General features: G+C 44.6%; 1 protein-coding gene across 3 annotated transcripts; it reads right to left on the minus strand.

The window, feature by feature from the left end:
- Positions 1-7,758: 7,758 nt before the first annotated feature.
- On the minus strand, positions 7,759-74,730 carry WASF2 (WASP family member 2). Of its 3 annotated transcripts, XM_054571817.1 has the most exons (11): positions 74,560-74,730; positions 57,531-57,651; positions 30,925-31,101; positions 27,827-28,002; positions 21,758-21,892; positions 21,087-21,240; positions 18,858-18,975; positions 17,706-17,836; positions 15,066-15,218; positions 12,621-13,138; positions 7,759-11,654 (listed from the first exon to the last, which is right to left on the minus strand). In XM_054571817.1, the coding sequence occupies exons 4-11, from the start codon at positions 27,957-27,959 to the stop codon at positions 11,497-11,499; spliced, it is 1,500 nt and encodes a 499-aa protein (XP_054427792.1). In that variant the 5' UTR covers positions 27,960-28,002; positions 30,925-31,101; positions 57,531-57,651; positions 74,560-74,730; the 3' UTR covers positions 7,759-11,496. The 3 variants fall into 3 exon arrangements, with proteins under 3 accessions (XP_054427792.1, XP_054427790.1, XP_054427791.1); XM_054571815.1 differs by lacking the exon at positions 30,925-31,101; XM_054571816.1 differs by lacking the exons at positions 30,925-31,101; positions 57,531-57,651.
- Positions 74,731-106,404: the final 31,674 nt, after the last annotated feature.

The following is a 106,404-nucleotide window of genomic DNA, read 5'->3' on the forward strand; positions in this document are numbered from 1 at the left end:
GCTTCTTCCTCCCTTGACCTTGACCATGTCACTTTACTTTTTAGTTTCTGAGCTAGGGTCAGAGATGTTAGCCACTCAGTTGCCTAGATAGGAGAAAAAGATTTATCTATATATATGTGCACATACAGAGAAAGTTTCTATTATTTATGTATTTATTTATGAATTTATTTATGGGTATACGGGGAAAAAAGAGACCAACACCTTGAAATCCAGGCCATACCAGGGTACCCCCACTTCCCACACCCCCATTTCTGACCTCAGTTCCTAGAGGGGGGAAAGGGAGAAAGAGAAACCACGTATTTTGTTATTATTTTTGCTTATTTTTTATTGAGAGATCATAGAAACCAGAGCCTTTTCCCCAGGCCCGCCCCTCTGGGGTTTGTGAGGGGAACACACCAGCCTCTGGTTTTTTATTTTTTTAAGAAGCCATCTCACCTGAGCAACCGAGAATTCCTCTGCGCTAGGGGCTTGCTGCCCTCTGGTGGAGGTTTGGGGGAAACCAACCTGGCCAAGCAGCCGGGGCCCAACGTGGCAACCCCAACTCCTCTCTAGCCTGGCATCCAGTGCCAGAGCCATTGCCCTGGAGCCAGGCCTCACCCTGAGGTGCCCTAGAGGAGGCAGGATGTGAACCAACACCTGACCCCTCTGCCAATCTGGGTATAGCCCCCAGTGCACTCCCTATTCCTGTCCCTGATCCAAACCTAAATAAAAAATGATTTTGTAATAAATGTTCCTTTCCGCGCGCGCGCGCGCGCGCGCGTGTGTGTGTGTGTGTGTGTGTGTGTAGGTTGTGGAGTGGGGCCTGGCATGGGAAAGCATGGAATGGGAGGACTAACCCACACTAGGTGCCTGTCGGGGGACATGGGAAGCTGGAGATCCAGAGTGGAGTGTGGCTGGCAGTGACACAGGTGACACTCCCATCCCAGGATGCCAACCTGATGGGTCCCTCTGCTCAGACTCCAGCACTGCCAGATAAGGACCCCAGCTGCCCTGGGGGGACAGGAACCACGATGCTCGGCCCTTCTTGGGTTGAAGATGCCCACACTCTGCCCACATTAGCTTTAGTTTGGGGCTTTGGCATGAAGTATACACTCAGAGCATGTCAATTTACTTAAAAACAGCCCCTTCTAATCATGGGTGTGTACAGTGTGCTAGGCACTGTGCTAAGTGCACTACATGCATTGCCTCATTTATTCCTAATAAGATCCCAGGACACAGGTTATATCTTCTCCATTTTACAGAAAAGAAAACTGAGGCTGAGGGATTATTGGTGACTTGCCCAAGGGAACATGTCTCCAGAACCTGAGCTCCGTCCACTGGCCCAATGGCCTCTCATCTCCTTTCCTCCCAAGCCTTGGGTCTAAGACATTCTGGACCCTTCTTTCTGTTGGGGTTCTTTCTCAGAGCCAGCAGTCACATTTGGGAGGTGGTTGGACGGGTTCTGGTCATTCTGAAGCTGAAATAGCTTATTTTTCATGCAAAGGTGAGTGTTGATAAGTATGTACATTTGAAGACATAAGTGTGCAGGACCCTGAGTTAGGGATTTTGGAATCAGAAACACTGTGTTCACCGGGCAAGGACCAGAGCAGCTTTGGGGTGTGGCTGAAGAGGAAGCTCTGATTAGCCACACCTCCCAGCCTCCCAGGCCGAAGCTTGGAGGAGGGGCCTCAGCATTCTGGCCCACCTCTACACCATACATCTGGGAAGACCGAGGCCCGAAGAGGAACAGCCATTCCCTCAAACTTACACAGCTGTGCCAGCCTTGGGCTCAGGTCTTTCTCTATTTCCCGATGTAGAGCCCTTTTGCCTGGTGTTCAAGATTCCTCCCCATTAGCAGCTGTAGGAATCCAGGGGTGTAAACATGCCAGCCAGCAGGGGCTGGATCAGAGCCGGTGGAGAGCAGGCCTGGCTAAGCTACACGTGGCTCCAGTCCAGGCACAAAGTGGGGAGGCCCCACCAGGGCAGATTGAGCCTTATCTTCTCTCCCCACCTTCCCGGAAGGTCTCTAGGAAAAGACCCCTACACAGCAGGCTTTGTGCCAAACATTTCACACAATATCACAGGACCCATTGGCTGGTACTATTGCTCTCCCCATTTTACAGAATAGTGAGTTGAGGCTCCAAGAGTAATAGGTATTCATTCATATACTTCTGTCCTTGTGGACAGCTTAAATTCTAGCCAGGGGAGAGAGTAATAAAGAGCTAAATTTAAAAATATGGTTCTGTCAGAGAGTGACAAGTCCTCTGAGAAAAATAAAGTAGGGCTGGGACACAGGGAGCATGCTTAATCTTTAAATGAGGGTGCCCAAGAAAGACCTTACTGAAGCTGACGTTTGATTTGCATGAAGTTACAGTTCATAAGAAGTTGAGCTGGGATTTGAACCCAGGTCCATTTGACTCCAAATCTGATCCTTTCCTGGGTGAGGGAGTGGGTCTCAGGAGCAGCTCAGAAACAGCACATAAGAAAACCAGAGCAGGGAGCTCTGTCTCCAGGCTGGGGAAGAGTTGGGGGGTCTCCAGGATACCCCTAGGCCTTTTAGAAGAGTAGTGGAGGGAAGGACCTCCTTACTGCCTCCCCATGCTCCCCAGAAACCCCCACCAAGACCCAGAAGGAGAGGGACCAGTGCTCAACCTACCCTTGATGGGCTCTGCCCTTGGCTTCCTCATTCCAGCTTCCCTGGCTCCAGCGCTCAGCAGGGCTTACGGCTGGCCCGCCTCCTATCTTGGGGTGCGGGCTGTGGTGGGGCCCAAACTGTGAATCTCCCACTGTCTGTCTGGGTGCAGTTGTGTAGATATTAAGTATTTCTGGGGGCTTGCATCTGGAGTCTCTGCCTTGGATCCTGGGCCCACCCTGAGGGGTATCTGAATCTACCTCCGGGTTGAAGCTTATGTGTGTACGTGATGGCTTCTCCCTCCTCCCAGGTTCTTCAGATACATCTCAGGACCTCACTGCATACCACCACGAAGCCCCCTTGGCTAAGCCCTTGTATAGCTGTGAATATATGGTTTATACAACACACCTGGCTACACTTCCCTTGAGTAAAACTTGCAGAGAAGTCTTGCCTTCTTTGTGAGAATGGGGGCCCCTGAAGGCAAGGCTGCAAATCCTCCCTCCAACTGAGGGTCCCTGAGAGAAGGGACATGTCTGGCCCCTTAAACTGAAGCCTTCTATGTTTCTTTCAGCCTTAGACGCATCTGGGCCCAGCCTGCGGCTGCTCAGGACAACATGGCAGGGGTGGGCGTGTGTGTGTATTTGGGGGGTGAGTAGCCAAGGCCTCCAGCCTCTGCTTCTGCCAGTTTTCCAACTCCATATGCAAGCCCCACCCAGCTACAGAGGGCTGGGAGGACTGGGAGGATGAGCTGGGCTCCCTGGACAGGGGGCAGGGCAGGGAGGGGGAGCATGGGCTGGGGCCCAGAGCCCTGTCTTCCTGATGGAGTAGGCCCTGGGGTGGAGGTGGGGACCGTATCTCCTCCCCTTCTTCCCAGGTACCGAGCGGGGAAGGGGGGCAGCCCCAAGTGCCGCACTCCTGCTGGGGCCATGGCCGCCTCCCCTGCATTAAGTGTGGAGACAGCAGCTATTAATATAAGATGAGTTCACGGGCTCACAGCTTCCACAGCCTGGAGAACAAGCTCCCAGGGCCGGGGGCTGCGGCAAATCTCGTCTGTCAGATTCTCTCCTGGAGCCCGGAGCCCTCCAGCCCCGCATCCCTCAGCTCCCTACATGCTGAGACCTGTGCGTACACAGGCACATGCACACTAGCACGTGCACACTGGCAAATACACAAAGACACACAGAGAAATACATGTGGGGGTCTAGGCCCCTGGCCGCTCAGAGAACACGCACAAGCATACTCACCCAAACATGCATGTATAACCATATGCATCTGCACACTGGGACATTTGTACACACAGATATATCATTGCATACATTTATACAGACCATGCCAACCTCATGTGCACATGGTAACATGCAGAAACACACACCCTTGCACACATGTACATACACAGACCTAGCCTTGTATACATGTGTGCATGAGTTCAGACATGCTTGTATACCCACAGCCATTTGCACACCATTGCACATTCACATATATGAGACATGAAACTACACGTGGATACAGATAGTATCCATAGTCATGTACACACATTTGCATACAGGACCACAGTTAACGACTTGAGGGCCTGTACATGCCCTTTAGCACACAGTGTACAGTCACATAGGCTCCCCACTGCTGTTAATGTTCAGCAATCATGAATTCACAGGCAGACCCCCTTGGTTTCTAGCACCACCAAGCTGGTTCAGCCTCCCCTCCCTGCCTCTCCCCTCCCCCAGCCTCATGACAGGCGGCTCCAGCTCCTGCCAACCCCAGTGCCTGCCTTCTGGCTTGTCGTCCCCCGGGGGTCCCCAGATCCCTGATTAACCCCTTCGCTAATTGGCCACCAGCCCCTTGACTTTGCTGCAGGCCTTCTCAGGAGCTGGGAGCGAGAGGCTGCAAATTGGCCAAGCAGGATGGGATCTGGGGAATAGAGTGCAGGGGCTGGGTGGGGGTGCTGTAAGCCGAGTGCTGGCTGTAGCCAGGCAGGGCACCCCCTATCCACGGCTGGGGGAAACTGACATATTTTCTTGGGAGGTCACGTGTATACAGTCCCAAGAAGCCATCCCTTCATGCACATCTACACACACACACAGACATGCCCAACCCACTTCTTCACACAAATGAGTGTGAACATTTGCACGCACCCAAGTACACTCATGAGCAAACCTAGTAGGCATGCAAGCAAAACCTTACATGTACATAAATGCACCTGCCAGATATGCTGAGACCATTCATATATGTACATCTACACTTCACCTAAATGCACAAATGCAGTCATGTATGTATACAGGCTTGTAAGCACACTTACATGTTACACATGCCTATGAATGTACTAAGTATACTTGCAGGCATGCACGACCATACACATGTGTGAGTGCACATAGTGGGGTCTAGGCATGCATGTACACCCCATTCACATGTGTGTAAATACTTGGATGAACAAGCTACCAGGTGACCGCAGCATAGGGGGAAACCCCTGTAGTCTGCCTCTGGCTTTGCAGAGGAAAAGAAAGCTTAAGTTTGGTGCAGGCTACTCACCGGCATGGGGAGTGGTGGAACCCACCCAGATTCCAAGTTGCCTTTCCTACCTACCTCCATGTTAATGCCTAAGCCTGGGACTTCTTCTGAGCTCCCCTCAGCCTTCATGACTCCCAGACAGACAGGGCAGAGCTTCTAGCTCTAGCCTCTATAGTTCCTATCTCCTTGGCACTGGGCTCAAGCCCATAGGGGGCCCTACTCTCATGTAGGCAGCCTGTGCATTGTTAAGTTTTCTATTGCCATGCCTGATGCCAACGTGCTGTGTGACTTTGGGCAAGTTATTGTGCCTCTCTGTGTCTCATTTCCTCAACTGTAAAATAGGAATAAAAAGCATTGTGTTGGTAATCCTCCAAGGGACTGGTCTGAGGAGTCTGTGGGTCGGGTTCATGTTTATGGATGCTTTGCTCAGGCACATGCATCTGGGGGAGGCGTTAGTTCCCAAGGCAGTGAGATGCCAGAGTGGATGGGCCCGCCTGCATCACCGTGTGCAACTCCTCACTGAATAGGTGAGGAAGCTGAGACCTACAGAGGGGGCAGCAAGGTGGGAGCTTAAAGGCCTGACCTTTGACCTCAGCCAGGTGGTCTGCTCCTCTTTACTAACACAGCGTGTGCACAGTGGCCAAGGTAAGGGAGGAGGTACGGTACTGACAGTCCTATCAGGAGATTTCTTTGGGTGTGAAAGTTGTGTTGTTTTTTTTGTCCTCCAGCTTCAGAACCCCCTGTAGATACCCTCATCCCCTGGGACTGAGGGCCGGCCCATGGTGAGCACCTGAAAATGCTCTCAGCCTTGTGATCTACCGGGGAACTAGCTGACAACCACCCCCAGAACTTAAGAGCCAGATTGCCCTGGCCACTGGGCGGCCAGGAGGGGGCAGTGAGGAACTGGCAGTGCGAAGGGCGGGGTGGCTCTTGAGAACTTTGCCTGCAATTCTGTGTATTCCTGTAACTGTGCACGGATCCGTGTCCTTGTTGGCACAAGAGCAGGGCTCTGTGTGCAGTGTGCAAGTGTTCCTGGGCCTGGGTTCTCAAGTGTGCCTACTGACGTGCGTATTTGTGTATGTGTGCATGAATGCATGCATCTGAACAGGTGTGTGCACATGTACTAAGCTGGGTGTGTCTGTGGGAAGCCCCAGACAGTAACCTAGGGAAAGATCAGGGTACTTTCAACTCTGAAAGTCTACAATAGCTAGGCCTTCACTCCAGACTGCTTGATTTTAAAGCAAAATAAACTGCTACTTGTAAAATTGGGCACCGGGAAGTGAGCAGACAGGAAGGGAAAACCTTTAATATGCTCCTTACAACTAAAGACCATGATTCTGGACGGAGAGGCTCAGAAGGCTGTTTAAACTGCACGGTGAACTGAGTACCAGCTCTGGCTGGACACTCACGTTTGTGACTCTGCTCCTGGCCAGTTACGTGATCTTAGGAGGCAAATTCACTTTACCTCTTTGAACCTGTTTTTTCAAGTGTTAAATGGGGGACCCTTGCCTCATAAAGCTGAAATAAAGTGTATGCAGTTTGGGACAGGTAGTGGTACTCAGTAAACGCTCATTCTTCTCAGGATTAGCCCAAGGGGTGAAGTGACCTGCATAAGGTCATAGTTTCAAGCAGAGAAGCCAGAATTCAAGTTCAGGCTTCCCGCTTCCCAGAATCACATTCCTTCCCTCCAGTTCCCCAGCAAGGGCGGCTCCAGACACCACCATTTTGTCTTCTCCCAGGGCGGGTGTCTGGCTGCCTGTCAGTCACCGGCCTTGGGAAGCCAAGTGCTGACTAAACACAGGCCTGAGCAGGCGGGTGGAGCGAGGGGCTCCACAGGGGCGAGCCGGCTCCCGCGCCCCCTCCCCTGCACCCCCACCTCCAGCAATGAGCTCAGAGTGGCTGGCGCAGCAGTTGCTGACAATTCAAAACTTCTGCTCCCTCTCCTGGGACGCCAGTGGGTGACTCGCTGAAGAGGAGAGACGTGACCAGCAGAGTCACCAACCCTACTCCCGCCCCTCTCCCAGGCCACCTCACTGCTTCTGCTGGCCCTGGAACTGGGTGTCTGTTCATAAGTTACCCCCAGGGACAGTTACCCACAGCAGCTGTGCTCGGAACAACCACAACCGTTGCTTCCTGGGTAGGTCATTTTTGGGGGTCAGAATATAAACCCAGTCCCGTTGCCTGGGAGAGGGGCTTACAGCAGCCTAAACCTTTTATTGGATTTCATTGTAAATCGTTCTATTTAAGGTAAGTTGCTTGGATCTGAGGCAGACAAGATGCCGGCCAGATGTTGGGAGGCAGCATCAGCATTCAGCCTGCACGCCTCTTCTGCCTGACCCAAGAAGTTACCAGCAGCTCATCGCCCCTGGTCCCAACAGGCTCCACTCAGCTGTGGGGGCCTGGGGATCTACGCCTCTAGGTCCCTCAATTTGGGCTTCCTCCTAAATCAAACTGGTTTCCAGCCTTCATTCCCACCTTCAGAACAGGACGCACCATCCACACCCGAGGCCTCCCGCCTTCCAAGGCCTCCCGCCTTCCGAGCCCACCCACACCGGACCTCCTTCCAGAGCTCTGGCCACCACCTGTGACTCTCCATGTTGCTGTTTCTAACCACTTCTCCCATTAAAACACACACACATACACACGCACCCCAGAGGTGGCTGAGTGGCTACAAAGGTTTTATCAAATTATTTAAAATATTGGCTTGTATACAGTTACATGACATCTTTCAGGTCACTGGGGAGCTAATGTGGTACACACAAGCCTGGCAGGGAAGCAAGACCAGGCTGGGAGCCACAGGGCTTTAAAAAACTGGACATCCTTCTGAAGACCTGAGTAGTACGGCAAAGGGAAAGGGGTCACTTTGGGATTTGACCTAAGCCCACTGCTCAGATCTCTAATTGAAGCTCCTTTCCCAACCCTGGGGGAAAGGGACACATTTTCAGACTGTATCCCCACTACGTATGTGCTATGCTCACTCTCTAAAATCTTGATGTGGTGAACACACCTAAGAATCCACTGGAATAGGTCCTTATAAATATGTTTATATCAGAGAAAAGGCACTTTGGGAGCATTATGGCTCACTCTCCTACACGTACATCATTCTAGACAGTAAGTAAAAATTGGTTAGTTTCTCAAGTGAGTTAACTGAGTAAAGTTAATATACATTGTTCCCTAGCACTCACTGAGGCACAGAACAAGGCGTGTCTCTGAGCAACACCTGGTCCCCAGGTCCGCTGGACCCCAGCGGAGCTCAAAGCCTGATGTCCCAAGGAAGGCTGACATGTCTCCTGAGCAAGAGCCCCTGGCCTTGGGCCACTGCCCCATCCCCAGGCCCTCCAGTCAGGTGAGGGGCTGCAGTGGGAGGCACTCTGAGAGCAGAGGGACACGATGGGAATGCTTAAGCAGGGTCACCAAAGCCACAGAGACCTGAATCTGTCCAAGCTGGCACTGCCGAGCCGGAGGATTGGCGCCACGGGAAGAGATTTCACATTAGCCCTGACAACACTGCCTCAGCTCTGCGGCGACATTGGCCAGGGTCGTTTCTGAGGGCACTTGAGCTTCCAAAGGCAAGCGGGAGCTTGGGTTGGCTGCTGAGCTTCCAAGGGATGAAGAGCCTGCCCCCTCCCGGAGGCTGCTCCTTTGGAATGTACTCATCTCATAACCTGGGCAAAGCCCCCAGTCACTTCTGACACTGCCTGTTGGCTGGAAGCTGGGCCCTTGGGCCACAGAAATGGGGGCAGGTCCCCTGGGCTGAGCAAACCAGGAAAGGAGGTGGCTCATTGGCTTCAGTACTTGAGTCCTTACGGGCCCAGTATAAATAATCACTAAACTTTGTATTCTACAAATACAGGATTCCAAAGACACATGATTACCTGCATAGGTCCTTTATCATCTTACAGGGCTCTGGGTTTAAAGAAGCATGGGGGGCGGGGTGCACACATGCATAAGTAGAGCCCAGAGGGCCTCCCAGCTGACTGGGCCCCAGCCCACCCCCCAGCTGAGGAGGCTTCCCAAGGCCGGCTGCTACAAAGCTCCGAGCTTGGCTGCATAGATTTTAATGAGAGCGTCAGGCAGAGCTGTGCTGTTGCTCTCCGGGACTTGCAGATCATTACCAAACCAGCTGTAGGATGAGAACACAGCACATCGAAACCCTAGGAGGTCACTGAGCTAATGATCTAATCCTACCTTCCGCAAGCAGTGCCCCTCCCCACCTCCTCCTGCCCCCAGACCTTTCCATCCTGGACTGTCCATTCCAGAAGCCAGGCCAACACCGCCCCCTTCAAGGTCAGAGTGGCACTGGCTCCCCCCTTTTCCGGAAAAGAGGGGGATGGGGGTAATTCGGTCAAAGCCATTAGGCCCAAACCCTGGCCTGGCCAGGCCCCAGGACTCCTATTTGGGGAACCACTGCCCTCTGCCTGTCTCTCCAGCCACTCCTGGGCTGCAGCCAGGGGCACCTTCCACGGCCATTTTAGGGTTCTGAAAAATGTACCTTCAGCTTCCGAAGTGCAAGGTGGGAAGCAAGGGAGGGGCACACACAGCCTGGTGTGCTCAGCACCAGAGCCAGGTGCTGGCCCTGTGCCAGAGACACCTGACCTGGGGAGAGGGAGGAGGGCACACTCCGGAGCAGTCCCAACAGGAGGGCGTGCTGGCCCTACAAGCTCAGTCTCGGCCCTAGTTCAAGGAAAAAAAGGCAGAGGGGGAGCATTCAGCCAGGGCACAGCGGCAGTACCCATGATTACACACTCTCCTCAAGCCGGAGGGGTTTATGAAGGCTTTGGCAATTACTATAACCATTTGCTGTGCTGGGTAGAGACAGATCCTGTTTCTCTTTGTTTCAGGGCTCTGAAAGCAGGAGAAGCCAGGAGAAGCCGGTTTCTGCATAAGAGGCTGCACAATAGTTAGGGCAGAAGAGAAGAAGCCTCACTGCCGGCCAAAGCTGACCAGTTTTTTTTCTGAATAATAGCACCTGTGTATTAGCTCTGGGAAAAAGGGGGAGGGAGGGAGGGAGGGAACATCACTGTGTGTAGTGAGGAGGGGAGCTGGAAACAAGACCCAGAGTCCCTCTGCTTTTCAGTCCTCCTCACGGCTGCCAGGCCCCCCAGGCAGCTACCTGCAGTGGCTGCCAGCTTGAGGGACTGAAGTTTCTACAGTTGGCAGAACCTATGCTTAAATTGGGGAAATAAAAGGGGGAGGAGTTGCAGAGGAATTGAAAACAGCACCTGTCAAAGCTGCCCACCCCCTCCCTTCTCTCACTACCTCTAGTCCCCCAGAAGGGCAGCTCCCAACGCCATGTGGTTGGCTGGTGATAGCAAAGGGGAAGCACAGAATTACAAGAGGCTACATACAAGGGTCTGAGCAGCACCGACAGGCCTGGCACAGGCCCTGAGTTCTCCCGCTGGGACCTCACCAAGGTGAGGTCTGGGGCAGCAGAGTCAAGGCTGCTCTGCCCAGGCTCCAGTAGGTGCCCACTATTTGGTCCCAGAAAGCACAGGTGACTTGGAATCAGAAACCCGGGGCTCTAGCCTTGTCACGATCCAACTGCGTGACCTTGAGCAAGTCAGTTCCCATCCCTAGACTTCAGCATCATTAAAAAGGTGGGACCCAACTGGCCCACTGTTCTTCCAGTCCTGCAGTTCCAGGTCTAGTTTGGTCATGGGTATTAGAGGTCATAACTGGGCTATGGTGCCCAGAGGCACCTGAGGGAGAGGAAGGGGCATTTAAAGGACACTCAACCCCCACCCTCAGGCAGCCTGGGAGGGAGGCGGCCACCTCAGTCTTCCGAAAGGCATCATTTCTAGGCAGAAAGGTTGAGACTTTTTTTAGGGGCATGATGGCTCCTGGAATAAAGGGATGCAAATACAGAAACAGCCTAGCAAAAGGCAGCCTCACTCTGCTGACCAGGGCCGAAGGGTGTGGCAACCTGGCTGCTGGGGCATGTGGCCTGCTCAGTGCATGGGAAAGGGGCCAGCTGTGTCCATGCAGGCTTTAGGACCAGAGGGGGCTGGCATTATTCAAAGTAGCTGAGGGCAAGGATTTTGAGCGAAGACCACAGTTGAAAATGGCTTTTAGGGAAAGGCACCAACTCCAATTTAAGCCCACTCAAAAGGATCAGCTTTGGGGTTTTCCCTTCTCTTCAATATGCAACAGTCACTTGAAGGGAAGAGGGAATATCTCAGGGGCCCCGTGGGGCCTGACTATGGGAGGTGGAAAATACATGCTGATTTGGAGGGAGCACTTTGATATATCTTTGGTAGCTTCAGGGAAGGCTTTGGCCCCTTGGAATTCTTTTTTTCTCCTCCCTTTCCCCCCCATGGGACTGTTGGGGCAGGCGTCAAAGAAGGCAGGTAGAAAGAAAAGAGGTGGGCAGAAGGCAGAAAGAGTTAATCCGACCAGTCGTCCTCATCAAACTCAGAGGAGTCATCTTCTGAGTCACTGTACTCAACAGCAATGCGACGTGACAAGATGGTGGCCACGTCGTTGCCCACAACATCCCTCTTCTCTTGTTCCTGCTGTTCTTCAACCTTGCGCAGCTGAAAGCCTGGTGGAAGAGAGGGAAGGGTCATTAAGAAGGTGAGTCAATCTCAGACTCTCTCCAGGACTGAGGGAGGGGGAAATGGCCACTGGCCGGTAGCATACAGGAAAGGACAGCAAAAAAGAACCCTCAGAAAAGGAAGTAGCAGGAAAAAATAAAAACCAAGGTTTATGAAATGGTAGCACTGGTGCAACAGGTGAGTCTGAAAGAAAGCCTGCCATCCTTCCCTGTTTCAAACTCTCAGGCTGGTAAGGACGGAACCTCTCATGAGGCTCCAAGTGGGAACAGGCCATCAGAGCCCCCCGAGCGGGCACACGGTTGGCCTGACTCTTCGACTGCCACTGAGCTCAGCTGCCCTAGGTAGTCTCCTCTAGACAACGCTTCTGTTCCTTGAGGATCACAGACAGAGGAAACCACTCTAGCCCCTGAGCACCAGACCTGGCCTCTGACAGAAAGACAGTAAATGCTCCATGAGGGTGAGATAATGATGAGGGAAAGGAGGAAGGAGGGGAGAAAAGGAGACAAAAGAGGGACAGCGACCGGGGACAAAAAGGGGAGAAGGGGAAGGGTGAGAAAGAGGGAAAGAGGGTAAAAAGGAAGGATGTGAAAGGCAAAAAAGTGAAGGACAAGGAGTGACTGAGTTCAGCTGAAGAAGTACCTTTCAGGGCAGTGATTCTTGTTTTTCTCTGGGGCACGAAAAGGATGCAAAGAGACACAAAGCAAAAGTTTTCGAGTTCAAAGATCCCAGGTCACGAATTCTTTACTTAAACCAGGGTGGAAAGAAATCTAAATGCCTGTATTTTTAGGGTAAAGTCTTTCTTCAGGCTGATCTGAGGCCTGAAGTCCCAGTCTCTCTCCATCCAATGAAAGCTATTCCCTGGGAAGGGCACAGGCCCCTCACCCACCCTCCAATCAGCCATCCAGCCGCAGAAAGACAATGCTTCATGGTCCCGGACCACCACTGGGCTTTACCTTGACGGATGGCTGAAAGCAGGTCGCTGCGGGCATCGCTCACAGGAGGCAAGGAGGACTTGGACTTGGGTGTATCAGAGAGCGGCGGCGGCGGTGCAGCAGGCTGCCCGTCTGCACCAGTGTAAATGAGAGGAGGCGGCCCGGGAGGAGGGGGAGGAGGGGGAGGAGGGGGCGCTCCTCCTGTTGGTTGGGATAAGGGAAGTGGTGGCAGAGTTGGGTAGTCAGCTGCCGGCGGTGGGGGAGGAGGTGGAGGGGCAGCAAAATCAGGGTGAGGTGGGAAAGAGGGTGGTGAAGGTGGCGGTGGGGTCACTGGGGATCCAAATCCTCCAGGTGGTGGTGGAGGTGGGACATTTATCATTGGAGGTGGAGGCGGAGGGGCGGAGGGTGGAGCAAAGCCGGGTTTGGGGCCCGGGGGAGTGCCCAGAGGAGGAGCTGGTGGGGGATGGCTTGGGCTGACCAAACTGGATCTTTTGGGTCCAGCCAAGGCAGACCCCCTTTGGTTGTTGTCCGCTGGGTAGCTAAAAGGACAAAGAAAAAAGACCCACCGTTACTTTCAGGATGCAAATATCCACCTATAGGTAAGCCAGTCTATAAGCCTAGATTCATTTTGGTTGGCTGTATCATTTCATTTGGGCTCACATGGAAAGGAAAACCTGGAAATGGTCAGAACAGACCAACAATGAAATGCGCAGCCTTGTAAGGTAATGAGCTTCCCATCAGCAGAGGAGTCTAAACAGAAATTGGGAAAAACTACCTGAAGAAGTAGAAAAGGGCTGGCCAAGATCATCTCCTAGGTACCTCTCAAACCTTTCCCCTCTCCAAGAAAAGGTACTCTCCTGAACCCTCCCTCTAAAAGGAACAGTTAGGTTTTTAAATTTAAAAAAAAATATTTATTTATTTTTAGAGAGAGGGAAAGGGAAGGAAAAAAACATCAATGTGTGAGAGACACATCAATTGGCTGCCTCCTGCAAGCCCCCAACTGGGGACCTGGCCTGCAACCCAGGCATGTGCCCTGACCAGGAATCGAACCAGTGACCTTCTCGTCTGCAGGACAACGCCCAAACCACTGGACCACTCCAGCCAGGGCAGGAACAGTCAGTTTAATCCAGGAGCCAGGAGTAGGAAGGCCTGCAAGAAAGAACTACCACCCACCCACCCTCTGTTCCTCAGGCTACTGACATTCACAAGATCTTATGAGGGCAGGTAACCCAAGCCAAGGTGACCAAACCTGAATGAGATACAGATTTAGGCAAAGGTATTTTCAGTGTTCATGTGTAAAAACTTGAGAAAGAATGGAGGGTCTGAGGGTCAGCAGAGACAGGAAATGAATGTGCCACCAGACTTGAGCTGGGCTGAGAGAGTAAGGTGCACCTCTCCTGGGTCAGGTATGGTCAGCTGCAAGGTCTCAGGCCCTGTGTGAGGCTGAGAGCTTTTTTCTCCACCTTTGTATCTGCCCCACACTAACAGCTACTCCTTAGGAAAGCATCCATCTTAGAATTTTCCACAGACCTTCAAGCCTTAGCTGCAACTGACACGACAACCGGCAGGAAGCGATTTGAGAGGCAGAAGATTTGGGATTAGTGGTTTCAAGAGCCAAGAAAAATGGGTCTGGGGGTAGGAGGGATGCTTAGAGTATTGCTTTAGGTTTCCATCTGAGGGACCCTCAACATATCCAATCTCTGATAGAACAGTGTCCAAGGAGAACGGTGTACCTGGCACCAGAAATTTAAAAGTAACTGTGAGGAAACTGAAATTCGAACACTCCTAACGGCCCTTGTCAGCCATTACTTGCTAACTCTGTCCCTGTATACTTCTGCCAGGGACACTGACAAATATCAAAATAAACAGATTCTAAGTTTCATCTCTCTTTTCCCTTTGTTTCTTTCTTTCTGGAGAGTCTATCCAACAGTGAAATGAACCAGAAGCAACAGGAGAAAAAGGTGACTGTCTGCTAGGTTCCTAGATAATTGGACAAGGTGTCATAAATATTTCATGGATAGTAAATTATACCACTTCAATTCATGCTGAGTTAAAGCTAAGTAAAATACAAGAGATAAGTTTGGTGACGTCTGTTTTTTCAGGTATAGATAGTAGTAAAGAACACAGGCTCTGTAGTCACTGAGCTGCTTTCCAATCAGTTGGACTCTGCCTCTTACAGGCCCTGTGACCTTACGTAAGTTCATTGACCTCTCTGAGTCTTGCCATTTACTCCTCTGTAAAATGGGTACCTATCTCAAGAGGGCTCTTGTGGGAATTTAATACCATATATACTGTTTGGTATAATGCCTGGCACCTTACAAACACTTGATAAATATTAATTACTTCTATCATCTAGAGAGATTTGCCTGAAGTCATTTCAGCGGTCCTGGCCTGGATTTGGAATGCTGGTTTTGTTCTTCAGTTTTTTAACCACCCAGAGTAGATGGAAAAGGTATCGCCATTTACCTGAATTCTGCTGGCGGTGGAGGCAAGCTGTCCTCAGAGAAGGAAGAAGGCGGAGAAGCGGAGTCTGACTGTGGTGGTGGTGGGTAGTTGCTTGCATCCATATTTTCAACAGAGCCGATGCTGCCGTTCTGGTACACCAAGGTGGGCGGATACCTGACAACGAACCCAATGCGAAAACTGTCATTTAAAATGTCAGAGTGATGCTCTTCTTAAAAGACCCCTCAAAAATGTATATGACACAAAAACTATTAGAGAGAAATAAAGTAAGTATATTCCCCATATAGTTTTTGTTATACTAAAATTTTATTCTCGGACTAATATTCCATTGTTACCATCTCCCAGGTATTTCTGCTGGACTGTTTGTAGGAATAGGATTTAACCTAGATTATCAAAACTATGCTGTTCTTTTCTCAATGTTGGCTTTGTCAAAAACCCAGCAGTTCTGCCATGGCCAGTGTGGCTCAGAGGTAGGAATACCATCCTGTATGCCAAAAGGTCACAGGTTCAATCCCGGATAAGGCACATACTTAACCTAGGGTGCAGGTTTGGTCTCCAGTTGGGGCGTGTATCGGAGGCAACTGATCTATGTTTCTTTCTCACATTGATATTTCTCTCTCTCCCCCTCTTCATCTCTCTCTAAAATCAATGAATATACCCTCAGGTGAGGATTAAAAACAAAAACAAACAAAAAACCCCCAGCAGTTCTTTTCAATTCTCTCCCAAATGTTAGGAGCAGCCTATACCCAAATCCCAACGTCTGTCTTGTGGCAAAGGGCAAAGCCAAGCCCCAAGGCTAGTGAGCTATAAACGTGACTGGCACACAGCTTGATTTGGAGGTCGGCAAGCCTCTGGAAAGCTCAAAGGCCAAGGCGGCATTTGACTGCAAAACCAAACCAAACTGAGGACAAATGCAAGGTGCTGCGTGGTAGTTATACATGGTCTCTTTGTCAGGACTCCTACCTATAACAAAACGAGCTGCCAATTAAAGTAGGGTGCTAAGGTGTGGTGCTAGGGTTTGCCTCATGAAAACCTGCTCCTCAGAGCACTGGGCCTTGGGTGAATTTGCTCTGGGTGAACAACAACAAACCTCTAAACAAGCAAAAAAAAAAAAAAAAAAAAAAAAAAAAGCAAAAATCAATCAATCAATCAATCAATCAATCAATCAAAAAAACCCCTCACCAAGCAGCAGCTCCAAAATGTGGCCTGTCCTGCCCCCACCCCCTTCTTTCCACTGTTGGGTTCTGAGGAACACATTTGAAAAAGACCCCAGAGAGAAGAGAGCTGGAGGGAACTAACTGAATCAAATGATGCTCTGATGTGGAAAATCCCTGAGGCCTGGAGCCCTATAGGCCTGGCACATCTCTTTACGGGTCTGCCAACAAGCATGTCCAGGTAGAGAGCCATGCAGCCCAATTCCACATCTCTCTGACAACAGGGAAATGGGAGGCAAAGCCCTTATTTTCACTATTCCCAATCTACAAAAAAATTTTAAAGATTAAAAATAATTTAAAAAAAACAACCCCACAAAATAGTTGGCATATACTAAATATGCAAGCTTCTGGCCTTAGAGTCACTGAACCTATGACAAGGACCTGTCTGAACAGGATGGGACACCACAGAATAAAACGGCCCTTTTACTGGGAGGTGAAGGTAACGGAGGTACCCTCAGGGCTGACTTTCCCATAGAGAGAAAGGTTCGTTTTTCCTTTCACCATCTTCATAACTCTCTAAAACAAATCTCTTAATCCAGGAAGAACGAGTGTCAGAAGTGTCAAGATTTTTAAAAGTCAAGATTTTCATGGTAGAGTTATTTCTAAAAGCAAGAACAACTCAACTCTTTCCTTTTATCATTCCTAGACACCCGGCATCGGCTGGCATGGTTCTCTGACAGCCAGGATGCAATGTATTTAGGGGAAAAACCAGGGCGACATTCACACCAAGCAGTCGTGGTGACTTGACTTTGAATGTCACACAGGTTGGACACTAGGATGAGCATCAAACCGAGCTTTAAACCATTCCCCGCCCCCTGCCTTTAGACCTCTAGTGTGATCTGGAATTGGGAAACGGGGTCAGACTGACGTCTACTATTTCTCTATGGAGATATATAGCCTCAATACCGGCTGAGCGACCTTTCCCACACTGCCTCCGAGGTCTGCTTTCAGTCCCTTGGCCAGCCTCTCTCTGGAGACTGACAAAGGCCGACTGAAAAGTTGCTTTGGTGATGCACACAAATTCTCTGCCTGGCCCTCCCCGCTCTTGTGAAAGACCCAGCTCTTTGGCGCTACCTTCAAATCAATGCTCTGGTGGTGAAGGGCTCCCAAGACCACTTTTCTTTCCTTTCCAGTCTTTCCTTTGAGGCCCTTAGACAACCAGTGTCTGGCAGAGTCCAGGCACTAGAGGCCATGGACTTTCTTTTCCAGACCACTTTGGTCACCTCATTTAAACTGCTGAATCTTGACTTATTTAGCAAATTTTAATCACCAGATGGATGCACTTTAAAGTAGCTGATTAACAATGGTATTGATCTAAGCCATAGAGCCAGACTTCAGGGGTTGTGAAAGGTGTTAATACCAAAGCTGTCAGAGTGACGTTTCCAGCCCCTTCAAAGGATGCTACCAACAGTACAAAAGCATCACCTACCCAGAAGGCCCCAGCTTTTCTTTGGATTCCACAAATTCTTGTCCCATCTTCATTTTCTCCCACTCTTCTTTACGTGTCTTGATTTTACGTGGGTTTACGTTCCCTCTATTTGGATTATCTTTCTTTTCTTTCTATAATGAAAAGAAAGAGATGATCCGTTGTAAAACATTTTCCAAAGTTCTCTACTGTTCCATCCACCTTCATGGACGCACCCCCAAGAAATGATTTGCATATAGAAATGAGAGAATTTATAGAATTACTGGGTTTCAAGTGACATAGAAGTCACCTAATCCAAACCACCTTCTGGGCTTAAACACATTCACTCAATTCCATCCTCAAACACCTCTAGTGATGGGAAACCTACTACCTTTCTGAGTAATTCATTCATGTTTTTGAGCAGCTCTAATTGTTAGGAAGTTAGTAAAGAGCTCCTTGTTTCTGGCTCTGCCACAAAGGTTAGTCAAGAGAAATGAAAAGTAATGACAGCTGTAGATATCTGAGGCAGATATAAGGAAATAGTTAAAACAAAACAAAACAACCAATGAGGGATTCTTCAGTCTGTGTAGCTGCACTGGCCCCTGGCACTCTCTTGGGCCTCCTGTCAGCCATGCTAATGGTATTGTGAGGTTGCAACTGGTAGGTCACATATGCTTATACACATCACTGGGATTCTAAGGTGAGAGGAGCATCCCCTGAAACTAGGCCTATGTCCCTCCCCCGCCCCGCCCACCAGTAGTGAAGGTGTTAAAGTGCTCCTGTTGCAAATCAAACACTGTAGGGCCTTGGGCTGATCTCTGAGAAATGAGCTGCAAAACTGGCAGGGAAGGGACTAGCCTAGCTTGAATGTCCAGCAGAGTCAGGTGCAAATTGCAAGAGAAATAAATGGTGAATAGAAAAGTCAATTTCTAAAACTCAGCCTGAATATACTCAATTGTTAATAGCGCTGGGGGGAACCAATGCATTTTTGGTGTGATTTATACTTTCATCTTGGTTGTGCTTGGAGTGGACACTTTTTTTTTTTAAAGAGTTTCACCTGGCATCTAAGCAAGCAGCTACTTGCAATGATTACTTCACATGAGGCTGGCTTCCTTTTTATCCCCCCTCCACAATCGTGCCTACTGATGTGTAGAACAGAGGCCCCTTTCCCCTCACCCTATGCTTCCTCTTCTCTTTCATGATATCCTTGGTGTCCTGCAGCATCTTCTCCTTCCAAAGATCAAAGAAGTACGAAGGGTCTGTGTAGAATTTGAGTGCCTCTTTCCCATCGTCCCTGGGATAGAAATGAAGATAAGTAGCTGTCAGTAGACAGATGAGCTCCTAACCAAATCCAATATTCCAAATACCTACCAGTTAGCAGTTTTTACACTAAGGAATCAAGAAGTCATTCAAATTGATTGCATACTTCCTCTCCCGTACCAGCATTCCGATGCCCCTTGAATGCCACCCCTTTATTTATCTGGCTTTTAAAGAACCTCAGCCTTACTTTCAATTCCTGGTAGAGGAATTTGCATGGTCAGGACAAAGAATGGGCTACAGCAGCAGGGATCCTGATTATTTCTAATGATCTGCATGGCCACAGCCATCTCTGAGAATATCCAGATAGCCTGGCACATCAGAGGGGGTTTCTGCCACTGGTTCTGTGTCTCCGCACCAATTCCCCTGGCCCCTTTATACATCATGTGCGGCTTCCCACCCACCTGAAACGTGTGCACACATGTGTAGATTCACATGTGTACATATGTATATAGACACACATCAATGTGTACATGTGGGCAGCTATTATTCTTCTGTGAAAAGAGATAACCATAGCACTCCACCTTCTTGCTCTCTTCTAGCATAGCTCAGCCTCTGCCCCCAGCCCCCCAACCACCAGAGGACCCCATTGAGAAAATGGCCAGATGTTTTATGACAAACCGCAAGATTTAATTGCCATTTCTTAGTGGCTGTGACAGAATAGAATGAGTGTTAAGTTAAGGTAGCAGTTATCTGCTAGACTCAATGATAATGGTCAGAATCCTGCACTTTGGCACAAGTCTCTCTCACTTTCCAGAAAGCATGTGCTTAGGGGTGGACATTTATTTAACGCTAGTCTGAACTAAAAAGAATTGGAAAGGCAATTCTATGCCCTGGCTTCCAATCCTATCACAACATACAGAAAGCATTTCTAAATCAAACACTCATGATTTTTATATGAAATCTTGTTGATTTAGCCACACCTCTGCTCATTTCTGTTGGGCCAAATTCAGATAATTGAAAGGAGAAGTTTAAAAAGGAAAATACCATTACCTAAAAAATAAACTTGTTTTATATGTTATCCTATCCTACAACACCCTACCATACTCCCTTCGATATTAATCAATGTCTACTCCCTTCTGCCCCACAAGTCCTCTACCCAAATCCAACTAAATGATAGAGGCTGCAGAGTCAAATCTCTGTCCCACTATGCCAGCTGGCCCCTTTGAAAGCCAAGAGACATAATTTCACACAATAATAATATAGAATAGATGCTATATACTTTCCTGGTATCTGTGTGAGAAGCTACCATGCTCCCATTCCCTGGATCGGGGAGGTGTCCTTGAATCCTGCCCTCCCACCCCGCCACGCTCTACTTTGCTGTATACCCATGTATCACAGAACATATCTGCCTCCAGCTATATGTAATTACTTTTTACCTGTTCCAAAGATATTTATGGATGCAAGTAAGATAAATATTCGCTTTCTGCCCCCCACTCAGTGGTTATCTGCAGGACGATAACACTACCAGACCATTAGAGGGGAAGGGCTTAAAGGTGTCTACATGCCTTTTTTAAATCCAGACAGCAGTGTAGGTCCTTTCAGAGGAGAATGCTGAAAGGATGTTCAAAAAGTGAACAATACTCATTTGGAAGAATGCCAGTCACTCCTCAAGACTTGGAAGGACCCTCAGGGCCCTAAGCAGCCAGTCCACAAGGCTGGCCCCACTAACACGCCCAAACATCTGGTAACCCAGTGGTTTCTGGGTAAGTGGGAGCCTTGCTAGAATGTTGCCCCTGGGATGCATGCTATAGGACTGTCTTATAACAAAGTCCTTTTGGTTCTATAGTAACTAAATTCCTTGGAAGGAATCCAAGATGGACCTGGCTACACCAAATTAAACTCTGCAGCATGCAGTACTATAGCAAACTTTCAATATATATTACGTTTACCAGGAATTTCAGAAACCCGACAATTATAAGTGACAATGTTTATGTGGTAAATGTTAGCTTCTGCTGCCACAAGCAACTCTGGGGTAGGTAGTAAGCTTTTTTATACAATTCTCTGATGTAAACAATATCTTTAAATAAAAAGACAATCTAATATTGTTAACCACAGGCCAAAGAAAGGAGAAGCTGGCCAGATTACCTGTAAGGGGTAAGATTGTTGAGAGGCGGAGGAGCATCACAGGTGTTATACGTTTCCAAGACAGGTACTGGGAGAGAGTTTCTGTCAAAAAGCTTCTGGTCTTGAATGGTAGAGCTTCGGAAGGCCTTTCGGGTGTTGATTCCTTGTAGGGACACTGAGAGGAGATGGGAGGCATTAGAAAATGGACGACAGGCTGTTTGAGCAAACACTGAGTCACACCAGTCGGAGAGGCCTCAGCTGCTACATTTCTTGGCTGCGGCTGTCTGCAGCCAGGTTTTTTTCTCTGCCTCTGGGGAAGCCCCACAAGGCTGTCAGCAGCCCAGCCATTTCACGACTGAACAAAATGAGGCAACACAAAGGTTTACTATGTGGCTAGATCTAGCAGGCCTCTCCTGAGGAGAAATGAATCTTCCAAGTACTTTTATGGTAGCAAAGTAAGACTGGGGGAGGGGGAACTTGAGAAGAGGGAATTGGGGGAATGGGAGAGAGGGAGTGTGGGGGAGTGTGGTTGAGCTAGAAAGGTTTCTCTATACCACCCAGACTTGTGTCATTTCAAAGCAGAACTCCATAGGTCTCTGTGATTTCTCCCTTCACTTTTCTTTATAAATCAGGAAAAAAATTCTAAGCAACTGCTCGACAGAGCCTGCAAATGCTGAGCTCAGCTTCCTTACCTTCTTCTTCCTTGGGATCCAGCTGAGTGACTTTAACTTGTAGGCGGTCAACCCTCTCAGCAAGGGAGCTTACCCGAGAGGCAAAGGTGTTTGCCTGAGTAAAGAGCTCTCCAAAAATGTCCTCTGCATATTTACCTGAAAGAACAGAGAAACCAAGGCATCAGTGGGTAAAAGTGACATAAATGGTCAGAAAAACTGGCTATTAAAGATCGCATTCTTCACCTCCCCATCCTCCACCTCAGGATGGTTTGGGTTATATGCAGGTGCTTGCTCTTGGAGATGGAGACAGATCCTCCATAGCTTGGACACTCTGTTTATGTTCTATAACTAAGGGTCTTGTTGGAAAACTCTGAACAGTCACAAACCTCAAAGCAGGCTGAACAGAACGGTGTAATACAAAAACTGAATCCTAGAAGGGTAGACAATATGTCTACATATTTGTCTATAGCCCTAAGCCCCTTGCTACTTTGTAAAATGGTTCTGGAAAACAGATTGGTAGTTAGAAGGACCTTCTAGGTGTCTACAATTAACATGGAAAATAAGAAATTACACCCTCAGTGGAGCCTAAAAAGTACACTGAACAACCATGACAAGTAATGGTATCTTCGAGGAGCCTTGACCTAACTTATCAGCAACTCACAGCAGAGACATACAACCTCTAAGGGATGAAAAGCTTATTTTATGTTTAATAATCTACAACTCTGAAACTCTTGCTCTAGGTTACAGCCCTTCAAATCTACATCTCAGGGAAAAAGTGAGAAGCCGAACCTCCCTGAAAAACAACATACCAGTGGTCTCTTTCCACAATGTCCTGTTTTTTTGTGTGCTTTTTTTTGTTTTTAGAAAAAGAAGAGTTCCGTAGATTTCTGTATTTTCAACCCTGGAATGCAGGGAGAATTTGCAGCCAAAGAAACATAAGAGCAATTTGATGCTACCTTCACATTGTCATTCCAAGCCACAAAGCACATTCTTGCTAGGAATGAAAAGTGGTTCATACAAACAAATATACCATCTGAGTTTTTTACTTGCACGGTGAAGGCAGGCTTAAGTGATTGTGCTCAACCGAAAGATAATTTCTTTGAGAACTATTTAAAGTGGGCTCTGATTTTTAGCTTCCAAACTTCATTTATGCTTAGTCCACACTTGAAAGGAAAAAAATTAGTCCAAAAGGCCAAAACTGCACCTTCAGGGTGAACTGCAGCTCACCTTCCCAGTGTAACCTGGAGAATGAGGATAAGACCAATCAACTGCGTATTTTGAATCGGTGGTAAATTTAGTCAATAAGGAGTTCCTAATCAGGGAAAGAAGTAAGCCTTTGCATACTGAATGGTTTTGTCATCGAAAGAGCCATCGGAAGCTCCTGGGCTCAAAGGACTCAAATTGGCTAATGAGCTGCATTTCTACTCTGCAGGCTGAGGATCCTATCTGATCCCTGTCTGTAATATGGAGACATTCCTGTAAAAACCGCACTGTATCGTGCTCATCTGGGTAATGGGAAACTATCAGTGTAAAGTTAAAGCAGAGAAACACACGACACTATGTGGGGAAAAGAAACCAAACTCAAAAATATCTGTTGCCCATCCAGCTATTCTGGAGGAAAAGAAAAACCCAAATTAACTTACTTTTAGGACACCAAGAGAGTGCCCAGGACTTCCTGCTCCCTCAGTGAAGGGAGCAGTGATAGTGGGCGTAGAGGCTTACTGTGGCACAGTGGTTTTCAAGATAAAAATCTTACAAAGAAACCCAACATACAAAAACGGTAACACTGAGAGTACTATTTGAAGAGAAAGTGAGGTGGTGTGAAGGTTTCTCCACTGTTACATCACATCAGGCCCTAGGCATACTTAGAACTACATGATGATATATGGAAGAAGAAGTGGATTTCAAACCATAAAATATGGATTTAAGTCTCAGTTCTTTCTATTTACACCTGTGTGCTCTTCAGCGAATCACAACCTCTCAGCTTCAGTTTCCTCATCTGTAAAACAAGGATGACTGTATCTACCTCACCAAGTTGTCACAGGATTAAATGAGCTAAAAATATAAGCTGTTACAATGAGATTCTTCCTTATATTGCTCAACCATATCGAATGACTTTTAAGAGTGGGAATAACTAAATATCCCAAGTTGTATGCTTAGAGAAAATTTTAAATGTAATTCTAGTCAGTAATTTGATAGTCCCTATTCTTCAAGTACTAAAAATTACTCAGACCTTAGGAGAACACCAGAGTGCCTTGTTTAGAGTTAAATTTCACTCATTCAGATTACCAAGGTAAATCCACTATCACAATGGGACATTCATAACAGATATCACATTTTGCAAAATATTTTGGACGCAATAATCAATTTTTTCCCTTTGCAGTAGAACTCTTCAAACAAAATCTTATGTTGAACTAGAAAAGGTAAAACTGATTTTAAAAAATGTGAAGCTACTCTTTCTGAAGTCTGAGTGGGAGCCTTGGAGCTCCCCCGCAATGGCATGGCCCCACTACACTTGGTTAGAAAACCCAATATCATAGCATGATTTCTTAATGAGCCAAGTGGGGGTTCTAGTCTCCTAGGTGGTCAAAAGTGCTGGCTGGCTGGCTGTGCCTTTATTTCCTAAGATATGGCAACCTGATATGTGAAATACCAATCTTACTGCACTAAGAGAAAATAAGAATTCTGGATATGCTATCACAAAGCCACCCGCAGCTGTGGAATTTTTAGTTTTGTGCTTTATCCATCCCATAATCACACCTTCCCTACTAGACTGAGCACTTCTGGTTACAGTACGATGCGCTGAGGCCAAGATCATGAGCTTGAAGCATGTGTGAGCCCATAAGCCTATTCCTGTGTCCCTCTCTGCTAGATGAAACCATAGCATCTTTCAAAACCTGGTTCAAATGTACCCTTTTCTATGCAGCCTTCCATGACCCTCTCTATTCCCACCTGGGCTCCCACTCCCTAGAGACAGCCTTCATTCCTTCCTTTTCTATATTCACTGTGTACCAACAGCATGAAATGGTAAAGAAAATACAGGCATGAATCATTCAACAAACATTTACTGAACTTCAAGAATACATGATTTCTGCCTTCCAAGAACTTTTAATTTAAGAGATATAGATAATTTTCATTAGAACATGGTAGGCAATAATATATGCATGTATATTATTGCATGTAAGTGCTCAGAGGAGCGCTTAGTCCAATTTGGAGGAGGAAATCCCTAAGCTGGGCCTTAATGCTCAGCTACAAGGATGGCAAGGGCTCTCCAGGCAGGGGACCAGCAGAGGCACGGCATGGAGGTGTGAGAGTATGCTCTGAGAGGAGCCATAAGTAGTTGATAATTCATTGTTTCTTCTTCCCTTTTTCCCCCTCTCTCTTTTTTCCTTTTAAAGGAATCTTTTTAAAAGACTATAAAATGGGAGCAGATGGATTGCAGAAAATGAGGCTGGAAAGGAAGGCAGGTCTTGAAGGGTCTTGAATGCCAGGCCAAGGAACTTAGATAATTCCACAGTGAGGAACATGGGAGATGGCTAACATCTGTACTCTTAGTTTAAAAACACTCTGAATTACAAAAGTCAGCATAGCCTTAACTTGTAAACATTCAAATAACTCAGAATTATAAAAATAAAAAGTGAGATTTGCATTGTGGGCAGACCACTGTGACAGGGGTATAGGTTCAAGATTTATAAGATATTTAAGTTTCTAGATTTAAGGGGGTTGATCAGGAAAAGCAAGGCCAGAGGGAGGCTAGGGTAATAGTTTAGGAGAGAGTCAACAAAGGCCTGAACCAGGGCCTGAATGACAGAGACAGAGAGTAGGGGACTGAGAAATCCTTAGGAAGTCTGACTCGTCTCTCACTGGCTATTGTCTCTTCAGGCCAGTTACTTATTTTTCTGAGCTTTCATTTCTTCATCTGAAAAATGGGAATACCACCACCTACCCTAACAGAATTACTGAGAGGATTAAATGAGATAATCTATGCCAAGGTCCTATGTAAACCTGGCATGAAGTAGGAAATCAACAAACGTGAGGCTCCCTTCTCATCCTCTCCCCATTCTCCCCTGAAAAATTATTTATTTCTGTTTCCTCTGGTGGATTATAAGATGCTGGAAAACACAGACCATTTCTTGCTTTCTTTTTCTTTTTTTTTAATTTCTTGATTATAGAGCAAGAGGAAGAGAGAGGGAGGGAGGGAAGGAGGGGGAGAGGGGAAAAGAGAGGGGAGAGGGAGAAAAACATCAATTTGTTGTTCCACTTATTTATGCACTCATTGGTTGATTCTTGTATGTGCCCTGACTGGGGATCGAACCCACAACCTTGATATATCTGGATGATGCTTTAACCAACTAATCAACTGAGCTACCTGGCCAGGGGCAGAAACCATTTCCTATTACCACTGTATCCCCCCCCAGCATCTGGCACATAAAATATGTTCAATCCATGTTTATAGGATGAATAAAGGGTCAGTTAGCTCCATGATGTGAGGAAATCTTGTTTCTGTAGGCACAAGCTGACCCTGCCCTCAGACCAGCTTCCTTAAGATAGAAGTGGTCTGATCACAAGTGGAAGAGTGAGCAATGGCATCCATCACCACTACCCGGAAAAAACACCTGAGAGAGAGCATAACTCCTGCTGAGTGAGAATAAGAAGCATCATTAGCTAGATGTCCTTTGTCTTATGGAGAAGGAACCAGCGTGTGATTGACTTCCACCCATTTGGCCTTCTCAGGGTGACAGAGGCAGAAATGATGCTTTTAAGAAGCAGCGAGGCTCTCTGCGGCCTTCATGTGCTTCCTTGTCAGCCGCGCTGCTGCTGCACCACTGCCAATGTCCCTGTGTGCGCGACAGCCATGCACAGGGCTTCACTTTTTCGTGACGCCCATCCAGGTTTCCTTAAGCCCTGGAGCAACCAACATGGTCTCTGAGCTAGGTGAAGGCTTAGGAATCTTGGACCCCATACATCATCTGGTCACTGAGTTCTGTCTCCTCGGGCCCCTATTTTAAAGGCAGGGTCTATTACCATCTGGGGGGATGCAGGCTTCCTTGATATTCCATTGCCTTCACTAAGGGCAGTGATGCGATAGCAGAGGTGAATGTCTGAAATAATTCACACCAAGACGCCTTTGCTAAGGAAGATCACTAAAACGGCATTTTGACAGAAGTTCTTATGGGGAGCTGGAGTGGCACCAGACAAATGCACAGCCTATCCAAGCATCTGCCCTTCCCATATCTCAACTTCAAGCAAACAAAGTCAGCTTGATTCAGAATGAAATCCAAACCACATGCATGTACCCCACCGAAGGCAGTCTCATTCATTCTTGCCAATTAAAAAAAAAATTACAGTTAAGCTGGCTTTCCCTCAGCTCCAAAACAGACTGGGCTACTCCCCCATCTTCCTCCTAAAGAAGAATGGCTACAGCTACAATTTGTGTCACTGTGTGCTCACGCAGCTTGCAAAACTCCCAATACCTCAGAGACTGCAGAAGTAATTTGTACCCTGAACTTGGACCTGGGGGCTTGCAGCACAATTAAATGTGTACCAGGGTAGACAAGTCAGCCCGAATCTGAGTGCATGTTTGCTTTACTCCTCTTTGGGAGGAAAGGTTGTGGGGGGGGGGGGCGGTGTGTGCAGCAGAACGTCGGGTAGATAAAGACCTACTGGCACATTTGAGGCCTCAACAAAAGTCAGGCTACATCGAACAGCTCGTGTAATTACAGACACATTCCCTACCCCAAGATACTGTTCTGTGAACCTCCCACTTTACACACGGAGAATTCTGCTCTGTCATTCCATCTGCAGTTTCTGCTGCAGCCCTTCCTGCCACCCTTCCCACAGATTTCTTCTGAAGCAGGTGGAGAGGGAGGTGGAGGGAGCCTAGAGGGTGGTGGCAGATGAAGAAAGGGTTGAGGGGAAGAATCTGTACCAAAAAGGAGCCTCTCTTTGGGGAAAGGGGGGTGGGATGCATTTTTGCATTACCTAGGGAAGGCAGATGGGGGAGAAATAGGAACACGGGAGGAGAGGGAAACTAAATAAAGAGCACCAACGACCCCTGAGGGCAAAGCACAGGCTCTCTGCGGCACTCACTCAGGCTGCCCAGCTGTCGGATGACATTTGCCAGGCTGATGTTGGTCACGCATTCCAGCTCCTCGCTTCTAACGCTAGGCAACGTCTGACGGCACAGGTGCCTTGGCTCGATGTTCCTCGTTACTAACGGCATGGTGGACCTGCTTCAGGCAATGTTCTAAATGATGAAAAACAACCTAAAAAAGAAATAACAGGAAAGTATTACTCAACCACAAATTCCAGGCACATAGGGCTGTGTGAGTCTTTTTCTCTTTTGTCTTGCTCTGATCTAAAACAGCTTTAAAAAACCTTCTCTTTCTCTCTTTTTTAAGACCTACCCTCTATTCCTCTGCTCCCCTCCCCCCTTAAAGAAGGCATGCTAGACAAGTTTAGAAATTCTGAACTGGTGACTGCTGGCTGAGGTACCACAGGCAGCATAAAAACCCTAAAAACCTTAAAATAACAACTATGCTCCAACCAACAAGAATCTACAGAGGCAAGGAGGCCTGTTCAGAGAACTTCCCATTCAGCAGATTCTAGATGGTACAGATCCTGTCCTTGGGGTGTCCATATAAGCGGGACAGAGCAGATTCCAGATGATCAACTATAAGGATCAAAAAAGAGCTTCTGTCATCTGATAATTTCCACAATGAAATTAAGTTGCTAATAGTGATTCTATTGATCTACATCAGGACATAACTGCTCCAGTTCTTCCCTAATGGATGACTGTTAATGTACAACTAAATACTAGCTTCCGGCATCTATTAACACTACTAAAGTTTAGTCTGTAAATTGACAGAAAGAGTATCAAGGAAAATTTTACATGTTCAATGTCAGACATGATGCTGAGCAAACTGTGCTTTAAGATTCCTTAGTCCTTTCTCTTCCACCAACAACTCCCTCTCTCTCTCCCATCTGGTCTAACACACCTGGGCCAAAAGGCTCTTGAGACAGCAGGAAGTGTCTGGAGCAGATCCGGAAACCTTCTAGTTACTGTTTCTTCTCCTGTCAGCTGAACCCCTTCCCCTAGGAAATCCCCCAGCACTTCAGGTTCATGCTGAGCTATTGTTTTAGAGTTAATTATCAAATTCCTAGCTTTACAAGGATAGGAGTGGGTTTTAGTCTCAACAAAATGGATATGACTACAGCCAAGGCACACTGGGCTATGGGCCTGTTTCCCTCTCTTGTGAAACTAAAGATATCCAAAACATCTAGTGATTTCCGTCTTAGGGAAAATGGCAGACTCACTTCAAATAAAAAAAAGACGAAACATTAAGGTAACACACCCAAATCCCCAATATTCCAAACTCTTCTTAAGCAACAACAACAACAAAAAAGCAAAACAGAGGTTTACTTACATCAAATCTTATAACACCAGTTCATCACCAAAAGTTGACTATGAATACAAAATGCTTAAACCAAGCTAAATATCAGAGATCTTAAAAGTGAACCAATATAGTATCAGACCAAAAGTTTTTTTAAAAACCCTTCAGCCTCCAAGAAGGAGTAGAACCCTTTTGAACAGACTGCTCCTTGTTATGGACATTCTGATCTGCTAAGAATAAAAATAAAACAGGAAGCCAGCAGCTTGGGGAACAAGATTTCCTGTCACCAAGAGCAACAGCCCAAGAACCAAGAGAATCAGCTGTCTGCTCATAACTTTGAACCTCCCTTTAATAGGCACTGTGTGGCAGCTGTGCCTATCTTTGGGGTGCAGAGGTGTTTCCTGAATATTTGTCTACTGTCTAAGGAAATAATTTTCATTCCGTTCCTCTGCTAAGTTCCCCTTTGACTCAACAGGTTTTCTAACCCAAACTCTGGACTTTCCCTTCCAGTCTAACTCTTCTCCTCTTTTACTTAATGTAAAGGGTATAAGGTACTAAGATGCAATCTTTAGTTACTAATGGTGAAGAGAGAGTTTAGAACAGCAAAGAAGAAAGGAGGTTACAAATAAAAGAAGCTCACAGGGCTCTCTATACACCATCCTGGGGATGCCCTGAGACTCCCATTATTTCAAGCTTTATGAAAGAACCAGACATTCAAAGGTGCAGCCAGAGATGACTGAAAGCAGCCACTGTGGCTCCCCCCATTAGAAATAATTTCAGTCTTGTTCCAGCTTCTCAGAGGAGCTAAAGGGGCCAGATCTCCTTGAAATTCTGTGTTGAATGTGACCACTGACAGGGCATTCCAGAAGTTCTCTCTGAACACCTAATAGAAACTGGATTCCAGATGGCTAGGTAAATGCCAGATTAGGGCGGCAGGGGTGGGGAGCAACTTCTAAGGCCTTGTTACTTTATCATTGCTGCTTTCCCAAATGATGTGGATAAGCAGACACAAATGAAGTCAACTCTATGTCATCTGGGTGGGGTTCAATTTTCAATAGCAAGATGGCTTCCTCTTGCCAAAAAAGCCAGTTCCTATAACCAGCTAAAGAGTATTCAAGAAATGACAGTATGTCAAGGCCCTGGCCTGGTAGCTCAGATGGTCAGAGCATTGTCCCAACATGCCAGGGTTGCAGGTTTGATCTCTAGTCAAGGCACATAAAAGAATCAGCCTGTGGATGCATAAATAAGTGAAAGAACAAATTGATGTTTCTCTCTGTCCTTTCCTTTCTCTCTCTAAAATAAAAAAATTAAAATATGACAATATGCCAATAACCATTAAGATAAACAATTAGAAAAGTGTATCTGCTATTAAAATCTCACTTAATGTTTCAGAGCCACCAAAGAGAGAGAAAAGATTCCCTGCTATGTGGGATTTGCCTGCATCACTGCTCATCTTTGTTTTGGATAATCAAGGTTAGTTACATTTTGCATAGGAAGTATGGAATCAGGCCCTGACCTCCATGGCTCAGTGCTTTGGGTGTATTCCTGCAAAGCAAAGGGTCACCAATTTCAATTCCTGGCTGGGGCACATTCCTGGGTTGCAGGCCTGGTCACTGGTTGGGGCACATGCAAGAGGCAACCAACCAATTGATGTTCCTCTTGCACATCGATGGTTTTCTCTCTTTAAAAATAAATAAATAAAATCTTTAAAAAAAAAAAAAAGAAAGAAAATGAAGTATGGAGTTACCAAAGATCTTAACTACAATAGTATTTGACCAAGAAAAAAAATGTTACCTTCTGGTGAAGATAAACTTAGAAATGAGCAAAGCTTCTAGGCTCTTGACTCTCTCAGCTTCAAGTTGTAGAGCTGAGATATAGTGGGTTAGTACACTAACACCTGAAGCTGTGTGATCTTGGGCAATTTTCCTCGATACTAAATAGTATAATATATATAAAATGTCCATTACAGAGCTAAAGAGAAAAAAGAAAAGAAAAGGTAGTTATTTGTAGTTCATGAACCCTGGGCAAATCTTCATGGAAAACCAATTTTATTCCCTGATAAATATTTTAAAACACTTTTAACCCTGGATTTATTATGTTGTAGAATGCAATAGTCACATACATTTAAAGATGAAATCCCAGACTTCAATGAAATTTGGTGGGTTTTTTCCTGGAGGTTGCTCCAAGTCACGCTTCTGGACATACTAAAGAACATATATTCCTTCTCTCTTCCACCCTTTCCTACTGGGTTCCTCATCTGACCCACAGAACAACAACAACAAAAAAAACACACACACAAACTATTAGAGTGACTATTTTCTCAATTCTCCTCAAGATTGTTCATAACTACCACCATTCTAGACGTAGTGGCAAAAAGTTAATACATTTACATACAATGGATGCCTAATGGCATCAGGGTTTAATTCTCTCATGGAAATCCAGTTGAGCAATGCTCCTCTATCACCAGTAGTCATTTACTGAAAAATTTGTGGAGCACTGGGTGTTGAGGAACCACTGAATTAAGGAAGTTAACATGGTCAAATTTGCATTTTAGGCAAATCATTCTAACAGAAGCAAAGAATTTCTCCTTCGGCAGGAGAATGCTGGAGGTAGGAAGACCAGCTGGGAAACTCACACAGCCTAAGAAGGAGACAATAGAAATGGAGAGACCCACCATAGCTTGCAAATATGAACTGAGAAACCGAAGACAGGTTACAGGGGTGAGTCCTGCTATCAAAACTCCTGATAGTTTTGTACAATTATACTCAAGAAGTGATAAAATGTAGGTTTATTTATTAAAAGTTTCATGGAAAAAGCTAAATGCTAGTGTCAGTTACAGAAATGAAGAGAAAGTGAAGAAAACCAAGAAAGGAGTGATTCTTAACTGATAAAAGTTTTGAATACATAGAATATAGAATTCCCTGTCTTAATAGAATCAATAAAGTTCTTTTTCAGTTATATTTTAACTTTGTTAAGGAAAGTATATGATATAGTGATATTTGCTAATTTGGAGATTTGAGAAGGTCTTGCCTTGGGGGATGTTACACAGGAAAGGAATTAAATTAGAACTACTGAGAAGGTAAGTTATAGGGAAACAGATTTCAATGCAGTTAGTTTCTTTTAGTTGGAGCTGTTCTCTCTTTACAAATTATGATTTCCCCTGTATCATCCTCTGGGTGACCAGTTATCAGGCATGTTGAAGGAGACATTCCTAGACTGTAAGAAGATGCTGATGTTGACAGGTCAGACTGGATGGCTTCTACAGTGCCTTCTAAATCAAAGATGAAACAGTTCTCACTCTGGGCTAGTTTTCTCATCTGCAAAATAAAGGGACTAAACTAGATAATCTTTAAGAAGCCCTAAAATTCCTGGATTTGCTTCTACCTAAGCTGCCATAACCTCCTCACTTGGCCAACATCCACTTGCATTCTGAACACAAAGCCAGAAGCAGGTCTTCTCCAGGTCTAGATTTATCTAGTTACCAGGACTGCAGGGTCCAGAATGGTCCAAAGGATGGTCCAAAGGGTGTCCACACAGAGCCCTAAAGTTATTTATACCCTGAAAGGCTCCCTGACTGATCTGGAAGTTGGCTACCCAAAGAAATTAAAAACAACAACAACAAAAAACTTTGAATCAGTTCCTGACATCCAGACAGACTCAGCAGCAACTCCCATCTTTAGCCCTCGCTATTTTCAGCCTAAGGGACTTGGGATGAGTGAGAACAAATAAAAGACTTTAAGAATCCCTTCCTGGCCATTGCCTGGCAGTCTAGACCAGTGATTTTCAACCTTTTTCATCTTGTAGCACACATAAACTAATTACTAAAATTCTGCGGTTCACCAAAAAATTTATTTTTTTGCTGATCTAACCCCCTCCAAAAAAAACTAGGTCTAACTTTGATTCATTCACACTGCACGGCTATTGTTGTGTTGGTTGGTGTTATTTTTTTTTAATTTGATAATCTAAGGAAAAAGAGATCAGTGCCCCTGACTAAATAGTCAGGTATTGTATGTTTTAAAAATTCTCACGGCACACCAGTTGCAAATCATCAGTGGTCTAGACTATTAGTATCACAATGGGATTCATGCTTTGAATTGGAAACGGGATGCGGTGTTCTTTCAGATCCCTTCAAACACTTAAAATCTAAAAGCCTGTACATTTGAAGTTATATGGAATATTTATATAGCACATTTGGTCAGTGTAAAGTCAAAAGAAGACTTTGACATCCACCTTACACTCCAAACTCTCATAATTCTGATTCCAACAGCCTGGGGCAGGAGTGGGATGAGGTGAGAAGTAGGGGTTGGGAGAATAGAGAAGGCAATAAGGGAAGGCGGAATGTGAGAGGGAGGATGCATTTGTATCCCTTACTCTGAATTCCTGTTATTAACAGGCCAGAATACAGGCTGACTGCTTATTCTGGCAATGATGTTTATTACTAGCTGTTTATTATAAATAAATGAACAACACTTCATTTAGAGTCAAGGTCACTGATAACATCCGCAGATTTCTACAGTCACATCTAAAAGCAAGTCTATCTGAGCTACAGCAATAACCGTAACAACAGAAATACTTCTCAAGGCAGTTCCTCTTTGAAAGCATACCCTCAAAAAGCTGGTCAGCAGTAGCAGGGGATGGCAAACAACACGAGGGGATGTTGTATGTGAGGCAATTAGGACTTCTGCTTTCACTTCAGCATTTCCCACTGTTTGATAGTTAACGGCACTTTGGATGGGGGCGCATAAGAACAGGTTTACTTTGTAGACCAGTTTTTCTCTTTTAAGAGATAAATTTCTTCATGTTACAGAATATGCATTCCACTCTTGTCAGGTGGCTCAGTTCATTAGAGCATCGCCCCATGCACCAAAAAAGTTATGGGTTTAATTCCCAGTCAGGGCACATACCTACGTTATGGGTTCCATCCCTGGTGGGGGTGTGTATGGGAGGCAACCAACGGATGCTTCTCTACCATCAGTCTCTCTCTCTCTCTCTCTCTCTCTCTCTCTCTCTCTCTCTCTCCAAAATCGAAAAACATATACTCAGGTGAGGATTAAAAAAAAAGACTATGCATTCCAAGGGGGTTCAAGAATTTCAACTGAAAAATCAAATAATGATTTAATTTCAAAATGAGAACCCACACACAGGCTTACTGTAATCTAAGTTTGTCTACTACAATGTTTAAAGAACTATGAATTTACTGTTGCATATAGCCATCTTCACTACGATGCAACAACCACAAGGAGGAATGTCTCATTATAGACTTAAGCACCCACACACTTCCTGTTGAAATACAGGGTGGAGCTGAACATACAAATATAACCAGACTATAACCAAACACAAGGTGTTACTGACAAATTAGTTTAGGTCACTAAAGTAATGTCCAAAAGAGCCAGTAAAACAGAAATGGAACTCCTAGGATGGGCAGAAAAAGTATTTGATTTGGAGAACCAAGAAAAAGAGCTTTCAACTTTTGATGTAAAACCAAGAAATTTCTAATTTCATGAAGAAATAATACCAGCTATGTGGATCTACATTCAATAAATGCAAGGCTCCTTCTTGTCCTGATTTGGTTTTGGGAAAGTAGTCCAGGAAACAAGACTTCTAACTCCAATATCTTACTTCTTGAGCACACTGTATATCTACCAAAGACCATTTACACCTAGTAATTCTGTAACTTTCTATTATCTTCTGGGGGCAGTAACACCTTTTGTTCTTACCTTTATTACTCTTCAGGCTCTAATCACAGCTTTGCTCTTAAAACTAAAATTGGGGGATCATCTTTTCCTTCAAAATTGGTTTCTTTTAGTATCAACTATTCCACAGAAAATTGCCTCTTAAACGGCCAATATTAGGCTTTCCTTTCAGTAGGATCCATCTGGTTGTCCAAAAGAAAATACATTTAGATTGTGAGCTGGCAACCTAGGTTCCAGTCCTTAGTCTAATGATGACTGGCGTAGGGGGAAAATTTTCAATTCATCCTCCTAATTCAGCTGTGAGCTGCACTAAAAAAATGCTTGCCCTGATGGGTATGGCTATTCTGTTGGGGCATCATCCCACAAAGTGAAAGGCTGCCAATTTGATCCTGGTCGGGGCACATGCCTGGGCTGTGGGTTTGGTTCCTGGGTGGGGCTCATAAAAGAGGCAACTGATAGATATTTCCCTCCTTTCTCTTTCTCCCTTCCCCGCTCTCTAAAAATAAATAAATAAAATCTTTTTAAAAATGCTTAGGAGATGGTAAACAAACTGAGATTTTGTCTCCAAAGAAAAGATTTATTCACATAAAATATTTCTAGTATCTCTGTCTTGGCCCAAGTTCTCTGTTATGGATCCACTTAAATTACACAGGGTCTACAATGTTATCATTGATGACTTTCAGTCACAGACACAAGGTTCATTTTACTTTCCCAGCTTAATGCCAATTTCTAGCAATACCCAATTCATCAAATTGAAATAGTTTGAAATATTCCAAACCACCCATCTAAATGGACTTACTTTTACTCTGACTAGATAAATATAAATCATGAATGATTTTACTTAGAAATTGAGAAATCTTACTAACATTTGTGGGAACTCAAGTTCCAGATTTCTTTCAGCTATAATCATCAGTTGAGCATTATATTCACACAGGAGTTTAACATGAAAAACAACTATACTGCTCTGAAAAACAAATACCAACACACAAAAGTATCAAACCTCAACAAATCAGTTCAGAAGATTACTAGAAATATGTCAATAACTTGCAACATTGTGATAATAGACCAGAATAAAGTAGTCTTCATTTTTAAGAGATTCCTTTTTTATTTATAGGCAATGACAGTAGAGAGTGATCTCCAGTTGATGGTGCTCAAAAATTTGAGATAAGAGGATACAAAATGCATTCTTCTCCAAGAACCTGGGCTTGAGTACCTGTGAGGAAGCCAAACCTGGGAATGTGCTACCATACAGGAAACACACAGCTGGTTTCTATTGAAGAGTGTCTAATCCCACTTTACTGCATTACTCAGAGATGCAGAGGATGGAGCTAGGCTGTAACCTTTCTTTCCTGCAAGAAGCAGTGAGTACTGCACTAGGTTGCGCTCCCCTATAGACAAGGTACTGGAGCACCCACTGGTGGATTAGATACAGGGGAGGTTTGAAAATGAGGAAGGAAGGAGATAATCAGAGCCGAATCCCACACCAGGCACCAAGTTAAGTCTCATTTCATCCTGCCAGCTGTCCAACCATTCATTTTAAGCTCTATGATGCTTCATTTCATTTCTCAAGCTTCTCTGCAGTAACTGCTCCCTCTCTGGGATGGAAAGGCCAAAAAAGAAACTGACTTTACACAACTAAGAAAGGCCAGGGAAGAAAGGCTGCAGAGCGACAACAAAAAAGGAAATTCAGCAAAATGTTTTGCTGACAGCTCAGGGCAATATACAAACACACCGTGTGGTCATGGAGCCGGCAGAAGCAGCAGTCCTGGATGTGACTGTTAATATACCAACTTAAGTGAGGAGAGAGACCTAGCAATCACAACTACGTCTGAACACTAGGGAGTGAAATTATGAAGCAAAGTGACATGCAATTCCATATCAACTATTCTATTCTGCCAGTTCTAACAAGAATTCATTCTTGAGAAAGTGTCACACACTCATCTGTCACTATCAGCTAAGCCACCAGCTACTAAGAGTCAGCAGCAAAGAGCAGCTGTACTTCTACCTCCCCTCACAAGGTCTATTCACCACTCAGTACATGGGATTTACAAGGAAAAGTCCTTGAGCAAAGGGGAAAGTAAGTATGCGGTCTTTTCTTTCTACACTCCGTTTACTAGGCTATTACTAAAGCCGTCATAATCTAATAAGCTGTAGCATAGAGCAAGAACACCAACATTAATAGACAGAGGTGTCGTTTTTAACCCACCACTACCAAATTCTAGCTTTGGGACCCTGGCAAGCAGTCATATCTTCGTTTCCTAAACTGTTAAATTAGTACAATGATTCCCAGTTTGTAAAATTGTGAAGAAAAACGAAATAATGCATGTATAAAACGCTTCACACTGTATGGCGCAGAGCGGATTCTTGCAGTTGTGGCGGTGATAGTGACGGTGGAAGTACCAGTTCTATACCCATCTAGCATTTAGCTATGGGCCAGGCACTGTTCTAAATGTTTTATCAGTCAATTGATATTTATCAAATAGACACTAGAAGGCATAAAGTAGAACAAAATCCCCCCTTGACTCCAAGAGCTTATAATTGAGGAAACAGATAAAATAAAAGTAACAGTATAGCAAATAAATTGAAATTCAATTACTAACTGAACTGACGTAGTCAACGATGAAAATAAGAAGGATGAAAAGATCACTGTGTACTGAAGGGACTGAAAAGACTTCCTAGAATAAAGATTTGATCTGGGCAGGGTTTGGATTAAAAAAAATTAAGAGGGAAAGGTTTTCCAGGTGAGGTAATATAAGCAGAAGTCTTGAACTCTACCACTAAGAATTTACGGAAAAGTCACAATTCTAATGGGTTTTTACCATATTTCATCAAATCGAAGATGCCACTGATTGTTAAGATGCATCATGAATCAAGAGACATTAAAAAGTAGAGAATAAATACATCTCAGAAGCAATGAAACATATTTCTTTTTCTATAATATTAGAGGGTGGACAAGGTGATCTTTAAAAGTTCTCTCTACCCCTAAACTGCTGATTCTATAACTGACTTACAGTATTCAAATTTTATCTCTCTTGCTCTTCCTCACGGATGCCTGGATGATGATCATGCTGCAGCCGCCTGCATTCCCCAAAGGGCGGTACTTTAAAGAGAAGGAACTCCAAGCGCAGCCTAGGACTGGTCTGGTCTAGCAGAAGGTGGCAGGGTTATTTTTCTTTGAGTGTTCTAGAGGGGACGGGGTCTGGGGCAGAAGGCTGCCATTCTTCCAAAATTGTGTAGCTTTTGTATCTTAGGTTATTTTAGTTTGTAAACTAACCTTATAGAAATAAGATAATTAAAAACTAACGGGGGGAATGATAGGGAACCTCAAGAGTTAAAGATTTCAGCCTTAATTGATAGGCTGGTAAGTGAGTAAAGCATGCAAAAAGCTGTTATTCCAAAATTGTGTAGCTTTTGAATAAAGACTCCTTTCTTTTTTCACCAAACTTCTGCCTCTAGAACTTTACCTAGAGGGTGGCAGGGGGCAACAGGACCTCCCTTGCTGTTTGGTAACATGATTGAGCAGAAGAGTGAGTAGGAAATGTGAGCAATGCCAGCAAGACCAGTGCATTGGTGTGGGGAGATGTAAACATCCAAAGATTTTAGATTTCTCAGTGAAAGGTATGGTTGCAATAAAAGCAAATAAGTAAAAAAAATTAAAAAATTAAAAATTCACATTTTACCAATCAACAACATGGGAAGGACAAAAATAATAGAAATAAGAGAGATGAACCACACTCCAGTACTTACTTGCAAGGCTTAAATATCTACCTCTTAACTAGTATTTTCATGTTTTCCTTTATAGTTATAACAGCTATTTTACTATCCCTGCCTATTTCATCATCTCTGTCATTTCTGAATGTTTCTACTGACTGATTTTTCTCCTAGTTATGGGCTACATTTTCCTGGCAAGTCTACTGGATGTTGCCAATTGTGATTTTACAATGTTAAGTATCTTGCATTGTTGTCTACATTTCAAGAGTGTTAAAGCTTTTGTTCTGGTAGGCAGTTAAGTTACTTTTCATTCAGCTGGGTACCTCTGGGGGCTTCTTTTTAAGCTTTGTTAGGGTAGGTCTTAAAATAGCCTTTACTCTATGACTATAATAACCCCAGTAAAAAGATGCGGCCGTTCTACCACCTCTACTGGACACCCACCGTGAGTGAGCAACATGGGCTCTTCACTCTGGGTGGTAGGAATTTAAGGTCCCTGCTATCGGAATCAGTTAGCTCATAGCTTCCTGGTCATCTTTCCCCAACGTCCTGGAGTTTGATCCGAGGCACATGTGAGGTCAGCAAAGGCTCAAGGGGACCTTGAGGAGAGTCCTAGAGCAATTTTTTCTCTGTATGCCTCCTTCCTTTCCAGAACTCCACCCCGCTGCTTCCAAATGCCTCAGCTTCCCCAGAACTACACAATCTCTGTCTCTTCAGTTCATCAAGACCAGTGTGCTCTGCTTGAGATCCCTTATCCTGTTCTATGGTTAGAACATACATTTATCAGAAAGCCAGGATAATCACTGGGTTCTCTCCTTTATTTTCCTTATACAAGGAATAACAGCTCTATGCTTCCTATTCAAGTTGGGATTGATTTCCACTGTAGTTTTGCAAGGCCTCCAAACATAAGGAGGTACTGTAAAATTCTCAACGTCAGATTAATTTCAAATTATCTTCAATAAGTGTATATCACAAATACTTTTAGAAATAACAGGAAAGAGGAGGTGTCCTGAAGTCAAATAAGAAAGCACAGCAAATAGAAAAGATATCATCACAAGTATATTATATACGTGAATAACATATTTAATTAATCTTTTTAAATGATCACAATTGAGAACAATGAAAGAAAATTTGTCTTTTCTTTTTTAAAGTTAATACTCATATAGGTGCTAAGCACATTTTTTAAAAAACCAATGGTGAACCCAGAAACATGTTCACTCAAAGGAATCAAGGATGCCCTGAGCCACTAGTTAAAAGACTTTAGGCTTAACCTCTCTGAGCCTCATCTGTAAAATGGGAAAAATAAAACCTACCTCACAGGATGGTCCTAAGGATAAAATGAGATAATCCATGAAAGCCTTCTAGAGGGACGTCTAGTACCCAACAGGGACTCAGTAACTGACAGTTCTCATTATTACTAATTCAAAGGAATGCTGAGTTTGTTTGGAGTCATCTCCTTGTGATAATGAAATAATCTAAGGAGAGCAGGTCAAATTAAACAGCATTCAGCATTACACAAAGGGCTCTCCTAATTGGTTCTCTTTTCTTTGGTCTCAGTGGAGACCTAGTGGTAGGTGGGCCTCTTCCCTTTTGAGACAGGCTCTTCAGGGGTGTGGAGACCAATACTGTAAAAGAAATGGATGGTCTCTGCTTACATCATGCCAATTTTAATGATTAAGACAAAGGGTATCAGTCTTACAAATCAGAGTCAAGAGTCAATTCAGTATTTTCACGTTAGGTACTTTGAAAGCAAAATAGTCTCAAAGGGACTATTATCTGAATTGTGGCATTCCTTTTTTTAAAAAATCCTTTCATCTTAAAGGCCCAAGGCAAATATCACCACTTCTAAAAAGCCTTCGTTGACTCTTCTAGTTGGAAGTCAATTCTCCCTCTCCAAAAGTTACAAAGAGGTATGCCAAGCCTTTTTAAAATGACAGTCACTGTATTCTATTTTGTAGCACAGGTTTTTCGAATATACAACTCTGTGAGTACAGGAACTGGAAAACAGTATCTTAAACCTAACAGAAGTAGCGGTCATGACAGCAGCTACTTGGAGCTGAGGGAGAGATTCTTAAAACTTCTTTGTTTCCTGTAGTGTCTACTCAATAAATATTTGTTGAATTCCTAAAATGTGCCAGGTATTTACTCACATTTTCTTGAATCTCTCTAATCCTCAAAACATTTCTTTAAGGTTAAGTTTTAGCATTCTGATGTTACAGATGAGAAAACTAAAACTAAGAGAGGTTCTGTAACCCTATCAAAGTCACAACCAGCTTTCAAACCCAGGTCCATCTGTATCCAAAGTTCATGCTCTTGCCACGATACCACACTGACTTACATAAAACGCCCGAACTAAGAAGTTAGACAAATATGCCCATAGTCCTCATTTTCACATATGGTGCCACCAAACCCCAGGCTGGTTTCTTCGCCCTAGAAAAAAAGACTGCAAGCTAATACAAGAAAGCCTTCCTGACATATTTGTCCTAGAGCTGAAATGGTGTTAATGAGGATAACACACTGCTCTCTCCCTCTCTACACCCAGTCTTAGCCAGCTGCTCAGGGGCTTCGCATCTTTCACTTTGAACAACATAAACACTGGCTCATTTAAAGTGCCAGCCTCAGATAACATGTTCAGATGCTACTGCTTTTCAAACAAATTCCTGTTTTCAAACAGCTAGGCATTTGGGGTTCCGTCAGTTCTGATGGGTTACTTTTATCTACAGGGTCCCTGAGAGTCACTTTAAGTTTTATTCTGAGTACTGTTTGGCTCATCGAATCTTGTCACTGGGGACTGAATTTTTTTTCTCTTTTAAGCAGCTAATCTTCCATCTTCTTTAACAATGAACCAAAATACATTCCTATGGGTAATTCCTAAACTGTATATATATACTTAAAAATAATATTCTTCTGACCATTCTTCTATAAAGCACAGTTGTTTTTCCTTTTTAGCCCAAGTGAAGATGATTATATCAGAAGTGAGTTTCCCCCATCTCTTTCTGCATATGGAGAATAATGAAAATAAAAGTTTTTTAAAATTATTAAATATAAATAGCTCATTAAACATAATCCAATTACTTGGATTGTAAAAAGGAAGTAATTATAATATGTACATGTATTCTTGCCTAGATGTAATATCTTAATCTTTTCAGCATTAGTATTTTAAAATAACCTTTGACATTAGTAAAATGCAAGAAACTGGCATCTCTTTATATATGGGGGGCAGGGAGGGAGTGGGAGTGAGAGAGAGCGAGGGAGCGAGCGCGTACACGCGCTATCCTTTGTGGATCTTTGTTGTAATTTTACCCACAAACAATTTTGGTGGGAAAAGCCCCACTCCCACAGAGAGGGGTAATTAAATACCACCTGCCCTAACTGACTGGAAAACTGGAATTTCTTGTCTGCCATAAATCATGTTAAAGGCTCTGTTTTAAATTCTAATGCCTTTATGAGACAAGAAGCCAGTAGATGAATTCTGTGGTGTTCCAATCATCACAAACACTTTACTTAGAAAATTTCAAGCCAAAATTTGTTAGATGTATATCTTTAGTATAGTAGCCTAAATTTCCCATTACCTACTTTCATTCTGTTACTATCTGTTACATTCTCTTACAATCACGGCTTCCTGAAACCATCCCCAAGCATTCTTCTTGCTCTGTGGTCTTAGCCCCTCAAGTTTGCTGTTACCTTTCTCCCTCAGCAACCATCTGGTTCCTTGGTTTTTACTCTTTCTTGGTGACCAAGGGTAAATAAATGCACAGCTAAGCCTCTACGAACTGTTTGAAAATGGGCTCTGCCATGGTCTGAAAACTGAAGAACTTCTATTCAAATGGCGAGGGAAAGGCCTCGCCTGCTAGCTCAGTTGGTTAGAGCATCATCATCCTGATACACGCCAGGGTTGCAGCGTTGGAGCCCCAGTCACAGCGCATACAAGGCACAACCAATGAATGCATAAATAGGTGGAACAATGGATTCGTGTGTGTGTGTGTGTGTGTGTGTGTGTGTGTCAAAGTCAATAAATTAAAAAAAAGAACCACACACACAACAAGGGCCCTGCCTGGTGTGGCTTAGTTGGTTGGACCGCTGTCCTACAAACCAAAAAGTCACAGGTTTGATTATCCATCAGGGCACATGCAGGAGGCAACGGATCAATGTTGCTCCCTGCCTCTCTCACCTCCTTCCCCTCTTTCTAAAATCAATAAGCATGTCCTCTGGTGAGAATAAAATAATTAATTTTAGAAAGATGTGAAATTTTTAAAAGATATGATTATGTATTTAGAAAAATTAAAATTTGATTTATATTAACAAAACTTTTTTTGAAACTTTAGAAATAGCAAGAACTGTATGAATATATATGTTGTACAGGCAGCAACTGGAGACATGTCTGTACACCACTTTCCCTCCAAAGTAGAAAAGTTCTATTTCAAGTACTAAAAAGCGTCATGTGTCTTCAGCAACTCTCAAGGGTTTCACTGAAATAGATTTTCCTGTTCAGACCCTGTATTAATGAGCTAAAGGTACAGCTCTGCCTCACTGATACCATTTCCCAAAACAAATGAATGAAATGGAGGAAGCCGACTGTGACTAACACCTTTGGTTATTCAGACTGTAGCCATGCTGGAGCAGTTCCTGACTGCATAAGGCTGGCTTCTACTGTCATCCAGGCAAACTATGGGAAGCTATTTATGATCTGAACGGATAGTGACATGGGTGATTGCGGGTTCCCTCATCCCAAACACTGTAATGGTTTCTGAACAGTTACCAAAGGTCAGCAGAAGAAATGGAGCCTAATAGCTGATGATCACAAGACTCCTGAAGGACAGGGCCATTAAAAGACAACAAGAATTTAACAGGTAAAAGGTGCACCAGCAGCTAAAACTAAGCCCTTTCTAAGATTTTAATGAATCAAGTTTCATCTTGATAAACTGGTATTTTTATACAAAATATATCTTACTACGCTAGCCCTAGAAAGTTAAAAAGGTGTCTTTAATGCCTGCTGACCTAAAATTGCCATGCTCCATGCTTTAAAGGGGTTGATTTTTCTGGAGGACAATAAGATGCCAGATTCCGTTCAATGGAGATCAGAATACTATTGGTGAACCTGTTCTGCACCTGCGACAGCAAAAGAAAGACTGGCTCACATACCCAAAAGGGAGGAGAGTATTTATGTGCACTCTCCCTATGACCTCTTTGGCAGGAAATATAAGAAGTCCTTTTTTAAGACGAAGGGGCAGGCCCAGAACTTTCAGCTACCCATTCAAGCAGCGTTACAATTCCCCTCCTCCGTAATTAAGTTTCCTTTCGCACGGGCCATGCATGCCTGAACTGCAGTGACATTGACATGGGGGCCTGACATTAGTCTTTGAAGGCCCTTTAAGTCCTCCTCCTTCTAAGCTGCCTTAACAGCTATGCCCCATCTGCTCCATAGTGCCTGAGTATAGGGTTTGACTAGATGGTACCCAAAGTGGGGTCACTGAGAGAATAAAAAGAGGGCTCCAAATCCAGGTAAGATAAAACTCCAGTTGCTCAAGAGACAACAGTAAGAGAAACACTAAACACCTAAAATTGTATGAATGAAAACACTTCTACCTGAAATCCCTATTATGTAGGAAAGTAGAAAAGGTCTTTCACAATATGGTCCATTTATATGGCTCCAGTCTCATCTCCTAGCACATCTTCATACCTACATACTCTTCCCTGAAGGCCTATAGACCTTCCCATAGCTCCCTATTACATCATGTTCTCTCTTGCCTTCATACTTTTGCTCAAGTCTGACCAGCCACCGCAATGCCCACCAACTTCTAAGGTCTTCCAAGATTGAGCTCAAGTGAAACATCTCCTGACACGCCTTGCAACAAAGGTTGATTCGCCCTCCCCTGCATACTCTTTAAACTTCCACAACATCCTGTGGAATGCCTAGCTTATCACACTGTATTAACATGACATGATTTTCTTACTTGTTCTCCCACTAGACTGTGAATTCTTTAAGGGTGGTCATCAGTCACCTCTAATCCTAGTGCCAACTGCCATGCTAGGTGCAGAGAGAATGCTCAATAAGTATCTACCAAATGAATGAAGCCACAACTAGAAGCTCTTATGTGTTAGCCCTTATGAAGGTGAGGCTGGGGAGGGTAATGTGTACTTCCAGTCTTACAGCACTGCTTCCTGAGAGAACAGAGCACTATCTGAATAGCCCACGTTCAACCTCTGTTTTAGAATTAAAATTCCTAGTAGTTCACCAGATCACAAGACAGGATCTATATATACTTTCCAAGTCCTAGAAAATGATCAGGGGTCTAATCTGAGATTAGAGATGTCAAAAAATTAAAAACCAAGGCTACCCTGACCAACATGAGCTATCTACCACCTCCCTTTTATTCATGCACCTCAAAGCTCTTATTCCCTAATGTAAAGAGCGAAAAATTACATTATCCGCCAAAGGAGATAAATTTTCAAAAAGGCTAAGGAAGGTCAGAATAGGGTAAGTCATCAAAATGAGCATATGTCCAAAGCTTGAAAGAAATCCAGGCTGTCATCAAAACCACCAGGCACTTGGTCTAAAATGATATAAGTCTCTTAACCTTTCCTTTCCCTCCCCAATCTTAGCTTCGGGCTTCCTTTCCCTCAATACTTTCCCCCCATCCACCAGTCTGCCTTTCTCTCTTTCCCTTTCTTTTCTTTCCTTCCTGACTTTATAAACAGGGATAGACATAGTGAGAATCTAGCAAATAACTTCAAACTATATGCGGGATTTTTAAAAAGTGGTATCCAATTATTTGCTCTTTCATTCATTCATTCAATGAACCTTATGTACCTGGCACAACGCCACGCACAAGGGATATAACTTCACAATGCCCCTGCCCACATGTAGCTCAAAAGCTACTGAAGGTGGCAAATAAAGAAAATGGACAATACTACTCTGTGATAAGTGTGACTATAAATATAAATTTAAGGTGTTATAAAAGCATCTAGCTCAGGCTAGGGGGGAAGGGAGTCAGTTAAGAAAGGTATCTGAAAGGACAAAAATGGTTAGTTAAGAGAAGTTTTAGGTGGATGGAGCAGTGTGTGCAGAGGTATTGTTCCAAGAACAGCAGATAGCTTGTTGTGGCTGAAGTGCAGGAAGTCATGAGTGATGAAGTTAATCAGGAAGACAGAAGCCCCTGAATGCCACACTACAGCACTCGGGAGTGTGCTGAAGGCTACTGGGAACTATTTAAGATTGAGGCCAGAGAGTGACATGATGGATTTGCATTTAGAAAGCTCTCTGGCAGCAGTGTGGAGGACATACTACGGGAAGGGGTGAAGGACCGGGGCAGTAATCCAAGTGGAAGCACTTCTAATTGATCAATAGAATCTACATAAAGGGAGAGTTGCAACCTAAGATGATAGAAAGTACTCTACATGAGACTGAGATCAGGTGGTCACTGATAAGCTTTCTCTTGGACAATTAAATTAGTCTCTCTGGGTCTCAGTTTTTACATTCTGAAATATGTGTTTATGTATGAGAGCAGAACTAGGAAGAATAGTAGATCAGGTATTACCAACCTTTTCTTAATATTTTAAAATTTATGGCTATAAAATTTTGTAAAAGTATATGCAAGGTAGAAAAGAATAGTGATACAGTAAATATCTGTGTGCCTACCATCTAGGATAAGAGTATTACTGGCCCTGGCTGGGCAGCTCAGTTGGTTAGAACGTCATCCAGATACACCAGGTTGCAGGTTTGATCCCCCAGTCAGGGTACATACAAGAATCAACCAATGAATGCATAAATAAGTGGAAACACCTTCCTCCCTTCCTCTTTCTCTTTAAAATCAATAATTTTTTAAAAAAATATTTTTAAATATCACAATTCCCCCTTAACAATTGAGGAAACTGAGGCCCAGAAAGGGAGAGTGGCTTGCCCAAGGTTGTGAAGCATGTTATTGGTGGAGCTGGGACTAGAACCCATGATGCCTTCTTGAATCACATGCTTCCTCTGAGTGGAACAAATCAATGTTCTTCTCTCTCCCCCCTTCCCTTCTCTCTCTAAAATCAACAGAAAAAAACAAAAATTAAAAAAAAAGTATTACCATTAGTTTTAAAGTCCCCTGCATGATTCTCCCCCAAACCCATTTCCTTCCCTTTTCACCAAGAGAAAAATATTCTGAAATGTTCACTATTACTTTGTTTTCCTTTACAGTTTTACCACATTTGTCTCTCCAGGCATTACTTTTTTTTGTTTCACATGTTTCTAAACTTTATATGAATCTAGTCATAATGTATATATTCTCCTGCAATTTTTCACTTTATAATGTTGAGATTCATTCATGTTGCTATTAGTTGCAATTCCATCTGTTATATAATATTCTATTGTATGGTCATACCATTATTTACTTATCCAATATAAAGTTGATGGATACTGGGATTTTTCCCAGTTTGTGTTTTTTGTTACCAACAGTGTTGCTAATGGACATTTTTGTATACGGCTCCTAGCATACATGTACAACAGTTCTTTAGGGCAGATACCCAAGAATGGGACTGCTGGTTCATGGGGTATGCCCATCTTCAATTATGAGCTAATCCCAAATTGTTTGGCAAGATGGTTGTACCCATTTACGCTTCTGCTTGCAGAGCTCTGATTGCTTCATGTCCCTGCCAACACTTTCTGTCAAACTTTAATATTTGACAATTTGATGTACATAAAACAGTATATGCTTATAGTTTTAATTTGCATTTCCCTGATTTCTAATGAAGCTGAGCATTCTCAACCCTTTTTGTAGGAAGAAGCTAATTTTTATTTTTTTAAGACACTGAGATCAAGTCCCTTCTCTGAAAGCCTAGAATGGCTAGAGTTCATTCAGAATGCTGCCCCCAATATTATCCGATGAAGACGGGTCCTTTCTAGCACTAAGGTAAAACTGTATGGCGAAATCTCAGGCATATTTACACTCAACAAAGAGGCAAACCTGAAAATTTTCGTGTGAAAATTGAAGGTGAGGGGAATTTTAGAAGGACTGGAATTGAGACAGAAAAATCAGAGCGGGAATGATCAGCGCTAATAATGTGATATTTAAGGCCTTTCACTATCTGACATCAACATAGTTCTCTAACCTCCTTTCTGTCCATACCTTTCCAGTTCTCTACAGCCCCTGTTTACCACAGAGGCCCTCCTGCACTCTTACACTTCTGCGATTTCACTCAAGACATTTTCTGCTTCCTGGAACACCCACCGTTTTTGCTTTTCCCCCACCTGCTTCTTGAAATTTTATTAATCCTTCCCTAACCAGTCCAAATGTAATTGCTTCCACAAAGTCACCCTGACCCTGTCCCCCAGAAAGAATTAATCAAGTTCTCCTCCGCTTCACAAGCACTCTGTTTCCCCCCATTATAACATCATCCCACACCACAGGTGTACTGGGTATAGACTATGAGCTCTTTGAGGGAAGGTATTACCTTTTAAATACTGGGGTGCGAAGCAGCACTTCTGTTGCCTGTCAGCCCTTCATAAAATACTGGTAAGTGGATAGAAAGATGAACAGAGTCTACTGAGGAAAAAAAATGCTCTAAACAATGGGAAGGTCCTTTCTAATTCTTGCTGACTATGAAGAAAAAAAAATCGTAGAAAAATCAAGGAAGGAGAAAGGAAGTGGGAGCTAATGAAGAATAAAATGTGACAATTAGGTACGTCCCCTTAACAGAGCATCATGTCAGGAAGGGCAGGAAGTGAAAATGTAAATTATACTGTCACTTTCTTAATGGGGGACAATAGCATGGAAAAGTGAAATTTATAACTGATTCTAAAATCTTAGGCTGTATCTTGAAATTCATCTGGAAATTATTTGAGCATAGTATTTTCTGTAGGAGAAGTGGCTTAACTACAACTTCAATTTTCTTAGAAGTTAAAGGTTTTCAATTTTTTTCTTGCATCATCTTGTTAAGTCATCTTTTGCTATGAGTTTGTCTATTTTCTCTAAATTTTAAAATAAACTGACATAGTAATTATAGTATTTCTAAAACTGATTAGCAAAAAGTATTGTTATTAAAACAAAATGGCTAGAAGAATGAAATAACAGCAGAGACGAATCCAAGACATAAAGATCTGAGATTCCACAATACTGCAATACTTCGGTGTCTTTGCGTTCTTAGAACATAAGCTTCTTTAGAACAGGGGATCATGCCTAGCACAATCATATAATGTGTTCTCAAAAGTATTTGTTGATTTCCTATATCAAATAAAAAATGCAAAATTGATAAATCAATAGGTATTTAATAGTTGAATTTAACACATGGTTGATCCTGAATGACATCTGCAGTTGTCTTTAAAATAAAGATTTTTTAAAATTAAGTAAATATTAGTTTGAGGCCATTCTCATTCATTAAATTAGATGTAAAGTTTTTTTTTCCCATTTAAATACAGCAATTCACTGAATTTAAAGAAAAAATCAGCAGGTATAAGAAATTCAACAGCTTTGAAATAAAATAAAAATGTAATTATTATTAAGGCGATTGTTCTATAAAAGCATGTTTCACAATTTAAGAAAAAAAAGTCATTTTAATGATTTTTAAAAAACAAGTTATACTAGTCAATTCTTTTATCTACTCCTTCCCCAAAACTTAATACCACAGAAGCTAACTGAAGGAAAACTCTGATTTAAATTCCAGTGACCTTGCCTTGTACCACCCTCTCCTGCCCTGATGGATTATGTACTTGGTTAAATACATTCTGTATGAGGAAGGAGAAGCAAAGAGGTAGTTTGATTTTTAAAAAGCCACAGCAGATTGTACTAGAATAATTTGGAAGTTTTTTTTCTTAGAGATTGACCAAAAAAATAGTGTTCCTCTATCAGTAAAGGTCAACATCTTCAACTGGACGTAGCTCCAGGCATGTTATTACGAATAAGTATAGTTAGAGAAATGGTAATGGACACTGCCTGGGCGCTGGACTAGTACAATCCTTTTTAACAAACAGTAACAGACTCCAGTTACCATACAATAAGGTTTCCCAAAATACCTGTGGAAAGTTGACAACAGTAGTACTTCTCTGCCAATCTAGTAATGTAGATGCATTTTACCAGCTCCTCTCCTTGTGGAAATTACATTAATAAAGGTGTTTGGGGATTTATGGTTTTAAATGCCAATATTTAAAAAAACTAGACAAGTGTTACAGAAATTTCTGTTGGTATTTTTCAAACTTGGAGGAAATGGAATTTAACAAAGAGTATTTCCCAAATGGTCTGGAAAGAAGCAAGAGGATTAATAAAATTGAGAGGAGAAAATAAGAATGCATCAGGTGAAAGTTTGTTGTTGGCAGGAGAAAGAGTGTCAGTATTGTGTAAACAAGAACCCATGGTAAACAAAATTCAATTATAATGAAGCAATTATCATATCTTATCCTACTTGTTAAAACTGGACTCTACCAAGAAGTATCCTTTTAGGATGTCCATTCGTCTTGGTTTACGTCAATTGTCCCAACAGAATTATTAACTGCATTCCCTCTTACTCTTAAAAGTGAACTAGCTTACAAAATAAATTATATGAACACTCTATCCTTGAAGAACCAGGAAGCAGAAATGCTGAAACAGCTCAATGTTCAGAATCCAATCGTAGTCCCAACTATTTAACATTCAGTATAGGTTCACCTCATTTATCTAGCACCATGAATAGAAGAGCAGAACAGCACTAAGATTAAGAACATGGCTTCTAGGCCCTGGCCAGATGGCTCAGTTGGTAGACCATCCTCCCAATATGCCAAGCTTGTGGGTTCAATCTCTGGTCAGGGCACATACAAGAATCAACCAGCCTTGGTGTGGCTCAGTGGATTGAGTGCTGGCCTGTAAATTAAAAAGGTCACTAGTTTGATTCCATCAGAGCACATGCCTGGGTTGCAGGCCAGGCCCCCAGTTGGGAGCATGTGAGAGGCAACCAATTGATGTTTCTCTCACGCATTGATGTTTCTCTCCGTCTTTCTCCCTCCCTTCTTTTCTCTCTAAAAATAAAAATCTTTTTTAAAAAAAGAGAATCAACCAATGAATGCATAAATAAGTGGAACAACAAATTGATGTTTCTCTCTCTCCCTCTTTCTTTTCCTTTCTAAAAATCAACAAATAAAAACATAAAAAAAACCACCTCAAAACCAAAAAACATGGCTTCTGGAACCAAATGGCCTGAGTTCAAACCTCAACCTGCTATGTGAATGATGCTGTAACCAACTGAGCTACCTGGCCAGGGCATATAAACTCTTTAGCGGTGTTACCTCAGGAAATTTTTTGTTTTACTTTTTATTTTGAAATAATTCTAAACTTAGAGAAAAATTGCAAGAATAGTACAAAGAACTCCCCTATGGTCTTCACCTAAGTTTACCAATTAACATTTTGCTGCATTTACTTTCTTACTTTCTTTACACACACACACATTTAATTTTCTTACTAACTTTTTAACCATTTGATAAGAAGTTGCAGACATGGAACTCCTATCTCTAAGTATTTCAGGGAGTCAAAGTCAACTCTTAAGAACAAACTATAGTACAATTATCACATTAGGAAATTTAACAATGATACGGTATTATCATCTAACATAAAGTCCATATATAAATTCTACCAGCGTCCCTATAACACTTTCTAGGATTTCCCCCGCTCAATCCAGGATCCCAATCCAGAACCATGGGCAGGTTTCTCAATCTCTTTGTATTATCAGTTTCCCCATCTGCAAAATGGAGATTAATGACAGTACCTACCTCAGGGGATATTGGGAGAAACAGAGGAGTAAATTTACATTAAAAACTTAGAACAACTGCTGGTATTTAGTGCAGGGGTTAGCTGCTTTTAGGGAATGACTGACTCCACATAAGGTAGAATTGTCAGATAATGGAAATAACTCTTTAGACACTATATTTTTTGAAGCCATTTTATGAAAATCTCTGTAAAACATATTGTGCATATCTATTATTTCTTCAACAGAATGTTAACCATAATTTATCCTTTTCCTAGTAACTCAGGGTCTTCACATACACAGTGGTACTATGCTATAAAACTATGATGCTGTGAGAGGCTCCTGAGGTGTGAGGACTATATGCCTCTGTAGTAACATGGCTGTAAAGTTCTGGACAGATATCTTTTTCTTTCTTTCTTTCCTTCTCTTTTTTTAAATATTTTAATTATTTAGTTATTTTTAGAGAGAGGGAAAGGGAGGGAGAAAGAGAGAGAGAGAAACATCGATCAGGTGCCTCTTGCACACACCCCCAACCGGGGACCTGGCCTACAACCCAGGCATGTGCCCTCCCTGGGAATCAAACCAGTGACCTTTTGGTTCACAGGCTGGCGCTCAATCCACTGAGCCACACCAGCCAGGGCTGGACAAACGTCCTGAATCTTCTGCTTCTATTTCCCTGCTTCTGATCGTTAGTATGTATTAGTGCACCTGATCTATATAATTCTAATAATCCTTAAGGTCATGCAAAGCTTCTCGTTAAAAAGGCACTTTCACCCTGGCTCATGTGGCTCAGTGGCTTCAGCACTGCCTTGTGAACCTAAAAGTTTCTGGCTTGATTCCTGGTCAAGGCACACACCTGTGTTGCAGGCCTGGTCCCCAGTTGGGGGCCTGTGACAGGCAATGTCGATGTTTCTCTCCCTCCCTTCCCCCTCTCTAAAAATAAATAAAATCTTTTAAAAAAAATAGTTTTTTTTAAAAAAGGTACTTTCATATCATCTCTCATTAATTCAGTATCTACTATATCGTTTCATTAATTAGCTGATTTGAATCTCACAAAAAATCATGAGGTAAAAAGAACATGTGTTACCACTCCCAATTTTAATTGCCTTATTACAGATGAATAAACTAAAGCTCGGAGAGGTTAAGTGACTTACTTTGGGCCACAAGCCAACAGGCAACAGTCAACCCTCACACAGTTGGATCCTCTGTCCCTCAATACACAGCTATCTCTCAGCGAGGCCCTAAGGTGATACTACTTTTGAGGTAAAGCCAACAAGCTTTCTGAAAGCTCTTTGCCACTCAAACGCATTTCAGCTTACTTTTAAATCCAAAGAGTTGTATTCTGATTGGCTGAAACTGCCAGGTGTCTGACTCTCAGACGCTCTTCCTTTGTACTTTGTCAAATATTCTTTCTAAAAGGCTCTGAACTTTGTAGCCCCGGCTGGTGTGGCTCAGTGGTTGGGCGATGTCCCGCATACAGAAAGGTCGTCAGTTCGATTCCTTGTCAGGGCACATGCCTGGGTTGCAGGCCTGGTCATGGTCAGGGTGCGCATGAGAGACAACCAATCAATGTTTCCCTCCCTCTCTTTCTCCTTCCCTTCCCCTCTCTCTAAAGATAAGTAAATAAAATCTTTAAAGTAAATAAATAAATAAAAGTCTCTGGACTTCGTGGCAACACTTTATTAATACAAACTTCACACATTTGAAAAGACATAAATTCAGACTTGAGCTAAAGTTTACCTCTGCATTCTAATAGTGAAAAGGCTGGCTAAGAAAACAGTGTAAATAAGATTGCAGGGAGAAATGTTTAATGATGTTTTTAAGCATTTCAGGAGTCTAATTTACATACAATTAAAGTTAAATTGCACATCATTCTCAGCTATTCATTAAACCAGGTACAAGGACCTCTATCTAACAAAATAACCTGGTAACACTATTAGCCTAGTTTCAGCTACTGTATGACTCAAAGTAACAGCTGCACCGAAAGAAAAAGAACATACAACACTCACTAGGATTTACCCCAATTAGCCCAAATTAATGAGGTCTGATTGTACCTCCAATGATGACCCACAAAACCTATCTTCTCCTGATGGCCTAGAGTCGGAGCACAAATGCAGTTAACCACCTGTCCTAGAAGCTAGGTATAGGAAGCAAGACAAAATAGCAATGCCATAGAGCTAAGAGCCAGACTAGGGGCTAGGGCTCTAGGTCAGATTATGTTGCTACATCTGTGTGACCTTGGTTAAATCTCTCTACTTCTCTAGCCTCCAGTTTCCTCATTTATCAAGTGAAGGAGCCAATAACAATGTGGTCTCCAAATACAATGTGTCACTAAAAGGATCCAGAGCTTTTCCATTAAAAGAGAGGAAGAGTACAAGAAGAGTATGGAACATCTTATCATACTAGAAAGTAAGGAACACTATCAAAGACTACTATAATTATGTCAAAGAAATGTGGAGCCAACTTGAAGAGGCTCCCGCTGGTCCAAGATGGAACAAACTGAACACCAGTAAGAATAACTTCATTGGACTAAAACATAACAAATATGTTAAAAGTCATAAATTCATAATGCTGCTTTAAAAAAAAAAAGAAAGAAAGCTCACGGATCCCCTTTGGAGTATGTCAGGGAACCAACTTATTTTGAAGATTTGTAAATAGAGGAATAAAAAGGGAAGAATCAAGTATTTATCCTGCCTTTCCTACACAAATCAAACCTCAGGGTTACGAAAGAGTTGATAAGGGAAAGGTTTTTTTTAGTATTTCAGCTAACAAATGAAGAAAGAATGATAGATTTAGAATATCATCATTTTGCGAACTTCGAATGAAATAAAGGATCTAGGTAATTGTTATCCATGATCACTTACAACACAAAAAGAGACATGTGGACATTATAAGCCTCATGATGGACGAATACAACACCACTTACAAAGTACCGGTATTACTGGCAAAGCAGGAACCTGGTTCAGGTCAAGCTTCTAGAGCTGTGCTGTCTGACAAGTAGCCACTATGCACATTGTAGGTATTTACGGCTTGAAATGAGGCTCGTATGAATTGGTATGTGCTGTAACACACACCACATCACAAAGATTTACTATAAAAAAAGAATGTAGCCCTGACTGACGTGGCTTAGCTGGTTAAGCATCATCCTGCAAAAGGAAAGGTCACTACTGGCTTGATTCCTGATCGGGCACACGCCTGGGTTGTGGGCCACTCCCCGGTTGGGGCATATGCAAGAGGCAACAGATCGATGTTTCTCTCACACACTGATGTTTCTCTCCCTCTTCCTCCCTTCCTCCCCTTCTCTCTAAAAATAAATAAGTAAAATCTAAAAAGAAGTAAAATATCTCATTAATAATTTTTATATTAATTACATGTTGAAATGATAATAGTCTGCAACTATTGGGTTAATATTATAAAAATGAATTTCTTCTTACCTTTATAATGTGCCTACCAGAAAACTTAAATTTCATTTGAAGCCTGAATATTTCTATTAGACAATACTGCTTTATTTCTAACAAGCAGTTTATGGGGAATACAAGGGATAGAAGCACATAAATGAATCACAGAAATTCAAATAGCGAAATCCAGAATGAGAAAACTACAGAACAACAGAACAACGTGCTTTCTTCAACAACAACAAAATACAAGGGAAAAAAGAGTCAAGAGAACCTAGCCAAATCAATGTATGGACGGTTTTTGGAAGCTGATTCAAATAAATCAAATGTTTACAGACAAAGGGAGACAGGGATGAAGGGAAAGAGAGAGAAAGAGAAAGCCACTGTGTAAACCTGAACACTAACTGGATATTTGATGAGGCACTATTTATGGGTTTTTTAAAAGTGTACTTAACTTTTATCTTTTAGAGCTACATAATGAAATTATTTACAATATAAATAATATGATGTCTGGGATTTGTCTCAAAACTTCCAGTGAGGATAACAGTCTAGGTGGCACAGATGAAACAAGAGTTGACAACAGTGGGAGCCGAGTGATGGCAATACAGGGATTCATTATGTCATCCTCTCTGAATCTGTGTATCTTTGAAAATTTATATAATTTTTTTAGTAAGAAAAAGTTTATCTATAAGGACACTTTCAGCTCTTGAATCTGCAAAAATCTATGAAAATAAATCATGGGGTTGATTAGTTCCTCAAGAGGTCATTCAATCTAGTTTTCTGCCTCCAGGAACAATATCTGCAATATTATCTCACTCAACAAATATTTATTAACTACTAAGTACAAAGGCCCTAAAATTGTAGATGGATAGAGATATAAGAGGTAATTTCTGTTAAGGAGCTCAGCATATAGGAAAGACAAGAAAAGTAAAAGTAACCAAGTTATGGTTTACTTCTGATTAAATAAATCATAGAAGGCATCATTGAGGAGTGTCATATAACTGGGCATTAGAAATAGTCAGGGCCCTAGCCGGGCAGCTCAGCTGGTTAGAGCATCATCCCAAAACACAAAGGTTGCTGCTGGATCCCCACTCAGGGCACATACAAGAAGAAACCAATGAATACATAAATAAGTGGAACGACAAACTGATGTTTCTCTCTCTCCCTCTCTCTCTCTCTCAAAATCAATAAATTCAAAAAATTTTTCATAGATTTTATTTATTGATTTTTAGAGAGAGGGGAAGAGAGGGAGAGAGACATAAACAAGAGAGAGAAACACTGATCAGAAACATCCATCAAGTTGCCTCTCACACACCTCCAGCTGGGGGCCTGGCCTGCAATCAAGGCATGTACCATGACTGGGAATCAAACTGGCGGCCCATCTGTTTGTGGGACCATGCTCAACCCACTGAGCCACACCAGTCAGAGCCAATAAATAATTTTTTTTTAAATAGGCAGAATTTGGACATGCAGAGACAAGTATTTTATCGAAGATGGACAATGTGAGCAGAAATGTAATGAGATATTTCTGGGGAACAAAGATGAGTACAGTATTGCAAAAGTAGTGGGAAGCAAGGCTAGAAAGACAAGTAGGGCCAGGTCAGAGAATCTTAAATATCAAGCTGAGTCTGTACTTTAGTCATTAAATGAGGAGAGTCACACAAATGGAGTCATAGGTTATAGAATATTTAGGAAGATGCTATACATTCCACTTAAGCACAGAACAGAATGGAGCTGGGAAGGGAGACTGGAAGTAGGAATAACAATCAAGGCAAAAAGTAACCCAAGTTCTGAGCTGGAGTACTGGGAGAAAAGGACAGGGAGGGACCTGAGAGTTTCCTGGCATGAAAAGAGATAGGGAATTCAGGGAAGTCAACAGTAACTAAGACTTTACATCTGAATGAACTGGGAAAATAGTGGAGCCAATGTTTGGTATGTTGGCAGTCCTATGCCTGTCCTGAGTGAATGAATGAATACAAACAGGTGCGTCAGGATAAAGGGTAGCAAGTCACGGGAGGGAGGGGAGCAGTGGGGGACAGCGGGCAAAAGAAAGGCTCACCCGGCAAAAGAAAGGCTCACCCTTCACATTTTAACCTATGAGGAAGCCAAGGTCCTAAAGAAAAATGCTGCCCAAGTGTGCTAAGTATCTTTCTTAGAAAAGCAAAGGCTCCATCATTGAAACTTGTATAGAAAGTATAAAATTCATCCGTAAAACCTACAAACATATCTCCCAAGCAAGACGACAAGCTGTACCAATCTCACCACTAGTTCTCAAAAGCAAACAGTTGATGAAAAGCTTGAGATGCAAAAGGGATAGCTTGGTGGTGTGATCCAATAAGAATTCTGGAACCAGGCCCTGGCCAGGTAGCTTAGTTGGTTAGTGTCCTCCTGCTATGCCAAGGTTGTGGGTTCGATCCCCAGTCAAGGCACATACGAGAATCAACCAGTGAATGCATAAATAAGTGAAACAACAAATCTCTCTCTTCCCCTCCCCCCATATCTCTCTCTCTATTAAAAAAAAAAATCAATAAAATACTCAGGTATCTCTTTAAAATGCTTTATTAAAAAAAGAATTTGGGGACTATGGTATGTCAACAGCAACAGAAAAATTATCTTTTAATTTTTAAAAAATAATTCTGGGGCACTGGCCAGGTAGCTGAGTTGGTTATAGTGCCATCCTGATACATCAAGGTTGTGGGTTTGATCCCAGGTCAGGGCACATACAAGAAGCAACCAATGAATGCGTAAGTGGAACATTTCGATGTTTTCCTTCCCTGCCCAGCTCTCTCCCTAAAATCAATAAAAAAAATATTTTTTTTAAAAAGAATTCTGGGCCCTGGCCAGTGTGGCTCAGTTGGCTGGAGTGTTGTCTTATAACCAAAAGGTTGAGGGTTCAGTTCTTGGTAAGGGCACATACCTGGGTTGTGGGTTCGATCCCAGTCTGAGCATGTACAATCCTGGGTCCAGGTGCATATGGGAGGCAACCAACAGATGGTTCTCTCTTGCATCAATGTTTGTCTCTCCCCCTTCCTCTCTCTCTAAAAACAATGAAAAAATGTCCTCAGGTGAGGATTAAAAAAATAATAAAAATTTAAAAAAAAAGAATTCTGGGACTGGGGTTCAGAGGTGGAAATACAGGTTTTGGAATTACTACATAGAAGCTGTAGTTAAAGACATGAGAGAGAAGATGAGCTCCCAATACAAATGCACACACAGGCCTGGCTTCCTAGCTCAGCTGGTTAGAGCATTATCAGGATACACCAAGGTTGCGGGTTTGATCTCCGGTCAGGGCACATACATGAAGCAACCAATAAGTGCATAAATAAATGGACCAATAAATAAGTATTTCTCTCTTTCTTTCCCCCATTCTCTAATATCAATTTTAGAAAAACAAAAGACCAACAGCAATTTTTTAAAAAGAAAAAAAAACACAAACAGAGAAGCAAGGTCAGAACACAATTTGGAGAGTGATACTGAAAGAAGCATCAAGGAAGGTAGAAGGAGAATCAGACCAATGCTTCGTCCTAAAAGGTAAGAAAAGTTTCCAGAAGGAAAGCATGCTAATCCGTGTCTTACATATCTAATCCATCATCAAAATTTATACAAAATACATCCACTTCTTTCCATTTCTTTTTACACCAACCTAGTTGAAGTCTCCATCACCAAATGGATTTCATAACAGCCTTCTGTTACTCACCCTCCATCAATTCCTACCCCTAGATAATCCATTTTCTTTGCAACAACTGGATTAATCTTTTCAAAACGGAAATCCTATTATATACACCCTCCTCCCACCCCCACTTAAAAACTTTTTTATTTTATTGATTATGCTATTGCAGTTGTCCCATTTTTCTCTCCCCTTTACTCCCTTTCACCCTATATCACCCCACTGCCCAACATTACCCCCGCCCCTTAGTTCATGTCCACGGGTTGCACATAACAAGTTCTTCGGCTTCTCCATATCCTAGACTATTCTTAACCCCTCCCCTGCCTATTTTGTACCTATTTGTGCTATTTATTCCTTGTACCTTTTCCCCCATCTGCCCCCTCCACCTCCCCTGTTTTACTGTTCAGTTTCTTATCTTCTTTTTCTTAGATAAGTCCCTTTAACATTTCATGTAATAAGGGCTTGGTGGTGATGAACTCCTTTAACTTGACCTTATCTGGGAAGCACTTCATCTGCCCTTCCATTCTAAATGAGTTTCGCTAGACAGAGTAATCTTAGATGTAGGTCCTTGCTTTTCATGACTTTGAAAACTTCCTGCCAGTCCCTTCTTGCCTGCAAGGTTTCTTTTGAGAAATCAGCTGATAGTCTTATGCGAACTCCTTTGTAGGTAACTCCTTTTCTCTTGCTGCTTTTAAGATTCTCTCCTTATCTTTAACCTTGGATAACTTATTTATGACGTGCCTTGGTGTGCGCTTCCTTGGGTCTAACTTCTTTGCGACTCTCTGAGCTCCCTGGATCTCCTGGAAGTCTATTTCCTTTGCCAGATTGGGGAAGTTCTCCTTCATTATTTTTTCAAATAAGTTTTCCATTTCTTGCTCTTTATCTTTTCCTTCTGACATCCCTATGATTCGGATGTTGGGTTGTTTAAAGTTGTCCCAGAGGCTCCTAAGCCTAATCTAATTTTTCATCTAATTTTTGTGAATTATTGTTTCTTCATTCTGTTCTGGCTGAATGTTTCTCTCTTCCTTCTGCTCCAAATCATTGATTTGAGTACCGGATTCCTTACCATTACTCTGGTTCCCTGTATATTTTTCTTTGTTTCATTTTGTTTAGCCTTTGCTTTTTCCTCCATTTTGCGACCATACTCAACCAATTCAGTGAACATCCAGATTACTAGTGCTTTGAACTGTGCCTCTGACAGATGGGTTATCTGTTCATCACTTAGTTCTATTTTTGTAGCTTTGATCTGTTCTTTCATTTGGGCCATATTTCTTTGTCTTAGCTTGCCTGTTATGTTGGGAGGGGCAGAGCTTTATGTATTCACCAGGGCAAGAGATCCAAGCACTGAGTTGTGACACTATGTGTGGGGGAGGGGCCCTAGAGGGAATAATGCTTCCGGCTTTCAGTCACTTCCCCCACTACCCACAAGCAAACTGGGCCCTTCTAGTGCTGATTCTCAGGTGGGTGGGTTTGTGTATGTTCTAGTACCCTGTAGGTCTCTCCAATGGACTCTCCTGTGAAGTGGGAGCTTCTCCTGTCACCGCAACCCCCACCAGTTTTTACCTCCAGAGGTTTTGAGGTAAAACCTGCAGTGTGAGGCTTTCTTTTCCCACACTGCAACCCTGGATTGTGTGGTCTGTCTTGCTCCCCAGCCGTTCCTCTGGTGTAGGACCGCCCAGTCACCGGCTGTCACCTTGCTGCACATCCTCTCCACCCCCGCTGCCCGTCTCTGCTCCTCCTACTGGTCTGGATAGATGTTTCTTCTTTAGCTCCTTGGTTGTAGAATTTCCATACAGTTCAATTTTCTGGCCTTTCTGGGGTTTTTTTTTTGTTTTTAAATTTGTTGTCTTTCTTTTGGTCATGTGAGGAAGCAGTGTATTTACCTACGCCTCCATCCTGGCCGGAAGTCTAAAACTTTTTTTTAAGTGACTAAATATTTCAAGATATTGGGGTGTGACAATGCTGGTATAATTATGTTCCAATGGGGAAATACTTGTATTTGAGAGATATATGATGAAATATTTACTAATAAAATGAGGTCTGAGATGCGCTTGAAAAATAATAAAGGCAAATATGTATGAACTTATTCTATGAGACCAGTATTATTCTGATGTCAAAATCAGACAGTGGCTTTTCCCCTAAGATCAGGAGCAAGGCTATGATGTCCTCTTTCATCACTTCTGTTTAACATTATACTGGAGGTTGTAGCCAAGGCAATCGGGCAAGAAAAAGAATAAAATACATGAAATTGGAAAGAAAGAGGTAAAACTCTATTTGCAAATAACATGATTTTGTATATAGAAAATGCTAAAAAATCCACCAAAAAAACCCCTTTAGAACCAAAGTAGCAGAACACAAGATCAATATACAAAAATTAATTGTATTTGTACGTTTACTTTTGGGACATTCTCCAAAGAAGATACACAAACAGCCAACAAACACATGAAAAGATGCTCAACATCATTAGTCATTAGAGGAACACAAATCAAAACACGAGATATCACTTCAAACCCACTAGAATAACTGTAATTAAAAAGACAAATAAGAGCCCTGACTGATGTGGCTCAGTCGGTTGGGCACTGTCCCACAAAAGTGAAAGGTCGCCATTTCAATTCCCAGTGAGGGCACGTGCCTAGGTTGCAGTTTCAGCAACCAACTAATATTTTTCACTCACATTAATGTTTCCCTCCTTCTCTTTCTCCCTTCCTTCCCCCCTTTCTAAAACTAAACAAATAAAATCTTTTTTAAAATTAAAAAAAAGACAGATAAGAAATATCGGTGAAAATGAGGAAAAACTGAATCATACACTGCTGGTGGAATGGTACAGCCACTTTGGAAAACAGGCAGTTCCTCAAATATAGTGTTATAAGAACCAGCAAATCCACTCATAGGTATATACTCATGTGAATTGAAAACGTTTGTCCACACAAAAAAAGATGTGTTTATGAATATTTATAGTGGTAACAACCCAAATTCCCATCAACTGATGAACATATAAATAAATGTGATGATCCATACATCGGAATACTATTCAGCCATAAAAAGGAATGGAGCAGTGACACATGCTTCAATATGGATGAACCCTGAAAACATTATGCTAAGTAAGAGAAACCAATCACAAAAGACCACATGTTGTATGACTGAATTTTTATGAAATGTAATAGGCAAATAAACACAGTGAGTAGATGAATGGTTGTCTTGGGCCAGGAGGGAGAGAGGAATGGGGAATGACTGCTAATAGTTATGGGATTTCTTTCTGGGATGATGAATATGTTCTGGAATTAAACAGTGGTGATGGCTGTTGCACAACCTTGTGAATATACTAAAAAACACCAAACTACACACTTTAAATGGGTAAACTGGTTTGACATATAATTGTATCTCAATTTTTAAAACCAAGAAGAAATGTCCATACAAAGACTTGTACACAAATGTTCACATCAGCTTTATTTATAATAGCCCCAAATTGTAAGCAACCCTAATGTCCATCAACGGGTGAGCAGATAAACAAATTCATATATTCATATATGGATTACCACTTGGCAACTACTGATACTTGCAACAAAGTGGATGAATCTAAAAATAATTATCCTGAATGAAAGACACCAGTATGTCCTACAATGAGGATATACTGTATGATTCCATTTATATAAAATTCTAGAAGATATAAACTAATTTATAGTAATAGAAAGCAGATCAGTGGTTGCCTATGGACTGGGGTAGGCAACAGGAAAGGAGGTAGTGATTACAAAAGGGCAGCAGGGAACATTTAAGTGTGATGGATATGTTCATTATCTTGACTATGGTGGTGGTTTCACTGGTATATACATATATCAAAACTTCAGGTAAAGTTGGCCCTGTCCCAGTAGTTCAGTTGGTTAGAGCACCATCCCAATATGCCAAGGTTGCAGATTTGATCCCCCATCAGGGAACATACAAGAATCAACCAATGAATGCATAACTAAGTGTAACAACAAATCAATGTTTCTCTCTCTCTCTCCTCCTCTCTCTAAAATCAATGATTAAAAATACTTACTAAAGTTTACATTTTAAATGTATGGTGTTTGCTGTATGCCAAATCTCAATAAAACTGTTCTAAAAATAAAATAAAAGCACTGTTAGTTCAAATATTTAAACAGCTAGAGTTGTATAGGTCAGATAATTTTAAATAAAAGTCACATTAGTAATGATAACTATGTGAGGTGATGCATGTGTTAATTCACTTGATTGTGATAATCATTTCACAATGTATACATATATCAAATTATCATGCTGTACTCCTTAAACATATACAGTTTTTGTCAATTACATCTTAATAAAGCTGGAAAAAATAAATAATAGTTACATTAACTGCTGAAAAAATGTCAGGGGATGAGAAAGGGTACTAGAAAAAAGGTTGGTCATGAGTTAACAATTGTTAGAAGATAAATACATAGGAGTTCATTATACCACTTTCTTTACTTTTATGTGTGCTTGAAATAGTGCATTAAAAAGGATTTTTTTTTTAACTCCAAGCACATCAATTTTCAAAAAAACTTTTCAAAACATCCCACTTTACTTAAAAATTAGACTCCTATCAGTCCTACAAAGCTTTGAAATATCTTTGCCCTTAAGAGTTTGTTCAACGATGGAAGTCTCTTTCCTCATCTCTTCTTTTGGCTAGTTCATATTCATTCTTCAGTTTCAGTTTCTCACCTTCTCAAAGAAGCCTCTCCTGACCATCTTAATCTAAGTTCCTCCACTACTCTCTATTATAGCACACTGTTTGTAACCTATTATAATCTTTAAACATCTAATTTACATGTTCATTTGTTTATTGTCAGTCCAAGCCTCCTTAAAGTACATGGGAGCAGGTACCTTGCCTCTCATAGTCACTGAATTATATTCCTTGTATTTGGCACATAGCAGGTACTCAATAAGTTTGTTGAACATTAAACTAAAAACTCATACTGGGCATTATCCTATTGTAGATCTTTTTTTTTATTTTTTACTTATTGATTTTAGAGAGAGAGGAGAAGGGGGGAAAGGGAGGAAAAGGCACACGTAGACATCGATTTTGTTGTTCCACTTTTTTTTTAAGCTTTTATTTATTTTTAGAGAGGGGAAGAGAGAGAGTAAGAGAGGAAAACATCAATGTATGGTTGCATTTCACGCGCACCCCGCTGGGGACCCGCCTGCTACCCAGGCACATGACCTACACTGGAAATTGAACTGAACCGGCAACCCCCTGGTTCGCAGGCCGGCACTCACCACACCAGCCAGGGCATGTTGTTCCACTTATCTATGCATTCACTGGTTGCTTCTTGTATGTGCCCTGACTGGGGATCAAACTTGCAACCATGGTGTATGTGGATGACACTCCGGCCAACTGAATTACCCAGCAAGGGCTCTATTGTGGATCATTTAATATGACAAAGCCTTATAGAGAACCTACTGTTTACAAGGCTTCAGGCAACATATATGCATACCTGAAGTAAGAGGATACATGATACAATAAGAATAGACAGAATAAAAAAGAAAAAAAACCTTCCAAAAGCTACTGAAAACAGCAAATTTGACTTAAGAAGGCTAATTTTTCCCCCAGAAAATTAATTTAGAAACAGAAATAAGGGTTCTGATATAGTCCTTTCTCTAGATAAAGATGTATGAATAAAGGGATCTCCCGGGGATTGATGCTGAATGAAACCTATCACAAGTAACATTTTTAGAAATTATCTAGAAAAAAACTAGTGAATCTTCTCAGTTTGCAGGTAACTCTATAGCAATAGCTAAAAATATGATGGTACAAAGTTGCATGTTGAGAAATGTGGAAAACAGCTTCCATGTAGACAAAAATAAGGTAATGCACGTGGAAAAATAATCCAAACTATAATTATCAGATGAGCTCCAGAGCTACCTATTACAAGAAAAGTGTTTCCCAGTCCGCGGACTTACCCTGAATACAGCTACAAAAAGGCAACAAAACGCTGGCTGTTATTATGAAAGCTTTGGAAACACAGAACATATTATCCTGCCCTTGTACAAACCAAAGTGTATCTGTACCTAGAATAGAATGTGCAGTTGTGGTCATCATAGTACAAAACAAGGTAAAATAGAGAAGACCTGGAAAGGTATCCAAAAAGACCAAAGGACAGACGAGCTTCTACATGGATATAGATTTTTTAAAAAGAGTTATATAAAGGACACTTTAATATGAAACAAAGAGGGTGTGAAATAGTAGAGATTGTATCAAATCTTAGAACTTTATAAACCAAAAGTCTAAAAAAACAATAAAATATATTTTATTTTATTTTTTATTAAATTTACACGGTGATGTTGGTTAATAGGACCATATTGGTTTCAAGTATACACTTCTATGATACATGATCTGTATATTGCATTGTGTGCCCACCACCCAAAGTCAAAACATCTACCACTACAAACCATATATTCAGCTCCTCTTTACCTTTACTATCCACTATCTCCCAACTCCCTTCCATCTTGGGTTTTTTTTAAGGTTATTTTATTTATTTTCAGAGGGAGAGGAAAGGAGGAAGGGGGGGGGGGACATCAATGTGTGGTTACCTCTCATGCACCCCCCTTGCTGGGGTCCTGGTCCACAACCCAGGCACGTGCCTTGACTGGGAATCAAACCAATGACCCTTTAATTCAGAGACAGGCACTCAATCCACTTAGCCACACCAGCCAGGGCCCCCTTCCTCTTGTAACCACCATACTCTTGCCTGTGTCTGTGAGTTTCAGTTTTGTATCCCACATATGAGTAAAATAATATAGTTCTTAGCTTTTTCTAACTTAGTTACCTTTAAAAAAAAAAAAAGTATGTATTTTTTAAATAAAGTATATTGTTTTTTAAAAATTACGCCCAGGCTCTAGCTGGTGTGGCTCAGTGGATTAAGTGCCAGCCTGCAAACTGAAGGGTCGCTGGTTCAATTCCTAGTCAGGGCATGTGCCTGGGTTGCGGGCCAGGTTCCCAGTAGGGGGCACATGAGAGACAACCACACATTAATATTTCTCTCCCTGTTTCCTTCCTTTCCCCTCATTCTAAAAATAAATAAATAAATAAAATCTTTAAAAAAAAATTTAGGCCCAAGTTTTAGAATCAGAAAGACAGTAGGAATAAGACAGAAGTTTTATTTTAAAAGGAAGGGAGGGAGGGAGGGAGAGAGGAAAGAAGAAAAGAAGGGATGGAGCTGACTGGCTTTAAGTTCTAGTCCCAGTGGGCTTAGCTATAGGATCTTGGGCATATTAACATTACTGAATTTCTTTGACCCTCACTTTTCTCATTTGTAAATAATGACTAATTTGAAGGATGGATGTGAGGATGGGGATATATATACACACACACTACTTGTCACATGGTATACACATACTACCCAGGAGCTACTGCTTTTATTAGGACAAATAAAAAAATAATAGTTTGCTACCCAATACAGTAAATAAAGTACTAAAACTCATTACTCAGATGTGGATTAAAGAATGTAAGAAAAAATAATTCAAAGACAGTCTAGATAAATTCATAGGTAACATTCCCATAAGAAACTCCTAAAAGAAATTATGAATTTTGAGCAATACAGCCCTAAATGTTGAATTTGACATTTTCATCCCTCTTCCCCAAGCAGTAAAAATCTAGGCTAGAAAGGTCAAAAAAATTTTTTAAAGATTTTATTTACTTACTTTTAGAGAAAGGGGAAGGGAAGGAGAAAGAAAGGGAGAGAAATATCAATGTGCAAGATACGCATTGATTGGCTGCCTCTCGCATGTCCTGAACTGGGGACTTGGCCCGCAACCCAGGCTTCTGCCCTGACTCGGAATCGAACTGGCAACCCTTTGGTTCACAGGCCAGCACACCATCCACTGAGCCACAGCAGCTGGTACAACAGACCAAAATTTTAGGGGACCCACTATGCCATTTCTTAATTTAAAACAACTGTTAAGTTTTATTGAGCACTGGACTAAGTAATGATACCATTTAACCCTTCCAATACCCTTTGAGATATGCTCTATATTTTAAAGTAAAATTAAACAGGTTCCCATTTTACTGATGAGAAAGCAAAGGCTAAGAGTCATTGCCCAACGATATATACTGAGCTGGTAAGGAGAGAAGCCAACATCCAACATCTGAACCCAAATGGATGGACTCCAGAATCTATACTCATAACCACGGAATTATACTGCCTCCTACTCGGCAAGTAATGGGTGTTGGATATATAAGAATGAGGTTAGTGATAAAGGGGTGTACAGTTGAGTATTAAAAATGTTGCCTGATGCAGCTAACCCAGCCAAGGTCACTGCCAGCTACTCAGATTTAGGGTGGCCACAAGCATAAACATTGAAATAAGGACTGATTAATGAGGATGTGACAAATTTAAGAAAGGAAGTCTAAAAATTCCTAAACTATGGTCTCAGCTATGGTAAACAGAGTGCAGAGAAAGACGAAAATACATCAAAATGCTAACTGGTGGGATTATGGGTGATTCTTATTCTCTGCTTCATATTTTTTAATATGGCTTTTTTTTAAACAAAGAGCATTTGTTTCATAATTGGAAAAAGGTAGAAATAAAAATAAATCTGAGGAAATTTTATTCACTTCTGACTGTGTAATTTGTTGCAATGAGCATGTATTACTCCTGTAATTTCAAAGAGATTTTAAGAAGAAGTAAATCTAGGATACTAGAAAAGGGAAGCAAATTACATGCACGTACCAAAGCAAAAAAAAGATACGATGTAAGAATAAGCAAATTAGAAGCTACCATTTATTGGAAAAAACTCTAGATATGTATCAAAAGATTTGGGTTCATACTGATATATACATCAATATGGATTAATCTCAAAAACTTCACGTTGAACAGAAGAATTCAGACATAAAAGAGTGCATATTGTATAAGTCAATAACAAGTAAAATTAATATGTGAAGACAGAAATCAGAACAGTGGTTGCCTATAAGACAGGACTGACTGGAAGGGAGTATGATAAAACTTTGAAGAGTTACAGAAATGTTCTATCTCTTGATTGGGGTGTTGGCTACACATGTGTTTACATTTGTCAAAACTGACCTAATTATATATTTGCATTTCTATGGCTTTCACTAAATGTAAATGTAAAGTTTAAAAAATCTCATTAAAAAAGACAGGATTCAATCTCGAATCCATTATTAGTGAAGTGACTTTAAGGAAGTTACTGAACCTCTCTGAGCCTGATTATCTATAAAATGTAAGTACTAATATAATATATTTTATCTCAAGTGCTAAGGACTGACTAATAATGGTATAGATCAAACTGGGAGCACTGTGCTTTGCAAATTACCACCCAATGAATACTGGAGCTTTGAAAATAAAGAAGGGGAGAAGTTGGTCTTATACTTCCCATAATTCCACAGATATCTTTGGCATCAGAAATACTATTCCTTAAAGACTATGAGTATTCTTACAAAGGGAAATTTACTTACAGTTCTCAATTATAAATAGACAGGAACATGCATGGACATGACATAAAACCTTCTTTTATACAGCTAAACAATTTTTCAAGATACGGTTTGAGAGGAAGTTTTATACAGAGTTACTTACTAGAACAATGGCATTATCAGGGGAGAAAAAGGTCTCAATTCTAAATGCTTCAGAGTGAAAGAATTGCTTTTCTTACTTTATTATGACAATTACAAAATTTAAATGTCACTATCATTTATATGTATAAGTATGTAAATGTGCACATACACACATATATTCACTCAAACTGGAACTAAGTTGACCCACTGCTTCTTCCCAAAAGGTCTTCTATATTCTAAAACTAAGAAACTTAATTTTGTTCAACTAGAATTAAACAACTAAGAGAATGTCTCAGACTTTTCAGTATTTTACAAAAAAGAAAAATAACGAAAAATAGTATCACAGGCAAAGTTTAATAGCCACTCCCATCAATCTCAAACTGTTTTTTCTTTATTAGCATGTGGAAATCATGATGAAGAGCAAATTTTTCTAAGATACTTCTATATATGAACATTATTTCCTTTTCAAGTGTTCAACAATTCTTCTTTCTATTCTTTTCAAATTCAATTGTTTGGTTTCTAAATTAAGAAGAGTGTTTCATTTGCATAAATGGTAACTATTCTGAGATGCCATTCATAACTATACATTTGAATTTTCTAGAGTACCGTTCATAACCTCTAAGAGAACAGGAAAAAAACCCATTTATTCAACTTCATTTTAATGGTTACTGAGACATGAATGATTATAATGTTATTTGTGGAGGTTGGCCAAAGGAGAGTGAAGTCCCCAAATGTTAGTACCAACTTATCATCACTTTATGAATGCCAAAGGGAACAAGGACCCTGCCTTGACCAATCTACCTACCACACAAAATACTGAGCTTAGAAAAACATGCCCATTGGCTAGATGTGTTTTTTAGAGTTATAAAGTATGCAGGAACATCAAAAGGTATGTTTTAGCCATGAAGCTAAAAAATAAACAAAGAATCCTGACAATTGCTGGCAAGTTCTCTATAAAACCAATGCTGGTTATCCTTAAGGTATTAAACGTTTCAGTTATAAGCTTTTCTGAAAATGTCTTTTATGCAAGGGAGTAATATTTTAGTAGTTCTTTACTCCATCTAATCAGTAGTAGAAATTGATTTTACAAAGACCTGTCTGCATAAGTAATTCAACTATCTCTACTGCTCTAATATATTTAAACCAAATTTTTAAATTTGCACAGAATAATGGGGCCACTGTAAGGTTGCCACCTCCTGATTTCTCTCATTTTTCTTTCTTATCCAAAAGTCAGAGACAAGGGACTGTAATAACCACTTTATCAAAAAATCTGGGGCCTCTTCCACCCTACCCAATTCATACCAGGACCAAGAATAAATTAATCAATATGTATTTGTTGAGTAGGAATATGAGCACTAGGTACCTGAGGACATTTATACTCACTTCCCTCTATGACCATACACCACCCTACCCTTGATTTAGTAGTTCTAAAGAGGGGGCAATTTTGCCCTCCGGGGGACATCTGACAATATCTGGAGACATTTTTGGCTGTCACAAGTAGTGGGTAGTAGAGACCAGGAATGCTGTTAAACATGCTACAATGCCCAGGAATGCCCTCCACAATTACAGAATTATCCGGCCCAAAATGTCGATAATGCCAAGGTTGAGAAACTCTATCCCAAGGTCCAAGACAGACATACCTCTTAGAATAATAAATGTTCATTGATTTAAACTGAAAAGACCACGAATTGGAAGAAAAAGAAGACTACAAGAATGAAGAAGACAGGCCAAATTTAGCATCTATTACACATTTCATTGCATGTTGAACACCAATCATACAAAAATAAACCAATACAGTCTGGCCCTTAAGGAGCTCACAGGCAGGTAGGGAAAAGAGTTATGTAATTTATCTTATATCAAATTTGATAATCTGATACATACTTTACAGAAGGAGAAAACATACAAGGGAGTCACGCAACTTTTCCTGGGAATGTTCCATGGAATAGATGACATCTTAGCTCAGTTCTAAAGGATGAGTAGGAGGCAGCTTATTTCACAGCTTACACGCCTCTTTCTAAACAAACAGCCATTCATTTCTTCAGTCAACAAAAAGCTATGAACACCAATTATGTTCCATACACTGTGTCTTGTGTTGGAGACCCAGTCAAATTACAACTTTCCATATTTCTTCCCTTGACATCACTGGTGTCCAGCAGTCTACCTCCCTCATCCAAATTCCCAACAATTCTTACACTTCTACCTATTCCTAGTTTAGCAACTGTTACCCTAATAGATCTTAGTAAGGCCACCACCCAAGAGGTAAACAAAACTTTGATCTGCCTGTTAATACAGACTAATCCTGCCTAGGTCACAAAATCAGGGTGGTAATGCTGGCAGAGTAGCTAGCAATGCACTGACTGTGGGTCCAGATCTGCCAACTGTTAGATGTGCGTTGGTATCTTGGAAAGCTACTTTACTTCATCAAAAAGTCTGGAGTCTCTTCCACCCTGCCTAATTCATGCCAGGATCAATAGTAAATTAATCTATAGGTATTTGTTGAGCATCTACAATGTGCTTATGTCAATGGTTCTCAACCCTGGTTGCGCATTGACATCAAAGCTCCCAAGCCAGATATGAATATTTTTAAATGAAAAATTCTGATGTAAGACAAGTTTGGTGCCCTGACCTTTAGGCATCGCAGAATAAAAAAGAAGTATAAGACCCAGCTCTTCTCTTGAACAACTTATTCACAATCACAACAGACCTGGAATAGGATGTTAGTCCCGTAATTTGTTATCCTTTTACAATATTATCTGTGCCTATGAAATAGAAGAAAATGGAGTAATCTGGATAAGAATTGCTCCTATTCCCTAGTCTAATCATATACCGACTCCACCTGCAACTCCTGGGATGCCTTTCTACACCCCTTCTACCTTCCAGACAGTGACAGTACTATTCTCAGGAACTGTGGAGACACCCAAGTAGAAGAATAAACTGAGGCCCTCAAATCAGGTGGCCGTGTGGTATCTTAAAGTCCAGGATCTCTCAAATTCATGCAGTCATGGAGCTTCTTTTAGAAAGTCTTTAGCCCTGTCCAGGTAGCTCAGTTGGTTAGAGCGTGGTTCCAATACACCAAGGTTGGGGGGCTCGATCCCCAGTCAGAGGACATACCAAAAAAATAAAACAAAATAAAAGCAACCAATGAATGCATATATAACTAGTGGAACAACAAATCAATGTTCCTTTCTCCTTCTCTCTCCCTTACCCTCTAAAATCAATAGATAAATTTAAATAATAAGGAGAATTCTTTAATCTCCAACAATACCAGTCACTTCAGTCTATAGTTAGAGTGTCTAAGAAAAGTAGAGAGCAGACTGAGCTTTTGTAAACTTAAGAGGTCTTTGGCCATTTAAAGAAATCACCCAAATTCGTAAGGCTAGTAAACTCGTTTCTCATATAGCATATACTTAAATAAAAATACTCCAAAATATTAAAAATATTTTAGTAAACTCTGTTTCAAGATGTGCAAGTTGTGGAGGCTTCATAAATTAAAACAAAAATTTTTTGGTATAAATCCCATCCAGCTGTGATGTTTTATACGAATCACTACCCTGAAGGGAACGTCAGCTTTAAATTCTGCAAACATGAATCTACAGATCTTCACCTGATTAAGTCTTCCTCCGAATTATATGGAAAAGGTATAATTCTCTTAATTGCTATACAAAGAGGAGCACAGTCACTAAAAATTACTCTTTTAATAAAAGGGGTATAGACTATCAGTCAAGCATCTAAAACAGGGACCAATGAGGATATTAAAACGTAAATTTTGGTACTGATGAAAAATGCAAATTTGTACATATTAATTAGAATAAGATTATTATATGAAAGAAACAAGAAAAAACCCCACAAAACTTCTATCTAATACTGTTTTCAGGACCCATAACTTTGAAATTAGTTTGGTTTACAGTATTTTTTCTTGTAATTGTTCTTGTCATCATATAAATTTATCCACAGACGTCCACAATCTTTTAACTTCAGTTTCAAAATCCAAAAGGCTGCAAAAAACAAGTTTTTCATTATTTATTTAGCAGCAAAACCTGACATGAAATGACATGAATCTATTTATAGTATTTATCCCAGTTGGTACGAATATTCTGACATTTTACTACAGAAATGTGTTTGATTACAAGGTGCTACCCCAGGCCTCTTTGGGATGTTACATAACGACAGTACATGTACTATATTTCATTTCTAAAATCCAAAAAATTCAAAATTCAGAAATACCCATGGCCCCAAGAACTTTGTGTGTGGGTGGTAGAGTCACAAGATACTGTGGACTGGTATACTAATGAAAACTAAATCTTATACAGAAAATATAACCAATACTGAGAATAAAGGTAGATCTTCACGTGCAATAAAAACTCATTGTCTTAACAACTATTCACAATACACAATCCTATAAAATAAAGCATTACAAAGACTTAACAAATGTCAATAACCTAACACATCATTATGTGTTTTTCAAGTGGTGGTGACATCTGCATCATCCAATACCCAGATTAATTCCTCTTAGGTTAAATACACTGATTTATTTATTTTTTAATATTTTTTAAAGATTTTATTTGTTTATTTTTAGAGAGAAGGGAAGGGAGGGAGAAAAAGAGGGAGAGAAACATCACTGTGTGGTTGCCTCTCACATGCCCCCTCCTGGGGACCTGGCCTGCAACCCAGGCATGGGCCCTGACTGGGAATCGAACCAGTGATCCTTTGCTCAATCCACTTCACAGGCCCATGCTCAATCCACTCAGCCACACTAGCCAGGGCTAAAATGCACTTCTTTAAATCTGCGTTAAAATAGACTCAAAGACTGCAACTGGTTAATTATTTTGAGAAAAAGAATCATCCATTGATAAGTAATATATGCAGTAAAATGTTCTAATTTTTTTTTAAGTTTTTCTCAGAGGGTTTAAGATTTAAAATTATTTTATTCCAGATTACAATTTCTGAGCATTGAGTAAATTACAGTTGATTTTTTCTGTGAAAGCAGAGTCTGGTACAGAGACAGCAACAGGGACAGCTCTTAATATATTTGAACAGGAAGAAGAGTTTCCTTCCTCCTTCAGTTGCTGCTTTCTGGTTTTAGAATTTCAAACAAAGAAATATATATTGGCTCCACTGCTAAGAAACGCCCTCTTTCTCAGCAACTTCCTCTTCCAATTTTCTTCCCTTCCATTGACATATCAGAACAATACACAATGACGGTCCTACCATTTTAATTAACCAAAAGCTCCAAGATTTAGAAAAATTAAGGGCTGCAATTTATAGTACACAACTACCTACCAATCCAGGTCCACAATCTTCACTCAGCTAGAGGTAGAAACAGAGCACAAAGAAACATGCTTAGTCAGATGCAGGCTATTGAAACTTTTACTCCAGGAATCCAAAGAAATTTGAACCAACAAATGGGACATTTCTCCCATCCCCCCAGAAACTTGGCCTTCATAGGAAGGAGAAAACGCTACTGGGCCGGCACCACTCTGAACCAAGCGTCAAGTCTACACACCAATGATAGTTGGCGAACTTTCTTCTGTAGGCCAGCCAGCCAGGATTCAAATTGAACTCTCTGAAGTTCTAACATCCTTCTTAAGTGACTTCTACAATTTAGAAATGATCCTTTACAACTCACAGACTGAACAAAGGGGGAGACCAAGACCCTGCCTGTCTCCCAGAAGGGTCTGGGACCAGACCCCTCCCCCAACATGTGACAAAGCAAACTTCTCACAAGTGCACAGAGAATTCCCCCTTGTCCAATGAGTCTCAAAGGAAACACCTTATCCTTGGTAAGTTCTTCACCTTACTGGCTGACCTTGAGCAAGTTACTTAACTCCTTAACTTAGTTTCCTTATGTGTAAATTCTCAAGAGTAGCTGTAAAAACTAAATGAAAACATGCCACAACAAGGTCTGGCACATAGTAGGAGCAGCATAAATGTTCTCCCTCCTCCTACTTACCCTCCTGAATTCTTTTGGGCCTAAATTTCAATCATAGCCCCAAAAGGCTCCAAGGATTCCTTCCTCTTCTGACTTTATGGAGAACTATATAAAACTTCCCCATCTCAGAGGCCCTAGGATCCTGGAGAACCAAGTCATCACTCCATCATAGTCTAGGGTCCATCAAAAGCCTTCGTCAAAGAGCCCATTTAGCCAACTCTCATTCTGCAGTACCATCCTGAACACACAGGTACCGCCAAATTACTCTGCGGTCCCGTCCTGTACACATAGGTACACACACAGTCCCAGCCACCGCTTGGCAACTTAGCAGGCAGGCCAGGGGTTTGAAAGAGCACCTGAATTCCTTCATGGCCAGTAGATGGAAACTGAGGCTCCACCTGGGGATGAACTTGCCCAAGATCTCAGACAACATCTGGGATCCAACTCATGTACATCTGCCTGCAAAGCCTCCTCTTTGCAAAAGGGGCAACTGAGATCCAGAGAGGGAAGTGACTTGCCCAAGGTCGCATAACGAGTAGTGGCAGAGCTAGGTCGGGTTAGGGCACTTTAGAAACATCACGGACTCGTGGACCTCTCCAGTCCCCGAGGGGATCTCCTGGACACCTCCTTCTAGGGGAGAGGAGCGAAGAGTAAGACGCCATACGGCGCAGACAACTCATCCTGCCTCTGCTGGTCCGTGGCAGGAGGCGAGGTTCCCACACCCGCAGGACCTGCGCGACTCGGGAGGGGCTGCCCGGCCGGGCCCAGTGCCTCACAGAGGGGCCCGCCAGCGGGGACTTGTTGCTCACCTGGTCTCGCGAAGTCGCCCTCAGCGGCAGAGAGGCCGACTAGCCACCCTTCTCCGCCCGGGATCTGTTCCCGCGGGCCACCTCGCCGGCTGCCACACTGCCGGACCCCCCTCAGTGCGATACGCCCCCAGCCGTGGTCAGCCGGCCCGCGTCCGCCATTACGCGATTCCCCGCCCCAGAACGCAGCCACACCCCGCCAAAGACCCTGATTGGCCCTCTGCCCCACCCTCCTGTGGGTTTCTGGCATTTCATTGGCCTGGATGGAATGCCAATTAAATAGCTACGCAAAAGACGTACTCAAGGGTAGAGTCCCGGGAACTCCACCCGAGCTACTTCCGCAATCGGAGTAAATAGCCCGGGGGTGGGGGGTGGCAACCAAGTGAAGTAGGGGTGGAGATTAAACTAAATCAACTCCTCAATTCAAAGTAGGAAAATTCCACCCAAGAAAGTGTAAAAACTCATACAAAGTGTTTTGAAAGACGAATTCTTGTTCTCAGAGTTAAAAGAGCCAGTATTTTTGGTGGAGGGGAGGGGCCAAGTTCATGAACTTGCTGTGGACACCCCTCAAGTTGCGATAGTTTTGTCCCGTCCCTCCCGGTCTAGGGCTCGGCAGAAAGTAGGGTGGAGAGAGTGAGTCACCTCCTCGAACTCGAACCCGAACGCTCCGGTAAAGGATCCAGTCCCCGGCGAGGCCCGGGATCCTGAAACTGGGAGGTGATTTTGAAAGACCAGGGTCAGGTGAGCTGGACCTCGGTTCAGCCCCCACCTCACTCTGCGACTTGAGACTATTTCCTGAATTTATCTGGGTCTCAGTTTGTCCTTATGCAAAACAGGAACAGTCTTGTCAGCCTCCTGTCCTCTTAGTCCTGGAGTGTTTGATGAAGATTCATGTATGAGTGGGTGCATCTTGATTAAGAGGCCCAGTGAGTCTCAAAGGAAACACCTTTGAGCTGGATGTCAATGTGACTCACAAGTTAGCAAAGACACCTCACTTAGCTCTCTAGAACAATTTCATAAAGCAGAAAATGTTCTCCTTTTTTTGTTTGTTTTTAATTTATTTTTTATAAAGTATTTTTTAAGATTTTATTTATTTTTAGAGAGAGGGGAAGGGAGGGAGATAGGGAGAGAAACATCAATGTGTGATTGCCTCTCATGTGCCCCCTACTGGGAACCTGGCCCGCAACCCAGGCACGTGCCCTGACTGGGAATCAAACCAGTGACCCTTTAGTTCTCAGGCCAGCACTCAATCCACTGAGCCACAGCAGCCAGGGCAGTGTACTTGTTTTGCAGAAGATAAAACTGACTTACCGTGGTTCACCCAGGGAATTTGAAACAACCCTGAGACTCAAACCTGTATCTTTTGGCTTCCATTCTTGTATGCCTCCCTTCCAGGCCTGGTGTGCCCTGGGAAAGACTTCCCTCCCCCAACCCCTTAGCATTCCAAGGAGGGTCTTGAGGGTGCCAGGCCAGTTTCTCATCTCTCCAGTCATCAAACAGGCACACGCCACCCCCCAACTATTGTTAATCACTAAGGTTTCAGGGGAAAAGTGACTCTCGGTGTGTCCCTGAGCTGTTTCTGGTATCCTAAGAATCAGGAAGTGAGTAAGGGTTGACAGGTGGGTCAGCAACCAGGCAGAATCTCAAAGGAGGAGGACACAGAAGCTCCAAGAGGGGCAATGACGCCATTGTGGGCCCTCAGCTGGGGAGCCTCCATGCCAAGGGCTCAAATCCAGGTCTGTCTGAGCTCAGAACAGAGCTCTTCACTTTAAGATTGTTATTCCCAGAAGGCCTGCCTTGGCTGTAATTTCTAGTTGTTTTTCTTCTCTGGCAAAAAAAGGAAGTGGGAAAGGAAGCAGCATAAGACTTTAAAAGGGCAGAGACCACCAACTAGGTGATTCCGTGGCCCCAGTGCTGGCTGAGTCATGACCTCCAGGCTCAAATTGGGACTTGTGGTTTGACAACCAATTACTCCTTAAATCCCCTCTGTGGCCGTTGGGTGCTGCAAGGTGGCAGGTGCTGTGCAGAGCCTTTGGGGGTCAGATGGACCTGAGATTGAATCCAAGCTCCACCACTTTCTAACTCTCTGAGCCTCACCTACATCTTCTCTAAAATGGGGACAGCAGGGTAGTTGTGAGGATTCAGTGAGTTAATTGTGGAATTAATAGGTCACGTGTGTAAAGTGCCTAGTATCTATTTATTCATTCATGAATTCATCTATTCAATAAAATATTAAGCATTGATCATGTGTAGGGTAGCCTGCCAGTCTTTACAGCTACAATCCTGAGCAAAACAGACTAAGACCCTCACGAAGCTTAGAGTTTGATGAGGAAGTAAGTTGTTAAACAAATGAACAGATGAATCAAAATACAGTTAGAAACTGTGATAAGGAACACGAAGGAAAAGTACAATGTGTTTATCAGAGTGAATGTCAGGGGATGGGTTGGGGTCTGAAGAAGCTTCCTGAAGAGGTGATGTCAATGAGTGGGGGTTAACTAGGCAGCAGCTAGTTGAGAGAATGTTGCAGGCCAAGGGAGAGGGTGCGGAAGGCATCTAGGCCAATAGAGATAGTGGCAATGGGGAGGAAGGGCAAAGCTCGCTGGGGCCTAAGCAAAAGAGGAGTTACAGGGGAGGGAACCTGGCTTTGAAAGTGGGCCTCTTCTCCGAGGGTCTCTATGCTTTTCTGATAGTGCCTGAAAGAATGCAAGCTCTGAGGCCAACCCACCTGGATTTGAATCTTGGCTCTGCCATCTTGGACTGTGTGACCTTGAGCAGCTACCACACCCTTGTGCCTTAGCTACTCTTCCAAAAAATGGGGATAATGATTGAGGGTCATAAGGTGGAGGTGAGGATTCAATGTGGAAATGTATATTAAGCATTCTGGCACATAGAGGACACTCCATAAAAAGGTGCTTGGTCTTTCCAGCATGAAGGGAAGGGGAACCCGAGGCAACAGATGCGAGAATCTATACACTAGGCAAGTGTTTGAACTTTATTGCCATAGAAGACTTTGGAGCCAGGCAAGACGGATTCAAATCACAGTTATACCACTTCCTAGCAGTGTGACTTGGGGCAAGTGACTTCACCTATCTGAGCCTCAGTTTCCTTATCCATAAAATAGAGATCATAATTGTTTCTACTTCCCAGAGCTGTGAAGATTAAATGAGATAATAAATGTTAAGCGCTTAGCACAGCGATTGGCACCTAGTAAGCTGCTGTTGAATGTTCATTTTTTTAATTGTTAACACTATTACAGATGTCCCCATTTTCCCAGTTGAGTGTTAATTTTATTTATTTTTTTAAATTTTAATAACTATTATTATTGATATCAGCCTGTACTAGATAAGATTCTGGGGCTTTTCTTGAAGGTTGTCTAACAATAGGAGACTTTGTTTCTCCTTTTAGACAATAGAAAATGACTAATTGCTTTCAGAGGGGGTAATGCTGTGCCTTTTAATTATAGTATTAATAAGCACTAACGTTGAACATTAACTATTGTATATGCTAACCATGTGCTAAGTGCTGTATATTCATTAACTCATAAATCTGCATAGCCAGACCTATAAGTTAGACCATATTATTACCATCATTTTACAAGTGAGATAAAAGAAACAGAGAAGTTAAGCGACTTGCCCAAAGCTACCCAGCCAGGAAGCAGCACCTCTGGAATTTAAACCAAACCTTGAACCTGAAGGGTTTGTTGTTCTTGAGGGGCAAGCCCTCCCTCTTCTATTAAAGGAGTTAGAGTTATCACCTGGAGAGATGAAATTATTCACTGGCAGTGGTAGCAAGTCACCAGGTTCTGAAAGTCAAGCCCTATCCCTTTCCCATCAATTCTAAAAAGTAACTTTTGTCTATTCCCTGTCCCCTGAGGCCGATGTGAGCAGAAAACAGACCCTCTTCCTCTGCCAGGGGTATAAAAAATATTTGGAGTCACCACAACTGGGTCCGAGTCCCAACCATACCAGTTAAGAGCTCTGTAATCTTGACCAAGTCACACCCCCTCTTGGAGCCTCAGTTTCCTCATCTATGAAATAGAGATGATAATAGGCCTGCCTATGGGGCTGTTGTGAAGAGCAAAAAAAAATAAGGCCTGCATAAATTACAAAGTACTGTCAGCACAAGGGTTCCTTTCCTTGTTGCTATGGGAATGACAAGCACTCTGGGAAAGCAGCCCAAACCAGCATAACAGGCACAATAGCCTTCTCTGAAAAAGAGTCCTGAGTTCAAGTCCAAGATCTTCCTTTTACACCCTGTGTGACCTTGGGCAAGTTATATAACCTGGCTGAGCCTCAGTTTCCTCATCTACAAAATGGAAGGAATCATACTGATCTTGAAGAACTGGAAAAAAAACATAAGAATGCATAAAAAGCCATGAGCCAATGGCTGGTACAGAGCCGGCAGAGTGAAACCTGCTAAGGGATTTTAGGGGGAGAGACCAAGAAAAATTGCCCTGATCCTACCATGCCACCCCTCTCTGAGGGGAAGAGAGTAGAGAGCTCTGTGCTCAGTCTAGGTCTAGAATGGTCTCCAGCCACTGCCCTACCTCTTCCAGCATTCTCAGGTCTTGCTGGGATTCCAGTCTCTCTCTCTCTCTCTCTCTCTCTCTCTCTCTCTCTCTCTCTCTCTCTCTCTCTCTCTCTCTGTCTCTCCCCCCCCCCCCCAACAAGTTCTCCACTGAGCAATCCCTGGGGGCCCCCCCCACCCTCAGTTCCAGCCAAGCTCGAAGGCTTTCCCCGCCTCCACATCCTTAATCCACAGCTTTTGCATTTGCCATTCCTTCCACCTGGAATGCTCTCTCCTCCCAGAGAGCCTTTGATGGGGGACGAGGCGGGTGGCTGGAGGGAAAGGATCTGGAATGATTCTCCCCCACCTCCTCACTCCCCTCCCTTGCATCCCCCACACTGCATGCCTGACCTTCCCCCTCCCAGCTTAGGGACGAGGCAGCGATGGGAGGGGGAGGAATAGGGGGAGGATTCAGTGAAGGGCCCTCTGTGGGGTTTTTCACCTGCTCAGAAGAGGCAGACGGAAATGAAAGCTCTAGAAAAATGCCTGCTGCTCTGCTCCTGAGGCCCCAGCTTGGTGAAGCCTCCCTGCCTTCCCGCTGTGCCATCTTCTTTTCCTCCCCCTCCTCCGGCAGGCAGGTGCCACAGTCAAGGAACATTGGTGGGCGGCAGGCCAGAGAGACCAGGGTTCAAATCCCATTCTTGCCACTTACCCAGTGAGCGGCCTGCTTATGCCACATTTCTTTATAAAAGGACACAGCAATCACTGCCTTTCAGGCTGCTGTGAGGACTAAGTAAGATGTCAGATGAAAGTCTCTGACACAACCAAAGTGCTCAACAATGGAGATAATAACAATGACGGCAAAAACTCGCCATGTCCAGGTGTGCCTGGCACCTTGATGCCTCATTTGTAAAATACAAATAGAGGTTATATAACTTGCCCAAGGTCACACAGCCAGTAAGAGGCAGAGTATAATCTCTGTTCTTACCCACTACACCATGGCTCACTGATAGTTGGTCAATTATCGTTAATATTATTTGATTTTATGTACAATGACTCCCTGCCTTCAGTAAGTACATGTTATTCTCTTTCCTCCTACCTTCAAAATTCTGCCTGAATTTTCCCTCCTTTATGACACCTTCTAGCCTATTCATTTAATGAGCATATATGGCTATGTGCTCTGGCCAGATCTATGCAGGGCACTGGGGAACCAGGGATCAATCCACCCAGTCTTTGCCCTCCGGTGTCTCCCAATCTGGTGAAGGAGAACACACACATAAAAATTACAATAAAAGAGGGAAACACCAATTGCAGCAGGAGTTGTGAGCTCATAGAAGCATAGAACTTAACTGGGGGATTGGGGCAGACTTACAGAGGGGTCATTTGAGTTGGGTCTTGAAGAATGAGTAGGAGTTCCTCAGACAGTGTTATGAAGTGGGGAATATAGAATATGATGTGTAGTGCAGATCCTGCAAAAGGGACTGAATAAACTAAAACTAGAAAGTAACATGTCTGGGGTTAGTTCTATGCCAGACCCTGGGCCCTCAGGGAATTTACAGATTTGGTGCAGAGGCGTCGGGGGAGGAGGGTGGAATGGAAAACAACAAGTAAAGTAAAAATATTGATATTAAAGAAAAATCCAGAGGAACTTTGAAACTACCAAAAAGATACCTAAACCTGTTCAGGGTTCAGTGCAGGCTTCCTGGAGGAGTATTTGATGTGTAGGTTGAGACTTAAAGATCAGAGCTGGATCATGTCACCTACTGCCAGCGCAGCCCATATATAAATTCAACATAAAAACAATACTAACTATGCCCTGGCTGGTGTGGTTCAGTGGACTGAGTGCTGGCCTGCGAACCAATGGGTTGCCAGTTCCATTCCCATATGTCTGAGTTGCAGGCCAGGTCCCCAGTTGGGGGCATGGGAGAGGCAACCACACCTTGATGTTTCTCTCCCTCTCTTTCTCCCTCCCTTTCTCTAAAAATAAATAAATAAAATCTTTTAAACACACACACACACACACACACACAATACTAATTATAAAATAAGAATAGGAAACTCCAATAAAGTTCTGATTTTGCCCATGGACACTATTTCAATTTTTTTTTTTTATTATCAAACATCAAATTATTTTTTAAATGTTTTCAATGCCCCTGCTTTGCTGCTTGCTCTGCTCTTGGGGAATCTAACAGGGTGAGAGGCCAGAGGGAGCCCAGCAGGTGAGAGGTGGAGAAGGGTGTGGCTGGCACAGGGAACTCCACCTGCAAAGGCCCAAGGGCGAGAGAAAACAGGGCAGGGAGGGGAGGAAATCCTTTGATGAGAGCTGGGGAGTGGAAGGTGGTGGGGATAGAGAACAGCACTAGATTACTAGATTCTCAGGGTGCTGGGAAGGCACAGAAGGGTTTTAACCAGGATTCACCATAATCAAATATCCCTTTTGTGAGATCACTCTGAATGCAGTATTTACAGAGACTTATTTATGGTTTGAATTCATTCATTCAAGAGACACCAGGTACCTACTGTGTTTCCAGCACTGATCCAGGCACTGGGGCTGCAACAGATAATTAAGAGTTCTTCAGACCGACCAATACGTGACAGGGACATTGAGTGCCACCCCTACAGAGGCGTCTGAATGGATAAAGGTTTGGAGTGTGGGAGTGTATGGCTTTCACAAAAAGAAAGCTAAGCCTCGTGCTGGACAATGAAACAGCAAAATGGGAGATGGAGCTCAGGAAACTTGCAGTAGAGAGACCAGTGGTTCATAAGCCAGGAGAATAAAGGAATAAAAGCAGGAGTAGAGGCAATGGGTTAGGGGTGAAAATCCTGGTCTTGTAACCTCCTTAGACGGTGGCCAAGTGGGCAGAGGGACAGAGGGCCCAGCCAACCCCTTCAGCACCCCCACACTTTCTCAGCCTCGCTGAGCCCTGCAGCTTGTTTTCTGGCTCCTGAAGTCAGACCAAACCCTGAAGGAGAACAGAGGCGGGTGAAGAGGGGGCGGCTGGGAGACAAGCCCAGACCTCTCACCCCAGCAGGGCCTTCCTTCCCAGCGGCTGGAGCCTACCCAGCCGAGGAACCCGAGGTTGCAGGGAAGGATTAAAGAATTTGTTGCTTTTTTACCCAGACTATGGCTGCATATTTCTTTCTTTTCCTTTCTCGCTCTCTCTCTCTTTTTTTTTTTTTTTTTAAAGAAAAATGTTCCTGTACACGCACCCAGAGGCTTTTGCAGGAGGCGGCTGTTGGAGAACCTGGAAAACAAGCCAAGAAATGAGAGAGAGGAAAAAGACCACGCCTCGCCTGGCAGATTCCTAATGGCCCAGGAGACCTGAGGCTTTACAGTGGGAGTCTGGTGGGGACTGCCTTGGGTGGGAGGGAAGGGCAGGCCGAAGGACAGCCACTTGCTGGCCGGTGACCTTGGGCGGGATGCTGCCTGCTTTCCTCTGGTGAGAATGGGGAGGAGGGGGGCAGGGGCAGGGCTGGCCGGCTGAGGTCACAGGAAGGCCCCTTCAAGCCTGAAACGCGATCTCGGGATGTGGGGCCTGCCAACCTGCAGCGACCCTGGGCCAGCAGAGATGAAAGGCTGCCTGTCCCCAGCTTCCGGACCCCTGAGGCCCCAATGCCTCAAACTTGAAGGGCAGTAAAGCTGCTGCAGCTGGCTGGAGCCGGTTGCTGGGCTCCCCACCCCACCTGATGTCATCCAACCCTCCCTTCCCTGTTTTGCAGAGGACACTCAGGCCCAGAGAGGGCTGGTGACCTGCCCGAGGTCACACAGCAAACTGGTAGCTGAGCCAGGACTCATCACAAAGTCTTTTGACTCCAAGTCCAAACCTTATTCCCTTTCCCAGAAACTTGGCTGCCTGGGGGCTTACCCTGGGGAGCTGGAGAGACCCAGACTTAGAGAAGACAGTTGGGAGCTATGTCTGTTTGAAAGCTTAATGTTGACAGAGAGAGAGAAAGAGAGTTGGGTTTTTTTCTTTTTTCTTTTTTTTTTTTAAGACAAAAAGAACCCTTCCCAGCCACTGCCATGAGCCTGGACTTGCTCTGCTGGCAGGGGAAGGAATGTGGCTCTGGCCGCCACAGCTGCTGGTGGCCAGCTGCGGCTTCAGCTCCTGCTGCTCCCACCCCAGCGGGCAAAGGGACAAAGGCCTCTTCTCAGGCTTGTCCCCTCCAGCCCCCTGGATCAGTGGGGGCAGAGAATCCATAGCGAATCCACCAGGAAGCTTGGTCACTGACCAGCTAACAACTTAGTGGTTCCCCTCTGGACCTCAGTGCCCTTTCTGGAAAATAAAGACAGAGTATTTTCTTGACTTATTTCTTGGCACTGTCTTCCAAAGGGGTGAAGTTGCAGAAGTGCTCACCTCTAAGCACCTCCTTCTGCCAAAGGATAGAGGGTCTGCCTACTTAGAGATCCCTCTGCCTCAAATGCCCCTCCCTACCTCATGCTTCACCTGGCCAGCCCCTACTCACTCAGCTCAGCTCAGCAGGACCATCGCCTGCTCTGGGGAGTCTTCCCTCAGCTCCAGACGGTGCTGCTCCTTCAGGGTGCTTATCAATGCTGTGATTAAATAATTAATTGTGTCATCAGCTCTGTCTCACCGCTAAGATGTGAACCCTGTAATAATAGTAATAGCTGACACTGACCGCATGTTTCCCCAGTGCCGGAGACTTTACATGTATTAAGTAACTTGCTTAATCCTTTTGGCAGGTACTGTTAGTTTCTCCATCTTACAGATGTGGAAACTGAGACAATGAGAGGTTCAACAACTTACCTGAGATCACAGCAAGTTGGAGGATGAGTCAGGACTTAGCACAAAGAAGTTGCAGAATGAGGATTCAAATCCAGACCCCAGTCTGTAACCATCACCCCACTAATAAGTCAGGTCAGCTTGTTCCCTTCTTCTTCCCAGCCCCCAGAACACCTGGTATATAGTAGGTACTCCATATATACTGGGTGAATGAGTTCACAAACAGGTGATGAATGCACATGAGTATTTGGAGAAGAATAAAGCACCTTCTAGGAGTGAGTATTTCAGGTGCTGTATGTGGCGCTGAGCCATGGTGAGGGACGGGGCACCCAATATATAAGTAGTTCCCCCTTATCAGCCTTTTTGCTTCCTGCAGTTTCATTACATGCGGTCAACCCTGAGGTCTGAAAATATTAAATATAAATTTCCAGAAATAAACACAAGTTTTCAATCATGCGCCATCCTGGGTAGCACGGTGAAACCTCTCGCTGTCCTGCTCTGTCCTGCCTGGCCCAGGTATTCACACTGTATATACTCCCTGCCACCTCCTTAGCCACTTAGGAGCCACTTCAGTTGTCAATCAGATCAACGGTCAGGTAGCACAATGCTTGTGTTCAGGAAACCCTTATTTTACTGAATAATTGCCCCAAAGCAGAAGAGCAATAAGGCTGGCAGTTTAGACCTGCCAAACAGAAGCGATAAAGTGTTTCCTTTAAGTCAAAAGGTGAGTATAGTAGTACAATAAGATATTTTCTTTTTTAGAGAGAAAGAGACCACATTCACAACTTTCATTACAGCACATTGTTATAATTGCTCTACTTTATTATTACTGTTAACATCTTACTTTGTTACTTACTTACTTACTATTATATTAGGCATATAATATCGCCTAATTTGTAAATTAAACTTTATTATAGGAAAGTATGTATAGGAAAAAGCGTAGTATATATAGGGTTTGGTATTAACCTGCGGTTTCAGGTATCTGCTGGGGGTCTTGGACTGTATCCCCTGCTGATAAGGAAGGACTACTCTATTGTTAAAGACCAATTATCGGGTTTCCTTCTGGAGCACATGGGCCAAAAATCTGGGACATCATCTTTGACTCCTTCTACTTCATCTGTTAGAGCCAATCAGTCCCCAGGTTCTTCTTGGTCTGTCCCCAGTAGACACCTTCTTCTCCATCTCTCAACTCTAATCTTTGTCTTGGATTTTTGCAGCGACTCCTACACAGGTCTCTCTGTCTATAATGTCCCTTCCTTCAAAGTGGGCCTCCAAACACAGAAAGCTAATTGTGGGTGTCATCCTCCTTTACTGCTTCCCTCACTAATTAACCTTCCATGGCTCCCCCTTGATCTCTGGATAAAGTCCATACTCCTCACCAAGGCTTCCACCACCCAACCTCCAGCCTTCCAGCCTCATCTCCTGCCCCTCTCTTCCACATGTCCTTTGCACAGGCCCCTGTATATAGTAGAAGCTAAGAGGATAGAAGCGCACAGACCTGGGTTCAAGTCTCAGTTTCACCACTTACAAATCAATTCTTTTCTCTAAGCCTCGGTCACCACATCTGGAAAATGGACATAATTATAATACCTAGAGTCATTGTAGGAATGAAATGAATGCAGAAGGTGCTGAGCACAGTAGCTGAGGCTCTCAAGAGTAACTATAATTCTTATACTTTCCTCTGCCACAAAGAGCACTTTTTACTGTCAGTCTTACTTATTCTTTATGACCCAGATCAATCGTCACTTCTTGGAGGAAGTTTCCCTCAATATTTACACTCTTGTTCCCCAAGTGAAACCAGCCTCACTTTCTGTACTCACTTGCACTTTGCACTTTTATAAAGCACTTGCAATGTTGGCCTACTCCCTTTCCCCCATTACCCCCAGAGTTCTCTGAGAGCAGGAACAATAATGTCCTTAATTTAGCCCAGAGCCCGGCATACAGCAGGCACTCAATAAATGAACTGAAGTGAGTTACTGCTTTCAGTGCCTTTCTTGAATGCCCTGCAGGGATGAGACCTGAGTGATGAGATAAGCTGGGACTCTGCTGGGTCCCGGTTGTTCGAGTCCCACTCCCGCTCTGGTTTGGCGGTGAGCAGTATGTCTGGGAGTGGGAGGGGATGGAGGAAACAGCTCTTTCTTTCTGGCAGGGACTCTTTCGTGCTTCAAGGGAGAGCGAGAAAGGGGAGAGGAGGTCTAGGTGCTGAACAGAAGTGAAGGTGGGGCTGGAGCTGGGGTGTGGATGGGAGTGAGCAGACTCCACCTCCTCTAAGGTCAGGGTTGGGCCTGGCAGAACAGGACCTCACAGCCCAAGTCCCTACCTGCAACGCACCACCTCATCCCAGCACCTGGACTCAGTGACTTTCCAAGTTGTAAAACTACATCTTGATTTGCAAGGAAGCAGAATCCAAGCCTGGCCTTGTCCAGTTGCTGAGCAGGGAGAAAAGGGAGTGTTTCCTTTTATTCTTTCTGTGTAGGCAACACCTTGCAATCCTGGTGTACATGAAAGAAGATAATACTCTAATAAGTTATCATGTATTTCACATCGCACTCAAGTAATTGTGACTTTGACACTCTATGTCTTCACTATCACTTTTCTGATGAATGTAATAAATGTGATTTATAGCTTATTTGGAACATCTAAGGAGGTACAATGAAATAGAGACTAAAAACTGAATAAACAGAAACAAAATCCAAACACGTAAATATAGTCATTGTTAAAATTTGGCATCTTTCTTTGCATTCAAAAATGTAACTGATATATTGAAGATATTTAGTATCCTGGAGAAAAATAAAAGAAGGTAATACTCAATTTCACAAACCCAGGTTAAGGTCACATTATCCCCAACTGTTGCTTCAGTTCCTGCTCCTGCCACTCCCTCTACTTAAAACGCTTCTCTGACTGCCTAGTACCCTCAGGATAAAGCCCTAACTTCTAACCCAACCCATGAAGCCTTGCATGATCTGGCCCCAATGCCTCTTAGACTTTCTCTGGCTTCACTCTCCCCCTGCCTTCGCTTCACTTCCTCTGGCATCTTCTCAGTTCTTCCAACACACCTTGCCCCTTTCTTCCTCTGAGCCTTCACACATACTGCTTTCTCTAGCTTGAATGCTTTTCACCATCCCCTGCTAATTTTGTTTTGTGTTCACTGCTTTTTAAAAAATTTTTAAAATTTATTTCTAGAGAGGGGGAAGGCAAGTAGAAAGAGAGGGAGAGAAACATGGATGTAAGAGAGTGACATTGATCAGTTGCCTCTCATATGCACCCCCGACCGGGAATTGAACTGGCAACCTTTCATTCTGTTGGATGACGCTCCAGCCAACTGAGCCACACCAGCCATGACTATTTAGTGCTTGCTTGCTTTTCTTTCTTTCTTTCTTTCTCTTTCTTTCTTTCTTTCTTTCTTTCTTTCTTTCTTTCTTTCTTTCTTTCTTTCTTTCTTTTTAAACCTTTAACTCCTTTTTTAAAAAAGATTTTATTTATTTATTTATAGAGAGAGGGGAAGGGAGGGAGAAAGAAAGGGAGAGAAACATCAGTGTGTGAGAGATACATCAATCGGTTGTCTTTTGCATACCTCCAACTGGGGACCTGGCCTACAACCCAGGCATGTGCCCTGACTGGGAATTGAACCCAGCGACCTTTTGGTTCGCAGGCTAGCACTAAATCCACTGAGCCACACCAGCCAGGACTGTTTAGTGCTTTAAAAAATATATATATATATATTGATTGATTTGAGAGAGAGAGAGAGAGAGGAATGGAGAGAGAAACGTCGAGTTGTTGCCCCAATTATATGTATTCTTTGGTTGATTCTTATACATGCTCTCACTGGGGATTGAACCCACAACCTTGGTGTATCAGAACAATGTTCAAACCTACTGAGCTATTTGGCCAGGGCTGTTTAGCACTTTTGATGCCTAAGAAATCTTTGCCTATCCCAAAGTTAGGGAGCTATTTCCATATATTTTCTTCTAGAGGCCTTACAGTATCAGCTTTCACATTTAGGTCCATAAGTTATCTTGAATTAATTTTTGTGTGGTGTGAGGTAGGGACTGAGAATTATTACCATTCTGTGAATTCCTACTCATTCTTTACAGTTCAGTTTGTACCTCACCTCCTTTTAGAAGTCTTCCTTCACTACTCATGCACTAGATCAGATCCTCCCACTCCACAGCCCATAGCACCCTCTACTTTACTGTAGCATTTGTCACACTTGTAATTAAATGATTATTTGTATAATTTGTTTAACATCTCATCTCCTTGAGTATAATGTAACTCTGTGAGCTCAATGCTTGTGACTGTCTTTTTAAAAAACTTTTTACTGAAATATACATTCAGGAAAGTATACACATCAAAATATTGTGTGGCCAAAAAGTTAGTTTTTTTTTCCTTAAGATGGCTCTGGCAGCCCTTAGTTATCTTTAACTTCATTTGAAACAATTTTGTTAGATTGTATTGTGACAGCTGTCATATCAACGTGCATTTAAAAAAATTATCAAAATTAGTGAATTTTTGTGCAGCCATTTTCATATTGAAGATGGAAGAAAATACGCAATGTTTTTGGCATATTATACTTTATTATTTCAAGAAAGGTAAAAATGCAACTGAAATACAAAAAATGATTTGTGCAGTGTATGGAGAAGGTGCTGTGACTGACCGAACATGTCATAAGTGGTTTGTGGAGTTTCATGCTGGAGATTTCTCACGGGACAATGCTCCGTGGTCGGGTAGACCAGCTGAAGTTGATAGCAATCAAATCGAGACATTAATTGAGAACAATCAACATTCTACCACGCTGGACATACTCAAAATATCCAAATCAATAAAGTTATTGGTGAAAATGAAAAATGTGTCTTTTATTTTATGGAAATAACCAGGTGGACTTTTTGGCCACTCCAATATATAGCTTGGTGAATTTTCACAAACTGCACACACTATGAAATGGTACCCAGATTAAGACATAGAACATTCTGACATTGAACATTTCCTATACCCAGAAGCCCCTTTATGTCCCTTCCAGCTATAACTGTTCTTTTTTTTTTTTTAACCCTTATATTTTCAGCACCCAGCACAGACATTATTAGGCTTTCAAAAAAGAAATCTTGTTGAATGAATGAATTAGTTGGTGATGCTTAATTCTTTTTCAGAGAACTCCATGTGGAATCTAATATCGCAGCTCTAGCTCCAGTTTAGTGCGATCTTGAAGAGGTCCCTCCTGCTTTCTAGATCTCAGTTTGCTTATTTATGAAATGGGGATGGATGGAGGTAGGTTGGACTAATAATTGCAGCTTTCCCAGATACACCATTTGGGGCAGAATTGAGCCCCTGGGTTCTGACAGTACATTGTCAGGAACTCTTTTGGTCTCCTGCCTGATAAAGAGGACCTGGGAGGATTAGAAACTTGATCCATGAAGTGCTTCGGAAGCCTCGGCCTGAGAGTCAGAAGACCTGGGTTTGAGTCTTGGCTTGACCGCTGAGTGACCTTGGACAAATCTCTTTCCTCCCCTGGGCTCCCTGGGTCTCTTCACCTAAAAAGAGGCACAGGTTGACCTCAGACATTTGAAGAACAGTGATGCTGGCTCCGGGCCTCTGAGCACCAAGGTCCAGTTCCTGGAGCACAGGCAACTCTGGCTCTGGGCTCCTCCCTGCCAGGCACCGTGAGAGGAGAGGGAAGCACACTATGTGATAACCACCCTGGGGAAGGGAATTCGCAGTCTGGCCAGGGGGACCCAATGTTCAGCCAGGAACCAAATGGAAAATGGGCTGATGGTCCAAGTGATTCTCTGTGTGTGGGGCTGAAGGAAGAGGAGCTGAAGTGTTCCAAGTAAGGGTAGGAGACCTGGGATGGGGGTGGGGGGAAGACAGAAATGGCTTCCTGGGGGAGCAGCCTTTGAAAATTGGCAGGGCAGCCTAGGGGCGCTTCCCAGAGATGGGAGGAGGCAGGAAGGAGGAAATTGGGTCCAGGTGACCACAGAGCAGCAACTTGGCCAGGGAGTAGGAGAGGCGGGGCTGGTGGGAGCTTGGTCAGCAGCCCCACAGCTGGGCCTTGAGGGGGAGGGGAGTTGCTGCCTCTGCTTTGGCCCTGGGAAAGCGCCATCTTCTCAGGCCACAGGCTGGGAAGGAGGGCATAGTTGTGAGCTCCGGCTGAGAGGCCTCTCTCTGGGCAGCCCCGGGGCCCCACCGGGCTATCTTGGGGCTGCAGAGGGTGAGAAGCAGAGTCAAGCTCCAGTGCCCCAGCTCCTATAACACCCTTCCTTCGGCTTAGATCGCCTTTCTGCCTCTTCCTGGCTTTACAACCAGGGGGCACTCAGAGCCCCCTTACTGATTCCTATATTCCTTAGACAGACTGAGGCAAAGTGATTACTAGCCAAATTAAGGAACTGAATTATAGCTATGATAATGGTAACGCATAGCAAACGCTGTAGTTAAGAGCTTGACTGCCAAGGTTCAACTCTCCGATCTGATACTTGTGAGCCGTGTGAACTTAAGCAAGTCCCTTAACCCTTCTGTGCCTCAGCTTCCTCATCTGTAAACTGGGATGATAATATTACTTACATCATGGAGTTGAGAGAATTAAATGAGATAATAGAAGTAGAGCCCGTGGGTATAAAGCACTGCCACTTCAGAAGCCGTAAAAGGAGCAAGTTTGGAGTCACTCCTCTAGTCTGAGCCTCAGTTTCTTCATCTCTAAAATACTGCTAATAATTCCTGCCTTCCAGGGCATTTGTCAAGATCAGTAAGGGCAAGCTGGTCCTGAATAAAAGCACGTTGCAGACCCCTCTCCTCTCCCATCCTCTCTCTGCCCCACTACCTGCAGGTTCAAGCTCTATTCACGGGTCCCCAGAATAAAGCGGCCCCTTGGCCAGCTCTCAGGCCTAGCAATCCACCGTGGTAGCGGGGTCTGGACCAGGCACTGGCCCATTCAGGCCCCGGAGGCTAGTCCCTTCAGCGGGGCTCTCGGATCTGAGTACCCAGAAGCGGTTTGGAGCGGAGCAGAGGCGGGCTTTAGGTGGGCATGGCTTCTTGGCTTCTCTGTCTCCTCGCCTCCTGGAGGGGGGCCTAGCAGAGCTGGGCTAGAGCGGGCCCTCTGAAATGCAGGGACTCCTGCCTCCTTGGTTGCCTGGGCCTAAGGGCCAAACTAAGAATAAAGACCGGCAGAGCATGTAGGGAGAGAGTAAGAATGGCCGCCATCCGCTATCCTCAGAACTCTGAAAAGCAAATACCGTTGAGCCCATTTAAAAGATGAGGAAACTCTAAGAGGTAAAGTCACTTGCTTGGGGTCACGCAGCTATAACTAAGGGCACAGCTGAGACGAAGCTGGATGTGATTCTGAAGGGGCTACTAGCCAAGGGATGGGAATCACAAGGTCACCAGCAGCTCCTTGTTGGGGCTGGGCCAGGAGCGGATGCTGGACTGGGCATGGTGTCTATCCCAGAATGATGGCCAGGTCTGCTCAAGGTAGAGGGATTTAATTCACCCTCAGAAATCTGTCTGTGAGCCCATCTCGCAACCCTCTAGCAGCGTTCTTGCTGAGGTTATTTATTCACCCTACACACATTTGCACACCTGTCCCGTGTGTGGAACTGTACGCTGGGCCATTGGGGCTGTGGATGAATCAGACCTATTACCTTTGGAAACTAGGTCGGTCATTTAACGTCCCCAGTTTCACATGTGTAAAACGGGGATGATGATATTTTCTTACAAGATAGTCATCAGGATTAAATAATACAAACATTAAATTCTTCTATAAAGTCTGGCACATAGGAAGGAAGAAGCAGTCAGCGAATATTAGCTCTCTGTAATTAAGTGTAACGGGGGCAAAAGGAAAAACTGATTCTTCTTAGGGAGCTGGCGTCAGGTCCTTCTAGGAGAAGGGGACGTCTGTGTTGGGCCCTAAAGAATAAAGAATTCACCTGGAGAAGTGGCGGAGGGCCTTCCAGGAGGAATGGGGGAGGGACAAAGGCCCAGAGATGGGGAAGGATATGACCTGTCTGGGTGTGGCTGAGCAGAGTCAGCTGGGAGGAGTGATAGGAAATGAGGCTGGAAAGGCAGTTTCAAGGGCCTCAAGTGCCTGGCTGCCGAGTTTAGACTTTAAAGGACTGGGGACAGGGCAGGACTTTAAGAGCTGGGCAGAGACATGATTGTGCCTATTTTAGAAAGATGATTCTAACTGTAGCGTGGAGAGTGAACCGGAAGGGGAGAGGCTGGATGTCGGGGAGCGGATCTGAGCATGCTCCCTGTGGGTTACAGTCCCCCAGTGGCGCCCCACCAGCCTGCACATCAGGCTCTGACCTCTTACGTCCTGTCCTGTCCTGCCTGCCCACAGGCCCTTTCTTCTGCGTGAGATATCTTTGTCCTTCCTTTGTCCAGCCACTTCCTTGTCTTCCTTCGGGTCTCAATTCACCACACTTTGTCCTGGAAGCTTCTCCAGGTTCCCCAGAGTAAGGGTATCTAGATTAGGTCTCACGCCTCTTCCTCTTTCCCATCCTTGGTACTTGCGGATTTGCCTGTCTCCCCGACGGGACTCGGCCCAGGGCAGGGACTGGGTGGCCCTGCTCACTGCTGTGTCCACAAGTCCCAGCAGAGTGCCCAACACATAGCGGGCACTTGACCTATAATCAGATGAGTGAACGAACCAGTGCATGAATGGGTAAACCTGTTAGCGGGCAGGTGTGATAGTCGCAGTGAAAATGGTGGGGTCTGCAGCGGCAATGAGGAGAGAGAAGACAGTGAGAGAACCGACAGGACACAGGACTGATGAGAGGTGAGCACAGCGGGAAAAGAAAGAGTTCGCGGCAACTTGGAGGTTTCTCCCTTGGATAAGCCCCGATGCCTTTAACCAAGCTAAGGAACACGGGTGGGGGTGGGGTGGGGGTGGGGCAGGAGCAGCAGGCCAGGGCCGGAGGCTGGGGCCCTGGCGCAGGCTGTTGCCTGGAATGCGCTTCCTCCCTCTCTCCCTGCAAGTGCGTCCCCATCAATGTCTGTGAGTGGCAAAATATGGCCTCCTCAGAGAAGCCATGCTGACCACCCTCGGTAGGCTGGCCCCCTACAGATTGTTCCCTACGAACACGCCCTTTCCATTTCCTTCCCGGCCTTCCTCATGAGGGTGATGGCGTATCTGTTGATTTGTATTTTTACTTACTGTATCTTTCTCACTAGATTGGGAGTTCCTCTAGGCAGGGAGGGATCTTGCTTGTTTTACTGACCATGTATACCTGTTGTATGAATGAGCGAATGCATAAAGGAAGGACGGATTTGAAGGCCCTGGTAAGGAATTTGACTCTTAGCCTCAAGGGAATGGGGAGCCATGGAAAGTTCTTAAGGAAGGCAATGTCAGGATTCAGCTTGTGTTTTAGAAAGCTCACCCTGAGGGCTGTGTGGAAGATGGATTAGGAGGGAAGGCGGAAGGAATTGAGGAGCCACAGGGGGAGACAAAGACAGAGCACCTGGGGCCGGGCTTGGGAGCCCCCCTGCCTGTGGGAGCCCAGGGCTCCCTCCCTGTCCATCCCCACCCCCGTTCAGGCCTGTTGTCTCTGAGCCCAGCGGCTGGCGGTGGGAAGAGCAGGGCTGGCAAAGCTGACACTCACTAATCACGGCCCTCACCCCGGAGCCTCACTGACTGTCTGGTCTCCATGGAGACACGGCAACCTCCGGCCACTTGTTAATGGCAGCTCAACAAGGCTGCGGCAACTGGGACGGGCCTGACCGGAGTGCCCCAGCCCTGCACCACCTGTCCCAGCCTGGGCCCTTGCAGCAAAGTCCAGGGGGCGCCTGGGTTGGGGGACAGGACCAGAGGCCCGGTGGCCGGTGGCCGGGAGGCTCCCCCAACCCCTCTGCAGCCCCGCCTCCCTTGGCACTGCCAAGCAGTCAGAGGGCAGAGTCAGCCTCTGCTCTAGCTGACTCCTCCGCAGGGCTGCTGGGAAGCTGAGCTCATGCAGGTCACCCAGGCAGGGTCAAAGGGCTGGAGGGGGATGGTGTGGAGAGTGTGTGTGAGGGACCTGCCTGCATCCCACACACAAGAGGAATGGAGGGGAGGGCACTTTGCCTCCTCTGACAACCCTCTGCTCTGCTTGCCTGAGGCAGGGACCCGATTGAGAACCATCTGTCCAGAACCTCTTCCCTAGTTTGCTGTCACTACATCTGAAATCTGAAATGCCGCCATTAGCAATTCCCTCTTTTAGGAGGCATCGTGGCATGGAACAAAAAACACGGGCTTTGCAGTCAGGCAGGCCTCGGGGGGAGGCCTGGCTCTGGCTCTCCCCACCCAGCACTGCTTTCTGTAGAATGGGATAGTAATCGCACCTGTGCAGACACACGTCCAAGCACGCACACTGCTCCAGGCTTCCGCTGACTTACCCGGGAAGCCTGAGCTCAATGCCTGTGACTCCTCTGCCTGGAGGCCTAGCTTCACCCCCACAGGCGAGCTGAGTGCCTCTTCCATGGTTCCCAGGACTGATCCCCCAGCATTCACCACCCTGCTGATCTGTCTCTCCCACATTTGTTCTCCAGACAACGACGACAGACTGCCCTGTAGGCTGGGGCAGAGTGAGCAGAGGGCGGGAGAGAGGTGAATAAACAAAGGAGGTGGGGAGTGGGGAGCCGCCCCGGCCTTTTGTCCTCCTTCCACCTCAGAGGGTGCTAAGTCCCAAGAGCACCAGTGGAGGGTCTCTTTTCCCTTCTCTCCTTCCTACCTTTGTTCATCCATCCATCCTGCAAACTCTCCCAGAGGGGAGCTCAGAGAGGGCCCAGATGCAACCTCAGCCTATAGGTGAGGCAGGGGGCAGATTCCTCTGTTCCAAACACCTGAGACACACCCATGGCCGGCTGAGGCCAGCGGGGACCTTGATCCCTCTATCTCCCCCATTGTGTTTCTCCTTGGTCACTCCCTAGGCAGCTATCCAAGCTGAAAGGTCTCTTGGAAACGGCTTAGAACAATCCACTGAATCTAGATGAAGAAACCAAGGCCCAGAGAGGACTGTGGCTTGCCCTAGATCCCACAGCAGCTCTGTTTTGAGTTGACAATGTACCAATTATGCGGGCCTGCTTGGGAGGTGGCTTTTGGCTCTCTTGGCCCTGCTGACAGCTGTGTTCCCAGTGGCAGCTGGAATGCTGGTGGGAGGCCTGTCTGGCCTTTGCACCCTGACTCCCCAGGGCAGAACCAGGTGGCTCGGGGTGGGGCCCAGGGCTGGGGGGTAGGGGGGTCTCAGAGGGGCAGTCAGGGGGCGTGGGATGGCTGGAAGGTGAGGGAGACGGCACTGATTTTAGAGATCCAATCAGAAGTCCCGTCCCAGTTCAGCCACTCGCTTGCTAGCTGTTGGGTGCATCACTGCTCGTCCTGAACCTTAGTTTTCTTACCTGTAAAATGGTGCCACCTTTGTAGAATAAAGACATTTTGTCAAGAGTGACAGCTGTACAGAGGTGAGGAATTTTTACTGCTGGACAGAAAGGCTGAGTCTCTGAGAGGGGAAGGGACTAGCCCGAGGCAACAGAGTGAACCCATGTCTCCTTCCTCAGAGTTCTTTGCACTGAATTGATAAAAGCTTTTGAAGCTGGAAGATGTGTTCAGCCCCAGACTGTTTATTTGCTGAAGGAGGAAATAGGACCAGAGAGTAGGAGCAAGTGGCCCAAGGTCACCCAGTGAGTCTGGGGCCAAAATGGGCCCAGAGCCCAGGCTGGGCACGAGGTCCCCCTGCCCAGCTGCCTTGCTTGCTCATCCAGCCCCCTTGGTTTTGTCTCCCCCAGTGAGTGGGCGCTGAATGGGCCCAGCTTCCTTCCTGCTGTCCTGCCCGCCGTCTGCCACGTTGGCAGCCGCCCGCAGCCTTCTCGCCCCTGCTGCTGCTGCTGCTGATGCGGCATCAGCCGAGACCAACCCGCGGAGAGTTTGCCCAGAAAAGCCAGGGCTGCTGGAGCAGGGGCTGGGCTGGCTGACTCTGCCAGATGGGAGGGAGCGGAGTGAGCCAGCGGGCAGAGGGAGGGAACAAGGGCTGAGCCAGCCCCTCACCTTCCCAGCCCTCCCCACCGAGGGAGGCAGAAGGCTGGGGTTAGGGGCCTGCAGCTTGAGTGTCTGTGTGTGAGGTTCCGATAGCTGGTCTGTTTTTGTGAGCAAGCACACTTAAGCGTGCAGGGAGGAGCATGGTGGGGTGATCTGTGAGCCTGTGTTTGCCTCAATGTGCAGAAGTGATGCTGTGTGTGTGCGAGTCTGTGCTGGTTTGTGCATACACAGGGGGCCACTGTGTGTTTGTATAAGCGTGGAGAAAGCTGTGTGTCCTAATTTTGAACACATGCCAGTTTGTGCACATGGAAGACAACTGTTAGTGGCAAGGCATCCAATCCGTATGTGCACAAAAGGGTCAGCTTATGTGTTTGAGTCTGTGTACTCAGCTCATGTCTGGATGTGCTGGGGGCCCCTGTGAATTTGTTATTGTGTACAAGAGGATAAGGATGAACTGTGAGTTTGGGCTCATCTGTGTGTGTGTCCAAGGGACAGTGATTGTGTGTGCATAAGGGAATACTGCATGCAGCTGTAATTTTACGCATGTCTCTGTGCTCAGGAAGACACTGTGTAACTGTGTGGGCTAGTGCAAATGTTCAGGGCACGGGCATGCAGTGCCTCTGTACCCAGCAGACCTTGTGTTATCTGTGGCGATGCAGGGGGTCACCATGTGTGGCTGTCTGTATGTGCTTGGCTACGTGCACAAGAGAACAGGCGGCACTGGAGTTGGGTCCCTGTGATGCATCCGCACAGGGTGGTGGCGGTGGCGGTGGTGGTGGTGCTGTGCAGGGAGGCAATATGCTACGGGTTTGCACTTGTTTCTCTGCATGGCACGGCCTGTGTGTGACTGTGTTTGTGCGTGTCTGTGAGCACCGCGTGCTGGAAACTGCGTGCTTCTGAGTCTGTGGTAAGCTGAGGGTAAGAAGTGGGGAGAACATGATTGTGTTTGTACTTGTCTGTGAGCCGGGTCAGATGCGCTCCATGTGCTACCTCCTGTGTGCACAGGTGGCCGCTGTGTCCAACCGTGTCTTTGTGTGTTTCGGGTCGTCTGAATGTGCACAGGAGGAGGACATGGAAGGAGGATTTGAGTGCGTGCCTGTGCAGGCACCTTTAACGTGGCAAGTCTAAGAAATGTCGGCCTTCTTGGCAGCAAATCTGGGCTTGGTTCCACTGGGGGTGTCTGCAGAGAGGGGCTCTTAGAAGGGACGTGCTTGAACGAGAGAGACAGGAAGGGAAGGGGGGGCCAGCCCCAGCTTGGGGTTTCCAGGAGGGAAAGCCAGACATTGGAACTTGTCAACGCTACCTCCTTCCCCACCCCCACCTCCTGAGTGCTGCCTCCCCTCCTGGCGCCTGCAAGCTGCTGGCAGCTGGACAGACAGAGAGACAGTGCACACATAGACTGGCTCACCGGCCCAGAGCCCGAATGTGAGCCCCTAGATACACAAGCCTGCACACCAAAGGTCCACAGAGGGCAAAGGATGTGGCTAAGCCTTGGGGGACACATGCATATATATGTATTGGGGAGCAGGGGGTGCTACTGGCCTCTGGTGCAAGAGCCCAGGCCTAGGAAGGGGAGGAGGCTTCAGGAAGGGTGTGGGGGAGAGGAGAAAGCCTCCGGGGAGGGGGCTGTTACTGCTCTAATCAGACTCCCAAGGCACTCAGGCCCCCTCCCTGATTATATAACAGCTGCAGCATCTTTGAGAATTTGTGCCTCAGAAATCACTGACTGCAACTTCCTCTTTGTACAAAGCAGAAAAGAGGCCCAGAGAGGGGCAGCAACTGATCTGGGGTAGCACAGCAGAGGCAGGACTAGAACCCAAGGTTTCTTCTCCCAGTTATGTCTGCTGTGCGCGCTACATGGGCCGGTCAATTCTATTCTTCTCTTCGCTCATTTAGTCCTTTCTCCCTCCTCAAGATATGACAATAACCCCTTGCTTTCTTTTTTCCCCCAAGTGACCTGTCCATGCGCTTGTTAGTCCATCTGTTTGTCACAGGGGCTCCACTACCCTCTAGGGCAGAGAACCAGGAAGAGGAGAGTTTGGTTCTGTGCCAAGGGCGACTGGGGAGGTGGGGGTGGGATGGGGAGATGGAGAACTAGAAGGAAAGGAACTCAAGGAGAGAGTGAGGAGGGGAGGAGAGTGAAGCAAGGGGGCTGGGGGAAGATCTGGGAAGTATAGACTCTCCTTTGTCTCCACCCCCAGCCTGGGCACCAGGGGCAAAGTCTGAGCTCAGAGAGTCCTGCTACTTGGGGTCTGGGATAAGGACCTTAGGGTTTCTCTATGGCCTGGACTCAACCCTATAATCCTGAGGGCAGCAGAGTTAGCATCTTGTGCTTGTGTGGTGTGCAGGGACCACACTCGCCTAATGAGAAAGGGGGGAGGGGGCTGTGGGGGCAAAGGGTGGGTGTGAACCTGGATAAGAACTGACTTAGGGTGTATGGCCTCTTTGGAGCATAGGAATTGGGTATGTATGTGAAATTGTGAGTGTGCTAGGACTCTGTGTGTACACCTATGAACATGTGATAAACGGGCTTGACTTCAGAGGGTTGGGGAGACAGACAGGAATGTGTGTATGTATGTGTCTGTGAGAGGCGGAGAGAGAAATTTTACCCCAGGAAATGGTTGTGTGCCTATGTGCCTGGAGTGCATGAACCTGGGAGCTGTATTTTGTATATGTAGGTAGGTAAATCGTATACCTATGTACAATGTGCGTGTGGCTGGATCTATGTGTGTATCATGTGTTTGAATTGCATGAGTATATGTGAGTGTACAATTGCATGTGTGCTGCTATGTACACACATCTGTGATTGTTTTGAGGTACATAGTGAAGTTATCTATATGAGTCTTGACTATGGGCTGTGTGTGCAGTTATATTTGTGGGGCAGTGAATGTTAGGGAGCTGTTTAAATGTGTGGTTGTATATTTTTGGGGATTGGCTTATATATGCGGTTCTTTGTTTATTTATTTTCTATTTATTGTCAAACCTCCCCTGCCAGAATGTGAATTCTATAAGCGAGGGGTTTTTTGTCTATTTTTCTCTCAGTATCCCTAGTGTTTAGAATAGTGCTAACAGTAGGCACTGAATCACATTTCTGGAATGAGCGATGAATGTGTGCCTGCTTAGCTAGGTCTGGGAAGTATGTTACAGATACATATGAATTGTGTGTACATGTATCTTAGTGTGTGAATGGATACATTTCGTGTGTCCGGGTGTGTGAGGTTTTAGGCATAAGTGGCATGTGAACCAAGTGTGTGCACAGGTGCATGTGTGTGTCTAGGTACGTGACTGTGTACCTGAAGGTGTGCGACTTATGTGAGCATTGGGAGTACTGGGGGATGTGGCTGCGTGCGTGCACAGTTGTGTGTGCATGTGCAATGTGCATGGGGGTGGGAAGGCGCTGTCGGCTTCTCCCAGCCTTCAGCACTCACTCAGCTTCACCCCAGGTCGCCTGCTGCGAAATGTCAGTGGCAGAGAAGCTAAAAATATCCCTCTCCTCCTCCTGCTCACTGCTTAGGCTGATGGGGCTGTGGGGCCCCAGCAGGCCCCTTGGGCCCTGGTGGGAGGAGGAACTGCTGGATGAGGGGCAGGGTGTGGGGTAAAGAGAAGGAAGCCCTCCTCGGCACACTCCTTCCCCCTTTCCTTTTGGGCTCCAAAGCCAGGTCCCAGGCTCACCTCGGTCAGGAAGCCCTCAAGAAGCCCCCAGGAGCTGCCACATGCTAGTGCATGCATATGTGTGTCTATCTGTGGTGTTCTGAGCTGCCAGGGAGGGAGACATGGCCTTCATCAGACTGGGGCTCGTCTGGGCAGTGCCTCTTCTGTCAGTCCGGGGACTCTGGAGGACAGGGCCTCAGATAGGGGGCCCCTGGGGATGGGCTGTATCTTTCTCCTCAGTCTGGGGATTCACAGGAAAGAGTTGGTGTTATTTCCTCCCTGGAACTGAGGGTCAGGGGTACAGCCCAGGCTGTATGGGCTTATCTGGCACTGGTCCTGGGGCCACTAGAGCTCTCTGACCTCGAGGCACATCTGCTGTTCAGAGCTTGTGGGCAGGGAGTTTCAGCTCTGCCCACACCCTAGGCCGGCATGTGTTTGTCACGGGTATGTGTGTGGGTGCGGTGGGACATGTCAGGGCCCGTGGTCTTTCAGGGACCTCTTCACATGTTGGGCTCCTGGGTGTGTCTCTGCCTATGTCAGCGGTGTCAGCCACTGCCTGCCTTGAGCATTATGGACAATCAATAAAAGTTTGGGGTGCTGTGTGTTTTTCTGTATGTGTGTGTGTGTGTGGGCGGGGGTGGCTGCATATCGGTCTGGTTTCTCCCTTTCGTAAGGCAGACCTGCAAACTCCAGCTAGAAGGAACTGTGTTCATGTGAGAGTTGCTGGCATTAACACGTGGGTGTTTCTGAGTGTCAGTGTGTTTGAGAGTGTGTCTCTATCAGATGATCAGTGCCCACTTGTCCTCTGTATCAAGAGGTTTGTGGGGGTGTGTGTCTGTGTTGGGATTTCAGTCACTTGATTACTGTATTTGTGAGTCTGCCTGCCTGAGTATCACGTCAATGGGCATCTCTGTGCCTGAGTGTGTGTGTGCCTAAGTCAGTTTGATTTTTGTGGGTCTGTATGTCCATGTATCCCTGTGAATGTTGGTGTTCTCTGTGTGGGTTGAAATCTGTGCAGAAGCTGGGCATCCCTTCCCCCAGTCCTTGCTTAGTCTCCCGCCATTTCTGTGTTGAAGGCCTCAGGTTGTGTCTCTGTGTGTGTGTACACTGACTTCCTCCAGCACTAAAGCTCCAACTCTGAAACCCGCCCTCACTCTCTCCCCTATTGGGTTTGAGGTAGGAGCTGAAGCAGAGGGCAGGCAGGCACGGAGCCCACCACAGCTGGGTCCGGGGCCAGGCTGCCACCAGGGCCCTGCCTCAGCTTTGCTCCAAGCAAGCACTAAGCCAGATCCTCAGTTACATGTAAACACCAGCTGTGTCAAGAAGGCGCAGCTTCTTCTAGGTCAACAGACAGCTGTGGGGTTGCTAGGCAACGGCCTGGCTCCCCCCAGTTAGGGCCCCCTCCCACTGCCTCTACCTGCAAACCCTCTGCTGGTTCCCCCCACACCAGAGTACCATCGCTCCACTCCATGCCAGTTAAAACAGTGGGGTGGGGGGTTGAGGGGGTCAAGGCTGCGGTGAGTGGGGCTCTGGGACTGGGGTCAAGGTATGGGGAGGCATTAACCCTTCCAATTCCACTGCCTCCCTCCCCTTAGTCCTCCACCCCAGCAGTCAGACTAGAGCAGAACTGAAGTGATGGTAGCTGATGCCCCCCTCCCCAGCAGGTCAAGCCAGAACTGGAGAGATGCTAGAAGCAGCTGGAGAGAGAGGGGTGTGGGTAGTACTAGTGATTGGTCAAGTCCTCTGCCCCTCCCCAGCCTAGCCCAGGGAAGACAGACTGGAGGGCCTGCTGGCAACAATAGGGTTAAGTTTCCCCTTTATTTCTCCCCTCCCAGGATAACCACCCCCATTTCCAAAGCAGCACCTGTGCTCTCAGCAGCTGTGCCCGCTTGACACCCTGATGCCCGTGTCCAGGTTCGGCAGCCCTGCGGCGCCCCAGGCCCTGGATCGAGCCGGGCCTGGGCCTTTTCTGTGGGCAGCAGGGGAGGTGAGGGTTCCGCATCCTCCCAGGCCTCCCGACCATCCCCAGGCTCCAGGCAACAGGCTCAGGCCCTCTGAGTGGGGTGCGTGGGACCAGCTGCAGGCCAGGGTGACTTCGGAGTTGCTGGAGGAAGCAGCGGGAGGAGGCAGTCAGGCGGCAGGGGGGCAGCGCCCCTGACCGCCCCATTAGTATGCGGCCGCGCTCCACGCACCATGGCAACCGCTCCCCCGCGCCTCTCAGCAGGGCTGCCCCGGGCGCAGTGCGCACCTCTCCTCCCACAGGTGGCGACACGCACCGGCGGGCACGCACGCACAGGCGTGCACACTCAGGGCGCTCGCGGGTGCCTGGGGGCAAGCTGGGGGTGTCCGGTGTGCTGGGGCGACCCTGTCTCCACCCCCGAGGCCTATAGGCGTGTCCCCCAGGTGCTCCAGAGTGTCTCTAGGGGCGGGGGTGCACCTGAGGAGGTTCAGCCCGTGCCCAGGTGTGTCCCTCAGTGTGCCTATTGTGCTTGTCTCTGGTGTCCTTGAGGGTATTTGCCTGTCTGTGCTCATGTTTGGGCCCTCTCATTCCTGAATGTATGTGGTTCTCAGTATGACTGCTGTGGTGTAACTGAGTGTGCAGTTGTCTGTGCTCTTTGTGCCTGTTTAAAGGGGTGTGTGTGCGTGTGCGCGAGCGTACCCGTTTGCATGCCCATGGCCCTGGGTTTCCTCTGGATGAATGCCCCAGGTGTGCCTGTACCTGGATGAGTGTGTGAGCATGATCCCTTGGTATCTGCATGTTACCCTTCCTGCCTGGCATCCTTGTGTGTTTCTGGGCATAGCTGCATGTTGCATTGTGTATCTATCTGGGTGTATATCCGTGACTCCCCAAGAACCCAACTCTCCATGTCATACACATTCCCGTGAGTGCCCGGAGTGTGTGTCCTGGAGTGTGGCTGTGTGTCCAGGGTCTGCTGGCTCTGTGCCCTCCTCAGCTTCACTCCCTGCTGCCTGAGCAAGCTGACACCTGCTCCCTGAGCACTGGGCCCCCTCCCCCCACCTGGCAAGGACAAGGAAGGACACAGAGACAGAGGCAGACATAGAAGCAGAGACAGAGTCTTGGAGGGGGATACAGAAAGCCAAGTAGGCTAAAGAGGTAGTGACCCAGAGTCATGTGATCAGTCTTAGAGTCCAAGACCCAGAAAAGAGACAAAAGATGCCAAGATCAGGACATGAGAGAGAGGAAGACCCAGAGTCACATAGAGACCCAGAGCACCAAGTCCAAAACTGCTGAAACAGACCAGAGATCAAGATGTGGGTCCCTGGCCTCCATCTCTTTCCCTTCCTTCCTCCCACTCTAGTTTCCAGGTCTAGCTATGCCTCCTCCTCCACACACCCAAAGCAGAGTTCTCCCGGCCCTGCGGGTCTGTGCCCTGGGCCTGGAACCCAGCCTCTTCCTCGCAGCGCTGGTTGTGTATGTGCGTGTGTGTGCATATGCATGTGTGTGCCACCATCTGTGTGCTGTTCTGGGCTGGCAACTACCTTGCACACAGCCCTCCCTGCCCCTCCCACCTGCCCCCACCACAGTTTCCCACACTCATTTAAACCCAGAAACATGCCCTGGATCTTCCTGTCTCAAACACATCTGCACAAGGGATCAGAACCACCATGTATGTAGCCACACCAGCAAGTCCTACCTTCCTAAGTTCTCCCAGTGAAATCTCTGAGGGGTTTCAAAGCTCTGCTACCCACAGGGAAAGACAGTGGACCAAATTGGTCAATTCCATCGGAATATATATATACACACACATACACACACACACACACACACACACACACACACACACACACACACACACATATATATATATATATATATATATATATATATATATATATATATATATATATATATATTCAAAGGCATGGACCCACTCTCTTTTGTTTACTGTGTATCCCCATGTGCCTGGGACAGTACCTGGAGTCTCGTAGGTGCTTAAGAAATACTTGTTAAATGAATGTGTTCACAGTGTCTAACAGTCACTCAGAGAACCCATAGTGGTTTACAGCCACTCAGTGAAAAACATGAATGCATATCATAGTGTACACACAGGAAGGCATCTGATACATACCTAGGTCACCTTAAATATAGGTGTGTGCACACAGGTGCCTGCTTGTGTGCAAACACTCAGCACAATAGCTAGATTAGAGGTCAACTTTGGCTGCACAGAACCACCTGGAGAGCTTTTTAAAATTCTGATGCAAAGACCCCACCCAGCTCAATAAAATCAGAACCTCTAGTTTGGGAGCCACTGATCTAGATGAATAGATTGGGAATGTAAACACAGGGATTATTACCAGGGATGGCTGTTGGGGTGGGTTTTCATTGTAACAGTACAGTAAAGCACAGACTCCTGCACCAGACTGCTCGGGTTTGAACCCTGGCGTCACTACTTACTGAGTGGTCTTTGTGAATTACCTCTCTGCACTTGAGTTTTCTGTCTGTAAAATGGGGATAATCATCACTATAATAGTGCCTCCTAGGTCTGTCGTGGAGACAGAATGACTTTATATGTTTATGTATGTAAAGTGTTTAGAATAGTAACTGGTACATAGTGTTGTAATTGTTTTCTATTTTTATAATTAAAAATTTTTTATTATGGAATCAATTTTTTGATGAATTTTGAGATTTTTTTTCCCTTTAAATTATTATAAAAAGCAAGGGCTCAGTGTCAGGTTCTGGGCCAACCTACTTCTGCCACTTTCCATGTGATCTTGGACAAGTCTCTGAAGCTCTATTTTCATTTGTAAATGAGGTGAATCTTTCTCTACCTCAACGATTTTTTTTTTTAATGAAAAAAGCATTTTTTCATTGCTTTTAGAGCAAAGAAGAGAGGAAGGGAAAGAGAAAAATCCACAGGAGAGCATTGATTGGTTGCCTCCTGTATGCACTCCAAGACTGCATGTGTGCAGACTGGCCTGGGGGACGAACCCATAACCTAAGTATGCGCCCTGACCAGGAATTGAACCCTTAACCTTTTGGTTACAGGATGATGCTCCAACCAACTGAGCTACATAGACCAAGAGCTGAACAGCTGTTTTGAGGGATAAACACCTCTAGCAGAATTTAATACATGGTGGCAAAATCCAGATATCTAGGAGCCACATTGCCTTGACACATTCTGGGATTCGGTGTGGGACTGCAGCAACAGCGGTAAGAACAGGTCCAATCGAGTACCACCCATTCCTTCCCCACCTACCTGGCAGGGTCTCTGCTGTTCTCCCCTTGGAGGCCTCAGGGCCCAAGTGCATAAAGAACCTTAAATCCCAAAAGCTGGGCCCTTGGCCCTGACAGATCTCCCAAGTGTGTTCTCCAAAATACATCTCGGTCCTCCTTACCCCTTACTAAGCCACAGAACCCTGCCCTCCCTGAGCCAACAGTCTTTCACTGACCGCTCCTTTCGGGGAGCCCCAGTTCTCCTCCCCAAGCCTGCCTCTCATCCCAGGAGCCATAAGCCCTTCTCTGGGTTCCCATCCCTCTCCCAGTGCCCCTCTTTATAGTGAACCCCCCACCTCCCATACAAAACCCCCTCAAGTTAATGAGCCCCTTTGCTGGGCTATCATCTCCCATTTCCTTCATGGGTCTCCTCTCCCCGCCCTCACTCCAATTCCGTGGCAAGCTACCCTCCACTGCCCTCCCTCTCCATCTGAAGACCAGTCTCAAGTGGAGCCCTCAGCTTCCCCCTTCCCCTCAATTGGCATCCCCCTTTACCCAGCCTGTCTCACCTGGACAGACTCCCCAAGTCTCTTCTGCTCCCTCAGCAGCCGCTGAACATTTTCTCCCTGCAGTGCATGAGATTCTTGGGGCTGAAAACAAGCTTCTTACCTGCCCCCCTGACTGGTTCTTGCAGTGCCACCGACCCCCTCCAACCAGCCTCCACCCTGCCCCAGACCTTGCCAAAGCTCTCTCCCCTCCCCAAACACACAGGATCTAATTCAAACAGACCGAACTATGTGCAGCTCCCGGCCAACCCCCTCCCTGCCCCCACCACCACACACACTCTTTCCTCTTCCAGGAACAAAGCCCCCCTCCCTAAACTTCATGGGGTCCTATTGTTCCCTACCCCCACTTCCAGCTCCATACTGGATCATCAGCTGAGACTAGTGTTGATGCCTTTGCTCTCACCATGATGGAGGGTGAGAAGTGTCTTCATCTGATGCTTGTGGATTCAGGGAAGGGCCTTGGTTGGGTGGATGAGCCTTCGCATCCAACACAGGCTGCAGTTTTGCTACCTGCCCCTATCTAAATCCTCTGGCCTCCTTCAGCCAGATGCGCCCAAAAGGGGTGGTCTGTCTCCCTCTCAGAGTGGAGGGTTCCTCTGACTCTCCCAAGGCCTGGACAGACCTTGCTGGTTGCGTCAGGTAGAGCAGTTGGTTCACAGAGGGCAGGGTGCGTTGAGCTGGACATTAGGGTCTCCCTGAGCTTCAGCAGGGACACAGAGAGGCTACATTGAGCAGAGCTTTAACATATGATGGATCTGCAGGAAAACCTGCTTATGAAAGAACAGGCAGCCCAAGGTGGCCATTATTCGGTCAAGCAGCCCAGAGTCCTGCAAGGTCAGGGAGTAGGAAACAGCTGAGTCCTTCCAGGTCCACCAGAAAAAGGCACAGGATTGAGCTGTTTTTGGATTTCCAAGGTTTAGGAGAGCTGGGAGGTAACCCAGACCCAGCACCTGGGGCTTGGGATGGAAAGGGAAAGCAGGGAAAGGTGTGTTGGGGCAAAAATGGAGGCCTGGCGACAGAGGAGACCTGGGCCCTGGGGCCAAACGGGAGACCCACAAATAGGGGGTCACTCTAGTCCTTGTGGGAAAGGGGTGTGTCCCACAAGGGTTGTTGGGCTTAGGATGGAATGACTATCTCAGACGGGTATCCCTGAACTGAGGTACAACCGTGGGGCCCAGAGGCTGGGCAGACACAGGAAAATGAAGGGGATGTAGTCAG

The sequence above is a fragment of the Pteronotus mesoamericanus genome, unplaced genomic scaffold (assembly GCF_021234165.1).
Source record: "Pteronotus mesoamericanus isolate MK-2021 breed Mesoamerican mustached bat unplaced genomic scaffold, CSHL_Meso_final contig_221, whole genome shotgun sequence".
Taxonomy (NCBI): Eukaryota; Metazoa; Chordata; class Mammalia; order Chiroptera; family Mormoopidae; genus Pteronotus; species Pteronotus mesoamericanus.

Bases quoted from the DNA above. Each gene is read 5' to 3' on its own strand.
- WASF2 (XM_054571816.1), bottom strand. From the start codon at position 27,959: ATGCCGTTAGTAACGAGGAACATCGAGCCAAGGCACCTGTGCCGTCAG. The intron at 17,837-18,857 runs GTGAGGGGAAAG...TTTTCATTATAG, and splicing joins AAGAGAAGAGGAAGCATAGG to AAAGAAAAGAAAGATAATCC. The intron at 15,219-17,705 runs GTAGGTGATGCT...GTTCGTTGTCAG, and splicing joins GAAAAGCTGGGGCCTTCTGG to GTATCCGCCCACCTTGGTGT.